The sequence below is a fragment of the Dasypus novemcinctus genome (genome assembly GCF_030445035.2).
Source record: "Dasypus novemcinctus isolate mDasNov1 chromosome 11 unlocalized genomic scaffold, mDasNov1.1.hap2 SUPER_11_unloc_1, whole genome shotgun sequence".
Classification (NCBI taxonomy): domain Eukaryota; kingdom Metazoa; phylum Chordata; class Mammalia; order Cingulata; family Dasypodidae; genus Dasypus; species Dasypus novemcinctus.
In genome coordinates this window covers 204,116-348,294 of record NW_026688125.1, presented here as the reverse complement: position 1 = coordinate 348,294, position 144,179 = coordinate 204,116, and the positions used below count along the sequence as shown (strand labels likewise).

The window sequence follows — 144,179 nt, the reverse complement described above, 5'->3', positions numbered from 1 at the left end:
CCATCTGTCCTGGCCTGGTAACAAAAAAACCTGAGAAGAGGCAAAGTGGTTCCACCAAAAAAGTGAACATCATGAGTACCAAACCTTCTGGTGCCTAGCCCAGCAGTTCCTGTTGCCTGTTTCCTACCAACAACTCATAAACATCATCCATGAGTGTTCTTCATGCTCACTTCAGTGACTATGATGTTGGTTCCCTCCTGGTCTTGAAAGGGATGAGCCCTCAGCAGCATGCTACAAACCCTCTGGGGAATAATACAACAAGAAACCACCGAAGCTATATTCAGTACTTTGCAAAACCAAAGAGGGGGAAATATGTAGTTATGGTTGGAGGTTAAAATACTTCATTGAGAACTGTGGCAATTGGTAGCTGCCACACATCATATTATTCTCATTACAGATCCTGGAACTGCAAACTAGCAGTTTGAGCCTACTTACAGACTTCAGGCCTGTGTGCCTCCTTATGTTATTATAGAAGGAACTGTTAATATTACTGTTGGAGAAAAATGGCATTCACTGGGACATGGAGACTGATTGACCACAGGCAGAAAAATAATTTATTGAGAAGCTCTCCCAATGGAGGGGGTCTGAAAAACAGACTTCAGCCGCCCCCGACCAACATGGTGGGGGTCTGAAGAGAGGTTTCAGTGCAATTCTGGAAGTGGGGGGGACTTGAATTTATACAGAACTTTCCTAGGAGGGGAATTGATAGTTCATGGGAGGGGGATTGAGGGTCTAAGTGCAGTAGTGGGAAAGGGTTGAGGGAGTTTACGGCTTTTTGGAATGCTGCAGGAGCAGATTTTTTTTTTTCATCTGTAGGGATTAAAAGATATGTAAATATTGAAGACTTCCATCTCCCTCTCCCTCTGATATGCAGGTAGAGATAGTAAAGATCTCCATCTACCTCTGATTTGCAGATGGTGAAGATCTCTATCTCCCTTTATTCCTGTCTCTATGAGATTTCTTTAACCTGTGGGAAAGTGCCATGCTATGCCCTCAGACCCAGGGGAGGGGGTTTGCCTTTTCCCAATGCATATCAGGGGAAATTGAGCTACAGCTTGTTAATTATTGCAAATCTCTAACATTCCTAATTCTTTGTTTATATATATATATGTTGTTATATATATATGGGAAGGATCAGAGGGTGAGGGGATTTGGGGTGTTGGTTCTGTCTGGCTACTTCCTGCTGTCAAGGGGCAGAGAAAAGAAGTTCTCATCCATCCTGTATAGTAGGCTGTGGTTTTAGGTCCCATAGGCATTGATATTGTTGTTCATGTAGCAGAGAGACACCATTTACATATTCCTGGGTTATTGACTGTATGATTTGGTGTATGAATTGGACAAGAAGCTGTAAGAGACAAGGATCAAAAAGAAGCAGCAGGGAAACGGACTTGGCCCAGTGTTTAGGGCGTCTGTCTAACACATGGGAGGTCCGCGGTTCAAACCCCAGGCCTCCTTGACTCATGTGGAGCTGGCCCATATGCAGTGCTGATGCACGCAAGAAGTGCCGCACGCAGGGGTGTACCCCACATAGGGGAGCCCCACGCGCAAGGAGTGCACCGGTAAGGAGAGCCGCCCAGCGTGAAAGAAAGTGCAGCCTCTCCAGGAATGGCACCACCCACACTTCCTGTGCCGCACACAACAACAGAAGTGGACAAAGAAACAAGACGCAGCAAATAGACACAGAGAACAGACAACCGGGGGAGGGGGGTGGAATTAAATAAAGAAAATAAATTAATTAAAAAAAAATCAGCAGCAGCAATACTGTTAATAATGATGTTATAAGGGTAAAAGGGTTGATTTTATGGGTGAAGAAAAATAAAAAAGGAATGAGGATAGCCGTGATTGATTTTCATAGTTATTATTTTGGGTTTTCTGAATGATTTCTATATTTTTCTTAGGATTTTAAGATTTTCTTTTACCTGACCAGTTCTGTTAATGTAAAAACAACAAGTTTCATTTATGATTGCACAGATACTAGTATATCCTGTTGAATCAAGGGCAGGGTGGGTGTTTGTTGTCATCTGTTATCTGTTTGGTATTGGGGCAGGGGAGGCCTGAAAATTACAAAAGTAGAAGGGTATTTTTATGTATACTGTTTGCATTGTAATTTAACTAATGTGTTATTACTGGTAATAAGAATGATGATCTTTTGATAGCTCATCAGCCTACTTTTGTTATGCCTCCTGCACACCTAATCAACCCTTGACTAAATGCTTTAGAGGAAACTGTTATCTCCCTGGATGGGAGGAGGTCATGGTCATTTGATCCTGAAGGCTGTTGCAAGCTCTAGACACTCCAGCTTGTAAAATTCTTCTTTAGTCTATTCTGAATCGTTCCTTTAATATATCATGTGTCAATTTAGTAACATTTATCTGGAATTTCAAGGGGAAATAAACAATGTCTTTATGAAAAACAAAAAAAGGAAAGCAATGAAAAGCACAAAGCAGTAAACATCCTTTAAAACACCAAAAACTGAAAACCAGAAACTTCCATCGCTAGAGTCACAGTAGTTCTATAGTAGAATACCAGTAAGTCCACTCTAACGTATAATTTATTCCTCCATCCTGTGGACCCTGGGTTGATTATGTCCACTCCAAGTCTCAGTGAAGAGGGGGCTTTGACCCCACATGGTTGGGGGGTGTCATTCTCCTGCTTGCAGGTATAGATACTCTCACTTCCCTGGTGTGGTGGGTGACCATCTTCATCTTCCTCTTAGCTCACCTGAGTAAGTCCAATGAACTGGAGAGTAGGTTTTGTAACTCTGCTGAGGCTCAGGACCCAGCTGTCACATGGGCAGTCCAGAGATTCAAGACTCCTGAGTATACACAAACCCCAGTGCCAAACACAGCTTCAGTCAAAGTGACAGAAGAGGCATGTGTAGAAAGTCACATCTGAGTCCAACTCCATCACACTCAGGAGCACAAATTCCAAAGTAGGACCCACTGGCAGGGCACTGAAATCTGGAGTCATCAGATGTGAACATAGACTGTGTGTCTCCTTAGCACTCAGGAGTACCAGTACCTGTGGTTGTACCTACTCAGCTGGTCCTTGGCAAGAAGGTGTAGTAGCAGAGAAGTCAGGTGTATGCAGTATCAAAGGCCAGGACATGAGAACTCTGGGAAGCAAGGTGGTTTATTTCAACCAGCTGGACTTGGCAGACTCCTGTGCTACTAAAAACTGAATGCCTAGTAGAATTTTGGGTTCCTTTTATACAGAAGAAATAAGAGTGGGGGTCTAATGGTGGTTGTATGCAAAAGGACTTTTTGTTAGTTTCTTCAAGTGTTTTACATGAGTATTAGATAGGTTATTTCTTCCAGGTAAGCTTGATTTAACACATATCCCCACATTCAGGTAGGCTTGCCACATTTGGCTTGCATCCTTTCTGAATATGCAAAGCTTATAGAATTTATACTTCTCAATTGGTTTTCTAGACATATTTGGATATGAAATAAGTTTGAATCTATGCACAGGCAATATTATTTCCCTCTTTTGATGCCTGCTTAAGGTTATTAAGCTTTGGCATCACTATTGTCAGAGTCTCTCTGGACTGACTGGTATGTATATACTGCCATGAGATGGGCAGCTGTCTGCCTGTTTACTATATCTTTTATTAGGGTGCACATTCTGTTTATGATGAAACGGAGGAGGCAAGGAAGTATGGTGCATCCTCCTATGATGAAGGCAATTATTCCCAGTAGAAACTTGAAATTGTTTACTATTGGCTTCCAGCTTCCAATGGGATTACTTAAATTCCACCCATTCCAGCTCTGGACTGGAACATGAACAATTTTTACCATTTTGCTTGTAATTTCATCAATAACCTTTCCAGTGCTGTCTAGTTCAATGTAGCAGTTAGAGAGATTGAATTTTCCACAAACTCCCCCTTTAGCTGCCAGGAGATAGTCTAGGGTGAGATGGTTTTCACAGATAGCATTTCTGAATTTAGTTTGCTGTTGGGCTAGTAGGTTTAGAGCATGGGCAGTTTCATTAGTTATTATTTCCACCATGGCTTGCAAGTGGATGTTTCAGTTTAGCATATAGATAAGGGTTCAATAAATTCACATGTCATCCTCTGCCTGAGATGCTGGCCCACATAGTACCAGATTACACATTCATGGGGCCATTCTTCACCTCTCCAGGTGACGACAGCCCTTTCTTATATTTTGATACACTGGCTGGCTTAGCTCTTTCCCTTCCATTAAGGGAATGAGGAAGAAGGAGGGTTTTATTGTACTGAGCATACAAGTACCACACCAGTTTTGGGGAAGTTCTCAGAATGCAACTTTCCCACAAATCCAGTACAGACCATTTGGGGCATTAAAGGGGCCTTTTGCAGTGGAGTTCCACACTGATTAATTTGGCCAAAGTACAATTTATGAGAGTGAGGTCAGATTCATTCCACGTTCCCCAAGGCTCTGTTATATTGGTGGTATAATTTTGGAATTCTCCCCTGTACATGTTAGGTTTCCAACAGATAAAGAAGAGTTTAGGCAGGCCCTTGAAGCACAATATTTTCCTATGACAGAAGTTTACAAGGGCCACATGCTATCTCAGGGGACAGCTGAGAGGCCAGTTTCATTATATCTTTGGCTGTAATTGTGTTCTCTAGTTTCCCAGGGCCGTTCGTCTTCCATATTAGTACCTCTACATACATAGCACAAGGAGACATTTAAGCTGCCCCTACTACTTCAGCTAGGCTTATGAAGAGGTTTCTCACTCCTTGTAGAATGGAAAAGGGCTTTTCCATTTCTTCATAGAAGGAGTGGAACACAGAATGGGCTTTACTTGTGAGTGGGTATTCCCAATACGCAACCCAGATGTAGTCTCCTGGGTCTATTCCTCTACCATCAATGCAGAGACTCGTTTGGACTCCCTGAGTCTGTCGGGATTCAGGTTTAAGGATGGTGAGGTTTAAGTGGTTACAATGACAGCATAAATGGCCAGGGCCATTCCTTTGGTGAGGATGGCTGTTTAGTTGCATCTGTGTTCCATGTGGCCCAGGTGACACAGGACCAGTAGGGGCAGTAGTATGCACCTATGCATTTACACCAGAAGTCCCCCCTTGGACTGCACTTTTCACTTCTGGACCACACATATACTTATTGTTATGAGTATATTTTTGCTCCCTGCTAAGCCCTCCACAATTGGTGTTCCATGGTATCCCAGAGTCTATAACTTGGCAAGCATCAAATAGGAGGGACACTCATTGGTTCTGACTAGTGGCTGGGGTAGAGCTAAGTAGCTCCCCATTTTGATTAAGCACCCTTATTTCCCATTTACAGGAAACTGTTGGAGGTTTGGGGTCATAGCAGATTATTTGACCAGATATGTTACAGACACTATAGGAGATTCCTTGAAACTGGCAGGCAGCTATATGGCCCTTGCAGGTGTAATGGTTATGATATATTAATGTGGTATTGACATGGGCCCCCATTCACACCTTTTGGATAATGGCTCACACTCTGTGATGCCAACCTGGGACCAGGGGAGGGTCAGGGCTAGGAGTAGGGAGAATAATCAAAGGGGCATTGTAACTGGGATTAAACTATTCTTTATCTGTACATAGACCTATCAGTTTCTGGGGTGTGATTGGAGCAGAGCTCGGTGTCCCATCCTCAACCTTCAGCCATGCACGGACCAGTCAGATTCTGGGGTGTGACTGGAGCAGGGCTTGGTGTTTTGTTCTTTTGCAAGATGAGTTTGGTTGAGTTGTGGGCATCTGGAATACAGGTCCAGGACTCTGGGGCAGCTTGCTTGACCCGGGTATGGTGTATCCATGGGGTGCTTTCAGCTACTTTAATTGCACTGGGGGTGGATAAAATGACAAGATAGCATCCCCACCATAGAGGGATTAGTGGAGCTGATTTCCAGTCTTTGACACAGACTGCATCTCCTGGCTTCACCAGGTGTATATAGTTGCTTAAGCTAATGGGGGCCCTTTCTTGGACCTAGTGTTGCAGATTTTGTAAGGTTTTTCATAAGCTGATCATTTGCTGAGCTATTGGTAAGTTTCCTCTTTCTCTGAGATCCCCTTCTATATTTTGGATTAAGGGGGTGGTTTCTGAAAGAGGATTTCAAAAGAGGTTAGGCTTGGCTTTCAGCTTGGGCTTGCCCAAACTTGGAGAAGAGGACTCAGAAGTACTTGCACCCATTTTGGCCCAGTTTCTTGGCAAATCTTGGCAATATAAGTCTTTATTGTATGGTTCATTCACTCTACTTTCCTGAGCTTTGAGGATGGGAAGAGGTGTGCAGTTTCCATCAGATGCTCAGTGCTTTGGCAATTTTTGAGTAATTTCAGAGACGAAGGTGGGTCCATTGTCAGAGCCAATTGAGAGGGGTAGCCCATATCTAGGAATAATTTCCCTGAGAACTTTGGTTACTACTTCAGCTCTTTATGTTCAAGTGGGAAAGGCTTCCACCCAGCCAGAAAAGGTGCAAACAAGGACTAGGAGATATTTATAACTTCCAGAGTGTGGCATTTCAGTGAAATCAACTACTAGATCTTCAAGAGGCATATTGTCAATTCTTTGGACTCCTGGGACTCCCATAGGCCCCCTGCCAAAGGTTTTATTTTTGCACTTGTGATGCACCACTGGCATATGGCATGGGTGATAGCAGCCAGACTTGGGATGTAGAAGAATCTTTCTTTTTTTTAAAAAAAATTATTATTTATTTATTTCCCCTCCCCCATCCCACCCCGGTTGTCTGTTCTCTGTGTCTATTTGCTGCATCTTCTTTGTCCGCTTCTGTTGTTGTCAGCAGCACAGGAATCTGTGTTTCTTTTGGTTGCATCATCTTGTTGTGTCAGCTCTCCGTGTGGGCAGCACCATTCTTAGGCAGGCTGTACTTTCTTTCGCACTGGGTGGCTCTCCTTACTGGTTACATTCCTTGCGCGTGGGGCTCCCTTATGCGGGGGACACCCCTGCATGGTAGGGCACTCCTTGCATGCATCAGCACTGTGCATCGGCCAACTGCACACGGGTGAAGGAGGCCCGGGGTTTGAACCACAGACCTCCCATGTGGTAGACGGATGCCCTCACCACTGGGCCAAGTCTGCCACCTGAAGAATCTTTCTAAAACTTCTTTAAGATGGGTTTTTCCCAAGAGTGTCTTCTCATGGTAGTGTTGAACTAATGTTGTGGCTAATATTTGTGGCACAACTATTGTGTGATCGGGCAATGTCCACCATCCATTTTCTCCTTATATCCCACCCTCAGAGAGTATCCACTCTCTCGGCTTGAGTGTATTGCAGCTCTTGTTGATTCAGAGGCTGTGGCAGGCAGTGTATACTGGAGTTTCTGATAATTAAAAAGGTTGAGGAATGAGAGCAGTGACCAGGTTTTTAGACAGGGATCCTTCCCATGCCACTCTTTTTGCTTCAGCATCTGCCCTCTGATTTCCCTGGGTGACAGGGCTGTGGCTTGTCTGGTGTCCCTTGCAGTGCATTACAGCCACTTTGGTAGGTTTCCAAACTGCTTCTAGTAGTTCCAGAATCTGTGTGCCATATTTAATGCTCTTTCCTCCTGAGTTAATGAGTTCTTTTTGTTTGTATAAGGCTCAGTGCATATGCTGGGTAAAGAAGGCATATTTGGAGCCTGTGTAGATATTAACCTTTGCTCCAGCTGCAAGTTGTAGGGCTTGGGTGAGGACAATGAGTTTGACTTTCTGTGCTGATTTGCTATCCAGGAGGCTCTGGGCCTCCTGATACCACAGCATATCCCACTCACTGATTGCTGTCCTGCATAAAGCTACTCCCATCCATGAAGAACTCCATGTCAGAATTTGCCAGTGGCTGGTCTTGGAGGTCTGGCCTGCTGGAATATACTTCTTGTGATGTTTTCAGGCAGTTATGGGCTAGAATCCCCAGCTCCACGGGTAGTAGAGTGGCAGGATTTAGGGTTTTTACAAGTTCCGGTTGAAGGGAAACCACATAATGGGGTTCGATATTTAACCAGGCAGCTGTTAGTTAGCTGGTGTGTTCCTTTGGCTTTGAAGACTATGATTACTGCATGCAGAACCAAGTTTATAGCTTCTAGTGTAAAAATGACTGCAGCTGCTACAGCTTGCAGACATGAGAGCCTGTCTTTGGGCTAGTGTCCAGTTGCTTGAATAGATAGCTATGGGTCTTTGCCAGGAACAGAGGTATTGAGTGAGTGCCCCTACTGTGATCCTTTGGCAGTTGTGAACATAGAGGTAGAATGGTTTACTGAGATCTGTGGCTCAGTGCTTCCATTAGAGCTTGTTTGAGAGCAATGAAAGCATTTTTCTGTGGGCTTTCCCAGAGCAGGGAATCATAATCTTTCCCCTTTGTGACTTCATATAAAGGGCACATGAGGACCCCAAAATTGGGGCTCCAACTGTGGCAGAATCCTGCCGCACTGAGGAACTGGCAGCTTCTGGTGGCTGTTGGGCTCAGGGAGACTACAGATTGCTTTCTTTCTTTCAAGTCCCAATTCACGGTGCCTCTGCATTATTTTTATAATCTAGATATTTGACCTGAGGCAGGCATATTTCGGCTTTTTTCTTAGACACTCGATAGCCTTTTTGCTGTAGATGCTTTAAAAGAGCATGGGTTCCACCGGCGCAGTCTTGGTAGGTGGGACTTCTGAGAATGAGGACATCTACATAATGGAGGAGAAAACAGTTATGGCTTTCTGGTTTAAAGGATTTGAGATCACTAACCAGACCTTGTCCAAAAATAGTGGGGGCATTTTTAAACCCCTGAGGCAGTTGCGTCCATGTTAGCTTCTGCTTTTCATCTGGGTTCAGATTGTCCCACCTAAAAGTGGAAATTGGCTGGCTGCAGGGCACTACCCAAATGCAGAAGAAGGCATCCTTAAGATCTAGGCATGAAAAGTAGATTGCCAATGAGGGTATTAAGCTGAGAAAAGTATATGGATTAGAAACTGCAGAATGAAGGGTTATTACTGCCGAATTAACTGCTAGTAAGTCCTGGACTGGGCGGTAATCCCCATCAGCTTTTTTAACTGGAAAGAGTGCGGTGTTCCATGGAGACTGGCATGGCTCAATATGCTTTCATTCAGTAATCTCTGAATAAGTAGCTGGACATTTGCTTGTGCTTCACGTGGTACTGGATATTGCTTTATGCTTATTGGACTGTCTGTGGCCTTTATTTCAATAATAATTGGAGGAATGTCATGTGCCATCCCCATTGGGTTACCCTCTGCCCATACTTCAGGTGCATCTTCAAAAGGGAGCTGCATGGGCATGGACTGGCCAGTTTCACTGAGGCAAAACAGTCTCCATTCCTCCTGCAGAGGAAGGGTTAGCACTATTCTCAGAGGGTCCTGTGGCCCCAGTGTCAGTGTGGATTGCCCCATGACATCAAAGGTAATTTGAGCTGCAGTTTAGACAGCAGGTCGCAACCCAGGAGGGGGACTGGGCACTCTGAAGATAAAGGAATTTGTGAGTGACCTCTTTTCTCCCAATGTTGCAGGTCCTGGCTTGCAGGAAGGGCCATTGGGTACTTTTGCCAGTTGCACCTATGACAGTGGCCTGTCTTTTTGAGAGAGGCCCAATTGGCTTGGTCATTAAAGAATGTTGAGCCCCAGCATCAACCATCATATGTATGGTGTGGCCCCCAATTTGGACTCTGACCATAGGCTCTGCAGGGCTGGGAGAATAGGAACCCAGTCTGTCCTAATAATCTCCATCAGAGTCCTCTATTCCTGCCAGCCCAATTATCTGATTTGCAGGGGTTTTTTCCTGAACTTTTTTGGACCCAGGTTTTGGTTTGTGATGCCCCACTAGCTTTCCTGGTTAATGTTTTAACTGCAGTGGCAGGGTTGAGTGGCCAGCTGGGATAATCTTGCTTCCAATGCCCATCTTCTTTGCAGTACACACACTAATTTTGCCCTAGCATAGGCCCTTCCCTCTCCTTGGGGCAGGGGATTCCAAGTTTACTCTCCTTGAGACAGGAATGGATTTTTCCATGATTGCCAGTCAGAAGATCTGCCTTCTTCTTCATCTTCTGACTTTCTTCCCTCCTTGTTTCTACATCATGGTTGGCATAGACTTTAGTAGCTACTTCCATGAGCTGAGAGATATTCATTCCAGCAAACCCATCCAACTTCTGCAGTTTTCTTTGGGTGTCAGCTTGTGATTGGGAAACGAATGCTGCGTTGACCATTGTTTGGCTCTCAGGAGCATCTGGGTTTGAAGGGTGTGCATACACAAAACATGCTGCACAGCCTCTCATAGAATTGAGCTGGACTCTCATCCAGAGCCTGTAGAATTTGAGTAGTTTTTGCCATATTTACTGTCTTGTGGCTCCCCACCATGAATCATTCAACTAAGGCCCTATGGAAAGTTTCTAGTCAGTTGAGCCTGGTTGTGCTCTTTGGATCCCACAGGGGGTCCTCCTCTGGGGACTGCAAGTAGGCACATTGGTCACTCTCCAAACTTTCCTCAGGTGGGTGCTAAGCCAGGTTAGAGCTCCCTGCATGACACACATTCTTTCTTCAAAGTTTAATAAAGTCATTATAAATTGTTTACAATCAACCCAGGTGGGTTTGTGGGTCTGTATGATGGACTGGAAAATGTCCATCATGGCTTGAGGCTTCTCTGAGAATGGTGAGGTATGGCTTTTCCAGTTAAAAAGGTCCGTTGTGGTAAAGGGCTGATAGATGAATGTCCAGGTCCCCCCCAAACCTAGCCATGTGCATCATAAAAAATTGGGGTCCAGCCTTCATGGAAAGGTAGCTGGTAGGCAGGCTTTTTCTCTGCTTCCTCTGCCCCTAGGGGTTCCTGTGGTTTAAGTTGCTACCTCTCAGCATCTCCACCCTGACTGATTGGCAGCACTGCAGCAGCATTGCCAGGGGCAATGGGCTGTAAAAGCTGCAGATCTGTATTTTCCATTGCAGAAGGTATCAAAGACCACTGAGGAGATGGTAAAAGCTGCTACAGGGATGGCATAGGGCTCTCTGGTTCGATAAAGGCAACTGCAGGGATGGTATAGGTGCCCTCTCAGATGGTGATAAAATCAGTGGTGGGGGTGGTATGGGTGTCTCTTCCCTGTGTGGATGATGATAATGGGGCACTGCTTAGAGAGACTAGCTCATTTTCATTCCTTAGTATTTCTGGGGCAGGAGTCATTGCATACAGTGACAGAAATTCATGTTTGTATGGCCCTTCTAAAATGGGCAGATTGGCACTGGACTGAGGGTACACTTTCTCTGGGCCCTTTGCATGGTGATTGTTTGGTATGGTCCCTGGGACAGCACTCCTTGGTTTCTGTATTAGGCAAATTCTAGCTTCCATATTCATACTCTACCCTAACCAAGGTGGATTTTGGCTTACAGCATTTTCCCAAGGATCAATGTAGGGGAATTGGGTGTCCTGGGTTTCCAGTTACTGCATCATGGACTTTATGGATGATCCAGGGATCTAAAATGCCATACTGGGGCCAGCCCATGCCAAAAGTTGGCCATTCTAATTCACAAAGCATCCTAAGCTTTCCTGGTTGGAACCTTATGCTGTATACATCTTCATGGAATGCATGGGGGAAGTTTTTCAGCATACAACTGAAGAGGGTCCTACTTTGTGTGTTTCCCATGTTTCCACCCTGTGCTGATGGTACACAACAGTCACTCAAGCCATACACTTAGTCCATCTCTGGTCGCAACCCTCACGGAAACTTTCAGCACCTCTTAACCTTAGCAGATCTGTATAAGCCCCTGACTTGGAAGAGGGTCCCTTTGCAGGGACCCCCCAGACTGCCCTTGATCATATGAGGTCACCACAGAACCACAGATCAGGACTCTGCACTTGCCACACAGAAGTGACTTTCTGCATCTCACCCAGTTGCCACAATCACATGCACACAACCACCCCCCTTTCCTTTTCTCGGACCTGAAGAGGAGGTACCTTCCTCCTGTATTCTCAGGTGTACTGGGGCCTCCCCTTTTAGAGAGCTGATCAGTCTCCCTCCTTATTTTAGAATTAGGCTTTTCCTGCACTATGCCCCTGGGGGTCTTACCCATCTGATGTGTTGTGCTCCTTGCTTCATTCTCATTGTCTCTCAAATGCACTGGTGCTCTGGTTCTTCCAGGAGGGCTCTGGTGAAGACCACAACCTCTTTCTGGACTAAAAGGGGAGTCCAGGGGCACCCAGGGCTGGGTTTAACCTGGGCCCTCCCAGCCTCCTCAGAGACATCCAAAAGGGGCAAACAATTGTTGCCACCTCTGATCTTCTCAGCGCAATCCTGGACAAGCCCCCAGAATTGTAGTAGCAGAGAAGTCAGGTGTATGTGATGTTGAAGGCCAGGACACAAGAACTCTGAGAAGGAATTTGACTTATTATTTTTTTAAAGATTTATTTATTTATTTATTTCTCTCCCCTCCCCCCACCCCAGTTGTCTGTTCTCTGTCTATTTGTTGCATCTTCTTTGTCCACTTCTGTTGTTGTCAGTGGCATGGGAATCTGTGTTTCTTTTTATTGCATCATCTTGTTGTGTCAGATCTCTGTGTGTGCGGCACCATTCCTGAGCAGGCTGCACTTCCTTTTGTGCTGGGTGGCTCTTCTTACAGGGTGTGCTCCTTTGTGTGGGGCTCCCCTATGTGGAGGACACCCCTGCATCGCACGGCACTCCTTGTGCACATCAGCACTGCACATGGGCCAGCTCCACATGGTCAAGGAGGCCCTGGGTTTGAACTGCAGACCTCCTATGTGGTAGGTGGACACCCTAACCACTGGGTCAAGTCCACCACCTGGAAGTTGATTTATTTAGACCAGCCAGAATTGTTGGACTCCTGTCATAATAAAAACTGAGCCCCAAATAGAATTTTTTGGGTCCCTTTTGTACAGAGGAAATAAGAGTGGGAAGAAAAATTGTGCTTGTATGTATGCAAAAATATTTTTGTTAGTTTCTTCAAGTGTTTTGTCTGAGTATTGGATTGGTTATTTCCCCCAGGTAAGCTTGAATTAATGCATATCCCCCACATTCCAAGTCAGCGTTTAGCACTAACCCCCCCCCCCACATTCCAGCTTATATCCTCCCTGAATATCCAAAGCCTACAGAGTTTATACTTCTCAATTGGCTTTCTAGGCATATTTGGAAATAAGTTTGGATTTGTGCACAGGCTATATTACATCTGCTGCTTTCAGCCCTCCATTTATAAAGGACTCCAGCAAGAGGACCGATACCCACCCTAGACTCACTGAAGCAATCCAATCAAAGACCCCAAATTGAATCCATTTCAAGTTCTCAAGCCCACAGGAATGAATTAGCTCCAAGAATATGTGATCTTTCCTGGGCTCCACATAAAGTTTCAAAGTGCCCCAACATGAAGGTCAGTTTCTTTCTCTTGCCTATAGTATTTTTGTTGATTGGCTTTATAGTAAAACTCTTCTCTGACACTTAGAATTGGCTGTATTTAATTGATCAAATTTTCCCAGTTCTTCATCTCATTCTAGCCCTGGATATTTGGTATAATTTTTAAGATTGTACTATGTGTGTAATTGTTTTACCCTAAGAAAAAAGATTCTTTCCTAGTTCTCTGAGAATATTGATCTGTTCTGGTGTTTTTTTTTTTTTTTTTTTTTACACACTCCTTTCATTGCCTCTAGCTGTTTTACATGATATGCAAAATCTTGGAGGATGGTCACCTCAGAAAGGACTTTCTGAAGTCAGTATTTCCAGTCAAATGAGGACCAGAGACTCACAAAAAGGGCTCAGACCAGCCCCAATGAGCCCTGGAGAAAGGTACAGGTAAGACACCAGAAGCCTTTTTCACAACTCGATGAAGCTTGAATTCCTGGCCTGCCAAAAATAGGCACCCTTTAGAAAACTGTTCCCTGCAACCCTAAGGGGGTATTGTGCCTTTAAGCTTTAACTGCCTTCCTCCATGTCAGCAGTGGGGTTGAGTCAATGGCAGTGGCTGTCCTTGTCTGGGTTAGCTAAAACAGCAGTTCAGAACTGGAACTCAGTAATCAAAACTTGCTGATCAAAAGATATGCTCAACCCCACCATTCTCGGGGTAGACTTCCATGTTCCTCTCCACCCACAACAGCCAGCCAGGGACTAGATCCTAAGATAGCCCATATCATGAATGGGGGATGGGTGCCAGCTGTAAGTATAGACTGAGCTACTCAGTATTTTTTAAACTTGATAAAAATTGTAATTAGACTGTGTAGTGTTCTTTTTTAACAAATCAATTTTATTTATACATATTAATAAAGCTTACAATTCACACAAAGTAAAAAAACAGTGGAATTTGGTATGATCACATAGTTGTGCATGCTTCACTTCAATCATTATTGGAGTATTTCTATTATTTCAGTAATAATAAAAAACAAACAGGAAAATTCCTCACCTCTCAACCTCTCTATGATTCCCCTGCTATTCGTAGTTGCTATTTCTGGCTACTCTTGCAAAATTATTTATTAGTTCATTAAGTTGTTTTTTTGAGATGTATTCACATACGCTATGATCTATCCAAAGTGTATAATCAATGGCTTTTATTATAATCATAATGTTGTACACACAGTTTTTAGCACAATTTCTCAGCCTTTTCTATACACCATTCTCTGGATGCTGTATAACGCTCCTTTGGCTTCCTGAGCTCCAGAACAGCTGTTACAGACAGTTTCTGACTCTTCACTAGCTCTTTTGGAAGAGAAGTGAGTCCTGAATCTCCCTGCTCTGCCATCTTCCTGGAAATTCCCTTGCTAGTGTAAATATCTTTGGTATACATGGAACAAGATAACCTAGTACACATCTTCCTGACCAAACATGGAGAAAAGTTTTATATATTTTCCCACATGGAAAATAAGCAATCCAATATGATCTAAAGTTAGGTTAAGATTAGATCCAGAAAACCATCTTGAGTATCTCTCTATTTGTATTTTTTTACCCTTTAAGGAGGTCATATAAGCATCAGCACATTGCCATTTTACAAGAGTCCATTAGTCTGAGAAAGAAGAAAGCATTCCTATTTAAATGATGTAACAAATCATGTATATTACTCCCAATTAAGTATGTTGAGTTTCCATTTTAAATATAACCTGAATATTGACTAAATCATGTTATATAAGTTTATCGTATTGGGGAAAGAGATAATGCAGGCATTACACATGCAAGTGGGATACTTGTCATTGAATGAATATCTAATTTAGTGATTTTCTTTGTTACATCAGTAAAAGTATCATTATTGGAGTCACTTTTAAGCTCTCAGTCTTTGACTATGGGAGTCCCATCTCTATTGTCTGAATCTAACCTGATTGATTGGTTATATACAACCAATATATACAACCAGTCTTGTATACAGCCAATTTTGGCCCTGTCTTATTACAGTTTTCTTGCATAAAGAAGAGTTTATAGCCACCAAATTATAAGTTGTGAAAATGTAGTTAAAGCTTCAAATAAAGTGTCCCAAATGCCAAATACATTTAACTTACTGATCTGTAACAAGGGCTGACTAAATTTTAACAGGATACCAAATCTTTTTATTAAACATTTACCTCTTTTTTTGGCCAGTGATCACTTTTGCCTGAATGGAACACTATTTTAGGTCCATATTTTTTTTTTAAATGAAAATCAGCTTTATTACATCAAGTAATAAATACATACAAAGATGCAAACAGTTTCAGTCATTTTTTCCCAGACATTTTGATCAACTTACAGGAAACACAAAACTGAAAACTACACAGTCTCAGTATGAAAATTTTTGGGGATCCTTGTTCGGTATGATAGATTGCTCTTCTGTATTTATAACTTGTGCACTTTTTATTTGACTTCAAAGCACTAATAGTCATGCAAATGCTTAAGCAAAAAGTTATATTAAGCAGAATCTACACTGTATTGCCAAACTGGGACTGGCTACTAAGAAAAGCATGCTGTCAGTATTTGCTAAAAACAGAATTCTTAGAGTTGTATTAGCTTATGAAAATAACAACTTAGGTAACATAAATATATTCAAGAGAAGATTAAAGTGAGATACTGGTATCTTGGAGGCAAACTATAGTTTGATGTAAGATAGGTAACTTTTCCATGTATTATTTTTTTAATCAATGCTTAAAAAAATACCCGGGTACTTCCTAACTACTTAAAACACAAATCCTAATCAACTGCAAAATCTTTTCTCAATCTTAGTCGGTAGGTTCAGAGCCTAATGAACCATGAAAACAAACTGTTAACATTTTGAAAACAAAAGAGTTACATCTGAACAGGTAGATGAACTGTAACTTCCTAAAGATGGAAAGCCTTCAAAGCTAACGAGGTGGCTAGGATCTGGCATTCTGTTCTGTTTTGGCCAAGCACTCCCGAACCAGTCCTCTAGCATGAATGATGCCTCGTTTCAATCTCTTCATGGCGCTCTTGCTCCCTGCGTAGGTGGGTCTGATCTCTTTCCCCAGCTCTTTGATGATGGCCAGCAGCTCAGCATATTTGCTTTGGGGCACCTGGCTCTTCCCAGTTCCCTGGGTGTAGCCAAGGGATGGCTGCCATAGTCACTCAGCAGCTGGTGGTACTGCGAGGATGTCGCCATGCTGGTAGAAGGAGAGTGGACACTTCCAGCCGCGTTGAGGGAGGCTGCGGGCATGTGCGCATTCAAGTTCAGTTTGTAAGGCATCCCCGCGGGCGGCGGGGCGCAGGGCGTGCGGGGCCGGGCCCGCGGTGGTGGCTGTGGCGGCAGTGAGGCAGCGAGGGGGCACTGTGCCTGTGGCCCCTGCACCCGTCTGTGCGCCCGCCGGGCTCCCGCGCACTTTTTGTTGGCGGCGGCTCTGGCCGCACCGGCAAATATCTAGGTCTGTCTTTATCATCTAGATTTTGGCAAACCCAGCAATCAGTTAAATTTATAATGCTAGAAACCCTATAAATAACTGGAGTTGAGCTAGATCTAACCTTAGGGAAGTAGCAGTGATTAATAGTGATATAGCCTGTGCATAAATTCAAAATTGTTTCCCAGTGTACCTGGTCCCCAAAATAGCCAAATAAGTAATATAGGCCCTACAGTCTTTGAATGATCAGATACGATGTGAGACTAAATGTGTATTTAGGGCTGCCTCCAGATGAGATATGGAAGATATGCTAATCCAAGCTGCCTTGGATGTGGAGAATATGTAACTCGCCTGGAGGAAATAACCTATCTGATACTAAGATCAAACACTGAAGAACCTAACCAGAGGTCTGTTTGCCATCACTGTTAGTCTCCCTAATCCTATATCCTCTGTATAAAAGGGTCTGAAAAAAGCTATTCGGGCCTTGGTTTTTATTAGGACAAGAGTCCACCGAGCCCAGCCGGTTGAAATAAACCAACTTCCTTCTCGGTACTCTCGTGTCCTGGCCTTCGATACCTCGCACACCTGATTTCTCTACAACAATAGCATTGCTTTTTAAATTTTTAAAATCACTTAATAAGTTGTTTCTTTGTAAATCAATCAATAATATTTTACACCATGCTTTAAAATTTAGGTAATCAAGACCACATTAATAATCCACAGGCATTTAGAATGAGATTCCATTTGCTCAGTTTTGCATTGTAAGCAGCATAATCACTGCAAAGATAAACTCTGAATGTATATTAAATTATCTCATTTATACTAACTCTTCTAAGAAAGGATGTATTCTGTTTAGCTCTAGCTGGAGGTATCAAATTAAAAATTAATTAAGCTTTACTGTATTTGAGAATAGCTTTGGCTTAATTACCAATACCTTCAGCCATTTGTTTTATATTTACATACGTATACATGGGTAATTCATATGTGGATGTGTTTATTGTTTTTATGAAGTCTATCTATAACAATCTACTGCTAATAACAGACACACTATTGACCCGACCCGCGGATCAGTAGAACCAAGACCTGAGGGAGGGATTGGGAATGAAAAGGGACAAGAGACACAAAGAATGGAGACAAGACAGGATTCTGATCAAGTCTTGTTTATTGAGGGTCAATCAGGGGTATTTATAGCTAGGGATGAATGAGGTGGTACATACTGATGACAACACATGTGTCAGTAAGTGATTGATTAACTAGATTTTGATTCTCATGCCACACGCATGTGCAGATGGTTATTTGGCAACGTCAGCGGAAAGACTTTCGTGCTCTTTAGGGAGTGCCCAATTGGAGCCCGGGGGAGTGGTGTAAGAACAGAAACTTAATTGCTTCAGCGAGGGTGGGGAAATGGAAACTTAACCCAGTTAGTATCTAAAAATAGCACTTAGCAACAAGATGGCCAATACAACACCTGTGCCAGAGGCAGCTTCCCACACACTATGTTGCTGTTTAAAATTGGCCCTCAGTTCTGTTCTAAACTCATAGTTCAGTTTATTTTATTGCCCTCAACCTGTCATAACCAGAAGCAAAACACTGGAACTTTAAATTAAAACTCAACTCCATTATCTAAAGGTTTGTTTATTCATACTATTTTGCTGAAGGACTCATACATATATATAAATCAATAAGTTAATCTATGCAGTTTGACAGCAATATTAGAATCCCATGACCCTGTAATTAATTCTTGAAGGAAGTGATGTATATTTTCTGGATAATTTAGAGAAATGTTGACCTTTCCAGCTATTTTTTAAAAAATGAACAGTTCTTCCTTTTAACTAATTTATGGATTAATCCTTCTGAATTCACTTGTTTCTGAAACTGGTCTTAAGTAAAGTTCTGATGTCTAGGCAATTAATAGAGACTGTGTAATCCTGTCTAAGAAGACACTTCAAAGTGAATTAAACTGGTTTTCACTTGAGAGAAACAAACAATTCCCACCAAATCCTGAAAATGTATGTCACATTGGACCTCCCAGGACAACTCCGCATTTTACTGCAGAGCTTTAAAAAAGTTGTATTGGCTCTTCTGAAAGACTCTCAATGGACAATATCATCACCACCTATACCTGGAGAACAAGTAGTACATTTTTTACTTCAGTAGCAGAGAATATAACTACCAATTTCTATTTATCTGTAAAGAATATCTTTTAAAGATTTTTTTCTCTGCCCTTCCTGCCCCCCGCCCCCAGTCATTTGTTCTCTGTGTCCATTTGCTGTGTTCTTGTTTTTGTCTGCTTCTGTTGTCAGCGGCTTGGGAATCTGTGTCTCTTTTTGTTGCATCATCTTGCTGCATCAGCTCTCCATGTGTGTGATGCCATCCCTGGGCAGGCTGCACATTCTTTCACGCTGGGCAGCTCTCCTTATGGGGCACACTCCTTGCACATGGGGCTCCCCTACACAGGGGACACTCCTGTGTGGCACAGCACTCCTTGTGCACATCAGCACTGCACGTGGGCCAGCTCCACACAGGTCAAGGAGGTCCGGGGTTTGAACTGTGGACCTCCCATGTGGTAGACAGACACCCTAGCCACTGGGCCAAGTCTGCTTCCCTGTAAAGAATATTTTAAGAGACTCTGAAAGAGCAGAGTAAGGATGAGAAGATGTAAGAGTATCTAAAATTTAAATAATAAATCTCTCTCACAAAATTTATCTCCTTAAAAGAAATGTACTAAATAATGTATATGTGAATACCCTACTTATATTTTGAAAAATCAGTTATTTTTATTTAAGTGAAGGTAGAAATGAATTAAAATATGAAGGATAGAGTTAAAAAACCAGCTATATAACCAATTCAAATTACATTAAAACCCAAACATGAACTATAAACAGAAGTGAAATTTTCTTAAAAGTAAGTGAATATTCACTAAACCCATCCCCTGCCCTAGTAGGTAAATTATATTGAGAAGAATTCTACATGAACTGAGATACTTTTAAGCTTCAATATGTATGAAAACATAAAAATAAATTTAATGTTGCCAAAATAACCAGCTATATAGCCAATTCAAATTACATTAAAACCCAAATATGAACTATAAAGAGAAGTGAAATTTTCCTAAAATGAAATGAATATTCACTAAACCATATCCCCTCCCCAAGTAGGTAAATTACATTAAGGCGAAGAATTCTACATGGACTGAGATACTTTTACACTTCAATATGTATAAAAACATAAAAATAAATTTAATGTTGCAAAAATAACTATCTGAGTTTTTAGAGTTACATAGTTAGAAATATATAATTCTACTCTTACAAACAAGTCAATTAGGAGAAATAAGTTAGCATAATCATTTGAACTAGCTGCCTACATATTGGGCAGGCCTTATTTTGTTTTTTGTGGGTTTTTTTTTAGCTTTTTTGAACATGTAAAACAAGCCATAAGATGTCCTTTTTTGTCATGGATGATACAGTCAATTTTAGGTCACAAGGTTCAATGGCACAAAGATGGAAACTAGATTCCATGCATTTTTCTTTATCTTGTGTTTCATTCCTCTCAAACTCTTGGACAGCTTTAATTTTTTTTTAATTTTTAAAGAAGCTTTAGATTATATAAATGTTTAATAAAAAATATAGGGGATTCCCATATTCCCCAACCCCTCACCCTAACCCTCCCACACTTTCCCACATTGACATCTTTCATTAGTGTGGTAAATTTGCTACAATTGATAAACACATATTGAAGCATTGTTATTAACAATGTACTATAGTTTCTATTATAGCTTACACTCTGCCTTACCCAATTTTATAGGTTATGACCAAATGTAATGGCCTATACCTGTCATTGCAATGTCATGCAGGACAATTCCAATGCCCCAAATGTCCCCATATTATATCTATTCTTCCCTCTCCCTCACCTCAGAACCTCTGGTGGCCACTACCTTTACATCAATGATAAAAGTTCTTCCATTGCTAGAATAATATTAAATCTATAATAGAATAATACTAAGTCTACTTTAGTCCATTGTTCACTCCCCAGTCTTGAGAATTTCAGGATGGTGATCCCACTGCTTCTACTTGAGAGGGGGCTTAAATCCCAATGGGCAGATGGCTGACATCTTCTTACTGGTATAAATGTTGCTACTAGAAATTGATGGCTGAGAATAGCCCTCATTTTCTTGGGATTGGGAGGCTTGTGTGATTTTATTCTTTTCCTCTATGTCATTTTTCTGAAATCAGGAACATTAAAGTCCTCTTCTACATGTGTTGAGTTTTCTAGTATGGCTTTCCCAGGTATTTTCCCTTTATCATTTCCTTTATCTTCAGGAAGCCAATTCTCACATCTGTTGTAATGCATTTCCACAAGGGGAGGATACATTTCATTGCATGAAGTACATTTCCCACAGAGAGCTAAGGAAATTTCAGGATCTTCTTCAGATGAGTCTGTATCACTCTCCCCTGCTTGATATACAGTAATTTGATAAACCTGATCATCTTCATATGAGAGTTCTTGTCCTTCTTCACTAATCTTCTGAATCAAGAGATTCAACTTCAAATTATACACTGAATTGATCTGAAACTGAATCCTGATTCAACCAATCACGAGAATGTTCACTTAAACCAGTATCAACATCCAGATTTGATAGTCTCCATTGATTCACTCCTACAGAATCTTTTACACCTTATCTTCCTTATTATAGAGCAAGACTTTCATCAGAGGAAAGGTAAATGCTAGCAGATTTGTGGTGCTTTCTCTGTTGTCCACCAGCTAAGTCTTCTGAATTTTCTGTCTCACTAATTACTCTCCTTTTAGATGAAGGTCTAAAAATCAAATTTGAGGATGAAGGTTTCTCCTCCTACACCTCTTGCACAGGGTCCCTTTGATGGCTGCCATCTTTTTTTTTTAAGATTTATTTTATTTATTTCTCTCCCCTTCCCCCTCCCCTGCCCCAGTTGTCTGTTCTCTGTGTCCATTTGCTGTGTGTTCTTTGTCTGCATCTGTTGTTTTCAGTGGCATGGGAATCTGTGTCTCTTTTTTGTTGCATCATCTTGTTGTGTCAGCTCTCCGTGCATGTGGCACCATTACTGGGCAGGCTGAACTTTCACACTGGTCGGCTTTCCTTATGGGGTGCTCTCCTTGTGATGGGGCTCCCCTATGCAGGGGCACCCCTGCGTGGGGCATCACTCCTTGTGTGCATCAGTGCTGCACATGGGCCAGCTCCACATGGGTCAAGGAGGCCCGGGGTTTGAACCGCAGACCTCCCATGTGGTAGACGGACACCCTATCCACTGGACCAAGTCTGCTTCCTGATGGTTGCCATCTTGAAGGTGACGCCTGTTTTCACTTAGAGATGCACCTGAATCTGATGGTTCCTGCTGGTTGACTACTACCAACTTTCTGTAGACATTTTCCTGTGTTCTTTCACAGAGGAGCTTGGCACTACAAACAACTCCCCTAGAAGATAATTTAAACAATATATAATATATTATTGTTTCTCATCACTTGGTCATAATATAGTGACCAAGATAAAATATAATGTCTTTCATTGTGTGTGTTTTTGTGCACCAACAGACTTTAGCAACTTCAGTAATGATTGTTTTGTTCTAACCAGGGTCTCTGGTTCTGAAACAGGAATCTGTGAGGTGCTCATAGCATATCAGTAGATAGATAATTGTTGATATTGCACATTTGCCATGCAGGGTTTTTCATGCTTACAGTGGGATCTTTTGAGGCTCCCCAGTTCTGTTCATGGGGCACATGGAAGCCTGCGTGTCAATTTCACACCACTATTGTATTCCAACACATTAGGTTGGGAATAGGAGATCCCTTGAGGCAAAAGCATCAGAACCTGAGTCAGAGGCTCTGACCAGAAAAAGGCTCAGCTTCTTGCTCCATCCCCCTTCCAGTCACACAGGGCAACACAAGCCCCAAACAAAAGGAACAAAGGTTGCTAATAGCCATGCTCCCCCCTCTTCCCATCTGTCCTTTTGATAGTGGGAGGCCACTGGGGCTGGGAAGATAAGTATGGAGGCCCCCCCCAAACTCCTGAGAGCCCATATGGATCAGAGCATTCTGCTTTGATGCCTTGAGAGACATGCTTGTTGTCTCTGCTAACTAAAAGGGAAGAAGATTAGAGCTCTTCTGTTTTACTTAAGCTCTTAGATGCTTTTATCTTTTTAAACAAAAGAAGCAGCATTTGGAAATGTACACACTCATCTTGTCTATTCTCCTGTATGTAGCCAGAAATGAAGCAGTTGCTTACAGATAATAAACTGCTTCTCAGTTTTACTACTGTGTGGTTAGACTGGTAAGAGGATGTGTCTGTCCCCTTGAAGCTGGCACATGGTCTGTATGAATGCCCAGAGCCTGGAGAAGCCCTGGGCTCCCACCCAGCTCTTCAGGATGACAGTGGCCCTCCATCCTGCCATCCTCCCCAGCCCAAGGCTGTGCTACTTATATGTCACCAGGTGCTTGTCTGGTCAGCACCAATGTGAAACACCCTTCTCCATTCTAAAAGATTCTAAAAAGGAATCTTGTGGCTCTTTTAATACTATTACTATGTAGCAAAAGTTTTCTCTTCCTTTCTAGCATGGTACTTTTTGTTTGGGTTTTGTTTTTGTGCTGAAATGACAGTTCTCTTTCTTGCTCAGTCAGCCTCACATCTGTTCTGTATAATATACCATGGCCAGACTCGGTACAGGCTCAGCACACCAGTGTCTTCCCAGCTCATGCCCATGATAAAACAGCCCACTCCCCTAATTGGCTGACAACCTTGTGGGTTTAAATTATGTGACACAGACAATTTTTCCAAATTGAGTACATTCAGTTGTTCATATGACCCTCATGGTATTCACGATATATGTAGGTTCACAACAGAAGATGATACATTATCAATATGATACCTAAATCATAGACTGCATATGTCATCATTTATAACAATGTAACTTCATCAAGAACTTCCCTCTGAAAGTTCTTTTTATCAGATTTGTGCTAACATGGGGGTCAGGGACTGATTCCACAGGCATCATGTAGACATCAGACAAGGTTGTTTTCAAGTACCATTTTTTAAAAGAAAATATTTATTTTGCCCCATAATGATAGCAATGTATGTAATCTCAGCCCAAGTTTAAATATTTTTAAGGTACTATGAACTTAGGGCAGCACTGGGCAGTTTAGCACTTGCTGAAATGTGTTCAGTGTTCAATTATATTTGTGCACATTTCTTTACTATACAATAAGGAAAACAACATTTAATTTTCTAATTATCCAGAGAAAGTAATGTAAAACAACATTTTACTGAGAAATAAGACATTTTTCTTGTTGTTTTTCAGGGGGTTAGGATTGTTTTCTTTGCTCTATTTATTTTTAAAGTTCTTTTGCATTCTCCTTTTCATATATTTCCTTCATTTTACTGAAAGTTGTCCTTTATTCTTCAACCTTGATCTTTTTGTCTTCTAAAAATGCCATATTTGCTTAATGAAACCTCAGGGAAATGATAATGCCTCATACACACTGGATGTGTCACTTGTCTTTATTTTATTTGGTCATTAAATTTTTGTTTGGGGGAAGAGACATGCATGACAACTGCATGGCATATTCCACTTACTAGCTGCCTTCTCCACAAGTATGTCTGAAACATTTCTATAATTGTACAGAAGATGCAAGGAGTACATAGCTTCATTTATATCACAAAATCAAAGATTGTGTTATTTTTCTTTTAATGTTTACAACCTATTTTCTCCATTTATGGAGTGCTGCTTCAAGAACTATGTGGTATTACAGAAAAAGTTGGAGATTAGTTTGAGGACTGTTTATTGTTATACTCCTTGTCAATCCCCCACTGATTGAAAGAAAAATTGTTCCAGATAGCTTATCTTATCTTAGGATGTGGTCTTAGTTGGTATTTAAGAAAACCAGTCCATTCTTAGCTTTAAGCTTTCAATTTTATGAATAAATGCATACAGCAGGAATTTAGAAACTTAAATATGTGCTTAACTTATTGCAGTCATAGTTTCCTCATAAATTCTTTATCAGCTATTTCATGTGCATTAGAAATAACAAGCTGGGCCCCAGTCTTGTGAAGCTGCTGCTGGTTATAGAAGGATGTGCAGATGCTACCAAGTGTGGCATCTGGACTTCACACTGTCATGAAGCCTGAGTCAGGGGAAAGGAACTGAAATAAAATCATTGCCTTTGTAAACATGGGAACCTTTACTCAGCCTTATAAGGTGGGGAGGGAAAACTAATATTAAAAATCAGCCTTGAAGGGTGGGTGCAACACCATGTGCTTTGTTAGGTGGTTTGGTGAACGTTTCTGCATGTGGGTCTTTCTCTTTTTACAGAGTAGATCAAGGTCCAGCCAAGTTGACTATAAAGGAAGTTAGATATCCCATTAAATTGCTATGAATTAGGAATGTCACATTGGAGATCGCATCCACCCTACATTATTCAGAGCAGCAGCAGCTGTTTGCTGAGGGAGAAGGTTCTGTGGTGTCCTCATCACCTGCCACCTTGAAAGGCTGCTGCCTGCTCCTCTTTCGACAAAACTGCCACATCCAGCCCTTCCATTCCTCCCCAGTGTGCTTTGCTTTTAGAGTAGAAATTCACAGAATGAATTCCAGCTCTTCATTTGCATGGTTGTGGCATTGACTGAGCCTCAACTTCAGGGTCACAGTGGTCAGGAGGCACTGGTGGCTGTCCTGAGTGCAGTGGCCCTCACTGAGCACCTGCCATCCAGTCTTCAGTCCCTAAGTGTTGCTGCTGGCGAACCAGAGCTGAGTCTAAGCACTTCACTCATCACACTGCATAGGACAGACACAGGATTTGAGTCCACATCTGGGAGCCCAGTGTCTGGAATTTCCCTTCCTGGGTGTTTCTCAGTCAGCTAATTAAAGTATTTAGAGCAAGCATGCCTATTTTAAATAAGCAGCATTTCTAATATTCATTATGCTCTTCTAGTATACATAGTATTAACTATAGTCCTTTGAGAAACATGTATCTGCTGTTCACATCTTTTTACAGCTACTTAAAAAGATAATCAGCTGTGCCAAAAATAGGGTGTTTTTGCTTTCACTTATTTTTTTTAGAAGTTTAGGTATTGTTTGTTTAGTTTTTTAGTCAAAAGTATATTCAAATCAAGTTCTGGAAATATAAAATTACTGCCTTATATTACCTAATATAAAGGCATTCCATGAAGTTTGAAACAAGCTAAAAGGACACTGAAGTTCTTCCTTATAAAACTTCAATAATTTTCCTGATGAAATTAAAGAGTGTGGTTGAAGACAGTTGTTCATCCAACTTTTTCTTTCTGGGGAAATGTGGTCTCTTCCCCTTACACGTTTAGAAAAAGGGTCATATTTAAGTAGGTTGGTAACGTTGTGGCTGTGGTTAGGAGACACCAGTGCATGAGCCTGCCTGTCAGCCTGCAATAAACATAGCCTTGCTCCTTTCTGAGTGATTTAAACTACACAGAAGTCCATTAGAAGGCTCTCTGCAGCCACTGGGCTTCTGCCTTCTCTTCTAAAACTGCATGACCCTGTATAAATAGCCCTTATTTTGTTTGTCACTGACATAAGGGAGGTTGAATGGGAGGCTGGGTCATGACAAGACTGGGAATCTTAGGGCACAGAATATGCAGAGAGCTTTGTGGTGATCATGGTGTTTGTATGTCAGGGGCACTGTGGACCTCTGTTTAGGCAAGAGGTTCCTGGGAACCTGAGTCCTGCACCCTCTCCCCCATCACTTCCACCTGCACACACATCTGTGGCTCAGTGACACCCCGCAAGTGGGGTCTGGGGTTGGTGTGCTGCTCTGCCAGCTACTTCAGGGGTAACTCCTCTCCTGTCTGCCTCTCCTTCACACAGAGAACCTGCAGTTTTGGAGGATTTGACCTGACAAACCATTCTCTGCACATGGGCAGTAGTAATGCCTCCCCAGTGGTGAGTGCAGTCAGAAAGAGACCATTGGTTTATACCGGAGGGATGTGGTTCGCAAGGGCTTGAGCTTGGTGCTTAGAGAATAGAGGCCCTGTGAGCAGGTGGTCCTTTATGGCCCTCAGGCTCTTCCCTGCTCCATGGGGGTAAATGAGAGCTCCCCCAGCCTGGTCTTCTCCCTGGAGGCAGCCACTTCCCCAGGTGCTTTTATCACTCTCCTTACACAGTGGATCCAGGTGCCTTTGGTTTGTGCAGAGAACACCAAATGGAGCATGGCTGAATGGAGACTGAGATTTCCCACCAAGTCTCTGGGCTCCTGTGGCCTCTCTGCTGCCTTTATGGTCCAGTCCCCACTCACAGGGGGTTCTGCTTCTGGACCTCAGCCCCAGAGGCTGCTGGGTGCCCAGCTTGCTCCCTAAAGGCCACTCTCTCAGGTCCCAAGTGTTTAGGTGAGCTTTCTGTGCAGCTTTGGAAAAACATGCATTTTGTCACAAAACTGAAATTTAGATTACCTGCTTTATATTTGTTAGCATCATATATGACACAAGAAGAGTTTGAGAAATTCCTGGGAGAAAAACTATTTTATTTGGATGTCAAATTTTATTACTTTGTAAACCCATAATTTTATGTAGTGATGCTTTTAAAAAATGAGAGAAAGTATGATTTTTTGTTCCTTTCTCAGGAGAAAGTTTTTTTTTAAAGGAAAACAAAATGAGTGCTGAACACAGTCTGCCTTTTCAGACTAGGAAATTCAAACCTAGAAGAGCCAATACCCTTGGTCACCTGATGCTGGCTTTGCTGACTTGCTTTTTGTTCTCCTAGGAAGGGTTACCTGGATATTATTCCATATAAACCACTGTTGGACTGATGAAGTGCAGTCCCCTTGGGATTTTTGTTGTTGTTTTTGTTGTCTGTTTGAGGTACCAAGGCCAGGGTTTGAACCAGAGACCTCATATGTGGGAAGCTGGAGCTCAAACATTGAGCCACATAGGCTTCACTGAATTGATTTTTTCTTTTGTTTTTCTTGTTTGTTTTTCTTAATTTTTTAGGAGGCATGAGGCAACTGAATCCAGGATCTCCAATGTGAGAAGTGGACACTCAACCACCTGAGCCACATCTGCTCCTAATAGTGTTATTTAAACTAAGGGTTTTATCTTGATGTCTAGAGAAAGTATGGAAAATCGGCTTTTGAGGAAGATAACAAAAGCATAAAAACAAAATTGTAAATATAGATAAAAGCACAAGGGTGTCAATTAAACAAAGGAATTTTGGTGTAATGAAATAAATTATTTTGACACATCTTCACCTTGTCCTAACTTAGTCATTTTGAGCAACCACCTGAGTTAACACTTCCCTGGGTATAACCACAACTAGCAACACCTGCACCTTCACAGGTATGGATGATAAGAGCTAACCTCAGCTTCTATGATCAGCCTCTGCCACTTCTTTTGAATTGCCCCCTTGCCACTGCAGCTCTTTCCTGCTGCATAATTTATTTGCAAGACATCAATTTCCATATGGCTTGGATGATAAGAAGCTGCTCCCAGCTTCTCCACATGGCCTTAGTCACATCTGCTTTTTGTACCATATATTGTGAAACTGCCAGGCCCAGGATCCATTGGATCCTTCCCATCTGGGTCACAGTAAAGACAAGTGCCTGGAATAAACATGTGCTCCAACCTGCCTTACCATGAACCCTCACAGGAACCTAGGCTAGGTAAGCTGGGACCTGCCATGCCAAGATTCTCCATTCTCCCCCTCCAGATTCTTTGATGTTATGAACCTCTCATTTCATGCAATCTTGCTGGGTATCTGTGTTTGTACCTCATCACTGAAAAAACTTCCCCATAATCTACAAAACACTTGGCTGAATGGGTTCTTGTTCCATGATCTTGGCAGTACCTGTCCACATCAGATACACACACAGTGTCAACTGCTTCTGGATTATTTTGGTTAATTTTAATTTTGAATCATGTACCATTTCATATACCCACCTTGGAAGTGACATTAGTTTTAGCTGCATGTGTTGTACTCAAGTCTCATTTCCTTCTAATTTGACAGCTATATGTGAAGTTATTAACACCTGATAAGTTTATTTCAAGTAGGTCAGAGATTGGTTTTTCATTGTTTTCTTTTCCAGAATATAATGTCATCAGTTTGCAGGTGGTGGGATGTTGTCGTTAGGTGGTAGAGGGTCAGTAAATCTTGAGTAACTTAAAAAAAAAAAATCCCTGAGGATATTCCACTGATTTCCTACAATACTGAAAAAACCTCAATTCACTATCATTGGATCCTGTTTTAGTTAACCGAGGCTGATGAAAACAGTATTTCCCCAAATGAGTTGGCTTTTCCAAAGGGAGTTTATTGACTTGCAAGCTTACAGTTGTGAAGCTGAAAAAAGAGTCCAAATCAAGACATCTTCTGGCAATGCTCTCTCCTCAAAGATCAGCTGTGGGTGATCCTGGACTCTTCTGTCATATGGTACATGGTGTCATCTGTCAGTCTCTGCTTTCTCCTCTGAACTCTGTTGCTTTCAGTTTCTGGTTTCTCTCTTAGCTTCTGAGCATTTCACTCTGAGCACCTGTGTCTGTCTCTTTCCATATGGACTCTAGTAAGAGGATTAAGTCCCACCCTGGGGCATGCCTTACAGAAGTAATCTAATCAAAGAGTCCCATTTACAATAGGTCCACTCCCACAGGAATGGATTGGCTCTAAGGACATGATTCTCTGGGCTCCATCCAGCATCAAACTGTTACAGATCCTCTCTAGTGAACTGTTCGCCATACATGGGCTGCCCTATAATTACCTCTTGTGGGATCAGTGGTGTTGCCTGATGGCATAGACCTCAGAGCCATGAGGACCAAAGGGAATGTTTTGGCCAAGACAGAACCAGTGAGTCAATATTTAAGCTTTAATTTGTATATCTCATGGATTTATTCTACCTTACCATAGGTGTTGGATGGTATGGGCAGTGGGTGATTTGCTGGATGGGAACCACTTGACACAAACTTTAAATATATATATATACATTTTTAAAAAGATACTTAGATTACATAAATGTTTATTGACACACTTTTTTATAACCTTTCCAGTGAAGTGAGTTTGAAGCTTGCTTGAGAGTTCAAAGGGTACTCCCTGCTTTGGAAAACCATTTTCTTTTTTTCCCCTACAGTTAAAGCATTCTTATTTTGACAAGAGAATGCCTCAACCCATTCTTAATACCTGTAAGCCATAAACTATATATAATTAAAATCCATTGAAAGAACTGGCTGGTAAAGCCCTTCAGCTGATGTTCAAATAGTCCAGGTGTGGGGGTTAAGGTTATGGAGATACATACATTAATAAATTTTGCCTAGTTTACAAGCCTGTCATGTATGAATCTGGTTACAGATTTTTTAAAGTACCTTATCAAAGACTGCCCACCAATATATTTCCTTGTCCTTGTCCTTTTTCATTTTTTGCATTCTGTAATGGGTAATTTCATGGAGTGCTCACATGTAGTTTCTTCTAGGGACTCTAGGGCAAACAGGGCACCATCCAGCACTTCCTAGATTCTATCCCCAGAATTTAATTGGTGACCCTACTGACTCTATTTTTCTTTTTCAAATACAAAAACACTTTCCTAACTGTGAGCTAACTCATTTGGAGAGGGATTATGAGGGACATTGTATAAGGAAACTGTTTTGTTGTCTCCACATATTGTTGAGCTGCTAGGTTGGCATTTTTCTTCTAAGTTTTGTGAGTGTGAGCTTCCACTTTTATCACAGCATTTTTTCTTTGTTTTACCTTTTCCTTAGGTGATAGAAATACATCTATTATTTCAGATATTTACCATTTTTTATTTGTTTCCTAATGGCTTCAGGGAGTCCATTTGTTTTCATAAACTTCCCAAATCATGAATTACTCCAAACACATACCTACGGTCAGTATAAATATTGTGATTTCCTTTTAGCTAAATGACTGCCTCTATTTAAAAGTTTTACCACAGCTCACTAGGGCATGGTGAGGCTAGGGGCTTGTTGACCAGTAATTGCTTCTACTGTAGTGGTTACTTCATAGTCTGCCTCATAATTATCTGTTTCTGTTTATGGTAAGACACATCTTAAAATTTGATCTAACCCAGGTTTAGCAAGGATTTTTATGTTGTTGTTTGTTTTGTTTTGTGTGTGTGTGTGTTTTGCTTTGTTTTGCCTTATTTTTGGTAAATCTGGTCCTGGGGATAATAATTGAGAAACAGGAACCTCACAATCTTGAGAATCATCTTTTTCAGGCATGGACAACAGAGTACTGGATTTAAAGTATCACAGTAGAGGATTTGGATATTTTAAGGAGTGAGCAGTATGATTTCAAAAAAGGTCAGTCTGTGAGTTGACATATGCTAGGTTTTTCTTGAGATTAGCAACCAGCAAATCATGAGCTCTATTAACTAAAAAGTACGCCCCCTGCCCAAGTCAGCTGACACCTCATGTAATGTTGCAACCGCAGCTACTATCCTTTCATGGCTGAGTATGGTATAACTTCTGCATCCAATTACAGACTGGAATATTTTATAGCTTTTTCCCTTTGGAAACTGTGGCACAGAGGTCTCACAAGGAGAGACATACTCTTTCCATGGCTATGCTTGCAACCGAAGGAATGTGGTAATAAAGAGTTCCCAGTAAACAGGAGGAAGCTGTTAAAGACTAAAAGAAAAGATGAGCACATACGTTTTGTAGTAAATTGAACACTTAGACTTTGTACCTTGAGATAAGATTTTTTTAAGTTCCTTAGACTATGAGTAATGCTGATAGTTAACTGCATGTTGCTGCTTGTTCTCATGTAGACGGGTATATATAGAGTGTCTTGTAAACAAAAAGTTGTCTGATGAGTCTCTACTCACAGACCCCCTGATCCCAGCTCTCTCTCTTTTTCTTTCATTCTTCTTTTTCTCTTTCTTTCATTCCCAATAACATTCAGGCCCAAATCTCCAACAAATGGTGCCCAATGCAGAGCCCAAAGAAGTGAGTCTTCCAAAACAGTATTGGGACCCACGGAAAGGACTCCTATGAGGGTTGTAAATGACGTCCAAAGCAGTGTGACTCAAGTCTTCTTTTAGGTAAGTAACATTTCCACGAAGTCATCAGGGTAATGGGTATTCAAATGGGAAGTGTGGAAGAATATTTGCAAGTGTTAAAAACTTTGTTGAAAGCTAGTGGGGTGCCTGTAAAAAGTTGTGAGTTAATTGAATTGTTTGCTTTAATACAAAAGCATTGTGGTTGGTTTCAGCCTCAGGGGCATAATGTTTTAAATTTGAAACAGTGGAGATGTGTAATGAAAGCTTTACAGAGAGCATATCAAAGAGGGGAATCCATTCCTTTTATCTGTGTGAGCTTTGTGCCAGCAAATTACTGCCACCTTAGATCCTTTACAATCAGAGGAAGATGACAAAGAAGAAATTACTATATTTTCAAAACCCATAGACAAACAGAAAGTGGAGGGCCATTTGAAAGAAAGAAATTCTGAGCCAAAAGGCAGAGGAGAGTCTCCTGGCTTTATGCCTAGTCCTAGTACTAACCCTTTTATAGTTAAGAAAATACCTGTCTACTCTAATGAAATATGCAGTCTCCATATATCATCCAGGTCTTTATCCTAGCTTATATCCAGTTCAACCTAATGCACCTGTTGAGCCAGCAATTATGGCTGCCCCAGCATCAACACCTGGAATCTTTTCAGATATGGCAGATGCTTTACCCTATGTTAAAAAGATAGTTGTGGGTAGGAGGCAAGATGGTGTCTGAGTGAGTGCACCTTATAATCTCTCCTGCAAAGAAGCGGCTGAGTAGGGTTGGAGTCCTGCTAGACCAGGCTGTTTTGGGTGTTTGAAGGGAAGGAGGTGTCTGGATGTTGATTTGGTGGGATGGTGACAGAGGAGATTCTTGGAAGAGGTAGAATTTTGGGTCTCTTTCACGGAGGTTGCGGTTGTGAGTGGGACCCTTCCCCCTGGGGCTGGCTGCCCGGTGGTGGTGATTCCTGGAGGCTTTGCTTTGCTGGGGAGTTCCCAAGCCCTGAGCAGGCTGTTTTGGGGGCTTGCAGGGTGGGAGGTGTCTGGAAGTTGATTTGGTGAGACAGTGATGGAGGAGATTCTTGCAAGAGGTGGAATTTTGGGTTTCCGATTCAGAGGTCAGATGTTCTGGCTGGAGCCCCTCCCCCTAGGGCTGGCGGCTGGGCCATGGTGATCCCTGGGATCTTTGTTGTGTGGGGTGTTCCTAAACCTGAGCAGGCTGTTTCGGGGGCTTGCAGGGCAGGAGGTGACTGGATGTCAATTTGGTGAGACAGTGACAGAAGAGATTCTTGCAAGAGGTGGAACTTGCAGTTTCTGACATGGAGGTCAGAAGTTTTAGGAGGAACCCTTCCACCTAGGGCTGGCAGCCTGTCTGGGGTGGTCCCTGAACTCTTTGTAGTGCAGCAGCACACCCAGCAGGCTGTTTCAGGGGCTTGCAGGGCAGGAGGTGTCTGGATGTCGATTTGGTGAGACAGTAACAGAAGAGATTCTTGTAAGAGGTGGAATTTTGGATTTCTGACACAGAGGTCAGAGTTTGCAGGTGGGGCCCCTCTCCCTAGGGCTGTGCCCAGCTGCAGGGATCCCTGAAGGCTGTGTTGCACTGCAGTGCTCCCAGGCCCCCTGTTAACTGGATGCATGGTTCCCAGGTCTGTGTCCCCTAAACCCTGGTGGCCCACACTCCAGAGACTCACACACCTTAAGTCTGCAATATCACAGACTTCCCATCCCTGAATCCACCATGCAATGAGGTCCACTGAGGTCTTTGATTATCCTAGCCCTCAGCGTTTCTGTTTTTTTTCTTTTTCTTTTTTCTTCTTTTTTTGTCTTGGTTGCTAATATTGCATTATCTCCTGGTCTTTTCTCCCATTTTATCCCCCAAGGTCCTTTTTTGTTTATTTAGTTTTTTTTCTCCTTTTCTTTTTCTTGCTTGTTTCCCTCCCTTTTCTTTGCCCACCCTCTTTTTTCTTCTCTTTTTTTTTCTTTTCTCTCTTTTTCTTCTTATTTTATTATATTTAATTTATATAATAGGAGCTGCAGGGAGCGCTTCACATTTGCTGTGTTTCCTCATCCTCCATTTCCTCTTTTCTGTGTGAATTGATTTTGGCCACCTACACTATCCCCTTTCCCCCACATCTTGTTATTCTCCATCATCTACTGTCTCCCTTACTTTACACCTCCCTTTCTTTGGCCCCCAAATTGCCTGACTTTTAATTTCTAATACCTTTGTTCTGTTTTCTGTCTTTTATCCACTCTTGATATTATTGTCTTTCTTTTCTCTTTCCCTCTCTCATTAAAACACTGCTTTTTAATTCATACTCTATTTCTCCAATATTCAGTTGACTGTCTCATTATAGGTACTCTATTTACTGCTATAACTCAACACAACTTACGTGAGTCTAATATCCATTCTCCCAGATCTCACATTTTTGCTCTGTTAACAGTTATTACCAATACTACATTACACACTTTCTTTTCTTACTCATTTTGCTTTCCCTGGCCCTAATATTTTCCTTCAAAGTGAACTTAGCCAGCAACAAGAACATAGAATAAGAAGAACAAAGTGACAAAGAGAAGACATAACACTTATGCAAGAACAACTAATTAATCCCCAAGAATAGACAAAGAAGCTAAGGAACTAATTAAACCCATCAAGATAAAGTGATGACCAGACAGCAACAAAAAACTACAAACCAAACCAATAATTAGGAAAACATGGCTGAATCCAATGAACAAACTAAAAGCTGGGAAGGGGAGCAGAACATTGGACAAGTAATTAAAGATCTCAAAACATATATTAGAGATTAACAATATGAAGAAAACACTTGGAGAGGAAATTGCAGACCTATGCAAAAAGATAACAAATATGATGGAGATGAACAGCACAGTTCAAGAAATGAAAAATGCACTTGCTGCAAATAGCAGCAGATTAGAAGAGGCAGAGCAGAGAATTAGTGACATGGAAGACATTACATCTGAAATCAAACAGATAATAGAACTGATTGATAAAAAGATAGAAAAAATCCAACTAGGACTTAGGGACCTGAATGACAATGCAGAATGCACAAACATATGTATTATAGGCATCACAGAAGGAGAACAGAAGGGAAAGGGGACAGAAGGGCTGTTGGAGGAAATAATGACTGAAAACTTCCCAAATCTACTGAGAGAGATGGATGTACATGTCTAGGAAGCACAACACACCCCAAACATCATAAATCCCAACATTCCCACCCCAAGACATATATGTGTCAAATTATCCAATGCTCAAGACAAAGACAAAATTCTAAAAGCAAGAGAAAAGAAAACCATCACATACAAGGGAAGCTCCATAAGATTAAGTGCTGCTTTCTCATCTGAAACCATGGAGGCAAGAAGGCAGTGGTATAGTCAAGGTACTAAAAGAAAAAAAATCCAACCAAGAATACTCTACCCAGCTAAACTAGCATTCAAAAATGATGGAGAGTTCAAAATATTCACAGATAAACAGAAATTGAAAGAGAATGCCAACAAGAACCCTGCCCTTCAAGAAATACTAAAAGGAGTTCTTCAGGAAGAAAGGAAAAAACAGGAGAGGCAGAGTTGGAGGAGAGTGTAAGAGCAACAAAAAAGACAAAAAGAGAAGGAAAAAAACAAACAAAATATGACAAACACAAGTCCAATCAAAATATGGCTAACATAATTCCTTGAAAGTAATAACACTGAATGTCAATGGATTAAACTCACTTATCAAAAGATTCAGACTTGGAGATTGGATAAGGAAATATGACCCATCTATATGCTGTCTACAAGAAACACATCTTAGACCCAGGGATTCATGGAGGTTGAAAGTGAATGGTTGGAAAACAATCTTACAAGCAAACAATAACCAAAAAAGACAGGAGTAGCTATATTAATATCAGACAAAATAGACTTTAAATGTGAAAAAATTGTGAGAGACAAAGAAGGCTACTACATATTAGTGAAAGGGACAATCTCTCAAGAAGAACAAATAATCATAAATATTTATGCTCCTAACAAGGGCGCCTCCAAATACATGAGGCAAACACTGGAAAAACTAAGTGAAAGAGTAGATGACTCTACAATTATAGTGGGAGATTTTAATACACCACTATCAACTTTGGATAGAACATCTCAAAAGAGAAACACTAAAGAAATAAAAACTTTAAACAGTATATTAGAGGAGTTGGATCTAATAGACATTTACAGATCATTACACCCGAATACAGCAGGATATACATTTTTCTCAAGTGCACATGGATCATTCTCCAAGATGGACCATATGCTAGCCACAAAGAAAGGCTCAGTGAATTCAGAAAGATCAAAATCATAAAAAATAATATCTCTGACCACAGTGGAGTGAAGCCAGATTTCACACCAAGATATGGAAATTAAACAGCATGCTCTTAGAAAACAGTGGGTCAAAGAGGAAATCTCAAAAGAAATTAATAACTACCTTGAAACTCATGAAAATGATAACACAACATACAAAACTTATGGGATGCAGCAAAAGCAGTACTGAGAGAGAAATTTATAGCCATAAATTCATACATCCAAAAAGAAGAAAGAGCAAAAATTGAAGAACTACCTGCACATTTGGAGGAATTAGTAAAAAAACAACAAAGTAACCCCACAGGAAGAAGAAAGAAAGAAAGAACAAAGATAAGAGCAGAACTAAATGAAATAGAAAATAGGAAAGCACTTGAAAAGATAAACAAAACCAAGAAGCTGGTTCTTTGGGAAGATCAATAAAATTGACAAACCCTTAGCTAGACTAACAAAGAAAAAGAGAGATAAGATGCAAATACACAAAATAAGAAACAAGAAGGGAGATGTCATCACTGACCCCACAGAAATAAAGATTATCATGAGAGGATACTTTGAAAAACTATATTCCAACAAAAATGACAATTCAGAGGAAATGGACAAATTCCTAGAAACACATAAGCAGCCTATATTGATGAAAGAAGAAATTGATGATCTCAACAAGCCAATCACAAGTAAAGAGATAGAATCAGTCATTAAAAACCTCCCAACTAAGAAGAACCCAGGGCCAGACGGCTTCACTGGTGAATTCTACAAAACATTCCAGAAAGAACTAACACCAATCCTGCTGAAACTCTTCCAAAAAATCGAAGCAGAAGGAACATTACCTAACTCCTTCTATGATGCCAACATTATCCTAGTACCAAAGCCAAACAAAGACACCACAAGAAAGGAAAATTACAGATCAATTTCTCTAATGAACCTAGATGCAAAAATCCTCAACAAAATAGTTGCTAACTGTATTCAACAATACATTAAGCAAATTATATACCATAACCAAATGGGATTCATTCTGGGTATGCAAGGATGGTTCAACATAAGCAAATCAATCAATGTTATACACCATATAAGCAGATTAAAGGGAAAAAATCATGATTATATCTATAGATGCAGAAAAAGAATTGGACAAAATACAGCACCCTTTCTTGATAAAAACACTGCAAAAGATCAGAATGCAAGGAAAATTTTTTAACATAATAAAGAGTATATATGAAAAACCCACAGCCAACATCTTTTACCATGGTGAAATCCTAAAATCCTTCCCTCTAAGATCAGGAACAAGACAAGGATGCCTACTCTCACCCCTTCTATTTAACATTGTCTTAGAAGTACTTGCTCGAGCACTGAGGCAAGAAGCAGATACAAAAAGCATTCAAATTGGAAAGGAAGAAGTCAAAATTTCATTATTTGCAGATGACATGATCCTATACATAGAAAACCCTAAGAGGTCTACAACAAGGCTTCTAGAACTCATAAATGAGTTTAGTGAAGTTGCAGGTTATAAGATGAATGCACAAAAATCAGTAGCATTTCTATATACAAATAATGAGCAAGCTCAGGAGGAAATCAAGAAACAAATATCATTTACAATAGTAAATTAAAAAATCAAATACCTGGGAATAAATTTAACTAAAGATGTGAAAAACTTATACACAGAGAAATACACAAGACTGTTCAAGGAAATCAAAGAAGACCTAAATAAATGGAAGAATATTCCCTGTTCATGGATAGGAAGACTAAATATTATCAAGATGTCTATCCTACCAAAACTGATCTACACATTCAATGCAATCCCAATAAAAATCAACACAGCATTCTTTAAGGAATTAGAAAAACTCACTATGAAATTTATTTGGAAAGGAAAGAGGCCCCGAATAGCTAAAGACATATTGAAAAAGAAAAATAAGTCAGGCCTCTGCAGCTCTGCCACCAACCACCCTCTGGCAGCAGTTCTGGTGCCTCCTTGGGCCAGCAGTCCTCCAGCGGGAGGGAGCGAGGTGGGCGGTGGTGGTGGCAGCATTGCGGGCTGCAGGACCTCCTCGGGGTGTGGCCCTGGCACCCAAGTGCTAGGAGAACATTTCCACTGCTGCATCAAGGGCACAAGTCTTATAATTCAGCAAGATTTGGAATTCCTGGAGAATTGCCTTCCTGAAAAGTTGAAAGAAATCTCTTTAAATTCTGTCTCTTAGTTTTCCATTTTGTTGTGTTTCAGTGGAACATCAAGAAACCATGAACAACTTCAGTAATGAGGAGTTTGACTGCCATTTCCTAATGAAGGTTTTACTGCCAAGGACATTCTGGGCCAAAAAATTAATGAAGTTTCTTCTGATGATGATAAAGATGCCTTCTATGTTGCGGACCTTGGAGACATTCTAAAGCAACATCTGAGATGGTTAAAAGTTCTTCCTCGTGTCACCCCCTTCTTTGCAGTCAAATGTAATGACAGTAAAGCCATAGTGAAGACCCTGGCTTCCATAGGGACAGGATTTGATTGTGCTAGCAAGACTGAAATCCAGTTGGTGCAGAGTCTCAGGGTGCCGCCAGAGAGGATAATCTATGCAAACCCTTGTAAACAAGTGTCTCAAATTAACTATGCCGCCAATAATGGAGTTGAGATGATGACTTTTGACAGCGAGGTTGAGTTGATGAAAGTGGCCAGGGCATATCCAAAGGCAAAAGTTGGTTTTGTGGATTGCCACCGATGACTCCAAAGCAGTCTGCCACCTCAGTGTTAAATTTGGACCCACACAGAAAACCAGCAAGCTTCTTTTGGAATGGGCTAAAGAGCTCGATATTGATGTCATTGATGTCAGCTTCCATGTGGGAAGTGGCTATACTGATCCTGAAACTTTTGTGCAGGCCATCTATGATGCCCGCTGTGTCTTTGACATGGGAGCTGAGGTTAGTTTCAGCATGTATCTACTTGATATTGGTGGTGGCTTTCCCAGATCTGATGATGTGAAGCTTAAATTTGAAGAGATAACCAGTGTCATTAATCCAGCATTAGACAAGTATTTCCCATTAGATTCTGGAGTGAGAATCATAGCTGAAACAGGCTGATATTATGTTGCTTCAGCTTTCACACTTGCAGTGAATATCATTGCCAAAATAAATTGTATTTAAGGAACAGACAGGCTCTGATGATGAAGATGAATTGAGTGAACAAACCTTTATGCATTATGTGAATGATGGAGTATATGGATCATTTAATTGTATCCTTTATGATCATGAGCATGTAAAGCTTCTTCTGCAGAAGAGATGCAAACCAGATGAGAAGTATTACTCATCTAGCATATGGGGACCCACGTGTGATGGCCTTGATCGGATCGTTGAGCACTGTGGCCTGCCGGAAATGCACGTGGGCGACTGGATGCTGTTTGACTGGATGCTGGGGGCTTACACTGTGGCTACTGCTTCCACTTTCAATGGGTTCCAGAGGCCAACCATCTACTATGTGATGTCAGGGCCTGCATGGCAAGTCATGCAACAAATTGAGAGCCGGGGGTTTCCACCTGAAGTAGAGGAGCAAGACGCCAGTGCTCTGCCTTTTTCCTGTGCTTGGGAAAGTGGGATGAAGTGCCACCCGGCCACTTGTGCTCCAGCTAGTATTAATGTGTAAATACCATTTTTGTAGCTGCTAACTGTGAGTTTACCTTGAATGGAGGGATTTGGGGGGGGGGATCATTTAACTTAATTACTGCTAGTTTTGAAATGTCCTTCTAAGAGTAGGGTTGGCACAGACACAGCAATAAGGAAGACTAGGAGATGGGGTTACACTTATCTGTGTTCCTATGGAAACTACTTGATTATTTTGTTTTATATGGATTTTTATTCACTTTCAAACATCCTTCTAAGGGATGCCTTTCACCTGCTGAGCAAGCATTTGTAGCTTGTATAACCGCAGAATGGGCCAAAAGCTTAATGTTTTAAAAATAAAAGTATCTTGAAATAAAAAAAAAAGAAAAAAGAAATTGGAGGAATCACACTACCTGACTTCAAAACATACTACAAAGCTACAGTAGAGAAAAAAGCATGGTATTGGCACAAGGAGAGACACACAGACTAATGGAACTGAACTGAGAGCTGATAGAGATCCTCATATATATAGTCATATAAAATTCAATGAAGCCACCAAACCCTCTCAACTGGGAAAGAATGGCTTATTCAAAAAATGGTGCCTGGAGAACTGGATATCCATATGTAAAAGAATGAAAGACGATTACCATCTCACACCTTATACAAAAATCAACTCAAAATGGATCAAAGACCTAAATATAAGAGCCAAGACCATAAAGACTTTGGAAAGCAGTGTAGGGAAACATATACAAGATCTTGTAATAGGAAATGGCTTCATGAACTTCACACCAAAAGCATGAGCAGCACAAGAACAAATAGATAAATGGGACCTCCTCAAAATTAAAGCCTTCTGCACCTCAAAGGAGTTTGTCAAGAAAGTGAAAAGAGAGCCTACACAATGGGAGAAAATATTTGGTAACCATATATCTGATAGGAGACTTATAACCTGCATATATAAAGAACTCCTATATCTTGAAAATAAAAAGATAAACAACCCATTTTAAAAATGGGGAAAAGATTTAAACAGACACTTCTCCAAAGAAGAAATACAAAGCACATGAAAAAATTCTCCAAATCTCTAGCTATCAGGGAAATGCACATCAAAACTACAATGAGATACCATCTTACTCCCATAAGATTGGCAGCTATGAAAAAAACAGAAGACTGCAAATGCTGGAGAGGATGTGGAGGAATGGGAACACTCATCCACTTTTGGTGGGAATGCAGAAGGATCCAACCATTCTGGAGGACAGTTTGTCAGTTTCTTAAAAAACTCGCCATAGATTTGCCATATGACCTAACAATTCCACTGCTGGGGATATACCCAATAGAACTGAAAACAAGGACAAAAACTGATATATGCACACTAATCTTCATAGCAGCATTGTTTACTATTGCCAAAAGTTGGAATCAACCCAAATGCCCATCAACAGATGAACGGATAAATAAAATGTGGTATACACATACAATGGAATACTACTCGGCTTTAAAAGCAAATACACTACAAACACACATGATAACATTGATGAATCTTGAGAACCTTATTTTGAGTGAATCAGCCCAGACATTGAAGGACAAATACTACATGACCTCAATGGTATGAAATAAGTAAACCAAGCTGCCTCAGAGAGCTAGAGCCTGGGTGATAGGCTTACAGGAAATTGGGGGGTAGAGGAAGGTTGTGAGCTGACACATACATGGGTGAAATCTATGATAAGCTGGGGGTAAGTATTTGTACAAGGAAGGGATAAAATGGGGGCATAGTGTTAACCTTTGGGTGGGGCTTTGTGGTCTTGAGGGGGTTAGGGGTGGGAGGATGGGTAGTATTGCCCAAGAAATTGGGGAGAGGGTGGGGAAACATACGAACATAGGAGATTGTCAAGTATTTGGTTGAGAGTAATGCTGAGAAAACCTTTTCAAATATATAATAAGGAAAGTTACCTTCAAGATGCTTAAAGGGGATAATCTGACACAGGACAGGCTCCTAGGGAATATGTGAATGCTCATTTTGCCATAGTGGGTTATATCATTGGATAGAGACCCATATAATGAGAGTGAAGGTATACCCACATCCTGGGGAGGACTGAGGCCATCAAATAGAGGGAACTGTATCTCTCAAGAGAAATGGTGGTTCCCAGGGCATTAGGGCAGTTTAGCATGTCAAGCCCTCAACACTATTGCAAGTATCTCTGAACATGGCCCTTCAAGCAATGAAGATTGACAGTCACTGTGGGCACTGAGGGGAGGGGGAAGAGGTATTGAATAGATGGAACCAATGTAACTGTGTGGGCAATAGAATTGTTTCACAAGAGTATGCAAGGATGGATATAAGACATGTAAAATTACACCAAAAATATATAGGGACTAAAATGTAAACCATAATGTAAAACATAAGATAACTAAAAATTTAGAAAATTGTATCATCTAAAATATAAACCACAATGAAAACACAGATGTTACCTTGTTTGAAAGCTATTGTCTCAATATCTGTACATCAGTTTCAGTAAATATAGTATGAATATGTAAAAAGATTATTGCTGTGGAAGGGAAAAGGTTTTATGTTGGCTATGTGAGAGTACTGTATATTGTATATATGAATTACTGTGATCTAAAACTCTTGTGAAGATAAGCTTAATAATTAGAAAAAAGAAAAGAAAAAGATAGGACGTAGACACTGAGGAAATGATGGAAGTAGTTGCCTTGACAATTTGCATAGAGGACAACACTTATTGCAGTGATGGAAGGCAAAACATCAAAAACAACGCTTTTGCATTTTTAAATTTTTTGATACCCCAATTTATTTTTACCATAATTTTTCCAAATTAATATGTATTCTATATCAATCCTTTAAACTCATTGCTATATTCCATTTTACTATTAAGGCAACCTGGCAATATATTGGGCTTCACTTTTTAGGAAGCTTTGGATCACAGAGAAGTTCAACAATGGCAGCAGAGAAATACTGGTGTGGGATGTTATTGACAGGGGACACATGGTTGGCAGGGAGTTCTACAGGGCATATATCCAGGGTACATAAAAATGTTTGGATATTTTCATAGTGGATATGATTAAAAACAACAACTGTGGGAGTGCTGAGTTCCTAGCCAGGGGAGCCCTATCACAATCCCTAAAGGAACAGCAACAATCCCCCAAGTGCAACGGCAAAGACCAAAAAAGAATGGAGGTCCAACAATGAGCCCTTGATACTAATGACTATGCTTATGAGCCTGTGCACCTGAAATAAGAACAAGGCCTAGACCTGCAGGGTGCCTAAGAGTTATCTCCTGAGAGCCTCCGTGTTACTCAAATGTGGCCAGTCTTGAAGCCAAAATCAGCATGTAAATGCATTGCCTTACCCCCAGCATGGGACATGACTCCCGGGGATGAGCCTCCCTGGTGTCGATGGATTACTACCAAGTACCAGCTGATGATATAACTAGAAAATGACCTTGAATAAAAGGGTCAACTCGGACCAGCAGAATATCTCAGTCTACATATAGTACCAGGAGTTAAAAATGCTTTTTGACCTGAATCAAGGGGGAAATGGAAAGGACAAGTGAGTTTATATGGCTATGAGTCTCCAAAAAAGAGCTGGGAGGTTATCAGAGGGTTTGCCTTTATGCACACCTCAGCAGAGTCCCAGAGACAAAGTAGATACAACCCTGGGTATTGGTTCTTCTGAGGGCTACAGAGACCCACAGGTTCTATGGTCATGGCAGATGGAGTTTAGTGCCATGTCATTTGGCCCTTTTTTGGAGTTTGTGTTTCTGTGTGATGGAGCTGGACTCAGATGTGATCTTTTTTCACAAGCCTTTCCTGTTACTTTTACCAGAACTGTACTTGATGCTGGGGTTTAAAATATACCCAGGGGATCTGAATCTCTGGACTGACCATATGATAGCCAGGCCCTGAGCCTCAACAGACTTCAGCTCCTACACTCTGGTTTATTGGACTTACCTCACTCAGCTAACATGGAGTTGAAGAAGGTCAACCACACACCATGGAGTCAAGAGTGCCTACAACTGAAAGCAGGAGGATTGCATCCAGCATCCATGTGAAATCTAAGCCCACTCTGGATATAGATGTGGAGTGGGCACAACCATTCCAAGGTCTACAGGATGCTGGAATAGAATATGGATTAGAATGGCCTTACTGATATTCTATTCATGAACTATTGTGATTAGTAATCTAAGAAAATGTGGCATTGGTGTGGAGAAAGTGGCCATGGTGGCTGCTGGGTGTGGGGATTGGGAGGAAGAGATGAGATGTGTAGGCATTTTCAGGACTTGGAGTTGTTCTGGGTGATGCTTCAGGGACAGTTACCAGACATTGTATGTCCTCCCATGGCCTACTGAATGGGAAGTGGTTGAGTGTGGGCTATGATGTGGACCTTTGACCATGAGGTGCAGCAGTGCTCAGAGATGTATTCACCAAATGCAATGAATGTCTCATGATGATGGAGGAGATTGTTCCTATGGGGGGATGGAGTGGGCTGAGGGGGTGGGGGGTATATGGGGACCTCATATTTTTTTAATGTAACATTAAAAATAAAGACAAAAAAATAAACCATTGCTGTATGATAAAAAAAAAAAGATAGTTGTTTCCAACCTCACTCCTCAAACAACTTTCATATACTGTTTATTGCAAGGATCTTGACAAGGGGATCCGGAGGCCATGCAATTCTTATCAGCTTTTCTGGTTATATCATGACCAACTCCATCAGATGCTAATAATCCTCAAGGAGGTGCTGAGTTCCATCATGGGAAAATTTAAAACAGGTAAAAATACTAAATAAAGTCCTTTTTAGTGAAATCAGGCTTGTAAGAAAACTCTCTGTTAAAGTGTTAACTAAGATAAGGAAATTATTCAGGCTGCAACTCTGTAAACCCCTGCTGTCTACATAATAATGTAGTTGTGGGCTAGTTGGTGTTAATAGAATTAAACTCTTGGAGAAGGAGATAAACATAGCAACATTAGTGTTCTCTTTTGTTTCCATGCTAATTCTGATTGGGCCTATTTAACCAAAATAATAAAACTAGTACAAAATTTTTATCAAGGTGATAAAAGGAATTTTTGGTTTTAAATCAATAGTTTACTCCTGAATTTCAAGTCTCAGTATAGTCTTACAGAGTAGTAATCCAAGAAATGTGTGTTCTAAACTGCTAAATAAGAGCTTAACTACATTTATGCTGCTCAAATTATCTTAACTGATTGCTGATAAGTAATAAAAATGTTTCCAAGCACAAGCTTGCATGTTACAGACAACATGGATTCCAGAAAAAAATCTTAAAAACAGTAAAATCTAAGATGTGCTTTGATGGAGAACTTAAAAACAGCTATACCAAAAAAGTAAGAAAGTAAGAATTATGAGTCAATTGTAAACTGTATGTTCCTATTAATGTGTTGTAATTGTTTTGTGTTTGTTTGTTCAATGTCAGTTTATGTTTTGATACCTCTGGATGGTGATATAAATTAATAAATAAAAATTTCTAGAGTTCTATTCAAATGGCCAAAAATTAAATAAGTGCTTATATTAATACTTAAGTTTAAATGTTAATGGGATCTCTACAATGATAAAAAAAAATGTAAGTCTTAAGTAATGAAATTACTATGTCTCTTCATAAAAAAATGGTTCTTGCTTAAGTTGAAATGAATAGTTTATTTTTATTCACAAAATAAAGAATGTAAAACTTGAATAAATATTTTGAAAAGTAAAATTTTGTAGAAGTGCTAACTAAAAGTTGATACATTTGTTTAAAAAAGTGTATTTTGTCCTAAAATAAGACAGCTGGTCTTCATAAAATCAGAAAGAACATATGCAGAACAGAACTTGAATGCATGTGGTAAGTTATAAAGGGTATTGTAGTAACTTTGGGTAAGGGAATGTGTCCTGTGAAGGTAAAATTTGTCTTAAAATAATATAATTATAGTCTATATGGTTACAAATAATTATGAGATTTTAACAAAGCATTGTTTAAATTAAGGTACTTAAATGGATAATTGCAAAAAGTCATTATTAAACAAAACCTGAATTGATAATAATAATAATAAAAGGTAATTTTATAACAAGAAAACTTGTTGGCAGCCAGCCTCCCCTGCCAACCTGCTTCTAAAAGACTATTTCTGGTATTACATGCTGCTAAGTATTTAAAATGAAGAAAAGTTCATTATTTTAACAAGTTTGTTTAGTGTTGATAGTAATTATATTTTGGAAAAAGATTGCCTGAAAAGTTTCCAAAATTGTTTTGGTAACTTATGTATGTGGGATATATGGAATGTGTTTTTATTGTTAAGGAAACAGGAGATGATTTTGTCCTAAGAAAAATGATTATTAAGAAAGAAAAAATGTGTGACAAAACCTGAATGAATACTGAAAGTGTAGAAGGTTAATGGAAAATAAATTTTTATGGTTAAAGTTAAGCAAGATTTGATGGGTCTGTCTATAAAGTTTTAAATAGTTTAGTATCAAGAAGTATACTAATGCAAAGTTAAAATTTTCTTCTTTCTCAAAGTCTCTCAAATCATTAGCCTGTTTTGGCACAAGTTTATAAAAAGTTTTCATCTTGAATAATCAGTATACAAAGAAAGTCTGTTTTATCAAAATAGCTTCTTGTGCTTTAACCTCATCATTTCCTCAGTGTTCAAAGAAAAAAAGGTCTCATCTCTTTTAAAGGAAATTAATTTTCAAACCTGCTTTCTCAAAATCCAATCCTGAAAAGTAGCTTTTTATTCCAAACTAATTACCTTGAAAGAAAAATTAAATAGTTGATTTCATTTAATATGTTATAAATTGAATGGAAGGTCTTTAAAAGTGTTATAAAATTAACCAGATTTTTAAACCCTGTTAACTAAAGTTGTATGAGTAAAAGGTTTATATGAATGCTTAAGAGTGTATAAATTTACCAATATTTCAACATAATACTAAACAAAAGTACAATATGATTAATTATGGATTTAATTAATATAAAAAGGTGTGTGTCATAGAAACAACTTCTTATCATAAATTGCAGTAATACCATTGTAGTATGGAGCTGTACCAAATATTGCTAGCTTGTTGCAAAAAATTAATATCCAACTATGCCACTATCACTTTGTTTTAAAATGTGCTAAGACTTTCTTTAGTATTTCCTTAGGCAAGTCAAGCCAGCCTGCACTCTCCTACCTGTAGAAAAGTCAACAATAGACTTTTGCAGTGCCTCCCCAAGGCTGTGTATATAGCCCAACCATCTGCCCTGGCCTTGTGGCAAAGAATCTGGCTGTGCAGAAGAAATCTGTGGCTAAAAAAAATGCTACTGATGACATTATGTTAATAAGTAATCCTTTTTTCAAAATTAAAAGAAACAGCAGAAACAGTGGTATCTTATCTTGAGAGCCTGGGGTGGGCAGACAGTTGGGGTGGACTGTGAGGTCCCTAATCCTCTAATGAATTCTTCAATATTGTTTAGTTGGGCAAAACAAAACTATAACCTCTGCTGTGATTGATAAAGTACAATGTTTTCTCATGTTAATGTAGTTTGTAATATGGTTGGAATACTGAAAATCTTTCATCCCTCACTTAGCTCAAATATTACAACCATTGTATGTATTAATAGGGAAAAGTCCTTCATGGAAGTAGGAAAACCTCCAGCAAGCTGCTTTAAATAATAATAAAAGGAAAGTAAACTGTGGACATTAACTTAGCCTATGAATTGGATGTGGCAAGCACCAATATTGGCTTTGGGTGGAGTTTGTGGCAAAAGCAAAATTCTAAACAAGTATCCCTTGGATTTTAATCACAATTCTGGAAAGAGACCAAAAGTGCAATATAAAAAAGCAATTGTGTGCAGCATGGGAGGTCCTGCTAAAAGTGAAAGATTTAAATCAATAGGGTCTGGTCACTCTAAAGACTGCCATCCCTATCCAGGGGTGGATTGCAAATACTAAAAGCAAGACAGAAATGATGGACTGTTGTAAATCACCCTCAGATTATGAAAAAGCACCTGGGATACCTGCTAGTAGTAACAGGTGGCTGTCATGTCCCTGCCCACTCCACTAACACCCCTTTTAGGACTGTTGACACAGATGCCTTCGTAAAGATCCAGGGCCCTACCACTGAAACCTGAGAAAAGGCTCCACTGTAAAGGTGAATATCAATGAAGAAACTATAGTGATGGCCAGAAGAAGAAAAGGCATCTGGATACCTGTGAGAATGATGTGGAATTTGGCAGTCATTTCCTGAAAGTCAGTTATTGCTACATATGGCACAAGAATTCTTGAAATGGACTAGATGCTTTCTTTGACTGCTTATTATAAGCATTTTGGGGATGATTGGTATCATTACAGTTGCTGCTATTGCTGTAATAACTTTACATGAAAGTATGAACAGAACAATATGTACATAACTGGCATAAAAATGTGTTGCTGAGCGGGGGTGTCTCAGTCTCGCTCAGGCCCAAGAGTCGGGGGGGTCAGCTCCTACCAGACCGCTGGCGGGGGGTGCTCCAGGGAGAGAGCACCGGGGCTCTCCAGGCATGGGGGACGCGCGGTTAGGAAAGAACCACGGAGACCACCTGAGCGCAGGAACAGGTCTGCTTTATTACGGAAGTACACTTAGCTATATAGGGTTGGGTAGAGGGAGAGGCGTGATGAAGGGAGGGTTGGCTAAGGGGCGGCTGTGGACAGGCTGAAGCTGATGGATAGACCTGAGGTAAGCAGTTACTGGGGAAGAGGGCAGATTGTAGGTTGGCAATATGGGCGGGACTGGCGGGAAGGATGGCGGGGCTGAAAGGGGAGGAGGGGTGGAGAGAGGCGGTAACAATTGCTCCTTTTGTTTTAAAAGGAAATAGAAGCAACAAGTTTTGGCATGCACGGTGGGTGTGAATGGCTCAGCGTGCGCAGCAACAAAGACAAGGATTATGAGGAGGAGGAGGAGGAAAAGGAGGTCATAGGGACGGGCACTGGGATAAGATGAGGGGTGGGGGGAGACCACGAGGACTGGCTGGTCGTGAGCAGACAACATAGTATCTGGCCAGGACGTATGTGCCCGCCATTAGGGTCGGCGCACGCCGGCGCCTGGCGTGCGCCGAGCCTTGCCAGCGAAACGGGCTCATGATGTCCCCGGACCCCCCGCCCGAGGGGGAGGAACAGTTGGGGAGAAGTGAGGGGAGGAAGACAAGAAGCTATAGGCGTGTGGTCTGGAGTAGGTGGTGCGGGCGGAAGGGGCGAGGTGGACGGCTGGGGGGGGGACTCAGCGGTGGCGAGGCATTGGTAGTGGACTTGTACAAAGGAGCTGAACACTGCATTGGCTTGATCTTTGGCAAGGTGGACTATCCTTCTGATGGCCCAGGGGCCCACAGTGAGGGCTAAAAGGATAATGATAAGGGGGCCTAGGAATGGGAGCAGGTACGGGAGAAGAGAGTGAAAGAGTGTAGAGGAGTAGCTCGCGTTGTTGCGTTCTCTTTGGCGTCACTCCAGGCCTTCGCGGACTTTTTGTAGGCTATCTTCTGCGAGGCCGGTGGTATTGGCATATACACAACATTCTTCTCCAAGGGCGGCGCAGAGCCCCCCTTCTTTGAGCAGGAGGAGGTCAAGGCCGCAACGGTTCTGGAGAACGACCTCAGAGAGAGAGTTAAGGAAGTTTTTTAGATGCTCAACAGCTTCTTGGAGATAGGTAATATCTTGATCGACCGCCTGCCGGAGGGAGGAGAGGGAGGTGGATTGCGTAGCAAGGGCGGCGATCCCTGTGCCTGCTCCAGCGAGACCTAAAAGGGTGGCGATGGTAAGGACAGCAGTAACAGGCTCCCTTTTTTGAAAGTGGGAAGAGAGGTGGCGGGTGTGAAGAGAGAGAAAGAATTCATCATCTCCATGGAAAAGGACTCGTGGGGCGAGGAAAATAAGCAGACAGGTTTCATTAGTGGCGTTGAGGGTGGCGACGTTGAGACAGGGGGTTAATCCCGTGGAGGTACAAAGCCACTGGGAGGTGTTATGGGGGATTAAGAATTTGGCGGAAGCACCGGGAGAGGAGTAGTTAGAGCAGGCGTGCATAAGGGGATGGGAACCTTGGCGGGAATGAACGCAGCGCCCTGTGGAGGAAACAGATTGGAAGGTTAGGGGAGAACTGCTCCAGGCAGCACTGCTGCAGAGCGGCGCTAACTTGCCGGATGACTTCTCGAGCCTCAGGAGTGATGATGATGCTGCGAGTGGTCGCCGTTGGAGGGCCGTCCCTTGTCTGCAAAAGCTCGAAGAGAGGCTGCATTTGCGCTGTTGTGATGGGAAGCGCCGAGCGAAGCCAATTGATTTGCCCGCAGAGCTGTTGGAGCTCAGTTAATGTCATCTTCGGAGAGAGGTGGATTTTTGGGCTTGTGGGCTGGATAAACCGATGAAAATGAAAGCCTAAAAATTGGAAAGGAGGCTGGAGGTTTATTTTGTCAGACTGCACAGTAAGCCCGAGGCTGGAGAGGTTTGTTATTATTGCCGAGAGCAGATCATTGAGGAGCGCACTGGAGCTCGCTGCTAAAAGGAGGTCGTCCATGTAGTGGAGGATGTATGTGTGCTCCGGATTGAACTTGGAGCGCAGTGGCTCAACAGCATGGTTGACATACAGTTGGCACATAGTCGGGCTGTTGCGCATGCCTTGGGGCAATACGCGCCACTGAAATCGCTGAGCTGCGCCTTGGTTGTTGATGCGTGGAACCGTGAATGCGAATCTCGGACAGTCCCGGGGGTGAAGAGGAATAGAGAAAAAGCAGTCCTTGATGTCGATGGCTGCCTCATGAAAATGCTGGGGGACTGCGGTGGGGTGCGGGCATCCTGGTTGAGGTGACCCCATAGGCTTAATATGTTGGTTGATCTCACAGAGGTCGTGGAGAAGGTGGTATTTGCCGGTGTTCTTTTTGCTAATGACAAAGACTGGTGAATTGTAGGGACTAGTGGATGGCTCTATATGCCCTGCTTGTAGCTGCTCTTCGACGAGGGCAGAGAGAGCCTGCAGTTTGTGAGCTGGCAAGGGCCACTTCTCGACCCAGATGGGCTCCTCTGTGTCCCATTCCAGAGGGATAGGGTCAGGTTTTGAGATGGGAGCAGTGGCCCCTAGAAGGGGGGAGGGCAGCACAGCTGAGAAGGCTTCTGTGGTGATTCGGGCCTTTAGCTGGCTGAGGACATCTCTCCCCCATAAGATGGTCTGGACTGACGAGAGGATGAGTGGACGAATTTGGCCTTCGTGGCCTTCCCGGTTGCTCCAATGCAGAGGCTGGGATGTTTTCCAGGAGGCAGCGGCTCCTGTGGCGCCGATGACTTGAGGGCCGGTTTCGAGGGGCCAGTGATTGAATGCGGCGATCTCGAAGGGAACACAGGAGACTTCAGCGCCTGAATCCAGAAGCCCATCAAGCCATTGCCCATTAATCTTAAGCTCTAATGAGGGTTTCTGGTGGCGTGTGATGGGCATTGTCCACATTATGGCTTGGGAATTCTCCTGGGGGCCTCTTGAGGGTGGGGCTGAGGCCTGCCCCGCTGGGAGTTTAAAGGTTGCTGGGAACCTTGGGCGGCACGGCAGTCACGGGCCCAGTGATATCCTTTCCCACAACGCGGACATGGCATAGGAGGGCCCCTTGGCCGTCGCAACGGCGGGTCTGAGCGAGGCGCTGGGCCTGGCTGGGAGCACTTGTGGATGAAGTGGCCGGGCTGGCCGCACCGAAAGCAGACAGAAGTGGGGCCGGATGAAACAGCCATGGCAGAGGCAAAGGCAGTGGTGAGTGTTTTGACTTGTGGGTCGACGTCACGGCAAGCAAGGACCCATTCGTGCAGAGCTTTGTCGTGTATGGGAAGGACTACAGCCTGGAACGGCGCAAGGCACCCATCTATAATAAGTTCTTTGGCCAGCGCAAACTGGGCATCCTCGCTGGAAATCTTCCACTGACAAGCTTCCAGGACGCGGGCGACAAACACTGGGAAAATTTCATTGGGGTCCTGAAGCAGCTGCGTGAGCTTGGTGAGCTGCTTGGTGGAAACTAGAGAGAATGACCGCTGGACGAGGACTTTTACCCGATGCCAAAACCCTGGGTCAATTTCGAGATAAGAACGAGGGTTTGCATAATTGTTGGTACCCGTGTATGCGTCGGAGGGATCGAGGATGCCAGCTTGGGCATTCTCCACGATTTGCCGGTCAACAGCCGCTTGGTAATGGGCGCGCCATTCAATAAATTGACCCGGCATCAGGATGGCACGGGCTAGTGCAATCCAGTAATATGGGAGAACAAGTTGGGTCCCCAACTCCTCAAGTAGTTGTTGCGCATAAGGGCTGCCAATCCCGTCTTCCTTCACAGCTTTGCGGAGGGTCCTGACCTCTTCCGCTGTAAAGGGTAGCCAAGTTTGGGGTCGCTGCGGCGTGGGCTGCGGATTTAGCGGATACAGCTGAGGGGTTTGAGGAGGCGTGGCACCGGGGGCCGTTGGAGCAGCCAAGGCAGGTGAAGGGCTATTGCCGTACGGCGGCGGCAAGGGATAAGCGGAACACGGGTGAGAAAATGGTGGCTTAGCGGCTTCCGGACGACAACAAAATGGTGGCAGGACCCTTCCGGGTGCCGGCCAAGATGGCGGAGCAGCTACATCCGGCGGTGGACAAAATGGTGCGGGGGGTGCTTCCGGTTTAGCAGAAGATGGTGACCCTGCAGTGTCCGGGCCCGAACCGGATGCTGACTGGGCAGGAAGAGGCAGGTAGAGGCGGGAGGAGGAGGATACTGGCGGAGAAGAAGCCGGATGTGCGCCATCTTGGGCAGAAGTGGGGGAAGAAGGCGGAAGTCTGCCATCTTGGGGAGCGGCAGGAGTGGTTCCTGTCGGCTGCGGGGAGCTTGGGCGGGGAGGTTCGCGCTTGAGAGCAGCAGCAAGTTGGTCAGACAGAGAGTCATTGTCGGCGGGCTCATCGGGATCACAGTCTAGAGGCCGTTTGGGAGAAGCTTCATAAATGGCCTCGGTCGGAGCACCGAGGAGACAAGCGCGAATGGCAACGAGAACGGGTAAGAGGCCTGCTGGGAAGGTGCATTTCTCATGCTCCATGGCGGATGTGACTCAACCTATGAGTCGCGAGTATGTGTCCGGGCTCCAGAGTTGGCAGGTGGCGAGCCACGGATTAAAGGGGAGTAAGAGGTCCCAGTACTTTTGGAGTTGCCGCAAAGAGACGTGGACTCCATTGGCATCTAGCAGGGCAGCAAGGGCCCTGACTTGTGGCGCCTGACGCAGTGACAAAGAGGCGCCCATGACGGGATCGGAACGGGACAACAGCGAGGGGTCCCTACCTGGAGAGGAGGATGATCGCCGATTACAGCAGCAGCAGCAGCAGAGAGGGGCCGGGGGAGGAGCTGCCCCACGTTGGGAGTGCCAGTTGTTGCTGAGCGGGGGTGTCTCAGTCTCGCTCAGGCCCAAGAGTCGGGGGGGTCAGCTCCTACCGGACCGCTGGCGGGGGGTGCTCCAGGGAGAGAGCACCGGGGCTCTCCAGGCATGGGGGACGTGCGGTTAGGAAAGAACCACGGAGACCGCCTGAGCGCAGGAACAGGTCTGCTTTATTACGGAAGTACACTTAGCTATATAGGGTTGGGTAGAGGGAGGGGCGTGATGAAGGGAGGGTTGGCTAAGGGGCGGCTGTGGACAGGCTGAAGCTGATGGATAGACCTGAGGTAAGCAGTTGCTGGGGAAGAGGGCAGATTGTAGGTTGGCAATATGGGCGGGACTGGTGGGAAGGACGGCGGGGCTGAAAGGGGAGGAGGGGTGGAGAGAGGCGGTAACAAAAATGCTAGTGATTTGTGCCATAGTCAAGAGCATATAGATTCTGGGCAGTTAAATAATTGAGCTAATGATTTGAAATCAGCTATGTTACATATTAGAAATCAATAGTATAATTTGAATTTGTTAAGGGGGTTGAGATGTGGTTGGAATGAAAGTAATTTCTGTTAACTCTGCTTGCATATAATACATCAAATATAGTATGGAAAAAGTAAGAATCATTTATTAGGCCATAAAAGTAATATCTCTCTGGAAATAATTGAATTACAAAGGAAAATATTAGAGATGTCTCATAATCAAATTCATGTAGCAAATGATAAGGATATTTTCTCAGATATGATTTCACATATTACAAAATTTAACCCAGTTAATTGGTGGAAAGCACAGCATTTCCTGTCAGCTTTAGGAATAGGGCTAAACATATTTGTTCTATTGCTCATGATTCTTGCCTGTGCCGGACAGTGCTTTCAAAGAAAATTGCAAAGTGTAACAGCCATGGGACATGCAAATAATCTGGTGCTAGCTGAAGCACTTCAATAATCTCCCCAAGTCAAAGAGCTTGGCGGGTAGTCAATGATGAGAGGAGGGTAACCTAAGACAGGCATGGTCACCTCAAGTAAAACAAAAGGGGGGGGAGGTGGACTTGGTCCACTGGTTAGGGTGTCCATCTACTACATGGGAGGTCTGCAGTTCAAGTCCCGGGCCCCCTTGACCCGAGTGGAGCTGGCCCTTGTGCAGTGCTGATGTGTGCAAGGAGTGCCATGCCTTGCAGGGGTATCCCCCACATAGGGCAGCCCCATGTGCAAGGAGTGCACCCCATAAGGAGAGCCACCCAGTGTGAAAGAAAGTACAGCCTGCCCAGAAATGGTGCCACACACATGGAAAGCTGACACAACAAGAGGACACAACAAAAAGAAACACAGATTCCTGATGCCACTGACAACAACAGAAGTGGACAAAGAAGATGCAGCAAATAGACACTGAGAACAGACAAATGGGTGGGAGAAGGGGAGAGAAATAAATAACTAAACAAACAAACAAAACAAAAAGGGAAAGTTTGGAAACTGAGACACAGAGGTCTCACAAGGAGAGACATGCTGTTTCCATGGCTATGCTTGCAACCTAAGGAATTCAGTAATAAATAGTTCCCAGCAAACAGGAGGAAGCTGTTAAAGGCTGAAAGATGAGCACATACCTTTTGTAGTAAATTGAACACTTAGACTTTGTACCTTGAGATAAGATTTTTTTAATTCCTTAGACTATGAGTAATGCTGATAGTTAACTGCATGTTGCTGCTTGTTCTCATGTAGACTGAGGTATATATAGAGCTCCTTGTAAACAATAAAGTTGTCTGATGAGTCTCTACTCATGGACCCCCTGATCCCAGCTTTCTCACATTCTTCCTTTCTTTCATTCTTCTTTTTCTTCCATTCCTGATACCCTTCGGGCCCAAATCTCCAACACTCTCCATGTCTCCAGTGATGGCTTTTAATAGTTTTATTTTGATTTTCATAAACTTGAAATGATAAGTTTAATTGTAATTGGGTATAAGGTTAAAGTTGGAGGTGGTAGAGATTGTATAAAATCCATTTAAAGATGTTTAAAGGGTCCTTTTTTGCAAGGTATTTGACACCTCTTGAACTTTCAGTTTTACAAGCGTTGTGAAGTTGACAGATGGAGCAAGGTAAATATGCTAACCTTCTCATTTAAAGTTTGTTTGTTTATTTATTTATTTGTTGTTGTTGAAGTTAAAAAAAGCACCAGAAGAATACAATGTAAATGACCAGGCAACTTGGTTATTTTGTGGAATGGAGCATTTTATAAAGAATAACTTGACTGACTAATAAGACCTCACTCTTGTACAATACCTTACAAATCTGCACCAGTGCCTGTCATGAGCAGTAAAGATCTTGACAACTCTCTAAGTAACTTCATATAATTTCTGAAATGTTTATATGAATAACTTTTTTGCCCACTCAAATTTAACCAACAGAAAATTAGATAATTCTTTTTAATTTGACAACACATCCCATGCAAGTCCCAACATATCAAATAATCCTAACAACTTTTAAAATTTCTCTTCTATTAAGGTAAAAAATTAACAATTTTTTTTCAGAGTCACGGACCCAAAGGGTATCGGGAATGAAAGAAAAAGAGAGATTGGGATCAGGGGATGTGAGAGCATTGAAGCCTCAAGTTCATCAGACAAGTTTATTAATCTCAGGGGCTTCTTTATATACCCCAAGCAATCGTGAGAACTAGCAACTATTCTTGCTAACTATTCCCATTACTTCAACCTGTGTAACACAATGGATCTAAATCTATGATTATAAATCAAAGTTCAAAATTTCAATGTTCTATTATATTGTTGAGAAAACATAGCCATAAATCTTGTTGCCCAGGTTGTTCCATTCTACCAAGTCCTCATTCCACCTGAATGTACACATCTCCTGCTAGATTTATGACCTGCATGTATAGCTATGGAGACAGCATGACTCAGTGGTCAAGGAAGTAACTTGCTTCCATGGAAACAACATACCTTTGTTTCCCACAATTTTTTATTTTCTGGGACCCCTGTAGAAATCTTTGATCAAGGAGACATACTTAGGATTTGGTTGAGGGAATGCAAGATGTCAAAATTGCCAGGAGGTTTGTAATGTATATGAAATAAGATCATAGGTCACCATGAACAAGACTCAGCTCCTTATTTAACCAAAGTGACAACGAAAAATTAAAACAATATTCTGGCAGTAGTATGATCCTTTACAAAAATAGATATATTAAAAGGGAGGTGAGGGGAAGCAGATGTGCCTCAAGTCATAGGGCTTCCACCTACCATATAGGAGGACCTGGGTTTGATCCCTGGGACCTCCTGGTGAAAAATAAGAAGAGGAAGCATGCCCCACATGATGAGCCAGTGACACAGTGAGTCAGTGCCTGTAGAGTGAGCCAGTACCCATGGAAGTGAGTACCACAGCAAGATGATGATGCAACAAAAGAATGATGAAGGGGAGAGTCAAAGTGAAGCACAGTGGAGACCAGGAACGGAGGTGGCACAATTGACATCAAACCTCTCTCCACATCAGGAACAAATACTGTTAAGTCCTAGAGGAGAAAAACATGAGAAGAGAAAACCAAAAGAGAAATAGATGCAGAAGATCACACAGTAAATGTACATACACAGCAAAAATAGCAGAGTGGTGGGAGAGGAAGATGATTAAATAAATAAATGTTTTTTTAAAAAAGAAAGATGACTTGATTCTCTTAAAAAATGCATTCATATTAAAGACTACATGCAGGGCAGTGAATTGTTGTGATAAGAAACATAATAAATGCCTTCTAGGCCAATTACTCATAAGGCAAATAAAACTTCTTTCAATCACCTACTGAAAGCAGAACAATAATCCCAGAAAATGCTGTCATTTTAATGGGAAAAACCAAATTTCAAATTTGCATGCATATGCTGTTTATAAAAATCTTATTGGAAAACCCATTATGTCTTATCCAGCAATAACCATGAAAAACAAAATTCTTTTTCTGCAAATCCTTTGCAACTTTCCTATTCTTTCAGGTTTTATCCTGTATTTTTTCTCTTTAAAATTTTTCAATAGCCAATGATTTTGCTTTAAGAAAGAACTATTCTCTTATTTTTCTCTACAAAACCATATCCTGCATACCATGTGTATTAGTCAGCCAAAGGGGTGCTGATGCAAAATACCAGAAACTGGTTGGCTTTTATAAAAGGTATTTATTTGGGGTAGGAGCTTGCAGATACCAGGCCATAAGCATAAGTTAATTCCATCACCAAAGTGTATTTGGAGCAAGATGGCTGCTGATGGCTGCAAGGGTTCAGGCTTCCTGGGTTCCTCCCTTTCAGAGTCTTGCTTCTCTCTGGGTTCAAGGCTCCTTTCTTCCAAGTGCTTGCTTCTTCCTGGGCTCAGCATTCCTCTCTTCCCTGTGCTGGCTTCCCTTTTCTCTGTGAGTTTACTTGCCAGGGCTCCTGCTTAAGGCTTCAGCATCAAACTCCAACATAAAAACCCTCATGAGGGAAACAAAGGCATGTTGTTTCCATGGAAGCAAGCTACTTCCTTGACCACTGAGTCATGCTGTCTCCATAGCTATATGCACAGATCATAAATCTAGCAAGGAGATGTGTACATTCAGGTGGAATGAGGACTAGGTAGAATGGAACAACCTGGGCAACAAGTTTTATGGCTATGTTTTCTCAACAATATAACAGAACATTGAAATTTTGTACTTTGAATTATAATCATAGCATTTGTGTTACACAAGTTAAGGTAATGTGTAACACAAGTTAAGGTAATGGGAATAGTTAGCAAGAATAGTTGCTGGTTCTCATGATTGCTTGGGGTAGATAATGAAATCCCTGAGATTAATAAACTTGTCTGATGAGCTTGAGGCTTCAATGCTCTCACATCCCCTGATCCCAATCTCTCTTTGTCTTTCACTCCCAACACCCTTCGGGTCCATGACTCTGACATCTGGCACCCAATGTGGGGCCCAAAGCAGTGACTGCAGCAGAGATTCTTCCATGGCAGTATTGGGAACATGGAAACTGAAAACCTTCCTGAAAGGTTGAGGTGTCCATTGAAAGGTGACTCAAGTCTGACAATACAGTGGTGAGAATCTTAAATTAATTTTGTTTTCCGCTAGCATCAGGGTATGGGGAATCAACGAGGATGTCTGGAAGAATATTCACAGGACAAAAATCTCTTTTAAATACTGTTGGAGTCTCAGTGAAAACTGCTGATTTACTTGAATTTTTGCTCTAGTACAAAAACACTGTTATTGGTTTCAGCCACAAGGAAAAAATCTTTTAAATCTTAAACAGTGGAAACAGGTAATGAAGGTGCTACATAGAGCATACCAAAAAGGAGAGACTATATCACTGTTGGTGTGGGCTTTAGGGCAACAGATTGCAGCAGCCTTAGATCCACTGCAGTCTGAAGCAGAGGAGGAAGAAATTACCATCTTTTCCAGGGAGTCCCATGACACAGGCCCTCAGAGTGAGGACAGGGAGGAAATAGAGGACAAGGACAAGGATGAGCCCCCCAATGAGAAAGAAACTAACCTCTTTCTGCCTAAGCAGGTGTATAAATTGAATATTTCTAAAGCCAGCATTTACCATAATTTGTGTAATGTAGCCCCTAAAGTCTCACCAGTTACAATGCCAACAGCCCCGGGAATATTTACTGATGCCATTGACTCCAGGCCCTACACTAACAACGTGTTTGTACCAAATCCAGTTCCAACTACTCCCTTAATGCATTGTTTGCTGCAAGGATCTTGACGGGGGATCCTGAAGGAATGCAATTACTAACAGCTTTCCTGGTAAATATTCAACAAGTTTCCCCAGAGGCAAACAACCCTCAAGGAGGATATAATTTTCATCATGAACCCCTGCCACTTTAAATTCTGCAAGAACTTAAACAAGCCTGTGCACAATTTGGAACTAATAGTCCTTACACTTTTGGCTTAGTGCAGGGGCTGACTCAAGCTGACCAACTTATCCCCTGGGATTGGGACATGCTGACTAGAACTGTTTTAAGCTCGGCTGAGTTTTTGCAATTTAAACCTGGTGGACAGATGAAGCCAATATGATTGCGCACTGTAACACAGTACAGAATCCTCCCATTCTTACTGCTGCTGAACAATTATTGGGTATTGGTGATTGGTCTGGAATTCAAAGACAGCTCCAATACAATGATCAGGCCATAACACAAGTGCACAATTCATGTTTGGCAGCTTGGAAACGGATTTGTGTACCTGGAAAACCTACTCAATCTTTTGCCAAAGTGATCCAGGGAGTTAACCATATGTGGAATTTGTAGCCCAACTAACTGACATTTTGATTCAAAGAATTGAGATACCAGAAGCAAGAGAGTTAATTTTGTTAACGTTTGCTTTTGATCAGGCTAACAGTGAATGTAAAAAGGTGGTCTTGGCTGTAGCCTTTAAAGGTAGCTTGAAGGAGGACAGAAAGAAAGGAAATTGTTTTGAATGTGGGAAGCCTAGTCACTATCAGAAAGAATGTAGATCTTTCTAGCCCTAGAACATTGTCTTTAGAGGCTGAAAAAGAACTGGCATTGACAGAGGATCAAATCTCTCAAGGGCAATTAACACAAATAGAACCTGACAAATCTGTTGATTTAGTTTCTCAACCCCTTAATCTCCTACAGCTTTATTTTGGCAAGAAGGTATACTGGAATGGGTTTTTGGTTTTTTTTTAACCTAATAATAAACAAAAAAGATTGCAGACATATCTCCGAAAAATAATTTCCATCCTAGCAAAAGACTGTGTTAGACTGTTACAATTAAAGTGGTCTGATCCAGACAGGATTATTTGTGATCTTTCACATGAAGAAATTCAACACTTATATAACTAATCCTCAATGGCAAATTGCTATTAGTAATTTTCAAGGCATTATTGATAATCATTATTCTACTTCTAAATTGTTAACGTTCTTATGAAGAACCACTTGGATTTTACCAAAAAAAAATGTGAAAACCGTTCCTATTGAAAATGCATGTACAGTATTTACTGATGATAGTAGTATTGGAAAAGCGTCATATGTTACCTCTTAAAAGGAACAGGTTTGGCAGACTCCTTATTCATCTGCTCAATTCACAGAACTTTCAGTCATCATTAAGGTTTTACAAACGTTTCAGGAGCCCTTGAATATTGTCTCTGATTCTGAATATGTGTGTTTAACTGTAGCTCATATTGAAACAGCTCATATTTTTATTACCGATGAATTGTCTCAACTCTTTGCTGACCTTACCAAGCCTTCATTCGACAAAGAAGCCAGTCCATATATATTACTCATATCTGGTCTCCTTCTTCCTTCCTGGTCCTCTAGCTACCCAAAATGCCCAAGATGATCTGTTAGTGGGATGTTTGCAGGATGCAACTAAATATCATGCATTAATTCATATTAATACTAAGGGACTTAGACATAAATTTCCTCAATTGACAAAACATCAAGGTCAAGAGATTATTCACACCCATCCCACCTGTGGACCTTTGGCCACAGTGCCTTTTCAGGCTGAAACTAATCCCAGAGGCCTGGCTCCTAATCAACTGTGGCAGATGGATGTTACTCACATACCATCATTTGGTAAATTACAATATGTCCATGTCTGTACTGACACTCTCATTTTTTTCTGGGCTACTGCACAAAGTGGTGAATGTTTTCATCACGTTCATTCCCATTCGTGATCTGCTTTTGCTGTGATGGGATGCCCCTTGAAAATTAAAACTGATAATGGCCCGTCTTACACCAGTAAGCCTTTTGCTTTCTTTTGTTCTATGTATGCTGTTGAACATGTTACTAGTATTCCTTACAATCCTACAGGTCAAGCCATAGTTGAACACAGCCATCATACCCTAAAAACTATGCTTTTAAAACAAAAAGGGGGAGATGATGGTATTATAACACCAGAAGATCAATTATTATTATTATTATTATTTACTTTAAATTTTCTTATTGTTTATAATTCACTGACACCTGCAGAATGTCACTTTGGAAAATGTCAAACATCTACAGTGGACACTGGAAATGAAGATCAACCAATATTCTGGAAAGATATTTTAAGCAATGAATGGAAAAAAGGCAGGATTAAAGTATGGGGGGTGAGGCTATGCTCTTTTATTTCATAAAATGGAGAGCAAATTTGGCTACCTGTGAAGAGGATTAAACCATGGAATGAAGAGATGGGATCTCCTACAACTTCTGATCATGGTGATCATAAATAATGAGGAAGCCATGGGTAATTACACCTATTGGGTCTATATACCTAACCCCCCATTACTCAAAGTGTTAACCTGGAAAGATCCATCCTTGCCTATTTATCTGAATAAGACCCATATATTCCCTGGACCAATTGATGATAGGTTACCAATTAAGTCCCATGAGGAAGGATGAAGAATCTATAATCTCATATTACCATTTGATTCTCGACCCCTATGCATTGGTAACCATCCTCCATGTATGTATGTTAAAAATTGCACTATGGTTATCTTCAAAAATAATAATACTAAATATTTAGTGATGTTATTTCCTTCTTATAATTATATGGTGACTAAAAAACCTACCTATAACTGTCTGCAAAGAGATGTTGGGGATAAAGGAGGATGGCAAGAATGCCATATAGGAAGAGGATCTGTCGTTTTTAATGATTCCTATGGAATAGTGTGGGAAAGTGCCCCTATGAGGAGTTCCACCAAATATAATGGCAGATTTATTTGGTATGGTCTAAATAGTAAAGAACAGCCAATTAGTAAAATATGCAATATCTGTTTCATGAATCCCTTGAATTGGATGAAAAAATAATTTTTACCAAAAATAATAGTGTTTGGAAATATAAAGGAAAAGGGATCCCTTCTCCATGGTGTAATATTACATCTATGCATAGTCAAAAGAATTTGTGGAAAGGTTTTCTGGGAATAGCACCTACTATAGAATGGATTGGGAATAATAGAATGGTCAATATTTGTGTTTAGATTGAACTCATCATTTTCAATCTTGTGTAAGAGATCCTTATGTGTTTGTGGTTGGAAAACTAACTATAACTGAGAATGCTCTGTTTTATAAAAGTGGGGTGTTGTATACCTGTTTGTCTGAGAATGTTTTACAGAATGGAAATTTCATTACAATGACTTGAAGGTGGTGGGGAGTGTGGATTCCAGTGCGACTGAACTGAATTTGGCAATCATCACCTGAGAGTCAACTGCTGTTCCATATGGCTCAAGAAATCCTGAAGCGCTCAAAGTGATTTGTGGGACTGTTAATAGCTGGCATATTGGGACTGATTGGTGTTATTGCAGCTGCTGCTACAGCTACCATGGCCTTGCATGAGACTGTGCAGACTCAGCAATATGTGCATGATGGGCATAAGAATGCTAGTGACTTATGGCATAGTCAAGAGCACATAGATGAGGAATTAAACAATAGAGTTAATGATCTAGAATCAGCAGTTTTATCTCTTGGAGATCAAGTATACAACTTAAATTTACTTAGAGGTTTAAAATGTGATTGGGAGAGGTGGAGGCATCTTTGGGACATGGAGCTGCCCTGGATGGTGCTTCAGGGGTAATCACTGGACATTGTAAATCCTCACAGGGCCCACTGGATGGAATGGGGGAGAGTATGGGCCATGATGTGGACCATTGACCATGAGGTGCAGAGGTGCCCAAAGATGTACTTGCCAAATGCAATGGGTGTGTCATGATGATGGGAAGGAGTGTTGCTGGGGGGGGAGAGGTGGGGTGGGGGTGGTAGGGTTCAATGGGACCTCATATATATATATTTTTAATGTAATATTATTATAAAGTCAATAAAAAAAGTGCAAAAAATAAAAAAATTTAAAAAAATGTGATTGGAAAGAGTAATTTTTGTATTACTCTGCTTGCTTATAATAATTCTACTTTTGATTGGGAAAAGATTAGAAATCATTTGATAGGTCATAAGAAATAGAAATTAGAAATTACAGAAATAGAAATAGAAGAATTACAGAAAACGATATTGGAAATATCTCAATCAGATTTATGTAGCTGATGATAAGGATATCTTTAATGATTTGATTTCTCATTTCAATAAGTTTAATCCAGTAAATTGGTGGAAGTCTCAACATTTTTTATCAGCATTAGGAATAGGACTTTGTGTGTTAATCTTGTTGCTTATTGTTGTAACCTCCCTGGGACGAGGCGTTTGCTGAAGACTGCACCATGTGAATGCTATGGGACAAGCCAATAATTTGGTACTTGCAAGAACCTTGCAATGAGTTCCCCATGGTCAGTGTGCTTGACTGGTAGTCAATGATGGGTAAGCCTCTCAGAGGAGGGCAACCTAAGACAGGCACAGCCATTCTGACTAAAACAAAAAGAGGGAAATGTGGGAAACAAAGGCATGTTTTTTCCATGGAAGCAAGTTACTTCCTTGACCACTGAGTCATGCTGTCTCTACAGCTATGCATGCAGGTCATAAATCTAGCAAGGAGATGTGTACATTCAGGTGGAACAAGGACTAGGTAGAATGGAACAACTTGGGCAACAAGATTTATGGGTATGTTTTCTCAACAATATAATAGAACATTGAAATTTTGTACTTTGAATTAATTGTAGCATTTGATTCGTTGTGTTACACAGGTTGAGGTAATGGGAATAGTTATCAAGAATAGTTGCTGGTTCTCACGATTGCTTGGGATATATAAAGAAGCCCCTGAGATTAATAAACTTGTCTGATGAGCTTGAGGCTTCAATGCTTTCAGATCCCCTGATCCCAGGCTCTCTTTGTCTTTCATTCCCGGTACCTTTTGGGTCCGTGACTCTGACACCCTCATAGCAAAACTCCAACTCTGTCCTTTGCCATGCCCTTTATCTGTGAATCCCCACCCACCAAGGGGTGGGGACCCAATGCCATAATGATGTGGCTCAATCAAAGCCCTAATCATAACTCAATCATGCCCAGGTACAGATCAGATTACAAGCATAATCCAATATTTCTTTTTTGAATTCATCAATTAAATCAAACTGCTACACCATGCAAGCTCAATTTAGCATAAGCCTAAGGTTTTAAGGGATCAACAGATCTTAGGCTCTATCTTAAAGTTGACAATTTATACAAAACTCAAGTACTGTTGAAATCAAAGTTTGATTCCCTTTCATTAGGTTAAAACTTATTTTTTTCTACCATAAACATCTAAGAGCATGTTATAAGGAATCTTTTAAAGATGCTATTTTTGAATCATTAAGCCTTTTAGAACTTCTGAATATCAATCAAATATGCACTCCCTAATTTGTTAAAGACAAGGAGTTTCTTTTTCAAGTGCACATCTCAAATGGTTGTCCTTGGTTAATTCAAACATTTCCCAAGTAGCCACTGCAAACTCAAGTCATCCTTGGTGAGATTCACCCATGTATTCAGAAAAAAATATGAACTGATACCACAGTGAGAAAAGAGATATTAGAGAATTTTTCAGGAAAGAATAAAAGAGATTTAGATTATGAAGTCCCCATGTTTAAGAAAAGGTTCCAAAAATGAAAATTGTATAGGCCTGTATTAGTCAGATTCTCTAGGGAAACGAAACCAACAGAGGATATCTGTAAATAGTTTGAGGTTTTATAAAATTGCCTCATGCAACCATGGCAATGCATAAGCCCAAATTCTTCAGGGCAGGCAGCAAACCAGGGGTTCCAGTGAAGGTCTTTGATGAGTTCCCAGGAGATGTTAAAAAAGAGATTGGACATGCCTTAAACCAGTAACACTTCCTTATTATATTTTCTAAAGAACATTATAGTTTCAACCACATACCCGACAGTCTCCTGTGTTCACCTGCTATCCCTTAATCCTTCCCCCAATTCCATGGACCATCTGACCCATCCTCCCAACCCTAGCCCCCCTGAAGCCTGCAAAGCCCAACCCAGTAGTATCCCTATGCCCCTGTCTTATTCCTTCATTGCACAACTATGTACCTCCACTTTATCATAGATTTTGCCTGTGTGGGCATTGGCTCACAACCTTTCTCTCTCCCCATATTTTCTATAAGCCTATCTTCCAGTCTCTAGCTATCTGAGACAGCTTAATTTGCTTAATTCTTATCAGGGAGGTCATGTAGTATTTGTCCTTCATTGCCTGGCTTGCTTCACTTAACATAAGGTCCTCAGGATTCATCCATGTTATCCCATGCGTTAGTACTGTATTCCTCCTTACAGCTGAGTAGTATTCCATTGTACATATATACCACATTTTGTTTATCCACTCATCTGTTGATGGGCATTTGGGTTGATTCCAACTTTTGGCAGTAGTGAATAATGCCACTTTGAACACTGGTGTGCATGCATCAGTTCATGTCTTTGTTTTCAGTTCTAGGTATATACCCAGCAGTGGAATTACTGGGTCATATGGCAAATCTATAGCTAGTTTTTTGAGTAACTACCAAACTGTCCTCCAGAATGGCTGGATCCTTCTACATTCCCACCAGTAGTGGATGAGGGTTTCCATTCCTCCACATCCTCTCCAGCATTTATAGTCTTCTGTTTTTTTAATAGCTGCCAGTCTAATGAGTGCAAGATGGTGTCTCATTGTACTTTTGATTTGCATTTCCCTAACAGCTAGTGATGTTGAGCATCTTTTCATGTGCTGTTTAGCCATTTGTATTTCTTCTTTGTTGAAATGTCTGTTCAAATCTGTTGCCCATTTTTAAAATGGGTTGTCTTTTTATTTTCAAGATACAGGATTTCTTTATATATGCTTGATAAGGGCAACTGGCACAGGGTTCACCTGGGGCAGGCTTCTAGGGAGTATATGAGTGCTTATTTTGCCATACTATGTTATATCAGTGGGTGGAGACCAGTACAATGAATGGAAAGGTGTTATAACCCCATCCTGGGTAGGCCTGATATTCTCAAACAGAGGGGAGGGTGTCTCTTGAGAGCATGGGTGGCTCCCAGTGGGGGAGGACAGACTAGTGTTTCAAGCCCTCAGCATTGGTGCAAGTATCTATCAATCTTGTCTTTCAAGCAGTGAAGATTGGTTGTCACTGTGGGCCCCAGTGGAAAGGGAGAGAGGAATATAATGGATGGAAGAGGGGGTAACTGGTGGCAATGGAAGTATTCTGCATGATCCTGCAATGATGGATACAGGCCATGTTAAATGTCACTAAAAATTTATAACAGTGTATAGTCTAAAACGTAAACCATAATGAAACCATGGTTAGTAACTATGTATCAATATTTGTACATCAGTTGCAGCAAATGTGACATCCATGTGTAAAAAGATCATTGCTAGGGAAGGGGGAAAAGGGTTTGATGTTGTGTATATGGGAGTCCTATATATTCTAAATGTGACTTTACTGTGATCTAAAACTTTTTTGAAAACATCATTTTAAAAAAGGATGCAGACACAGGAATAAATGGAAAAGATTGCCTTGCCACTGTACATACAGGGCAACACCTAATACAGTGATGAAAGGCAAAAAGTTAAAAAAAGTTTTGAATCACAGAGGGGTTCAACTATGGCAGAGGAGGAGCACTGATGTAGGATGTCATTTAAGGAGGATGCATGGGTAGGAGGGAGTTTTCCAGGGCATGCATATAAGTTGTAAACATATGTTTGGATGTTTGTTGGGTATTGACATAGTGGGTAGAGTTTCACATGATAACAGAAGGAGTGCTGCCCATTTTAATTGTTCTAAAGTGACCCTGCTGCTATATACTACTGGGATACAAGATATCAAGAAGTACAAGAATGAAATGAAACCACTGTCTATGATCTGAGCTTCCTGCCACTCTGAAAAAGGTCCATAGAGTTTTCTTGTTTATTTCCGTTGGTTAAAATAATATATTTTGCATGATTTCAATCACTTACAATTTTTGAAATTTGTCTTATGACTCAGAATATACTCTTTTCAAATATTTCATACACACATGCAGACATTTTATTCTGCAGTTCTTTGGTAGAGTGTTTTATAAATATCTTTTCGTTATGCTGTTGATTAGATAGGTCAAGTCTTTTCTATATTTTTAATGACTTTCTGCTTACATTCTATTATTTTTTAGGGTGGGTTTTGAAATAGCCAAATAAAATTGTTGATTTTTCTGTTTTCCCATTCAGTAGTAGCAACATTTTTTTCATGTAGTTTGAATTAAACAATATATACTCTTGATGAATTGAACTCTTTATTATATTGAAATGTTGCTCTTTATCCCTTGTAATTTTCTTTGCTCCAAAATATTTTTCTAATGTTAACACAGTCATTCCAAATTTCTGTTTGTAGATCTCTACATGATAACCTGTGTTTATAAATATAAAGTGGGTTTCTTATGGAAATAATATAATTGGTTCTGCTCTTTAAAATAAAATCAACCTCTTCCTTTTACCTGAATTGTTTAGACAATTTTTGTTTAATACAAAAATTGGTATGGTTGGGTTTAAATCTATTCTTTTGGTGTTTGTTCTTTTTTCCTATCATTTTATTTATAGAATGACCATTTTTTTCTTTATTAGAGAAGTTATGGGTACAGAGAACAATCCTGCATAAAATGCAGGATTATCATATACCACCCCACCACCACCTTGAAATGGCATGCAACATCAGTTACAATTCATGATAGCATACTTTTACAATTGTACTATTAAAGACCATGATTTCACTTAGGGTTCACTGTACAGTGTAGTTCCCTAGATTTTTTAAAAATATTTTTTATCTCTGGACTGACAATGTGATAGCCAGATCCTGAGCCTCATCAGACTCCAGCACCTACAATCTGATTTATTGGACTTACCACACTCAGCTAAGATGGAGTTGAAGAAGGACAACCACCACACCATGGAGCCTAGAGTGATTACAACTGAAAATGGGAGGATTGCATCCAGCATCCAGGTGGAATCTGAGCCTCCTCTTGACATAGAGGTGCAATGGACACAACCAATCCAATGTCCACATAGAAGAGGTGGCATTGGATTGGGAAAAGTGGACATAATGGACAAAGGGTATGGGGAAAGGCAGGAAGAGATGAGAGGTGGAGGCGTCTTCGGGACATGGAGCTGCCCTGGATGGTGCTTCAGAGGTAATCACCGGACATTGTGAATCCTCACAGGGCCCACTTGATGGAATAGAGGAGAGTGTGGGCCATGATGTGAACCAATGTATATGAGGTGCAGAGGTGCCCAAAGATGTACTTACCAAATCCAATGGATGTGTCATGATGATGGGAACGAGTGTTGTTGGGGGGGGGAGAGGGGGGGTGGGGGGGGTGGGGTTGAATGGGACCTCACATATATATTTTTAATGTAATATTATTACAAAGTCAATAAAAAATAAAAAAATTAAAAAAAAATATTTTTTAAAAAATTTATTTCTCTCCCCTTCCCCGCCCCCCACCCTGGTTGTCTGTTCTCTGTGTCTATTTGCTGCATCTTCTTCTTTGTGCACTTCTGTTGTTGTCAGTGGCATGGGAATCTGTGTTTCTTTTTGTTGCATTATCTTGTGTGTCAGCTCTCCATGTGTGCAGCACCATTCCTGGGCAGGCTGAACTTTCTTTCACACTGGGTGGCTCTCCTTACAGGGCACACTCCTTGTGTGTGGGGTTCCCCTATGCGGGGGACACCCTGCATGGCAGGGCACTCCTTGCGTGCATCAGCACTAAGTGTGGACCAGCTCCACATGGGTCAGGGAGGCCTGGAGTTTGATCCTTGGACCTCCCATGTGGTAGACGGATGCCCTATCCACTGGGCCAAGTCTGCTTCCCTCCTTAGATTTTTAAAATAAATTTTCTTCTGTTACCATAGATACAATCTAACAGTTCCCCTTTTAATCATATTCTTATACATGTATCAGTGCTGTTAATTGCATTCACATCATTGTGCTACCATCTCCACTATGCATTACCAAAACATTTCCATCATTCCAAATAGGAACCCTGTACAGTTTAAGCCTTAATTTCCCATTCCCTATTACATTCCATCCCCTGGTAAACTATATTCTAGATTCTGACTCTAGGAGCTTTCTAATTCTGGTGATTTCAAATCAGATAGCTCATACAATATTTTGGCCTTTAAGTCTGACTTACATCATTCAATGTGAGGTCTTCAAGGCTAACCCATGTCGACACATGTATCAAGACTTCATTCTTTTTAGCAGCTGAATTATATTCCATTGTATGTATATACAACATTTTATTTATCCGTTCATCAGTTAATGGTAACTTGGGTAGCTTCAGTCTTTTGGCAATTGTGAATAATATCTCTAAGAACATATTGTTTGCAAATATCTGTTCAAATCCCAGTTTTCAATTCTTTCAGAAATATATCTAGTACTGGGATTGCCAGTTCTTGTGGCAGTTCTATATTTAGTTTTATGAGGAACTGCCAAATTGTGTTCCACAGCAGCTGCACCATTTTACATTGCTACCAATCATGAATGTCTGTTCCTATTCCTCTGCATACTCTTCAATACTTATTCCCATTTTTTTTTTAAAGTAGTCATTCCAATGTTGCTGAAATAGTATCTTATGGGTTTGATTTGCATTTCTCTGAGGGTTAATGATGTTGAGCATCTTGTCATATGCTTTCTGATCATTCTTATATCTTCTTTAGAGAGTATTTAGCCCATTTTTAAATTGGGTTGTTAGTCTTTTTGTTGTTAAGTTGAAGGATTTCTTTATACATACTATATATGAATCCTTTATCAAATATATGGTTTCAAATATTTTCTACCATTGTGTAGCTTGTCTTCTTTTATGATAAAATTCTTTGAGAGACAAAAGGCTTTATTTTAATAAGTCCCATATATCAATTTTTTTTTTCTTTTTGTTGCTTGTGTGTGCTTTGGGTACAAAGTCTAAGAAAACATTGCCTAACACAAGATCCTAAAGATGCTACCTTTCCTTTTCTTCTAGGAGTTTCATAGCTGTAGCTTTTATATTTAGGTCTTTGATCTATTTTAATTTGATTTTTGCATATGGTGTGAGGTAGGGGTTCTCCTCCTCCTTCTTTTTAATTTTTTTTCATTTTTGAAGAAAGTGTGTTCTTTCCCAATTGAATGTTTTTGCCCTATCTCAAAAATAATTTAGCCATGAATATGAGGGTTGATTTCTGAACTCTCAATTCTATTCCATTGGTTTATATGCCTATCCTTATGCCAGTACCAGGATATTTTGATTACTGTGGTTTTGTGATATATTTTAGGTCAGGAAATGGGGCTCCTCCAAGTTCATTCTTCTTTTTTAAGATGGCATTATCTATTTAGGACACATATCCTTCCATATAAATTTGATGATTGACTTTTCCATTTCTGCAAATAAAGTTATAGGAAGTTTATTGGGATTTCATGGAATCCACAAGTTGCTATGGGTAGTCTTGGCAACATAACTTATTTAGTCTTCAAATCCATAAACACTTCCATTTATTTAGGTTTTCTTTCATTTCTTTTAACCTTTATAGTTTTCTGCATGCAAGTCCTTTATATGTTTGTTAAGTTTAATTCGTAGATATTTAATTCTTTTAGTTGCTACTATGAATGGGGTTTTCTCTTGATTTCTTCTGATTTTTCATTGCTAGTGTATAAAAACACTACTGATTTTGAGTGTTGTACCCCACCAGTTTGTTGAATTCATTTATTTGCACTAGGAGCTTTACTGTGGTTTTTTTCAGGAATTTCTGTATATAAGATCACAGCATTTGCATATAGGGAAAGATTTACTCCTTCTTTTCCAGTTTAGATGATTTTTGTTGCTTTTTCTTGCCTAATTGCTCTAGCAAGAACTTCCAGTACAATATTAAGTAACAACAGTAACAGTGATCATCCTTGTTTTGTTCCTCATCTTAGAGGGAAAGCTATCAGTCTTTTAAACTATTAAGCAGGATGTTGGTTCTCAGCTTTTCATATATGTCCTATATCATGCTGGGGAAGTTTCCTCCTATTCTTATTGTCTTAAATAGTTTTATCAAGAAAAGGTACTGGATTTTGGTCAAATGCCTTTTCTTCATCAATTGAGATAATCATGTGTTTTTCCCTTCATTTTTTAATGTGGTATATTACATTACTTGAATTTTTTATGTTAAACCAACCTTGCATATCAGGCATAAATCCTACTTGATCGTGGTGTATAATTCTTTTTAATATGCTGTTGGACTCAGTTTGCTAGTATATTCTTGAGGATTTTTGCATCTATATTCATAAGACATATTCTTTAGTTTTCTTTTCTTGTGGTATCTTTATCTGGCTTCAGTATGAGGGTGAGGTTTGCCTTGTAGAATGAGTTAAGAACTGTTCTCTCTTCAATTTCTTGAAAGAATTTGTGCATAATGGGTATTAAATCTTCTTGGAATCTTTGGTAGAATTCCCCTGTGAAGCCATCTGGTTCTGGGCTCTTCTTTGTTGAGGGGTTTACTGTTTCAGTCACTTTACTAATTACTGATTTGTTGAGATTTTCTATTTCTTCTTAAGTCAATGTAGGTAATATACATGTTTCTAAGAATTTTCCATTTCATCTATTGTATTTAACTTATTGGCATACAGTTATTTATAGTATCCACTTATAGTCCTTTTTTTATTTCAATGGGGTTGGAAGTGCTGTTTGCCTTTTCATTTCTGACTTCCATTATTTGTATCCTCTCCCTTTTTTTCTTTATTGATATTTTCAAAGAACCAACTTTTTTTGTTAGTAAAAAGAATTCATTGGGAAATGGGAGAAAAGAACAGAGCTTGCTGAGAAATGGAAAAGAAGGATGAAATACTCATCAAGATTTGATGCAGGGTCTTCTAGGCAGGGAGTGGGTTTTGACATGTGTGGTCACCTTTTAAGCTATTAATTATTCCTCCCTTGCTAATGCTAAGGGGAGGGGCCTCAGATGTTATTGACTACCTCACCAGTAGTGGGGGTCAATGGTGTGACCTGTTTGGAATATCCAGGACCCCTCTCAATTCTCGGATCATAAGGTCAAGGTCAAGGTGTTGGCAGGTTCTCACTGCCATGTTGTCTGTCAGCCAGGTTGTCTGCTGGGCCTGCTGCCTTTGCCCTTTCACTATACTAACTTGCCTCAACTCCTTCCTCAGCGAGTTCATGCCCTTATTCCTAAGGGAACTCTGAGGAGCATTGGTTATTCTTCTGTAGCTACTTCTTTTTGAAGAACCAACTTTTGATTTTGTTGATTCTATCTCTTATTGTATTCTGTTTCATTTATTTCTGTTCTCATATTTAGTTCCTTTCTTCTGCTTACTTTGGGTTTACTTTGCTTTTTTCCCCTACTTCTTCTACTTTTGAGGTTAGGTTATGGATTTGAAGTATTTTTTTCTTTTTCAATGTAAGCATTTAAATTTAGAGTGTGAGGTTTATGTCACTAAAATTTCTTGAACCTGATAACTGCACTTAAGGTGATTAAATAAGTGAATATCCTTCCTAAGAGACACAAAAGGAAGCATTGTGTTTGAGGATTACATGTACAACCTGCTTTCAAATGTTCAGATGGTAGACAGATAGATAGATAGATAGATGAATAGATAGATAATATAATGATATGACCAAAATGGAAAAAATGTTAAAATTTTTGGATTTGGGTATCTGGGTCCTTTGAGTGTGGGATTATGTTGGATTTCTCTGTATGGGGTTTTTATTATTTCTGCAACCATCCTGTAGATTTGAAATTATGTCAAAATAAAAAGGTTAAAAAAATAGTATGTTGCTAAAGAGTCAGATGCCAGCTAGCAATCCTTGTGATCAATGCAGCCCTTTTGTGAACGGTCAAGAGAAAGATGAGAATGAATCCAAAGATCACACAGACGGAATGTACATCCTCGAAATCTAAAGACTTTAGTATTCCAGTATTTCTAAGTTAGTTTTTAAAGATGAAATTAGTAAAGTGAGTTGAATCTCTGTGCAGGGCCTGTCATAACCCCTCTCATACTCATAACACACATTCAAGGCCAGGCAGACACAAATTAAGGAGGGCACTGACAGTTGGAGGCTCATCTGATCACCATGGGTTGGCTTAGGTGTCCTAGGCCACAAAATGAAAAGTTTATGTGGCCAGCATTGGGGGTCTGCAAGTCCTCTACCATGAAACCTCCCAACAGATAATTCAGATGGTTACAGGTATGGGAAGACACTTACCTCTTTCTTTTCTAAGGCAGTCGGGAAAAATCTAGGGTGGCCATCCCTGCCAGCCTACAGAGCTTAGTCCATATCCCCTGGGTCATGACATGCGATCACTGATTTGTGGGTCAAGGTGTGGGAAAGATGGAGGTATTGATTTTCTATACCCCTAACCCCACCTCCACTAAGGTTTGCCTTGGTTGCCAGGCAGTTGGAGGTTCTGGGCAGGATGCTCACCATGGGGTTCTATCTTTTGTTGTGGGAACAGGTTCCTGGCAACCTGAGGTGACTCAGCAGAGGCCTTAAGAGCATTGTATGGTCTGCTGATAGTCATGATGCTCTGTGCAATCCTGATCTTGGTAACCTTGTGCCTGGTGTTGGCAGCTCTGCTAAAGGACTTTATACAAAGCCTAGATGTCCAGGGAATGCTGTGGAAATTGGTGGCTTGGATAGTTATAGTGGGGATTTTTATTATTAAATCTTATTATAATGGGAGGAGAGACAAAAAACTGGCCACTGACATTTCTGCTCTTCTAGAGGGAACACAACAAGTTGTTGATGTTTCACTACATTGAAAAATAATTTGGAGACCTTAACTCAGTTATAACATAAGACAAATTCAAGAACGAAGTATCAGAAATTGTCTACGTGAAACTCATGAATAAAGAACTGGAAATCTACAACTCTTCACTTGGACTTAAAGTAGATGAGTCTAGAAAGTCATGGAAAGGAGAGACATCTAAATGTTTACAAGAAGTTCACCTGATGGTTGACACTATAAGCAAAACTCTCACCTTAGAAGACTTAACAAGGCAAATCCAACATCAAGTAGTTCCAACCAAATCATCCTTCAAAATCTCTCAGGCAAATATAGAACAGCTTCCCACATCCATGACAGGAGCTTTGGAGGAAAATTCCAGGTTTAAAAGAAGCATAAAATTCTATCAGAGGAATCTCAAAAACCACAGTGTAAGCTGGGCACATTTACTAAAGAGAGAAAAACCTCAGGAAACTCTAAACTACCTATGGAACCAGTTCTTAGTAATAAAGTGGGTCAAATCAAACCTCCAGATGAGCATTTGCTTAAGATTTGTGATGCAGCTGCTGTTCTTGAGGAAAATAATATCGATCTTGGGAACATGGAATTGGATATACTGAAGACATCAGAAAATGGAGACCTCATAGTGGGAGAATCCAAAGGAATGTTGATTGATGCTGTGGAGTTAAATACTTACTTACAAAGTCTTAAGGAAAAAGAAAAGAAATGCATGCAAAATTAGAAGAAATTAAAATAATCAGTGAACTTGAAAGTCATGTTGGAAGATTCCAAACTGAAAAAGCTTTGCTCGCTCCAGGTAGAACTCTCCTAACTGGAAGGGAGAGGCAAAAGCTCCAACAGAAACTTCAAGTCCATCTGCATCAAGAAAAGGAGACAAGTTTTAATCAAATTGTCAAGTTAAAGAGAATTTACCACATAAAGATGTAGGAATATTTTTCCAAAGCAAATAAAGACATCAGCAATGGATGTGAAAAGCTGAAAACTTATAAAATTCAAGCAGAAATCATTGCAGAAAAAGTTGATAGAATCACTGGGTATTATGAAAGCCTTATTTCCCAGAGGCATAAAGCTCATGATATGGAAATAAGAGCTGTGATACCTGGGAGAAACCTATTTCAACTGAGAAAATAAAACACATCCATGGCACAAAAACTAATCAAGGAAAAACATGAAGTTTCTGAAAATTATCATTCCACCTCTCGTGTTTCAAATGGAGCACTTGGCAGAGTCCTGGAACCACAACCAGGAACCCTCTGGATCAACAGTTTCCCAAGGAAGGAGGAACATCAGGCTGAAATGGTAAAGCCATGCCCTGTGTAAACCAGTTACCACACCCTGGGGTCCCTGAAGTTGGGTCCACCCCATCCAGTCAGCAGGTGCCACAGGAGGTCAAGACAGATCTTGTCTTGTAGCTCCTCTCACAAGCAGAAGCAGCTCAATAGAATCTTCTTCAACCCTCTCACATGATAGGGGAGCAGTCAACCCAGCCTCTGTACTTCCACATTGCTCTCCTGTCAAATGTCAGAGGTTAAGAAGGAGTCCCAGGAGGAATGTTCTGAGAAGATGATATGCTGTGCTTCCCCCTATTCTGGAAAGTGAGGAGGAAACTCCCCAAGAGTCCATTTACTAAGAGAATTCCTTGGCTCAACATTAATCTCCACTGGTAACAACAATGTATCAACACCAATCTTTTGACTCCAGCTTCTTTTTATATAACCTGGAAACAAATGTAGCACCTGCTCTGTGGATCCTGATTCCAACGAGTCTACTTTGAAGACCCACAACAGCAAGACCTTTTTGTGTCAACTGATACATTTTATTTTTTCTCATTTAGTCTTATTCTATTAAGAGTATAAAAATGGCATAATTGGATATTTGATAAGTTATAGCTGTTAGTATATTTCATAACTGTATTATATAATATGAATCTATAAATTTATTCTATTCTATTTAAATATTGTTTAGACTAATTATTCTATTTAATTTTATTTCTCGGTAAATTTAGCTTGTCATTTGTAACATCAGCTGTAGTAGAGTTTCATATGAGAATGTTTATTTCTGTATATCAAGGAGTCAATACCCTCTGGTTATAACATTAATGAAATTTACCATTATAAACTTTGTATAATTAATAAAACAAAGTTCATATAGCTTCTGTGTGCTGTTTTGATTAAACATCAGAACATGGGATGTGTTTATCAATAATATGCAACTTAATCCATTTTACTTACTAGAAAGACCTATGTTTCCTGAACAGTAATTCATCATGTGGTGACCTTTATTTATTTGTCATATTTCTGTATGTCTGCATTTCTTTAAAGGTACTCTGAAAGAAGTCTATCAGGCACATGAAAAATGCTTCCACATGGACAACATATTTATCCTGTATTTAGGCCCCATGATTTCAGGGAAGCACCTGCCTTATTTATCCTTGTTTACCCAGCATCAAGAGTAGTTCCTGATAGGAACAAGGACCCATAAATAATTGTTAAATAAATGACAGGAATCAGTTTTTTAAGTGTGCAATACTTTCACTCATCTTTCTGAACCCATTCATTTCCTTTCTCTAAAATATGTATAACAGCTTTATTGTTATTTATTTTTTATTTATGATTCACATACTGTCATAGATTGAATTATCTACCCCAGAAAAACAAAACCACATTCCTAATACCAGTCCTGTTGGCCTGAACCTATTGTAAATAGCACCTTTTGAAGATGTTATTTTTTATTAAGATGTGGCCAACTGAATCAGGATGGGTCTTAATCCTATTTTTGAAGGCCTTATAAAGACAAAGTCATGGGGAGAAGCAGGAAGTCAGCAGGAACACCCAGATATGAAAAGAGAGAATATACCTTTGGGCTTGGAAAGCCAAGGATCCCAAGAATTTTCAGATTGCCAGCCAGCCAGAATGCTACAAACTCTCAGAGGAGGTAAGCCTTCCAACCGCTGAAACGTTCAGCCAGTAAATTCCTGTTGTCAAGCCAACCTATTCTGTGGTATTTGTCATAGCAGCTGTGAAAACTAAGACACATATCATACAATTCATTTAAATTGTAAAATTCATTCTTTTTAATACAGTCACAGAGGTGTGCAACCATTATCACTGTCAATTTTAGAAAATTCTCATTACTAAAAGAAACTCTATAAATTAGCAGTCCCTCCCCATTTCTCTCCAAGTCCCCTAGTCCTGTGTAAACTTTAGTGCTTTCTATCCCCATAACTACACCTCTTTTGGACAATTCATATGAATAAAATAATACAACATGAGGTATTTGGTAGAAAAATATTTATAAAATTATAGGGCATGAGTTGAATGATTTTAAGACAGCTCTTAAAAGGCAGAGGAGTGTGTGGATATGGGCAGAAATTATTTAGATTGGGGAGTGTAGCAAGGACACTTTCTTGAAGAGAGTCTTGACGGGCAAGCTCTTTGTCTTGATTCTTAAGCCATTTAGATTTTTCACAGTTTTAATTTCCAAGAGCAAGTATTCATGGAGCATCCATTTACACTACTTTGGCTTGGTCTCAGTATTGTTTAACATAAGAGAATTATCTTGGCTTTAGTTATTAAGCCCTTTAATTTTTTTCCAACAAGATATCATTTTTATTTGTGTTATCTATATTAATTAGTGCCTCCTCATAATATACGACAAGGATGTGTTGTTTCTGATTTTAAAATAAATGCTTCCAGTAATTCCCTATTATACTCTTGGGTTTATTTAAGGGTTCTATAATTAGTGAGTTTTCTTTTCTATTATACTTTTTATCTTTATTTTTATTACATATTTATTTTTATTACTACATGCATATTGTGTTATTTGGAATATTCAATTAAATATTCATTATGGATTGCATCCTTTATTATTATAAAGTATGCATCATCATTTCTTGGCTTTTTTTTTTTTTTGTCTTTTGGTTTTCCCTTTTTGTATTGCCCTATATTCATCTTTTGGGAGCACCCCCTCCAACTCTAAATTGACATGGCTTAAGTCAGTTTATTCCACATGTGGCTCCAGGATGGTGATACCTTCCAAGTGTGACTGGTCAAAGTATGTGTAACTGCAGCAGGGATACAAATAGAAACAAAACCATAAAAGTGAGCAAGAGCACAGGGGAATTTGATCAAAGAGAAATAGACTCTCCAATTTTTTTTGTTGCTAAACTGGAAATTGATACTCTTAGAACCGATGGTGTTGGGTACTTCCTGCCTTAGAAAGAAACCAATATAGATGTAAGCGTCAGAGAGAAGTAGATAGATCCTTACAACATTCCTGAGGAACTAGATCAAGTCACAACTTCAGTTATCAGTACCTTTTGACATTTAATCAATGTGATCCAATAATTACACTGCTTTGGGGTTGATTTGTGTTATTTACCACTAAAACTACCCATTCCAATACAAGCAGCAGTTTTTCTAGGATCCTACTTTCCCCTTCAGTGTCAAAGATGTCTTCCACAGAACACATATCATTTTAAAATTCATTGAAAGTCTTTGGTTAACTTCCAGAATTCTAAAAGTGTTGACTCTGACAACTTTTGCTGGGCTTTTTTTAGCTTTTATGGTGGGGTAAATTTTCAGAGGCTCTTAATCCACCATTTTGCTGATATCCTATACAAGATTGTTTATCATAGCATTGTTTATAATACAAAAAAGAAGAAACATACAAATGCTAGTCAACTTATTAAACAACATATGAAGCCTTTAAAATAATCATATATGGAAATATTTGTGATATTTTTATCATGACTCAAGATTCAAGAAAATAACTTAAGCAGCAATTATTGCTCACTTTCACATGTCAAACATGTAATACATGCTTTGCATGCATAATCCCATTTTATTTTCACAACAATGCCATGAGGAAGATATTAAGACATCTATTTTACAGGTGATGAGACTGAAGTTTAAGGTTAAGTAGCTTTTCCAAGGTCAGAAAGGGAGCTAATGTCGGATCAAGTATCCAAACTGAGGTATGTATGACTCTAACAATGTTTCAATGACTAAAACTCTAATCCTCTAGATCACCCCCACTCCTTTCTTCCATGCAGCCCTAGAGACCCTTGCATTTCCCTCACAAGGTAGATATATCCATTTATCATAACTATTTAACTGTTAGACCTCCCATTAAAATATGGGCTTCCTGAAGAGATGAGCTTTCTATCTTGACCATTACTATGTCTCACAGATCAGGCACTCAACATGAATATAATAATTATTTTTCAGTTATCAACACCAAATAAGTAAATGAGTTAAAGGGTATGTAAAATTTTTATTAGTTTTGTAGTTGGTAGCATCATCAAAATTGTATTCAATGATAAAATGCACTACTGGCAGATGAGAAGAAAAAGCATTTGAATTGTCTACATGATATTATTACCATGAAACATTCTTCAAGATTCCTAATAAAATAGGAAGTCTTAAGAGAGACTATTTGAGAGACAGATATACATTATAATAAGTGCGGTTTAGGGTGCAAACTATAAGGTGAGTTAATATCTAAGAGACAGAAAATGCCTCTCTGGTGAAAAGATGATGTTAAAATTGTGACCTAAATATAAATCGCCAAGGCAGCAAAAGAGAAAATTACCAACTGAGACAATAGCACATGCAGTTCTACTGGGGTATGAGAAAATGTAATAAACTTGAGGTACAAAAAAGAAGGGGATATAAGAGGTGGAAAAGAAAACTGAAGTCTGAGGAGTAAGAAATGGCTCCCAAGGTTACATGGGGTCTTTATATGTTATTTTAAGTATTTTGGATATGCTTATAAAGACAGTGGAAGTCACTGAATGGGTTTAAACAGATAATTAACATTCCTAGAATTACATTTTTAAAAGAGAAACCTGGCTGCACTGATACTGTAGAAATAAAAGAGATCACAAGAGGATACTATGAATAACTACACCAAAAAACTAGATAATGTAGGTGAGATGGAAAAATTCCTAGAAACACACAACCTATAATGACCCTAGAAGAAATAAAGTACCTCAGCAAGCCACAAGTGAAGAGACTGAAACAGATATCAAAAACCTCCCAAAGTTGGGACTGGATGGCTTCATAGGAGAATTCTACCAATCATTCAATCTAAAACCAATCTTTCATAAGCTCTTCCAAAACGTTGAACAGGAAAGAATACTACCAAAGTTGTTCTATGAAGTCAACATCACTCTAATACCAAAACCAGATAAAGATACTACAAGCAAATAAATTTACAGACCAATATCTTTAATGAATATAGATGCAAAATACTTGCAAACAGAATCCAAAGGCACATTAAAATAATTATACACCCTGATCAAGTAGGTTTTATCCAAGGTATACAAGGGTGGTTCAACACAAAAAAATCAGTTAATATAATAAATAACAATGATAAAATTGAAGAAAAATCACATGACAATCTGAATTGATACATAAAAGGCATTAGACAAAATACAACATCCTTTTTGATAAAAATATTTCACAAGTTAAGAATAGAAGGAAGCATTTTCAATATGGTAAAGTACATATATAAAAAGGCTACAGCTAGCATTGTACTCAATGATGGAAGACTGAAGGCTTTCTCACTGACCAGGAGCAAGACAAGGATGCCCAGTGTCACAACTGTTAGTCAATATTTTGCTAGAAGCTCTAGCTAAAGCAATTAGGCTAGATAAAGAAATTAAAGAATCCCAAATAGAAAAAGAAGTTAAACCCTCCCTATTCACTGATGATATGATCCTATATTTAGAAAACCCTTAAAAGTCCATAAAAAAGTGACTAGAACTAATAGATGAGTTCAGCAAAGTTGTGGGATACAATATTACTATGCAAAAAATAATAGAATTTCTATACAATACTGATGAGCAAACAAGAAAATCAGAAAAAAGTTTCTGTTTACAACAGCAACTAAAAGAACAAATATTTAAGAGTAAACTTAACTGAGGACATAAAGGACATATATTCAGAAAATTACAAAACATCACTTAAAGTTACTGAAGAAAACTTAAATGGAGATTCCATGTTCATGGACTGGAAGACTAAATATTAAGATGTTAATTCTACCCAAACATATTTACAGATGCAAGGCAATCCCAATAAAAATACTAACAGACTTGTTTGCAGAAATGGAAAAGCCAACTATCAAATTTATTTGGAAGGATAAGGGACCCCAAATAGACAGAAATGTCTTTTAAAAAAAGAAGAATGAAGTTGGAAGATTCTCACTTTCCAACTTTAAAACATTTTACTTACCTACAATGGTAAAAGTAGCATGGTACTGGCATAGAGACAGAGAGATTGACCAATGAAACCAAACTGAGGACACAGAAATCACCCTCACATCTACAGTGAAGTGATTTTTGAAAAGACTGTCAACCCCTCCCAGCTGAGTCAGAACAGTCTATTCAATAAATGGTTCTGGGAGACCATTCTGGGTATCTGTAATCAAAAGAAAGAAAGAAGACCCCTCTCCCACACCTTATACAAAAATTAACTCAAAATGGATCATGAACCTAAATATAAAATTGATAACCATAAATTCCTACATGAAAATTTAGGAAAACATCTTCAAAACTTTGTGGTAGGCAACAGTTTCTTAAACCTTATAATCAAAGCATGAGCAACAAAAGAAAAAATAGATAAACGGGTCTTCCTTAAAATTAAGCAATTTTGCACCTCAGAGAACTTTGCCAAAGGTTGAAAAAGCAATCCACTTAATGGGAGAAAATATTTGGAAATCACATATCCAATAAGGGATTAATATCCATGATATACAAAGAGATGCTAAAATTCAGTATTAGAAAGACAAACTACCTGATTAAAAAATGGCAAAAGACCTGAATAGACAATTATCCAAAGAAGAATCACAAATGGTGAAAAAAACATGAAAAAATGTTCAACTTCACTAGTTGTAGCAGTTTGATACAGTTATGAATTCCAAAAATAGATATTGGATTATGTTTGTAAACTGGTTTGTACCTAGGCATGATAAAATTATGATTAGGGCTTTGATTGGACCATGTCAGTAGGGCATTGGCATGGCAAAGGACAGAGTTGGAGCATTTTGATGTTGAGGTTTTTAATGTTGGAGTTTGATGCTGAAGTCTTTTTCATTTATTTATTATTATTTTACACTTTTTAAATTAAAGTTAATAGATCACAAAGACTGTTACATTAAAAAACATAAAAAACATAAGAGCTTCCCATATACCTCACTCCCCACCACTCAGCCCATTATTTTTGTAATTTGTATTTTTTTGAAAATAAATGCATCACAAAAAAAGTTACATTAAAAAATATAAGAGGTTCCCATATACCCCAACCCCCCATAACACTTCTCTCCCACCAACAACCTCCTCCATCATTGTGGCACTCTCATCGCACTTGGTAAACACATTTTGGAACACTGCTGCTTCACATAGATAATAATTTACTCTGTAGTTCACACTCTACCCCAGTATATTCAGTGGGTTATGGCAAGATATAAAAAAACTAGCATCTGACCCTGTAATATCATTTAGGACAACTCCAAGTCCCAAAAATGACCCCACATTGCATCTCTTCTACCCTTTCCCTGCCCCAGCAACTACTGTGGCCACTTTATCCACCTGAATACTACAATTTCTTCTATTACTAGTCACAATAGTTTTATACTAGAATATCAGTAAGTCCTCTCTAATCCATATTTTTTTCCTCCAATCTGTGGACCCTGGGATGGTGATGTCCCACTCCACCTCTAGATCAAGAGGGGGCTTAGAATTCACATGGATGATGGATGCAATTCCTCTGCTTGTAGTTGTTGGCATTCTTAATTCCCTGGTGTGGTGGTTCACCATCTTCACCTCCCTGATAGCTGACCTGGGCAAGCCCAATGAACCAGAGAGTAGGAGTTGCAACTCTGCTGAGGCTCAGGGCCCAGAAAGCACATGGGCAGTCCAGAGATTCACTTCCTCAGAGTATGCACCATCCCTAGCACCAACCACAGGTTCAGTAAAAGTGACAGAAGACGCATGTGTAGGAAGGTCACATCTGAGTCCAGCTCCATCACACAGAGCACAAATTCCAAAGTAGGGCCCTCTGACATGGTACAGAACTCCAAATCCATCTGCCATGACCATATACCCTGTGCATCCCCATAGCTTTCAGGAGAACCAGAACCTAGGGTTGTATCTACTTTGGCTTTCTCTGGGGTCCTCCTGAGGTGTGCATAAGCATGACTCCTCTGACCCCAGCTCTTTTTGGAAGATTCTTAGACATTTAAACTCATTTGTCTTTGCCATTTCCCACTTTTATTCTAGGTCAAAAAACAGTTTTTAACTCTTGATCCAACATGTAGGCTGAGATATTCTGCTGGTCAGTGTTGACCCTTTTATTCAAGGTTTCTTTCTGATTGGAACACCAGTTAGTGATTGGTAGTAATCCCTCGGCACTAGGGAGGCTCATCCCTGGGAGTCATGCTCATGCTGGGGGTAAGGTAATGCATTTACATGCTGAGTTCGGATTAGAGAGTGGCCACATTTGAACAACATGGAGGCTTTGAGTAACTCTTAGACACCCTGCAGCTCTAGGCCTAGTTCATATTTCAGGTACGCAGGCTCATAAGCATAGTCATCAGTATCAAGAGCTCATTATTGGACCATCCTTCATTGTTGGTCTTTGCCAATCCACTTGGGAGATTATTGTTTTTCCATTGGGGAATGTGACAGAGCTCTCCAGGTAGGAACTCAGCACTCCCTCAATTGGAGTTTGTAATTGTAACTACTATTAAAAAACCCCAAATATATCAGAACATTTTTATGTCCCTTATGTTCATGCCCTGGAGAACTCCCCCAAATCGGGTGACCCCCATCAATAACACCCCACACCAGTGTTCCTCTCCTGCCAATAGTCGAACCTCTCTGTGGTCCAAACCTTCTTCAACAATGAAGTTTAATGTATTGCCAAATTCAATTAATAGGAAATTTAAATATAGTGATGGGTTTAAAAGTTTAGAAATAGAATAATTTAGAAATACTAAAATAAAGTAAAAATAAATTGGTGTATTAATAAAATGAAAAATATTATAAAGCTTTGTTTCAAACATTTTGCCTTTCATCACTGTAATAGGTGTTGCCATGTATGTACAGTGGCAAGGCACTTTCTTTCATTTCTTCCTCAGTATCTACATCCTTTCTTTCTTTTTTTCCCCCTAATGTTTAATTTTGTCTTCAAAAAAGGTTTAGATCACAGCAATTCACATACACAATATAGGGAACTCCCATATATTTAACATCAAACCCTTTTTCTCTTTACTCAGCAATGATCTTTTTACATGTTCATGTTATATTTGCTGCAGCTGAGGTACAGATTTTGAAACATAGCTATCAAACATGGTTTCATTTTGGTTTACATTATGGTTTTTATTTTAGACTGCACAAATTTCTAAATTTTTAAATTTAAAACATTATGGTTTACATTTTAGCATATAGACTTTTATACATGTTTGGTGTAAGTTAACATGTCCTATATCCATCATTGCATGATCTTGTGGAGTGCTTCCATTGCCCCTCAGTTACCCTGCTTCCATCTGTTCTATAACTCTCTCCCCCTTCCCTCAGGGCCCACAGTGATAATCAATTTTCACTACTTGAGGGACAAGATTTACAGATACTACAACAATGCTGAGGGCTTGGCATACTAGATGGTCCTAACTAATTGGGAGCCACCAATTCTCTCGAGAGACATAATTCTCTCTATTTGGGAACACAAGGTCTCCCCAGGTTATGGGTATACCTCCACACTCAATGATATAATACACTATGGCAAAATGAGCACTCACACTCTCCCTAGAAGCTTGCCCCTGTACGAGATGCCCCCCTTAAGCACCTTAAACACATAATCCCTCCTTATTATATTTTCTAAAGAGTTTTCTCAACATTATAGTTTCAAACATATACCTGACATTCTCCCATATTCAACTGTTCCCCCAAGCCTTCCCCCAAATTTCTTGGGCCATCTGATCCTTCCTCCCAACCCTAGCCCCACCCAAAGTTATCCCTATGCCCCATCTTTTCCCTTCCCTGTACAAATACTTACCTCCAACTTATCATAGACTTCACCCATGTAGGCATCAGCTTGCAACCTTCCTCTCCCCCACAAATTCCTTTAGCCTACCTTCCAGTCTCTAGCTCTCTGAGACCACTCAGTTTGCTGGTTTCATATCAGAGAATTCATATAGTATTTGACCTTCAATGTCTGGCTTGCTTCACTCAACATATTGTCCTCAAGATTCATCCATGTGCTTGTACTGTATTCCTTCTTAAAACTGAGTAGTATTCTATTGTACATATATTCCACATTTATTTGTCCATTCATCTGTTGATGGGCTTTTGGGTTGATTCCAAGTTTTGGCAATAGTGAATAATGCTGCTATGAACATTGATATGCATATATTAGTTTGTATTCTTATCTTCAGTTCTTCAGTGGAATTGCTGGGTCATATGGAAAATCTATAGCTAACTTTTTGAGAAACCACCAATCTGTCCTCCAGAATGGCTGGACCCTTCTGCATTCCGACCAGCAGTGGATGAGTGCTCCCATTCCTCCACATTCTCTCCAGCACTTGTAGTCTTCTGTTTTTTTGATAGCTGCCAGTCATATGTTAGTAAGATTGTATTTCATTGTAGCTTTGATTTAGACCCTAAGTCCCTGCTGGATTTTTTCTTTTTATCAATCAATTCTATTATCTGTTTGATTTCAGATGTGCTGTGTTCCACATCACTAATTTTTGCCTCTACCTCTTCAAATCTACTGTTATTTGCTGAGTTTGTATTTTTTTATTTCTTGGATTGTGCTGTTCATCCCCATCGTTCCATTATCTTTTTGTGCATGATTACAATTTCTTCTGTATGCTCTGTAAGTGTTTTTTTTTAAGATTTACTTTTTATTTATTTCTGTCTCCTTCCCTCCCCCACCCCAGATATCTGTTAACTCTGTCCATTTGCTGTGTGTTCTTCTTTTTGTCTGCTTATGTTGTTGTCAGCAGCATGGGAATCTGTGTTTCTTTTTGTTGTGTCATCTTGCTGTGCCAGCTCTCCATGTGTGTGGTGTCACTCCTGGACAGGCTGCACTTTCTTTTGCATGGGCTTCCTTATAGGGCACACTCCTTGCATGTGGGGCTCCCCTATGTGGGGGATGCCCCTGCATGACAGGGCACTCCTTGTGTGCACCAGCACTGCACATGGGCCAGCTCCACATGGGTCAAGGAGGCCTGGGGTTTGAACCATGGACCTCCCATGTGGTAGGCGGATGCCCTATCCACTGGGCCAAGTCTGCTTCCCAAGTGTTTTCTTAATATGCTGAATCTCTTCTTTCACTTCATTGAATTGCTCCATGATGAGCTTGAGAGCTTTAATTATTTGTTTGGTTTTCCACTTTTCTTCCTGGTTTTTAGTTTGTTCATTGGATTGGGCCATGTTTTCCTGATTATTGGTATGGTCTGTAGGTGTTTTTTTTTGTTTTTGTTTTTTTTTGTTTTTTTGCTGTCTGGTCATCATTTTATCTTGTTGGGCTTATTCAGTTGATTAGTTTCTTCATCTCTGGATTTAATTAGTTGTTTTTTGTGTGCGTGCTAAGTTTTTGTCTTTGCCACTTTGTTCTTCTTATTCTGTTTCCTTGTTGTTGGCTAAGTTCCCTTGAAGGAAAATATTAGGGTCAGAGAAAGTAAATGGGGTAAGAAAATAAAATGTAATAGTATTGCTAGTGAATGTCAGCAGAAGAACCACGTGAGATCTAGGAGGATGGATATTTAACTCACATAAGCTGTGTATAGTTATAATCTAAAAAAGTGGAGCACCTATAATGAGATAATAAACTGAATATGGGGAGGAATATAGTATGAATTAAAAGGCCAGTGTGGTGAGGAGAGAGGGAAAGAGAAAAGAAAGGATAGTAATGTAAAGAGTGAATAAATGATAGAAAACAAATTAGAGATATTAGATATAAAATGTCAGAAATATTGGGGGGCTAAACAAAGAGAGGTGGAATGTAACAGAAACAATAAAGGATGGAGGATAGAATGCGGTAAAGGAAAGGGGATACTGTTAGTATCCAAAATCAGTACACAGAGAATAGAGAAAATTAAAGATGAGGAAGCACAGCAAATAAGAAATGTTGCCTGCAGCACTTAATATAAAAAAAGAAAAAAGTTTCAAAAAAGCAATAAAAAAAAAGGAGAAAGGAAAAAAAGAGGGGCCATGGGGTGATAAAGAGGAAAGAAAAACAAGAAAACAACCGAAAAGACCAGCTAAGGCCTCAGGCAAGGAATCCTCTTTGCAATTGAATAAACTGCTTAGGAGTCTGACCTTCCCCTTTTCTCCCTTCCTCACTTCCCTCTCTCCCAGGGCAATATGAAGGGTATGTGAGGGCTCCTGTAGGAAATTCAAATGGGTCCCTGGTGAACCAACTCACCTCAGAAAATAATTTTTCTTAATTTCTTGAGAGAGAGCACCCACCCCTTGCCAGGAACCCTAAATATGCTATTGGAAGCCTGCATAGTACATCCTACTGTCCCTCTCCCTTAGGTGTACTATGGGGGGCTAGTTAATTTTCTGACTACTCCTTCTCCTACACCAAGTTTCCTATCCCAGGGCAGTTAGGTAAATCAGGGTCTCTCAGCAGATTCACCTCTTTTTTCTTCTTAGGCTCTCCCTAAGTCAACTGATATGCTCCTCCAAACAATAAAAGGGGGAGACCAGAAAATTGAACCTACATTCTTTGGGTCCCTCTGAACCTTCTGCTTACACCCTCCCACTCCTGGAGTTAGTCTCAGACCAGAGAGGTAGGATAATGCCAGATTTCTGGGAGTGCTGGGCTCAGAAAACAAAGGCCTGGGAGAATGTGAACTTGGGGTATGTAGGTATGTGAAGTGTGGGTTGTGGGGGTTCAGGGATCATGGGCTTGGGGTTCATGCATTTGGGGAACATGGGGCTTGGGAATGCTGGCACATGACTCCAGCTTTCCTGGAGTGCTATGCCCTCAGCCCTAGGGGGCTTCCCTAGGGGGAAGAGATTTACCTTCCCAGGGCTTCCAAGTTCAGTGTTAGAAACTCACAATTCTACCTTGAGCAAGCACTAATTATGCTGCAGTCTCTCCAGATCAATGCCCAGACAACCCCTGCCATGTAGGTTCCTGAAACAGCCTGCTCCAGCAGAATTGTCACCATACAGCCTGTCCTTTATAGGAGAGATGATGACAGTGTACTTATTCAGATGTCATCTTGCCCTGCCTCCTGATGCTGAAGTCTCAAGCTGGAGCCCCAGGAAGTAAGCACACAGAGGAAAGAGAAGCAAGCCCCAAGCAGAGAAGTACACTGAGTCCAGAAAGAACCAAGCCCTGGGAAGAGAGGAACCCAGGAAAGCTGAACCCTGGCAGACATCAGCAGCCATATTGCTCCAACACGTGGAAATAGACTTTCGTGAGGGAAGTAACTTATGCTTTATGGCTTGGTGTCTGTAAATTCCTATGCAAAACAAATACCCTTTATAAAAACCAGCAGATTTCTTATATTTTGCATTAGCACCCCTTTGGCTGACTAATACACTAGTGATTAGGAAAATGGACATCAAAACTACAATGAGATATCATTTCACACCTATTAGAATGGCCATTATTAAAAAGTTGGAAAACTAAAAGTATTGGAAAGAATGAGGCTAGATAGGAAAGCTTATTCTTTGTTAGTGGGCATGTAGAATGGTACAGCCACTCTGGAGGACTGTTTGGCATTTTCCAAGGAAGTTGAATATAGACTTGCCATGTGACCCAACAATATCACTACTAGGTATAGACTCAGAAGAATTGAGAGAAGTGACATGAACAGAAGTCTGCACACTGATGATCATAGTGTTACTATTCACAGTTGTCAAAAGATGGAAACATCCCAGGTGTCCATCAACCAATAAATGGTTAAATTGTGTATACACACATTGGACTATTATGCAGCTGTAAGAAGAAATGAAGTCATGAAGTGTACTTACAACATAAATGAACCTGGAGGACATTATGTCGAGTGAGGTGAGCCAAACAAAAAAGGACAAATACTATATGATTGTGCTATTATGACCTAAATATATTATGTAATCTCGTGGAGTTAATAATTAGAATATGGGTCACAAGAAACTAGAATAATGGTAGAGAATGGAAAGCTGGATGTTAATCTGTGCAGAATTGGTAAAAAGGTAGTTTGCAAATTTTTAGAAATGAATAGAAATGTTGAAAGCACATCATAGTGTTTTTAACTAGCATAGATAAGGGCATGACAGGAGTTGAAAGAGAAAGTCTAAGGACAAGTATATTAGTAGCAGGAAAAAAACTTAATATGGAACTTTTTTCTTTCTTTCTTTACATTAAAATGTCCCTATAGTCTTGGCAGATGGCTCTGGTGTTCAGTGCCTTGTCGGTGGGACCTACTTTGGAATTTGTGTTCCTCAGTGTCATGAAGTTGGACTCAGATGTGAACTTTCTACACATGCCTCTTCTATCACTTTTACTGAACCTGTGGTTGGTGCTAGGGTTGGTGTATACTCAGGAGACTTGAATCTCTGGACTCTCCATGTGGCAGCTGGGCACTGAGCCTCAGCAGAGTTGCAACTCCTACTCTCTGGTTTGTTGGACTTACCCAGGTCAGCTAACAGGGAGGTGAAGATGGTCAACCACCACACCAAGGAATCAAGAATGCCTACAACTGCAAGCAGAAGAATTGCATCCATCATCCATGTAAGATCTAAGCCCCTTCTCAATACAGAGTTGGAGTGGACATCACCATCCCAGGGTCCACAGGATGGAGGAATAAAATATGGATTAGAATGAATTTACTGATATTCTACTATAGAACTCTTGTGACTAGTAATGGAAAAAATTGTAGCATAGATGTGGAGAAAGTGGCCATGGTAGTTGCTGAGGGCAGAGAGAGGGAAGAAGAGATGTGAGGTGAGGGCTTTTTTGGGACTTGGAGTTGTCCTAAATGATATTGCAGGGATGGATGCTGAACATTATATATCTTGGTACAACCCACTGAATGTACTGGGGGAGAGTGTAACCTGCAATATTATCCTTGTGGTACAGCAGTGCTCAAAAATGTATTCACCAAATGCAATGAATGTGCCACAATGATGAAAGAGGTTGTTGATGTGGGAGAAGTCAGGTGAGGGGATGGGATATATAGGAACCTCTTATTTTTTTAATGTAACATTTTTTGAACTCTATGTATCTTCAAAAATACAATTAAAATTGATGGGGGTGGGGGGTGGAGAGTGGGATATATGGGAACCTCATGTTTTTTAATGTAACATTTTCTGTGATCTAATAAACTTGAAAAAAGATAATGAAAAAATTAAATTAATTTTTAAAAAATTGTAGTGTAAACTATAGACGATGCTTAGTAGTGATATTTCAATATTTATTCACCAATTGTAACAAATGTACCACAGTAATGAAAAATGTTATTAATAGGGGAAATTGTGATAGAGAAATGGGGTGGGGTATATGGGAATCCCTTATATATTTACTTTTTAAGATTTATTTTATTTATTTCTCTCCCCTTCCCACCCCCCTGCCCACCCGCCCACCCCAGTTGTCTGTTCTCTGTGTCCATTTGCTGCATGTTCTTCTTTTTGTCTGCTTCTGTTGTTGTCAGCAACATGGGAATCTGTGTTTCTTTTTGTTGCATCATCTTGTTGTGCCAACTTTCCATGTGTATGGTGCCATTCCTGGGCAGGCTGCACTTTCTTTCATGCTGGGTGGCACTCCTTGCACATGGGGCTACCCTATGCACAGCATGGCACTCCTTGCATGGCATGGCACTCCTTGCGTGCATCAGCACTGCACATGGGCCAGCTCCACATGGGTCAAGGAGGCCTGAGGTTTGAACCGTGGACCTCCCATGTGGTAGATAGATGCCCTATCCACTGGGCCAAGTCCACTTCCCCCCTATATATTTGATGTAAATTTCATGTAACCTATACCTTCTTTAAAAATAAAAGAAAATTGTCAGAAGAAAAAATTGTCATTCCATTATTTTCTGGCTTGCAAATGTCATTATCAGAAGATATTTTCACCCTTAAGTTTTTATTCAGTTGATAATATGTCTTTCATTTTACATTGCTGTGTATAAGATTTTTATCTTTATCATTGTTTTCTTGTGAATTTGATTGTGATGTGCATTGGTATTATTTTATGGTTTTCTGCTTGAAAACATTTTTTCATCAAATTTAGAAAAATTTGTTTTTGTTCTTCCTGTATATTTCCTTTCTATGTCCATCCTATTTCTTTCTAAGTACACAAAAATATATACTTAATATTTTATTACATTTCTTTAAGTTATTTTTCTTTTGATGATTCTTTTTAGGGATCGTATCTATTACTACATACTCATGTTCACTTATCTTTTCTTCTGTGGTCCTATTTTCCATTTTAGATACTGTATTTTCATTTCTAGATTATTTTTTAATATTTTATATTTCTCTTATCATGATTTTTTCCTCTGCCTTTTTAATCCTATGAATTCTTTCATCTCTGTCATTTATGTGTCCCTTTCTAATAATTAATTTATTTAACTCTCAGAAATGTTTATTTTCATGCCTAGTAATTTTTATCTGATACTGGATATTTTCAATTTTATGATGCTTAATGTTAGATGTTAGACTTCTTGTATTCTTTTAAAAATTGATGGTCTTTCTCTGTGATTTAGTTAAATTAACTGAGTTAATTAGACCTTTTCAATTCTTGTTTTATGCTTTGTTAGGATTGGCACAGAGCAGTCTTTATTGCAGAGCTAATTTTATTGCAGAGCTAATTAAGTGACCTCAAGTATTTCTTAAGAGTTTCACTAGTGGCTCAGACTTGGGAGGCAAGGCAGATCCAAAAATCTTTTCTTCCTGGGGAACATCCTAATATATTATAGTAGGAGGAAGAACAGGTAAAGCAGAGAGTACCTGAAAAGGATTGAAATTCTGATTATTCTCTTTTCTTTGGTTCAATCCAAGACCTAATCTCAATTCTACTGACTTTCCAATCCCTTGTTTTTGTTAACACTAGTTTGACATTGTGTAAAAATTTCAATTAAAAGGAGCAAAACACTGAAACAATAGACTTATCCAGAAACAAGATTATTCACACTTTACTACTCCATTCACATGAAATTCTAGAGAGGCAAAAGTAACATATGGTTGGCAGATATCACATCAGTTGTTAAATGAAAAGGTTCACATGGGAATTCTCTGGAGATGATAAGACAATTGACTAGGGGAGGTGGTAACATGGATGTATGTATTTTTCAAAATTCATTTGTCTATACACTGGAAATGGGTGCATTTGAAATATAAAATTACCTCAACTGAGTTGGCTTAAATTGAAAAAAAAAATGAATACATAAGGAATATCAAAATTAGAGATGTCTACCTCAATTGAGTTGGCTAAGAATGAAAAAAAATGAATACATAAGGAGTGTTAGAATTACAGAGATGAAAGTAATATACTCAGGTTTGTCAGACATTCCAGCTGCCAATTAAACAAATTTTACTTTATGAAATTGGAAGCATATTTAGAATTAGAGGTTTCCATTTAGGATATGGAACATTTAAAGAAGGGATTTTAGCCAATAACTGCACCTTAGAATTGATAGTGGAGATATTGAATAGACTAAGATCTGCCTGGGCTCAATCCCCAGAGAGACTGATGCAATATTTCTGGTGAGGAAATCAGGATATAGTATTTATTAAAAACAGTCAAGTAATTCTCATGACCACCCAGAATTGGCACTTCTAATATGAAAAATAGTTGATGTTATGGCAGTAGATAAGAACTCTTCCAGATTGCTCATAAAATGAAATAAAGAACAGGAGAAACTATCATAGCCTGGAGATAACATTAAGATCTTAGTTTAAATATTAGGATGATGTGGCAATGAACAAAGCCTTTAAAGTGATAATAAGATAATACTATGAACAATTCTATGCCAATAATTTTTACAACTTGAAATGGACAAATTTTTGACAATACAATTTATCAAATCAACACAGGAAAGAACAACCCTATACCTATTAAAGAAATTAAAATTTGCATGAAGATTCCCAAAAAGAAAACTCCAGGCCTGGCTAATTTCACTGGTATGTTTTATCAAAAATATCCAATCAGGAAATAGTGACAATCTTACAAAAATGATTTAGAGAAAGAAGGATCACTGCCCAAGTCATTTCATGAGCCAAATATAATGCTAATAATAAATTCTGATAAGTGTGTTACAAAAAAGTATATACCACACTGATATACATGATGTCAATAGATGCAAAAGTCCTTAACAAAATATTAGCAGATCACATGAAATAATTCATAATTCATGATATATTATCTCTGGAGTGCAGGGATTAATTATCCCAGAAGAACCACATAGAAAAAGGGGTAGCTCCCAGGAGGAAGATGGGAATTTGACAAAAATAAAAAACTAAAAAAGCAAAAACAATGTCTACTACAAATGGTGAAACTTCTGAATATTTTTAATGAAATTATGCACATTTTTGCTATGGGTCATTAACCCAGAGTTAAGAGAGAAAAAGCAAAAACCAACAACAATGTTATGTTGCCCCAAGGGAATGAATGTGCTTTGTTTTCTCAATTTTACTGAGAATGTTACCAAGATAGAGAAAAGATTATGACTCATTAATGAGAATCCTAAAGCATTAGAGTGTGGTAGAAACAGGAGCTTTAACTCTTCATCTTCATTTCAGCACACTCCCTGAGTTAAAATTAAATTAACAAAAATTATTTCTAAGTCTTTCATATCCTCTCCTTTTAAAGTGCACTTAATATACTCATTATAAATCTGTTCATCGTGACTTAATTACTACACAATATATTGTCCCTCAAGCAAAACACATTTAGATGCTTTTTGTCTTGTCTGTTGGCTGTAATCATCATAAAACTTTCTTAGCTGTGGAATATGTTGCTTATCTGTACTGTCTATGTGGTGCAGTGGTGCTCCAGAATGTATTCACCAGGTGCAGTGGATGTGCCGCGATGATGGAAGAGGTTGTTGATATGGGTGGGGTGGGGGGGTATATGGGGACCTCATATTTTTTTAATGTAACATTTAAAAGAAAATAAAGAAGAAAAAACCCCTATCATAATCATGACCTCTAAATATAGCAGTATATAGCTAATTCAGCCTACCGTACATAGAACGTGTGAAGTTTCAAGAAGCATGATCTTTTATGTCATTTCAATTAGACTTCAGTTCATACATCCTGTGATCTGTCATCCACTTCCCTATTTATCCTTTGTGTTCTTGGCTTGTATAGTAGAAATTTAAATTAAAACCATTTTTTATTTGCTCAGCAATTATCAGATTTAATCTAATAACAAAATTATACAGTAGTGACTTCTTTATGTGCCAACCTTCAATCTTACCAGAAAATTAGAAAAGAAATGGAGAACAATTTCAGAAACTGGACAGAGCACTTGGCTGGTTAAATTTACAGCTTCAACATGTGCTAAGTAGAGGAAAGGTAGAACTGCTATAGCTTGTGCTATCTTAGTCCATAGCTCAGAGGAAGTAACTTTTATTTACCTCAGTGCTAATGATGGAGCTATATATTTTCCAGGTTCTATTCTGTTGGAAAGAGATAAGGGAGAAAAGCAGGGGAAATTTAATGAAAGGAAAGATAAAGGAAAAGGAAACAGGAAGCATAAGGAAAAATATGATTAAAAATATAAGGACAACTCCAAGTCCTGAAAATGCCCCAATATTACACCTCTTTTTCCCTCTCCCTGCCTTCAACAACTCCCATGGCCACTGTTTCCACACTAATGATATAATTTCTCCATTGCTAGAGTCACAATAATTCTATAGTAGAATACCAGTAAGTCCACTGTAATCCATATTTTATTCCTTCATCCTGAGGATCCTGGGATGGTGATGTCCACCCCACCTCTAAATTGAGTGGGGGCTTAGATCCCACATGGCTGATGGATGGAGTTCTCCTGCTTGCAGCTGTAGTAGACTCTCTTGATTCCCTGGTGTAATGGTTGACCATCCTCACCTCCTTTTTAGCTGGCCTGGATAAGTCCAAAGAGCCAGAGAGTAAGTGTTGCAACTCAAGGACAGATGCTGGACATTATATATCCTGTCATAACCCACTGAATGGACTGGGAGAGAAGGTAAACTACACTGTAAACTATAATCCATGCTGTGTGTCAATGTTCCAAAATGTGCTCATCAAATACAATGAAAGTACCACACTAATGAAAGAAGTTGTTGATGTAGGGGGTATGGGGAGTGGTATATATGGGAACCTCTTATATTTTTTAGTGTAACATTTTGTCTAATTTATGTATCTTTAAAACAGGTAATAAAAATATGATAAGGAAATAGAAATAACCAGACACTCTATAGAAGCTAGTGCTAGAAGACAACTGTAGTGGTAGGCTAGATAATGCTGTAGTAGCAAATAACCCCAAACTTCTGTGGCTTACTGTATGTTATGTGTCTGTCATGAATTAGCAGAGGGCTTCAACTCATTGCCATCATTCAGGCCCCAGGCTGGTGAAGCAGCAACCTTTGGGAATATCACTAGATCCATTCCAGAGTGGAAAATTCAACACTTGCTCTTAGTTTTTCCAGGGAATGATCTATATCACTTATTTCAATGTTACTGGCCAAATTAAGAAGCATGATCCACATCTAATTTCAAGGAGGTAGAGAAATACCATCCTGCAATGTGGGAATCTTAAATTTTTGGCCAAGTAACACATGATACTATTAGTGTCACAGTGCAGATAATGAAGTTTATATGCCATATAGAGCACTGTACTCAATTAGCTACTGGAAATCCAATCTCTCTTTATCCCTTACAAGAAATACTATTTTCCCTGAGATAGCAATCTGAACACTTGAAAACTGCATTTTAAAATTCTTCTTCTGTAGATAGAGGTAGCAATTGACACAGGGCTGGCCATACATATCAGTGGACCCCATTAGGTGGGGCTTCTAAGAATGCTCTGTAAAACAGACACAGCCTCAGCTGACTTTCCTCTGCCATAGTTGTGATGCCAGGGGAGTTTGGGAAGAGACATCTTGTGGCATGAGAACAGGAGTTATGCCCTATTGTGTTATACTGTAAGCCAGGGGCACTAATGGGACTGTTGTGCTGATGCACCAGGTTTGGATTACCAACTTTCAAATTCCCCATTGTGTGAGAAAAAAATTAAAATTTTAAAAATCTGTTTTTTAAGCTACTTCAAGTATAGTTTTCTTTTATATGCTGTTGGACCTATTCCTGAGTGACAAAACTTTGAAATCAGTGAGGTGACGATACAAATAGCAGATACTAAACTTTAGAATTGACTTATTGAAGACCTTAGAAGAGTAGGAATTATGAATCCACCCATTTTCCTCCTACATCCTATTCATTACTATGGCAGCAAAAGAATATTTTTTCTCTCTTTTGAGTATCTAGGATCACTTTCCACATTGTATTTTCATGACTCTGTGTTTCTTTGCACTAAGGAAAGTAGAGAAAAGGAGGATAGCCACAGTTTCTGACTAGAACCTTATTCTGAGATATTAATCTCCTTAAACTGATTGATGTAATTAAATGAGTTTTATCAGTTAGTCTTGGGTAGTTTATCCTTTAAACTTCCTCCCTCTTTGGAACCTCACATCTCTGAATCTCTCCATTTATGCTGCCCAATGTGACCCCAATCTCTTTAAAAGCCTTTGGTGTGCTTTCTAGTCATTATTCAAAAGACAGGGATGAATACAATGACATTAGGATGGGTTTCTAAAGGTGGAAGCAAATTCTCAAGACTAGAGGGATAAAGGTAAGAAGGCAGGAAAGGAGATGGAAGTTCTATTTCTAGAGCTACCACTGGGAGCATTTCACAATTGCAATTAGATTTATCAACTTTTGTATATTCAACCTTTTAAAAATATTCCCAAGGTTTTCTTCCAATCATATAAATATTGCCACAGTTTGGCCTTTGGAAAAGCTTTCTTAGTAAAAGGTTCTTTAGTTATTTATTATATGTGAATCCCATCTGTGAGATATTCCTCTCATGTAGATAACAGTGTTACACAGAGTAAACATTAAAGGATGGCTCTATATGGAGGTACATTTTCAGAAAACCAAAGAAAAAGTAATGACCCAGTAAGAACTGAATTCAGTTTTTCTGTTGGAAGTAGAGGTAACTGTATGCCTTTCTCTCTTGAGTTCCTTAATCATTCAGCACTCTCTAGCATAAACATATTATAAAGAATGTCAAGTGGATGTGGGCTATGGGTGGAAGGGCTCTTTGTCTCTTCAGAAATAACCTTAACCTAAACTGTCTGTCCTGACTTGTGGGTGTGGAACTGTAAGAGGCTGCAGTCCTGCCTTGGTAACCATGGCAATGACTCCAGTCCCAGGAAACAGTTTAACAATGCAAAGTCTATAAACTTTAAATATTCAGGGAAAATGCAAACCAAATGTGCTAAAAGCTTATCTAGAATGTCTGAAGTCCATGCTAAAAGCTTACCTAGGATGTGGAAGATATATGCTAATTCAAGCCTATTGAGAACTGAAACAAAAGGACAATTTGGCCTTTCCTCTCTGTATAAAAGGGATTCAAAAATCTTGTTCAGTGCTCGGGATTGAAACAGAAAGCTCCCAAGTCTGGCCTGCTGCATCAATAAACCATTTTTCTTCTCAAAATCATTCCTGAGTCCTGGCCTCTCTATATGCAAATAATTGAACCTCTCTCAAATTCTACAACAAGGAGTCAGTTCAGAAAGTTTCTACTAAAAATATGTTGATTTAGAATTGTCTTAGGGGAAAACATAAAAAGCATTCACAAACTGTGTTTGCCCTTACCCATCCTGTAAGACACTCTGAAGGAGGCCTGATTACACCAGTTTTAGGAAGATGAAACTTTCTCAAATCAAATTTCCTTAAATAAAATCTTCATTTAAACAACAATATTGTACTTCTATTTGCAGTGGTATGTACCCTTTCTTAAAATGAAAACAATTTAAAATGCTGGAGTAAAATGTTTTCAGAATCACATTTTAAAAGTATTGTTGATCTCCTAAAAAATAGATAGGTACAGAGACAAACAAACAGAAGTGGTCCTAAAAGAAAGAAAACTTCAAAGTGGAAGCAGATATTCTGTGAAGATTAAAAATAACTCAAGTTCAACATCACATCAAAATCAGTTATGGCTGTGATCTCTCCTGAGGCAAAATCCCTCTCCATCTGTGGACCTGAGAAACCTGGAAAATAAGTTATGTGCTTCCAAAGCACAATGGTAGAACATGCAGAGGATAGGCATGCTTATTCTGTAACAAGAAACTGGAAGGAAAAGGGGGTCACAGGTTCCAAGCAGGGCCAAAGCCCAGCAGAGCAAACTTCATTAGATTTCAAGGTCATCTCTGGATTGAGGCTTTGTCCTCTGAGCCTGCTGGAGGGGCAGCCCCACCCTTTCCAAGAGCTTGTGAGAGCAGCCATGCTCTCCCCAGTGCTGGAGCCCAGGTCACACTGAGTCTGAGGACAGCAGTGGCAATCTCACTCTGCCTGAGCACTGCTGTGTGTGCTCCAGTTTCTCCAAGCATTGGTGCCACCCCAATGCTGACTGGACCCATGCTCACCCACAGCCTCTTTAGCAAAGAATTTCCTAGCCATACCCTCATCAGGAGTCCCATTCTCTGGGAATGCACTCTCAATAGTTCATGGAGGACCCTGATAGAGTCACTTCTCGCCCTGGTCTCAGAGAACACTATCTGGATAGAATGAGAATTTTCCACATTATCAGTTGCTGGTTCCTATGAGTGTAAGAAATCAGTTCTCATTTTATCCCTTTCTGCTCTCATTTTACTGTAAGTTACAAGGAGAAACAAGTCTGTAGCTTCCACACTTAGCTTGAAAATCTCCTCAGCTAAACATCCAGGTTCATTGCCTGTAAGTTCTGCCTTCCATTGAACATGAGAACACAATTTCAGCAAGTTATCTGCTGTGTTATAACAAGAACCACATTCATCATTTCTTTCTAAGTTCTCAATGGAAGTATCTTTAACATCCATATTTCTACCGACAGACTGCAAAGCAACTTGGTCTTCTTATCAAGCACCTCAGATTCTTCCAGCTTTACTCATTACCTAATTTCCAAGCCTGTTCCACATACTTAGATGTTTGTTAGAGCAGCATTCCACTCTCAGTACTACAATCTGTATTCATCAAGATTCTACAGAGAAACAGATCTGGCAGGAATAATTCATATACACATACATACCTACATATATATGTATGAATGTATGTCTGTATATACATGCACATGTGTGTGACATAAATAAAGGATTTATTATAGGAATTGGCACGTGTGCCTGTGGAGAGTGTCAACAAGTTGCAATTCCATAGGACAGGCTGCAAGTTGGAAACTACAATGAAGTTGAAGTGAAATTCTCCAGGTGAAGCTGGCTGGCTGAAGCAGAGATAAAGTCTTCTTTTTGACTTCTGAAATCCTGAGTTCTGGTTCTTAGACCTCCAACTGATTGATGAGGAGACTCCCCTTATGCTGAGGGCAGTCTTCTTTCTTGGTTGTAGATGTAATCAGCTATAGATGCAATCCACTGACAATATGTGTAAATCTCTCAGGAAATATCCACACAGTAACAATCAGGCCAGAGCTTGTTTGACCAAACAACTGGACATTGTAATGTAGCCATGTTGACACATGAACTTAACTGTCCCACAAGCTCATGAGAAATAAACCCCTTATGTAGAAAATGACGGTGAGAAAACTAGCCAGTATTAAATGATCATGCTAGCAAAAGGAACAAAGAAATATTACATGAAAATCTGAGCCATCATAAGACCCTCATGTGTGTTTTCATGCAGGCCACACATGTGGTGGTAAATCCTCAATCAAGTATGTTTAATTAAATGGTATTAGGATTTGGGTACTTTCAGGCAACTGAGAGAAGAATGTAACTTTCTTCTGTGGGAAGGTATTTTTATCTCAGGCCTCAAAGGATTGCTAAGAGACAGTGCCAAGGATTGTGTGCTCTAGTTAACAATGACAAGGCACACAGGAACAAGTAATAAGCAAGTGAAGACCTCAGAGGCCAAGATCCCAGGGACACAGAGGAGTGTGATCAATACTTGGTGGCTCTTTCCTTCTTAAAGTAGAGAAGCTTGTGACAACCTCATAGGACAGGGCCAAAGAAGACTAGATTGGGGATCACTCCAGGATTTCAGAAGAGAGCAGGAAGATCCTCCAATCTTCTGAAATTTGGTACTAGTTATGACTGTTGTAAGTTTATCTCTTTCAAGGTACTACACTGAGCACTGGGGGGAAGAAGGAAGATAAATAAGATGTAGTTCCAATTTCAAAGAATTTAAAGTCCAGGAGGGGATTGGAGGGCCCTATAATATATCTAGGCTTTGGCTACCTTAGTAAAACCTTTTGGGATTTCTGCCCAAGTTACAATTACCCTTTTTCTTGAGAACTTACCTCCAGTCCAGTTAAGGTTGATCACCATCAGACATGTTTATACTCATAACCCTGTCACCACAGTTCACTAGGCCAGGAGTAATCACATAGCCCCTGGTGGGCCCATCAGCATGTGTAAGCTCCAAATTTGGAATCATAACCACAACCAGTTAGTACCCGTGGTTGGCTGGAAATATAATTTGGAATTTCAGTGGTTGCAGGATGGTCAAATTCAGTCTTGTCATGAATATAAGCATCTGATCTAAAGAGCAAAAGAACAATGCCTAACATTGTTTTCCAGCAGTATTCATTCCTTATCAACATCCACATTTTCCTTTTGAACAAGAAAAGAATTATGTTTTGTTTGTATCTTCCTCTGGTCTCTCTCCATTCTCCCTCCACCAAACTTTGCCATTGAGACACATAATATAGTAGTTAATAGCACTACCAGGACCTTACTGCTTGGGAATAATCCCTCGATCCACAGCTGTTAGAATTATGATCTCAAACGAATTAACTCTCTATATCTCAGTTTTCTCATCTATAAATTGGAAATAATAATATTACATACCTAAATGAATTAATATCTGTAGGTCAGCTAATGCTTGATAAATAATAAACATTTTAAAAAATAAATACATACTAATATTTATGAATCAAAATTGTCTGGAATATTAAATGCAGATTTCCATGGCTAAACACTTTTGCTATTGCTAATTTTGAAAATGATCATTATTAAACCCTTTATTTATTCTTACATCCCATAGCACAAAACTTTACCATAAATTAATTTCCTTTCTCAGCGGAGTACTTCACCTCAGATTTCTTTCAAAGAGTATCTGTATGGTAAATATATTTCATAGTTTAGTTTGAATTTTTTCATCTAATTGGATTTCAAAGTGTATTTAAAAACAGTAAAACTATATATCCTGCCATAACACACTGAATGTACTGGGGGAGATTATAAACTTTAATGTAACTATTATCCATGTGGTGCAGCAGTGCTCCAAAATGTATTCATCAAATGCAATGAATGTGCCATACTGATGAAAAAGGTTGTTGATGGAGGAGTGGGGTAGAGGGGTGTGGGGTATATGGGAACCTCTTATATTTCTTAATGTAACATTTTTATGATCTATGTATCTTCAAAGAATACAATTTTAAAATGATGGGGGTGGGGTGGTGAGGATTGGGGCTTATGGGAACCTTATGTTTTTTTTTAGAGATTATTTACTTCTCTCCCCTTCTCCCCCCACCCAGGTTGTCTGTTCTCTGTATGTATTTGCTGCGTCTTCTTCTTTGTCTGCTTCTGTTGTTGTCAGCTGCACCAGGAATCTGTGTTTCTTTTTTTGTTGTGTCATCCTGTTGTGTCAGCTCTCCATGTGGGCAGTGTCATTCTTAGGCAGACTGCACTTTCTTTCACACTGGGTGGCTTTCCTTATGGGGCACACTCCTTGTGCGTGGAGCTTCCCTATGTGGGGGACACCCCTGCATGGCATGGCACTCATGTGCATCAGCACTGTGCATGGGCCAGCTCCACACAGGTCAAGGAGGCCCAGGGTTTGAACAGTAGACCTCCCATGTGGTAGACAGATGCCCTAACCACTGGGCCAAGTCTGCTTCCCTTTTATGTTTTTTAATGTAACATTTTATGTCATCTATTAACTTTAAAAAAAGAAAATTAAAAAGTAAAAAGAGTAAAAATGACTAAATAGGATGTATTATAGGAGTTTAAGGACATTCCACATCAAAAAGATATAGTAATGTAACTCCCATATTGAGTGAATAAAAAGAAAGATTCCATGCAACCATCTCAATATAACCAGAAAAATTAATTTACCATTGTGCCAGATTGTCAGATATCAGCTTTGCATTACAATCATCCTCTTCTATGGTCTCCTCTGCACTGGGAAATTCATTTTCCAGAAGACTCTTCTCTGTATAGTTTCAGGCTAAAGTTTGCCAATGAGAGGAACTTACACAGTATTTGGAAAGTGAACTGGTTAGTGGAGAAGTCATCATTCCAGGGTGGCTGTGGCAACCAGATGAAAAGGCTTCACAGATTTCTCCACAAGTCCCTGCTTAGCTGCTGCAGACCAAGGCCTTGACCTTTCCCAGGGGCTTGACAATTGCAGCAATGTCCAGAAAAACTTGAATCAAGCTGAAGTCATCAATGACTGTTTCCTTGACTTTTTTCTTTTTTAAGATTTATTTTATTTATTTTTCTACCCTTACCCCCACCTGTGCCCCAGTTGTCTGTTCTCTATGTCCATTCACTGTGTGTCCTTTTTGTCTGCTTCTGTTGTTGTCAGTGGCACCAGGAATCTGTGTTTCTTTTTGTTGTGTCATCTTGCTGCAACAACTCTCTGTTGTGCGGCACCATTCCTGGGCAGGCTGCACTTCCTTTTGTGCTGGGTGGCTCTCCTTATGGGGTGCACTCCTTTCATGTGGGGCTCCCCTATGTGGGGGACACCCCAGCATGGCATGGCACTCCTTGCATGCATCAGCACTGTATGTGGGCCAGCTCCACATGGGTCAAGGAGGCCCGGGGTTTGAACTGCAGACCTCCCATGTGGTAGACGGATGCCATATCCACTGGGCCAAGTCTGCTTCCCTTCCTTGACTTTCTGTCACTCTTCCTGACCTTTGCTCATCCAGCTCTTGTTATGTTCAAGTACGACCTGTTTCCTTTATTAAACACCTGTATTCAATAATATTCAGAGTCATTCTGTTTTACTGACCAAACCAAGACTGAAAAAATATTCAAAAATTAGGAATTTAGGAATAGATGAGAGTTGCTTTGTGTTGACAAAGGCTTTTAACTTGAATCTATAAATACACTGTAACAAAAGAATAAGCTCTTGAACTGACTGCAGCCATCATTCATTCAAGTACCTAAGTCACCCCCCATAGAATAATTTTATTTCTTCCAGAATTCATATGGAAAATTGGACAAATAATTAATGAAAACTCTCTCAATAGAAAGCCTGCAGAAATAAATTAATTAGCCAGAACTTTTGTCCAAAATTTAGTTTCTGATTTCATTTTCATACTAGGAGAATCTTTACTGTTTAGTCAAGTCAAGCTCTATCTGCTTGACTGCTTAAAAGTAATTGTTTGTGGAAAATTAATAAATTGGCATTCTGGTTTCAAATATTTATCAAGCTTGAGGCTTTGCTTAGGGTGAATTTGCTTTCTAGGGCCTGATTAGCTCTGAATCCTGATTAAATCTAGATTGTGATTAGGCAAAGAAATTATATAAAAATATAAAATACCAAACTTATGCCTATTTGCTTCAGTAACATTCTACATTTGAAGGGTTTGTAGAAGACTAAATGAGATAAATGAAAAGCACCTGGAATAGGGGCTGTGTTTATATAAATGACCACTACTATTTTTGGGAGGGCTAGGGTATGAGGGAAGGTAAAATGGATGAACCTTGAGAATCTTATGCTGAGTGAAGCAACCCAGGCATTGAAGGACAGTTACTAAATGACCTCAATGATATGAAATAAGCAAACTGCCTCAGAGAGCTAGAGTCTGGAAAAGAGGCTTACAGGAAATCGGGGGGTGGAGGAAGGATATGAGTTAATGTCTGCAGGGGTGGAATCTGTGATGAGCTGGCGGTAAGTATGAGCACAAAGAAGGGGCAAAATGGGGGCAAGGGGTTGCCTTCGGATGGGGCTTTGTGGGTTTGAGGGGGGCTGGGGATGGGCAGAGGGGAAATATTGTCCAAAAATTGGGGGGAGGGAGGGGCAACATACGAACATGGGAGAGTGTCAGGTGTTCATTGAGAACAAAATGTTGAGAAAATCGTATCAAAGTATAAGTAGGAGGGTTACCTGTTTAGGATGTTCAGGGGGTATGGTCTGATGCGGGACAGACTCCAGGGGAATAGCTGAAGGCTCATTTTGCCAAGGTGGGTTGTACCATTGGGAAGAGACCCAAGAAGTGAGAGTTGGGGTGGACCCACATCCTGGGGAGGACTAATGCTGTCAAATAGAGAGAACTGTATCTCTCGTCAGAAAGGATGGCTCCCAGGGCATTAGGGCAGTTGAGCAAGTCAGGCCCTGAATACTGCTGCAAGTATCTCTGGACATGGCTTCTTGGGAAATGGAGACTGGCTGGTGTTGTGGGCCCCAAGGGGAGGGGAAAATGGATGTGGAATGGATGGAACCAAGGTAAATATGGGGGCAAGAGAGGAGTTTTGTGAGAGTACACGAGGATGAATATAAAACATGTAATATTACACGAAAAACATATAGGGGACGACAGACTAATAATGTAAACCATAAGGCAAAACATAGGATAACTAAAAAATTTAGAAAACTGTACAACCTAAAGTATGGACCACATAGTAAGCACAGATGTCACCTTGTTTGAAAGCTATTGTCTCAGAATCTGTACATCAGTTTCAGGAAATATGATATGAATAAGTTAAAAGATTATCGCTGTGGAAAGGAAAGGTTTTATGGTGGATCTGGGGAAGTACTGTATATTGTATATATGAATTTCAGTGATCTAAGACTCTTGTGAAGCTGACATTATGTTGGGATTCACTTTACAGGAAGTTTTGGGTCACAGAGTGGTTCAACAATGGCAGCGGAGGAATACTGATATAGGATGTTATTGACAGGATATATATGGTTGACAGGGAGTTATACAGGGCATATGCCCAGGGTATATAGTAATGTCTAGATATACTCATAGTGGAAACAATTAAAAACAACAGCTGGGGGGGTACTGGGCCCCTGGCCAGGGGGTCACTGTCATGGACCATGGGGGAGAAGTGGCAGTCCGCCAGGGGCAACAGCAAGAACCGGGAAGGAAGGAGGGCCCAACAGTGGGCTCCTGATACTAATGGCTATGCTTTTGAGCCTATACACATGCAATAAGAACAAGGCCTAGAGGAGCACTGTGCCTGGGAGTTTCCTCCTGACAGCCTTCATGTTACTCAAATATTGCCACTCTCACAGCCAAACTCAGCATGTAGATGCAGTGCATTCCCCCAGCGAGGGACATGACACCCGGGGATGAGCCTCCCTGGCACTGAGGGATCACCTACCACATACCAGCTGAAGATGCAACTAGAAAATGACCTTGAATTAAAGGTTCAATACGGATCAGCAGAATATCCCTGTCTACATATAATAACATGACTTCAAAATGCTGTTTGACCTAATGTAAGGGGGAAATGGAAAGGAGAAATGAGATTATAAGGCTATGAGTCTCTAAAAAAGAGTCTGGAGGTTGTCAGAAGGAATGCCCTTATGCACAACTGAGCAGAGCCTAAGAGACAGATAAAGTAGATACAACCCCAGGTATTGGTTCTTTTGAGGGATAAAGAGACCCATGGGTTCTATGGTCATGGCAGATGGGGTTCACCGCCATGGCAGATGGCCTTTCTTTGGAGCTGGTGTTTCTGTATGATGGAATTGGACTCAGAGGGGATCTCTTTTCACAAGACTTGCATGCTACTTTATTGGAATTGTAGTTGGTGCTGGGGTTTAAGATATATTTAGGGGATTTGAATCTCTGGACTGATAATATGACACCCAGGCCCAGAGCCTCAACAGACTTCAGCTCCTACACTTTGATTTATTGGACTTACCCCACTCAGCTAACATCGAGTTGAAGAAGGTCAACCACCACAACATGGAGCCTAGAGTGTCTACAACTGAAAGCAGGAGGAGTGCATCCAGTATCCATGTGGAATCTAAGCCCCCACTTGACATAGATGTGCAATGGACACAACCAATCCAATGTCCACAGAGAAAATGTGGAATGTGTGTGGGAAGGGTAGCCATGGTGGCTGCTGGGTTTGGGGAATGGGAGGGAGAGATGAGATGTGGAGGCGTTTTTGGGACGTGGAGTTGTCCTGGGTGGTGCTTCACGGACAAGTACGGGACATTGTAGATCCCCCCAGGGCCCACTGGATGGAATGTGGGAGAGTGTGTGCTATGATGTGGACCATTGACTATGGGGTGCAGTGATGCTCAGAGATGTACTTACCAGGTGCAATGGATGTGTCACAATGATGGGAGAGAGTGTTGCTGTGGGAGGAGTGGGGGGTGGGGGTGGTGTGGTTGAATGGGACCTCATATTTTTTGAATGTAATTTTTAAAAATAAATAATTAAAAAAAAAAGGATAGTGCCACATGAACTTTTATTGCTCTCATGCACACAATCGGTATTCACGGATATAGATTAGCAATCAATTTTGAAGATAGGGAACACTTACCCATAAGCTCAGTGATCACAGTGAGCACAGTATCCAGATTTATCACCCCACTCTTGAACCTCTATAAGTAGCCATTATTCAAAACCTGGCAGTCTCTCAGGAAAAATCCAGCCTAAAAAGGCAGGGCACACTTCTCTTTTCCAAAATAGGCCAGAGTAGACAGAAGTTTTCTGAGCCCAACATCCAGACCAGACAGTGAATTCTGTTGTGCAGAGAGAAGCAGCTTGCAAGCTCAACAATGTGATAGGTACTCTTGGATTTATTTCCAGAATGACTGGACCAGAATTGAACATTTTAAAAAATATATATATTTTTAGAGAAGTTGTGAGTTTACAAAAATTCATGCATCATGTGCAGAATTCCCATACATTTCCCATCCACCAGCACCTGGCATTGTTTTGGAATATTTGTTACAGATTATTTTAAAAATCATCAAAATATGACTAGTAATATGGTCTATTGCTTACATTTGGTATAGCTTCCCATTGATCTGGGGGTTCTTTCAGAGGATTATGTTGGTGGACAGTCCCCTGCAGATACAGAGTAGGGTTTCAGTCCACCACCAAGTGACTCAGTGCTTAGTGGTTGCTTTTCCAAGCATATTCAATGATGCCCAGTTTGAAGGACTCCCACTGGCTGCCTGCAAGAAGAAAAATGCACCAGGCCCCTTGAGATACAGTGCAATGAAACATTGGTTACCCAGCTATTGTAACTGGCAACCTCAACATTACTCATATCCATTCTTAAATGACCTGATGGGCTTTATGAAAGTTTTCTCTGAAATTAAGGAGTTATGCTCATTTTCAAACCCATGTTAATCTTTAAATCTCTGCTAAATGCATCATGACTCTCTTACCCAAAACTGCTCTCTAATGATCCTGATTAAATGCTTGTTACATTTCTATTGCTTGCCTTACCTTTATTGGTTTTTCTTCACTTTATTCCCTTTTCTTCACATGTCTAGGTACTTATCTGCACATGATTACTATGAAGGGAGGATTCACAGAGATGGCCTGAAACCATTTCACATCCATCAACCTGCAGTGCCATAATTAGGCATGGATGGGAGAACATATGGCTAACCCTTAAACAACTTCTACTTTTTTGGGGGCTTGCTTGTTTCTTCCTAGCCAACAAAGTTCTTGATTGCAATGTATTTTTAGTTTTATATTCCTGATATGTAGTGTAGGACCTCAAACACAATATTCATTAAATAAATAAGGATGGATACATGAACTGATTTCATGTCCAAAGACAAATAATTAAGTAATATTATTTCTCTAAGAGGTATAATGTGCTCTTAAAAAGTTGTTTATAAATGAATGGAGCCGAATGTGAAAATTAAGTAGAGTATAAAATATAATCTCAAAAATTAATAAGCTCTTCATGTATTCATTCATATATATAAATATATCCATTTAAAAAATTTATTGAAGATATCCATTCATATATAAACATACATATATAAACAATAAGAGTATAGTAATAATTGTGAACTTACAAAACAAACATGTACAACATTATACAGGGCTCTCATACTTCATACTACCCTAAATACCTCACATTGTTGTGAAATATTTTTAACTAATGATTAAAGCACATCCTCAAAATATTACTACTAGCCAAAGTATTTTACATTTGGTGTATCTTTCCCCCAACACACCCCATTATTATTTTATATCATTTACACGTGACCATACATAAGCAATTAACATATAGTAAAGGTTTGAACTTACAAAGCAAACATACATAACATCATACAGTGGTCCCATCTACCAACTGACCACCACCACCTTGCTTTGTTGTGAGACATTTGTTACAAATTATTTTTTTAAAGATTTATTTATTTACTTATTTATCTCCTCCCCCCCGGTTGTCTGTTCTCTGTGTCTATTTGCTGCGTCGTCTTTGTCCGCTTCTGTTATTGTCAGCGGCACAGGAATCTGTGTTTCCTTTTGTTGCATCATCTTGTGTCAGCTCTCCGTGTGTGTGGTGCCATTCCTGGGCAGGCTGCACTTTCTTTCATGCTGGGCGGCTCTCCTTACGGGGTGCACTCCTTGCGCGTGGGGCTCCCCTATGGGGGGGACACTCCTCTGTGGCACAGCACTCCTCGTGTGCATCAGCACTGTGCATGGGCCAGCTCCACACAGGTCAAGGAGGCCCGGGGTTTGAACTGCGGACCTTCCATGTGGTAGATGGATGCCCTAACCACTGGGCCAAGTCCACCGCCCTGTTACAAATTATTAAAGAATATTGTCAAAATCTTATTACTAATTATATTCCTTATCTTACATTTGGTATATTTTCCCCTAACCCATCCTATTAATTTTTTTAAATACATTTTTTATGACAGAAGTAAATTTACAAAACAATCATGCACATGTGTAGTATTCCCATTTACAACACCCCTCTATCAACACACCACACTGTGGTGGAACATTTTTTACGGATGAGATAATATCATCAGATTATTACCAGGACCATAGTGTATATTTGGCACACTTTTTCCATACTCCCCCATTATCAACACAGTACATCTTTGGCATAGATGTATGAATATTACATTATTACTGTTAAGCACATTACATAGGTCACTCCATTTGTATTTTTCCCATGTTTCTCCACATTTCCACCCCCACAAATAGTGATGTACATCTCTTTAGCTCACAAAGAACAGTCTTGAATCTGTCCCATCAACTACAATTCTCACCCACCTCTGGGTTTACTGTATTATTCACTCCCTAAATTATTCTCTAGCTTTCTTTAGTTGGCATTTACATTCCTAGATTGCCCTTTTCAGCCACATTCCTATTTATAAACCAGCTGTTACTCACTAAAATGTGTTACCATCAACTTTATACATGTCCACACTTTTACACTAGTTAATTAAAACCTCCACATACATTAAATATCAGTAGTCCATCTCAGTCCTCCTCTTATTTCCTTTAAGAATCCACCACCTACCACCAGGTCTTAAAGATATTTTCCCATATTTTCTTCTAGAAGCTTTATTGTTCTTGTTTTTATATTTAGGTTTAATCCATTTTGAGCTAATGTTTATATAAGATGTGCAATAGGGGTTCTCTTTCCTTCTTTTGGTTATGGATATCCCGTTCTCCCAGCACTATTTGTTGACTGGACTGTTCTGCTCAAGTTGGGTGGGTTTGATAGGCTAGTTAAAAATCATTTGACCCTAGATGTGAACGTCTCTTTCTGAATCATCAATTCTCTTCCTTTGGTCTATGTGTCTGTCTTTATGCCAGTACCATCTGTTTTTACCACTGTAGCTAGGTAATGTGATTTAAAGCCCAGAAGTGAGAGTCCCCCAACTTTGTTTTTCCTTTTTAAGATGTCTCTGGCTATTCAGGACCCCTCAACCTTCCAAATAAATTTGATAATTATGTTTTCCATTTATTTAAAAAGTAGTGGTGGAATTTTTGTCAGGATTCCATTGAATCTGTGTATCAATTTGAGTGAAACACCTTTTTAAAATTTTTACTTTTATTTAAGAATTGACATCTTAATGATATTAAGTCTTCCAATCTGTGACATTGGAATGTTCTTCTAATTAATTTGTTTTTTTTTTTAACCAATGAGTTGCTTTACATCATTGGTTAAGTTTATTCCTAAATATTTGGGTTTTATCTGTCATATATTATTTTCATCACTCTCTTGACAATTTTAATTACATTTACTGATATAATCTTCATGTCTAGACTCTCTTCCAAGTCTCCCTCTCCTGACTTTTCTTTTCAGGTTATAGCACACCCTCTAGTATTTCCTGCAAAGCAGGTCTCTTGTTTACAAACTCTTTCAGTTTCTGTTTATTTGTGAATATTCTAAACTAGTCCTCATTTTTGAAAAACAATAATGCTGGATATTAGATTCTTGGCTGGAGGTTTTTCTCTGCTGTATCTTAAATATATCAGACCAGTGTCTTCTTACCTCCATGGTTTCTGTTGAGAAATCAGCATTTAAACTTATTGAGTGTCCCTTATGTTATGCATTACTTTTCTCTTGCTGCTCTCAGAATCCCCTTTGTCTTTGGTATTTGAAATTCTGATTAGCATGTGTCTCAGAGTTGGTCTATTCAGATTTATTCAGATAGGAGTACATTGTGTTTCTTGGACATGGCTACCTATGTCCTTCAATAGGGTTGGGTAATTTTTTACCATATTTCTTCAAATATCCTTCTGTCCCTTTTCCCTTCTTTTCTCCTTCTGGGACACCCATGACATGTATGTTTTCATGTCTCTTACTGTTGTTCGGTTTCCTGAGAATTTGTTCTATTTTTTCCTTTCTTTTCTTCAGCCGTTCTTTTGTATGTTCACTTTCAGAGGCCATTTCTTTAAGCTCAACAATCCTTTATTCTGCCTCATCAAATCTGCTATTATATGATTCCAATGTATTTTTAATTTCATTTACTACCCTTTTCATTCCCATAAGATCTGCTATTTTTCTATGTAAGCTTTCAAATTCTTCTTTGTGCTCATTCAATATCTTCTTAATATCCTTAATCTCTCTAGCCATCCCATTGAATTTATTAAGAAGATTTGTTTGAACATCTATGATTAGTTGTCTGAACTACTTTATGTCATCTGGAAGCTTATCTTGATCCTTTAACTGAGCTATATTTTCCTGTTTTTTGGTGTGGATTGTAATTTTTTGTTGGTGTATTGGCATGTGGCTTAATAGATGCATTTATTCTGGGTGCAGTTTCTCTCTTTAGTTTAGGGCTTCTTGCCCTTTCTCCCTTGCTGGTTGTGTAGTAGGTGCCAAGAATATAGTTGATGCTGTTAAGCTGTAGAAGCTCATGCTTCTCTCATTGCCCCAGGGACCAATGAAGCTTCTCCCAACTTTCTCCTTTGCCAGGGGTAGTGACAGAGCCACAGCCAAGTGTAGTAATCCAAGTCATGCAGGCCTAGACTATAGTTGCCTGAGAGACTGATGAAGCTTCATGTCTCTTTCTCCCCTGCCTGAGATGTGGATGGGGCTACAGGTGTGGGCAGCAATCTATGCTGTGTGGGTCTAAACTGACCACATTTGCCCAGGTAGACTTCCAACTCTGTCCAGCCAAATATGCCTGCAGTTAACAGGAGAGGCTGGCACAGGTCTCCCCTGCTTCCTCCCTGCTGGAGGTGGGGCTGGGGCTTAGGATACAACTGCAATCTGATCTGGATAGAAAGAAGGCTTCCCTTGCCAGCACTAAGATTTTCAGTGCACCCTGCTTCCCCTTATGGCAGGGGAAGAGTCTGGCCTCTTTCTGACTTGGACATGTTCAAATTTTATCTGTTCTTAGGGTTATAATTTAGCCTGCCAAATTTACTAATCAGTAGCTGAAGTTGGTGCCCAACTATCTCTTCCTCCCCTGTTTTTTTGGGAAGTGGAGCCTCCAATTCTAGCCACAGATTAGCTCCTAAGGTGGGTTGAAATGCCAGTGGAGGATTGTCACCGGCCTCCAGGACATGGAGTACTTTACTCATGAATCTTCTCTGCAGGTGGGTAGTCTCCTTCCATTCTTTCCAGGATACTGGAGGATGTTCTTCTGGTCTCCTGGAGCTCCCAAACAGGAGCTTCAGATAGCTCTGGGTGATTACTAACTGCCCTGTTGCATGAGCTGACTCTAGGCTCCTTACTCTCCTGTCATCTTGCTGGTTGTCTATCCATTTATTTTTTTTAACATCATTTCTGGATTAAAGTGGTTTCTGTTTTAAATTTTACTACATTGTTTAGACACACATCTTTAAAAAGAAAATTCAAACAAAGCCACATCCCTCTTATGAAGACTTTCCTTTTACTTGATGAATAATATACAAATAAGGTTTACTGACCTTTAAGGTCTTTGAAAAATTGACTCAAACTTACCTTTAATTACCATATCCTGCTATTTGATTTAGTCAATATATACAGCAATGTCCCCACAAATTTATTTATTTTTTAAATCTTGTTTATTAGAGTATTTGTGAGTTTACAGAACAACCATGCAAAAAATACAGGGTTCCTATACACCACTCTGCCACCAATGCCTTGTATTGGTGTGGAATGTTTTTTACAAGTGATAACACGATATTTTTACAATTTTACCATTAACTAGAGTCCATTGTTTAACATAGCAGTCACTGTGTAGTATAGTTCCATGGACTTTTTAAAAATTTTTCTGTTACCAGCTATACAGTCTAGCATTTCCCCTTTTAATCACATTCAGAAATGTATTTCAGTGGTGTTAATTGCATTCACAATGTTGTGCTACCATCAACACCATTCATTACCAAAACCTTTCCATCATTCCAAATAGGAACCCTTAAACTTTGTATATTCTAGCTTTATAATCACAATGACCTTTTGTTTTGTCTCAAGGTAGTTGGAAAACCTATAGCCAGTAGACTGTGTTCACACACACTAATATTTTCTAGTGTGGCCTTTTTCTTCATCTATTTCCAAGGCTTGATTTCCCAGCACAAAATCTTTTTTTTTTTTTACCTATTAAGTTACTTCATTCATTGCAGAGAGGGTAGACCTACATTTCCTTTTTTAACTTTATTCCATTAAACATGGATTTAGAACTTTCAGCATCTTAAAGGTTTAATAAATATAATATTAATTTATTTAATTGATACTCCATAAATGTAGGGAGATTACATTTAAGCTAAATAAAATTGAAACCATTATATTTTATTCCAGAAATGTTCTTTTTGCTTCTTTTATAGGAGGTTTAATGGATTTCTCTTGAATAAAATTCTAAACCTGTGAATAATCATAAAAGCATACTGAATGCTAGTTTTGTAATATATTACAATTGTTTAATTTTTTAAAATTACAATTTAGGAAAGATCATTCCATACATTCAAGGAATTTTCCTTTACTTATTGATATTTGATAATAGGGATATAACCACTCATATTTTAGGCAGCACTAAATCTTTTTCCTTTTTTGCTTGGGCCCTTTTTATTTTCTTTCTTTATTTTTTTAATGTTACATTAAAAAAATATGAGGTTCTTATATACCCCCAACCCCGTCACCCAACTCCTCCCCCAATAACAAAAACCTCCTCCAACATCATGAGACATTCACTGCACTTCGTGGATACATCTCTGAGTACTGCTGCACCTCATGGTCAATGGTCCACACCATAGCACACACTCTCCCACAGTCCACTCTGTGAGCTATGGGAGGACATACAATGTCTGGTAAATGTCCCCGCAGCACCACTCAGGACAACTCCAAGTGCCAAAAACGTCCCCACATCACATCTCTTCTTTACACTCCCTACCACCAGCAGCCACCGTAGCCACTTTCTCCACACCAATGCCACATTTTTTTTTATTACTAACCACAATAGTTCATGAATAGATTATCAGTAAGTCCACTCTAATCCATACTCTAATCCTCCATCCTGTGGACCTGGAATAGTTGTGTCCACTCCATATCTATATCAAGAGAGGGCTTAGATTCCACATGGATGCTGCTTGCAATTCTCCTGCTTTCAGGTGAAGGCACTCTTGGCTCCATGGTGTGGTGGTTGACCTTCTTTATCTCCATATTAGCTGAGGGGGGATAAGTCCAATAAATCAGAGTGTAGGAATTGCAAGTCTATTGAGGCTCAGGGCCTGGCTATCACATGGTCAGTCCAGAGATTCAAGTCCCCTGGGTATACATTAAACCCCAGCACCAACTACAGATCCAGTAAAAGTAACAGGAGAGGTTTGTGAACAAAGATCATATCTGAATCCAGCTCCAGCATACAGAAACACAAACTGCAAAGTAGGGCCAACTGACATGGGACTGAACTCCATCTGCCATGACCATAGAAACTGTGGGTCTCTGGCCCTCAGAAGAACCAATATCTGAGGTTGTATCTACTTTATCTGTCTTTAGGACTCTGCTGACCTGATAACCTCCTGGCTCTTTTTGGAGACTCATAGCCATATAAACTCATTTGTCCTTTCCATTTCCCCCTTTTATTCAGGTCAAAAAGCATTTTTTAACTCCGGGTATTATATGTAGACTGAGATGTTCTGCTGGTCTGAGTTGACCCTTTTATTCAAGGTCATTTTCTAGTTACATCATCAGCTGGTACTTAGTAGTAATCCCTCAGCACCAGAGAGGCTCATCCCCGGGAGTCATGCTGGGGGGAAGGCAACGCATTTACATGCTGAGTTTGGCTTTGAGACTGGCCACATTTGAGCAACACGGAGGCTCTCAGGAGGTAACTCTTAGGCACCCTGCAGCTCTAGGCCTTGTTCTTATTTCAGGTGCACAGGTTCACAAGCATAGTCGTTAGTCAAGGTCTCATTGTTGGATCTTCCTGTTTTAGTCTTTGCCATTGCATTTGGGGGGTTATTGCTGTTCCTTTAGGGAATGTGATAGAGCTCCCCTGGCTAGGAACTCAGCACTCCCTCAGTTGTTTTTAATTGTAACCACTATGAAAATATCCATTTTTATGTACCCTGGATATATACCCAGAGAACTCCCTGCCAACCATGTGTGCCCTGTTAATAACACCCCACACCAGTATTCCTCGCCTGCCATTGTTGAACCTCTCTGTGATCCAAAACTTCTTCAAAAATGAAGCCTAATATATTGCCAGGTTCCATTAATAGTAAAATGGAATATAGTGATGAGTTTAAAGGTTAGATATAGAATACATATTAATTTTTAGAAAAATTAAGGTAAAAATAAATTGGGGTATCAAAAAATTAAAAGATGTAAAAGCTTTGTTTTTAATATTTTGCCTTCCATCACTGCAATAAATGTGCAAATTGGCAAGGCAACTTCTTCCATCTTTTCCTCAGTTTCTATATCCTTTGACCTTTTTTCCCTAATTATTAAGCTTGTCTTCACAGAAGTTTTAGATCACAGTAATTCATTGAGGTCATTTAGTATTTGTCCTTCAATGCCTGGGTTGCTTTACTCAAAATAAGGTTCTCAAGATTCAACCATGTTATCCCATGTGTTTTAGTGTATTTGTTCTTAAAGTCGAGTAGTATTCCATTGTATGTATATACCACATTTTATTTATCCATTCATCTGTTGATGGACATTTGGGTGATTCCAACTTTTGGCAATAGTGAATAATGCTGCTATGAACATTGGTGTGCATATATCAGTTTGTGTCCTTGTTTTCCGTTCGACTGGGTATATACCCAGCAGTGGAATTGCTGGGTCATGTGGCAGATCTATAGCTCGTTTTTGGAGAAACTGCCAAACTGTCCTCCAGAAGGGCTGGATTCTTCTGCATTCCCACCAGCAGTGGATGAATGTTCCCATTCCTCCACATCCTCTCCAGCATTTGTAGTCTTCTGTTTTTTTCATAGCTGGCAATCTTATGGGAGTAAGATGGTATCTCATTGTAGTTTTGATTTGCATTTCCCTAATAGCTGGAGATCTGGAGCATTTTTTCGTGTGCTTTTTGGTCATTTGTATTTCTTCCTTGGAGAAGTGTCTGTTTAAATCTTTTCCCCATTTTTAAAATGGGTTGTTTGTCTTTTTATTTTTGAGATATAGGAGTTCTTTATATATGCAGGTTATAAGTCTCCTATCAGATATATGGTTATGAAATATTTTCTCCCATTGTGTTGTCTCTCTTTTCACTTTCTTGACAAGCTCCTTTGAGGTACAGAAGGCTTTAATTTTGAGGAAGTCCCTTTTATCTATTTGTTCTTTTGCTGCTCGTGCTTTTGGTGTGAAGTTCATGAAGTGATTTCCTATTACAAGGTCCTGTGGCTGCTTCCCTACACTGCTTTACAAAGTCTTTATGGTCTTGACACTTATATTTAGGTCTTTGATCCATCTTGAGTTGATTTTTTTATAAGGTGTGAGTTGGTAATCCTCTTAAATTCTTTTACATATGGATATCCAGTTCTCCAGGCACCAATTGTTGAATAGGCCATTCTCTCCCAGTTGAGAGGATTTGGTGGCTTTATCAAATATTATATGACTATATATATGAGGATCTCTATCAGAACTCTTACTTTGGTTCCATTGGTCTTTGCGTCTCTCCTTGTGCCAATACCATGCTGTTTTCACTAGCTTTTGTAGTATGTTTTGTAGTATGTTTTGAAGTCAGGTACTGTTATTCCTCCTATTTCATTTTTCTTTTTCAATATGTCTTTGGCTATTCAGGGCCTCTTTCCTTTCCAAATAAATTTCATAGTTAGTCTCTCTAGTTCCTTAAAGAATGATGTGTTGATTTTTATTGGGATTGCATTGAATTTGTACATCAGTTTTGTTAAGATAGACATCTAATATTTAGTCTTCCTATCCATGAACAGGGAATATTCTTCCATTTCTTTAGGTCTTCTTTGATTTCCTTGAACAGTGTTGTGTAGTTCTCTGTGTATAAGTCTTTTACCTCTTTAGTTAAATTTATTCCTGGGTATTTAATTTATTTATTTACTATTGTGAATGGTATTTGGTTCTTGCTTTCATCAAAAGATTGCTCATTATTGGTGTACAGAAATGCTACTGATTTTTGTACATTTATCTTGTAACCTGTGACTTTACTGAACTTATTTATGAGTTAGAAGCTTTCTTGTAGACTTCTCAGGGTTTTCTATGTATAGGATCATGTCATCTGCAAATAATGAAATTTTGACTTCTTCCTTCCCAATTTGAATGCCTTTTATGTCTGGTTCTTGCCTCAGTGCTCGACCAAGTACTTCTAAGACAATGTTAAATAAAAGAGGTGACAGTGGGCATCCTTGTCTTGTTCCTGATCTTACATGGAAAGATTTTAGGACTTCACCATTGTAAACAATGTTGGCTGTGGGTTTTTCATATATACTCTTTATCATGTTCAGAAAATTTCCTTGTATTCCAAACATTTGCAGTGTTTTTATCAAGAAGTTTGCTGTATTTTGTCAAATGCTTTTTCTGCATGAGTAGATATAATCATGTGACTTTTTCCTCCAATCTGTTTATATGGTGTATTACATTGATTGATTTTCTTACGTTGAACCATCCTTGCATAACCAGAATGAATCCCATTGGTCATGGTGTATAATTCATTTAATGTGTTGTTGGATATGGTTAGCAAGTATTCTGTTGAGCATTTTGGTCTCATTAGAGAAATTGGTCTGTAATTTCCCTTTCTTGTGATGCCTTTGTTTGACTTGTTACCAGGGTAATGTTGGCATCATAGAATGAGTTACGCAATATTTCTTCTCTTTCAATTTTTTGGAAGAGTTTCAGCAAGAGTGGCATTAGTTCTTTCCAGAATGTTTTGTAGAATTCACCAGTGAAGCTGTCTGGCCCAGGGCTCTTCTTACTTGGGAGGTTTTTAATGACTGATTCTATCTCTTTCTTTGTGATGGTTTGTTGAGATCATCAATTTCTTCTTTCATCAATACAGGCTGCTTATGTGTTTCTAGGAATTTGTCCATTTCCTCTGAATTGTCATTTTTGTTGGAATATAGTTTTTCAAAGTATCCTCCCATGATTGTCTTTATTTCTGTGGGATCTTATTTTGTGTATTTTCATCTTCTCTCTTTTTTTGTTAGTCTAGCTAAGGTTTTGTCAATTTTATTAATCTTCTCAAAGAACCAGCTCTTGGTTTTGTTTATCTTTTCAAGTGCTTCCTTATTTTCTATTTCATTTAGTTCTGCTCTTATCTTCTTTCTTCTTTCTTTCTTTCTTTCTTTCTTTCTTTCTTTCTTTCTTTCTTTCTTTCTTTCTTTCTTTTTCTTACTGTGGGGTTGCTTTTTTATTTCCTTTTTTACTAATTTCTCCAAATGTGCAGTTAGTTCTTCAATTTTTGCTCTTTCTTCTTTTTGATGTATGAATTTGTTGCTATAAATTTCCCTCTCAGTACTGCTTTTGCTGCATCCCATTAGTTTTGGTAGGTTGTGTTATCATTTTCATTAGTTTCAAGGTAGTTATTAATTTCTTTTGAAATTTCCTCCTTCTCCAACTGTTTTTCTAAGAGTGTGCTGTTTAATGTCCATATCTTGGTGTGAAATCTGGGTCTGGTCCTTGTAGATTTCCAGTTTCACTCCCCTGTGATCAGAGAAATTATTTTTTATGATTTTCATCTTTCTGAATTCCTTGAGCCTTTCTTCGTGGCCTAGCATATGGTCTATCTTGGACAATAATCCATGTGCACTTGAGAAAAATGTATACCCTGCTGTATTCAGGTGTAATGATCTGTATATGTCTATTAAGTCCAGCTCCTCTAATATGCTGTTCAGAGTTTTTGTTTATTGATTCTCTTTTGAGATGTTCTGTCCAAAACTGATAGTGGTGTATTAAAGTCCCCCAGTATAATTATGGAGGCATCTATTATTTCACTTAGCTTTTCCAATGTTTGCCTCATGTATTTGGAGGCTCCCTTGTTAGGAGCATAAATATATATGATTGTTCATCCTTCTTGAAAGATTATCCCTTTCACTAATATGTAGTGTCCATCTTTGCCTCTCACAATTGTTTTGCATTTAAAGTCTATTTTGTCTGATATTAATATAGCTACTCCTGACTTTTTTTGGTTATTGTTTGCTTGTAAGATTGTTTTCCAGCCATTCACTTTCAACCTCCTTGAATCCCGGGGTCTATCTAAGATGTGTTTCTTGTAGACAGCATATAGATGGGTCATATTTCCTTATCCAATCTTCCAGTCTGAATCTTTTTACAGGTGAATTTAATCCATTGACATTCAGTGTTATTACTTTCAAAGAATTATTTATGTTAGCCATATTTTCTTTGGACTTGTGTTTGTCTAAAATTTTTTTCTTCTCTTTTTGTCTTTTTTGTTGCTTGTACACTCTCCTCCAACTCTGCCTCTCCTGTTTTTTTCTTTGTTCCTGCAGAACTCCCTTTAGTATTTCTTGAAGGGCAGGGTTCTTGTTGGCATACTCTTTTAATTTTGGTTTATCTGTGAATATTTTGAACTCTCCATCATTTTTGAATGCTAGTTTAGCTGGGTAGAGTATTCTTGGTTGGAAATTTTTTTGTTTTATTATCTTGACTATATCATACCACTGCCTTCTTGACTCCATGGTTTCAGATGAGAAATCAGCACTTAATCTTATGGAGCCTCCCTTGTATGTGATGGTTTTCTTTTCTCTTGCTGCTTTTAGAATTTTCTCTGTCTTGAGCATTGGATAATTTGACAAGTATATGTCTTGGGGTGGGTCTGCTGGGATTTATGGTGTTTGGGGTGCATTGTACTTCCTGGACATGTACATCCATCTCCCTCAGTAGATTTGGGAACTTTTCAGTCATTATTTCCTCCAACACCCCTTCTGTCCTCTTTCCCTTCTCTTCTCCTTCTGGGATGTCTATAATACGTATGTTTGTGCATTTTGCATTGTCATTCAGGTCCCTAAGTCCCAGCTGCGTTTTTTTCTACCTTTTTATTGATCAGTTCTACTCTCTGATTTCAGATGTACTGTCTTCCACATCACTAATTCTGTCCTCTGCCTCTTCTAATCTGGTGCTCTTTGCTGAGAGGGTAGTTTTGATTTCTTGAACTGTGGTGTTCATCACCATCATATCTGTTATCTTTTTGTGTGACTGCAATTTCTTCTGTATTCTCTCCAAGTGTTTTCTTCATATTGTTAATCTCTTCCTTTACTTCATTAAGTTGGTCTCTAATATATATGTTTTGAGAGCTCCTCTTCCTGGTTTTTAGTTTGTTCATTGGATTCAGCCACATTTTCCTGATTATTGGTTTGGTTTGTAGTTTTTTGTTGCTGTCTGGTCATCATTTTATCTTGACAGGTTTAATCAGTTCCTTAGCTTCTTTGTCTAGTCTTGGGGATTAATTAGTTGTTGTTCATGTGTAAGTGTCTTCTCTTCATCACTTTGTTCTTCTTACTCTATTTTCTTGTTGCTGGCTACGTTCACTTTGAAGGAAAATTTAGGGCCAGGGAAAGCAAAATGGGTAAGAAAAGAAAATGTATAAAGTAGTATTGGTAATAAATGTTAACAGAGAAACAATGTGAGATCTAGGAGAATGGATATTAGACTCATGTAAGTTGTGTAGAGTCATAGCAGTAAGTAGAGTACCTATAATGAGACAGTCAACTGAATATGGGGAGGAATATAGTATGAATTAAAAGGTCAGTATTTTCATGAGAGAGGGAAAGAGAAAAGAAAGACAATAATATCAAGAGTGGATAAAAGAAAACAGAACAAAGATATGAGAAATAAAAAAAATCAGACAATTTGGGGGCCAAAGAAAGGGAGGTGGAATGCAAGAGAAACAGTAGATGATGGAGGATAGAAAAATGTAGAGGAAAGGGAGAGTGTAGGTGGCCAAAATCAATACACACAGAAAAGAGGAAATGGAGGATGAGGAAACACAGCAAATGTGAAGTGCTCCCTGCAGCACCTATTAAATAAAGAAAATAAAATTAAAAAAGAAGAAAAAGAGAGAAAAAAAGAGAGAAAAGGGGGGAACATAAAAGGGGATGAAACAAGCAAGATAAACAGAAAAAAAAACTAAATAAATGAAAAAGAACCTTGTGGGATAAAATAGGAGATAAGACCAGGAGACAATGCAACAGTAGCAACCATGATAAAAAAAAAAAGGAATCAAAGTTTCAAGCTAGGAATCCTCTTTGCAGTTAAATAAAATGCTTAGGGATCTTACATTCCCTCTTTCTCCCATCCTCACTTCTGTCTCTCCCAGGTCAGCTGGAAAGCTGCCTGAGAGGTCTGGTAGGAGATTTAAGTGGGTTCTTGTTGAACCAACTCAACACAGAAGACAGTGACTCTTTATTTCCAGCATGAGAGCACTTACACCTCACCAGCAACCCCAAATATGGGGTAGCATGTCCTACAGTCTCTTCCCCTTAGGTGTGCTAGGGGAGGTCTAAATGATTTTCTGATCCACCTCCTCCCAGACCAAGTTTCCTATCCTAGGACATTTAGGTAAATTGGGCTTTCTCAGCAGATTCACCTCTGCTTTCTTCCCAGACTCTCCCCAAGTCAGCTGGTACACTCCTCAAAGCTCAAAGAAAAGAAAAAAACGTGGAGTGCTAGGGTAATCAAGGACCTCAGACGGGCCTCAGGGTGCTGGATTTGGGGATGGGAAGTCCGGGATATTGCAGACTCAAGGTATGTAAGTCTGTGGAGTTTGGGCTACCAGGTTTTAGGGTATACAGACCTGGGAACCATGCATCCAGTAAACATGGGGTTTGGGAATGCTGTAGCACAACAAAGATTTCAGGGATCCCTGTGGCTGGGCTGCCAGCCTTAGGGGGAGGGGTCCCACCCACAACTTCTGAGCTTTGTGTCAGAAACCCAAAATTCCACCTCTCACAAGAATCTGTCACTGTCTCACCAAATTGACATCCAGTCACCTCCTGCCCTGCAAGCCCCTGAAACAGCCTGCTCAGGGTCTGGGAACACCTCAGCACAACAAAGTTTTCAGGGATTGCCACATCTGGGCTGCCAGCCCTAGGGGGAAGAGTCCCACCCACAACTTCTGACCTCTATGTCAGAGACCCAAAATTCTACCTCTTGCAAGAATCTCTTCTGTCACTGTCTCACCAAATCAATGTCCAGACACATCCTGCCCTGCAAGCCACCAAAACAGCCTGGTCCAGCAGAACTCTGATCGTACTCACCTGCTTCTTTGCAGGAGAGATTAAGAGATGCACTCACTCAGACACCATCTTGCCCCTAGCACTAAATCTTTATTGTCATTGATTTGTCATAAAATCCCTGAGGTTAATACATGATATGACTTCATCTTTCAGAAGTGAAAGGTCAAAGTAAGAGTAATTCAGGGGACCAATGAGAGTGCCTCCTCTGGATTTATTCTGATAGGTTTTTCAGACAAGTCTCAGTTAGAGCTGGTTCTCTTTGGAATAATCTTGTTCCTTTACCTCATGACCTTTCTAGGCAACACTGCTATCATCTTGGTGTCCATCTTGGACTCTAAACTCCACACTCCTATGTATTTTTTTCCTCTCCCATTTCTCCTTCCTGGACCTCTGCTTCCTCAGCAGTATCATTCCCCAGCTTCTAGTCAACCTCAAGTGTTCAGATAAGTCCATCACATATGTAGACTGCATGATTCAACTCTATGTCTCCCTTGTAATGGGCTACACTGAGTGTATCCACCTGGCTGTGATGACCTATGATCACTATGTTGCTGTTTGCCATCCTTTACATTATATTTTTTCATGCATCTTTGGCTCTGCCATGTCTTGGCCTCTATGGAATGGCTCAGTGGGGTGGCCACTACATTGATTCAGTCCACACTCTCCCTTCAGCTGCCCTTCTGTGGTCACTGCCAGGTGGATCATTTCTTCTGTGAGGTCCCTGTACTCATCAGGTTGGCATGTGTGGACACCACCTTCAACCAGGCTGAGCTCTTTGTGGCTAGTGTATTATTCCTGGTGGTGCCTTTGTCACTCATCCTAATCTCCTATGGGTACATTGCTCAAGCAATTTTGAAGATCAAGTCAGCCATTGGAAGACATAAAGCATTTGGGACCTGCTCTTCCCACCTGATGGTAGTCATCTTCTATGGAACCATCATTTTTATGTATTTGCAGTCAGCCAAAAGTAGATCCAAGGGCCAAGGAAAGTTTGCTTCCCTCTTCTACATTGTGGTGATCCCCATGCTTAACTCACTCATCTATACCCTGAGGAACAAAAAGTAAAGGTAGCACTGAAAAAAAAATTTTGGAAACTCTATGACTGAGCGGGACATGATTATCAAGAAACATTTAGGAGAGACTTACTAAGGGTGAATCACTTAATGAAGGGTGACTAAATAACTAATTTTTTTTATGTTCCTGACCCTGTCAATGGGATTCAGTAGAAGAGAATAAATTAGAGCTTGAATTTCAGAATCTGAACAATCTGAGTTTGAGTGCCCATTTCACCACAGAAGAGCTGTGGGACTTGGCCAATTTGCACAACTACCATTACATTATTTCTAAACTGGGCTGTATACTAGGACCTGAAATGCAATAGACCCAATTAAAACAGATCACTGTTCTAAGGATTTTATTGTTTTTAAAGTTAGTTTTTATAATATTTATTCTCTTTAATAGCCACAGCCATATTTTTAGATGGCTATAAACTACTGAATTATTATAAAGTTTTCACAATTTTTCTTTCACAAAAATTAAAATACTTTGACCAGTTGCTCAGAACAGAAAGAGAAAACACTAAACTTCAGTGATATTCTTTTATCAACTCTAAGTATGGGTTCCTAAGCCCCTTAAGTCCCATTTGTAGGCTCTCTGAATTCACCTCTAGTGCTGCACCCCACACCCAGTCCTGTATTATAAGTTTCTGATTTTTTGTATTTCTTCCCTTAGTAGTTTTTTTAAAAAATCCCCCCTTGTGGCTTTTTGTTTGCCATCTGCTCTCTGTGTCTATTCTCTGTGCATTCTTTTGTGTCTGTATTTTTTTACTTTTTATTTATCTCCCCGCCCTTGTGGCTTGCTTGCTGTCTGCTCGCTGTGTCCACTTGCTGCATGCTCTTCTGCCTTTTTTTTTTTTTTTGCTTGTCTCCCTTTTTTTGTTGTTGCATCACCTTGCTGAAGTGATTGTCCATGGTGCTTGTGGGCTCTCCGCAGCATGTGGGTGAGCCTGTCTTCACAATGAGGCTCTGGGATGTGAACCCCGGGCCTCCCATATTGTAGATGGGAGTCCAACTGATTAAGTCTTAGCCACTTCCCCCCTCACTAGGTTTTTGAGAACAGCAAGTACATTATGATTTAATCACAATTTAAAATAAAACCTTTGCATATGACTTTACAATGCCTCCCAGCTTTCTCTTTAAGCTCAAGTGTCTAATCTTCAAAACCTCATATTAAATTATGTATTTCTAACAGCCTGTTTTATTCCATTAAAAATTTATTGAAGTATGTTATACTTACATGAACAATCAGAAACAGTAAGTATATAGTAAAAGTTGTGAACTTAGAAAACAAACATGCATAACATCATACAGTTCCCATACATCACCCACAACCAATACCTTGCATTTTTGTGAAACATTTGTAACAAATTATGAAAGAGCATCATAGTATATTACTATTAATATATTACTACTAATTATAGCATATATCTTACATTTGGTGTATTTTTCCCCAAACTCACCATATTATTATATTAAAGTTTACAATCAATGACATTTGATATAATCACAGAGTTGTGCATTTATCATTTTAATCAATATTAGAGCATTTTTTCAAGACTTGAAAAAAGAAAAAAATTAACAAAAAACAAACCACTATAATGCTCATATGTTAGTGCTATAAATTATAAATCCTAAAATGTTCTTTGACATTTTTCATTCATTTCTAAACATTTAAAAACACATTTTTTACCAATTCTGCAAAGATTAAATTTCAGCTTTTCATTCTGTAACTAGGTTCTATTTTCTGGTGACATATTCTTGCTATTATTAACTCCATGATTTTTCTCATTTTATTTATTAATAGTTCATAATAGTGAAATCATGCAATATTTGTCCTTTTGTGCCTGGCTTGCTTCATTCAACATAAAGTTCTATAGGCTCACCCATGTTGTCATATGCTCCACGACTTCATTATTTCTTACTGCTGAATAAAATTCCATGTGATGGAATCCTGGGTTGATTCCATCTTTTGGCAATTGTGAATAATGTCACTATGAACATAGGTGTGTGGATGTCTGTCCATATCACTGCTCTAAGTTCTTCTGGGTTATATACCTAGTAGTGGTCTTGCAGATTCACATGGTAGATCTATATCTAACTTTCTTACGAACCACTAAACAGACTCACAGTGGGGATTCTACATTCCCACGAACAGTGAATAAGCATTCCTGCCCCTCCACATCCTCTCCAACACCTTCAGTTTTCTGTTTTGTTAATAATGGCCATTCTAGTAGGTGTGAAATTAAATCTCACTGTAGCTTTGATTTGCATTTCCCTAATAGCCAGTGATGTTGAACATTTTTTTCCATGTGTTTCTTCACCACTTGTAATTCTTTTTTAAGAAAAATACCTATTCAAGTTTTTTGGCCAATTTTTAATCAGGTCATTTGAATTTTTATTGTTGAGTTGCAGGATCTCTTTATATATAATGAATATTAGACCCTTGTCAGATGTATGATTACCAAATATTTTCTTCCATTGTGTAGGCTGCCTTTTTACCATCTTCACAAAGTCCTTTTTGCTGGAGAAGTGTTTAATTTTTAGGAGGTTCCATTTATCTATGTTCTCCTTAGTTGCTTAAGCTTTGGGTATAAGGTTTTGGAGACTGCCACCTACTGCAAGGGCTTGTAAATATTTCTCTACATTATCTTCTAGGAGTTTTATAGTCTTGGCTTTTATATTTAGGTCTTTGATCAATTTCGAGTTGATTCTTGTATAGGGGGTGATATAGGGCTCATGTTTCATTCTTTTTGTATGGATATCGAGTTGTCCCAGCACCATTTGTTGAAGAGACTGTTCTGGCCCAGAAAAGTGGATTTGGTAGGCTTATCAAAAACCATTTGACCTTAAAGGTGAGGGTCTATTTCTGAACTCTCATTTTCATTCTATTGATCAATGTATCTATCTTTATGCCAATACTCTGCTGTTTTTTTAAAAGATTTATTTTATTTATTTCTCTCCCTTCCCTCCCCCCCCCGTGTCTGTTCTCTGTGTCCATTTGCTGCATGTTCTTATTTGTCTGCTTCTGTTGTTGTCAGCAGCACAGGAATCTGTGTTTCTTTTTGTTGTGTCATCTTGCTGTGTCAGCCCTCTGTGTGTGTGGTGCCATTCCTGGGCAGGCTGAACTTTCTTTTGCACTGGGTGGCTCTCCTTATGGGGTGTACTCCTTGCACATGGGGCTCCCCTACACAGGGGTCACCCCTGTGTGGCAGGGCACTCTTTGCGTGCATCAGCACTGCACATGGGCCAGCTCCACACCAGTCAAGGAGGCCCGGGATTTGAACCTGAGACCTCCCATGTGGTAGATGGATGTCGTAATCACTGGGCCAAGTCAGCTTCCTTTACCCTACTGTTTTGACCACTGTAGCTATATACTACTCTTCAGTATCGGGAGGCATGCATCTTCTGATTTTGTTTTTCTATTTTAGGATGTTTTTTATTATTAAGGAACACTTTCCCTTACAAATAAACTTGGTAATTGACTTTTTTTTATATCTGTTAATTAGGCTGTTAGAATTATGATTGGTATAGTGTTGAATATATAAATGGGTTTGAGTAGAATTGACATCTTCATGATGTTTGGTCTTCCAATGCATGAACACCAAATGTCCTTCCATTTGTTTAGGTCTTCTTTGATTATTTTTAGCAGTGTTTTGTAGTTTTTGGAATAAAGGTCCTTTACATTCTTGATTAAATTAATTTCTACATATTTGAATTTTTTGTTGCTATTATAAATAGAATTTTTTCTTTATTTCCTCCTTGATTTGCTCATTACTAGTACTTAGAAACACCACCTTTTTTTGGCATAGTGGTTTAGTTTCCTGCCACTTTGCTGAACTCATTTATTAGCTTAAAAGCTTTGTTGTAGATATGTCAGAATTTTCTAAATATAAGATCATGTCATCTGTAATAGAGTTTTATAAGTATTTTTTTATTTTTTAAAAGATACTTAGATTACACAAAATGTTACACACAAAAATATAAGGGACTCCCAAAATTTCCCCATCCCCACAATGTCCACTCTTCTCCACATTAACAAATTCTTTCTTTGGAGTGGAACATTCATTGCAATTGATGACCACATCTGAAGAACTGACAAAAGCATGGATTATAGTTAACACTGTACTTTACACGCTTTCCCACTCAACTCTGTAGGTTATGACAGGATATATAATGGCCTGTATCTTTCATTGCAATGTTACTCAGGATAATTCTAAGTCCTGAAATGCACCTCTTTTTCCCTCTCCCAACCTTCAGCACCTCCAGTGTCTCCACATCAATGAAATAATTTCTTCCATTACTAGAATCACAATAAGCCTATAGTAGAATACCAGCAAGTCCACTCTAGTCCATTCTTTATTCACCAATCCTGAGGATTCTGGGATGGTGATACAACCCCACATCTAATTGAGAAGGGACCTTGATCCCATATGGCTGATGGATGGGACTCTTGCTTGCAGTTGAAGACACTCTCAGTTACTTGCTATGGTGGCTGTCCATCCTCACCTCTTTGTCAGTTGTCCAGGGTGAGTCCAATGAACTAGAAAGTAGGTATTGCATCTCCACTGAGGCTCAGGGCCCAGCCAGCACATGGAAAGCCCAGAGATTCAAATCTCTTGGATGTACACCTACCAATGTCAGCACCAACTAAAGGTACAAATAGAAGGGACAGAGGAGGCATGTGTAGAGAAGTCACATCTAAGTCCAACTCTGTCACACTAGGTTGCACAAACTCCAAAGTAGGGCCCATTGGAGAGACACCAAACTCTGAAATCTACCTGCCATGACTCTAGTACCTGGGTGTCTCCAGAGCCCTCAGGAGCCCCACTATTTAGGGTAGAATATACTTTGGTAGTCTATGAGATTCGGCTGAGGCATACATGAGCATTACCTCTGGGATGACCTCCCAACTAAGTTTGAAGACTCTTAGCCATATAAACTCATTTGTCTTTACATTTCCCCCCTTTTATTCAAGGTCTTTTTCAAGTTGCATCACCAGCCAGTGCTTGGTAATAAACTCTCAGTGGCAGAGAAGCTTATCCCTGGGAGTCACATATGGTAATATATTTATATGCTGAGTTTGGCTTACAGAGAGGCCACATCTGAGTGACATGGAGGATATCAGGGGGTAACTCTTAGGCACCCTACAACACTAGGCTAAGTTTCAATTTCAAGAGCAAAGGCTTATAAGCATAGTCATCAATATCAGGGGTCCATCAATGGACTATCCTTCTCTAGTCATTGCCTCCATACTTGGGGAATGTTGATATTCCATTAGAGAATGTGGCAGAGCTTCCCAGGATGGGAACTCAATATTCTTTCAGTTATTGCATGAATCTCCACTCACTGTGACAATGCCCCATGAACATTCCAGCACATGTATATACCTCACATGTATGTCCAGGTGAACTTCCTTCCATGTATCCCACATCACTGACACCCTACACCAATGATGCGCCTCCACCACAGTTGTAACCCTTCTGTGATACAAAACTTCTTCAAAATGAAGCCAATAATATCACCAAATGTAATTAATAGGAAAATGAAATAATAATAATGGGCTTAAACACAAGAAATAAAATATATAAACAGAAAAACAAAAACTAAAATAAAGTTTAAAAATTGGGGTATTCAAATAAAAAATATTTTTAAAAAATGAATACTTTTTTTTTTGACATTTTGCCTTTCATCACTGTAATATCTGTTGTCCTGTATGTACAGTGGAATTTTCTTTCATTTCTTCCTCAATGTCTTACTTTTTTCATTTTCTCTTCAAATAACTTTTAGGTCACAGTAAAGTCACAAACAGAATATAGAGGATTCCCATATACCCCAAATCCTCCCCCTTTCCCCCCTTCCCTACATGTGGATGGTATATTTGTTACAACTGATGTAGAAATATTGAAACATAGCTACTAACCATGGTCAATGGTTTACATTATGGTTTACACTTTAGACCACACATTTTTATAAATTTTTGATGAAATTTAACATGGCCTATATCCATCATTGCAAGATCATGCAGAACACTTCCATTGTCCCCTAAATATCCCCCTTCCATATATTCTATTCTTCCCTCCCTCTCCCCATGGGGTCCACTGAAACCACCAGACTTCACTCCTTGAATGACAAGATTCATAGATACTTGCAACAATGCTGAGGGCTTGACACACTAGTCTGTCTTTCCCTATAAGAAACTGTGTGTGCTCTCAAGAGGCACCCTCCCCTTATTTTGAGAACTTATTGGGCCTCCCCAGGATGGGAGTCTATTTCCCACTCATTATGTGGTTCTTTCCCCAATGATACAACACACTATGATGAAATGATCATTTGCCCTTTCTCTAGAAGACTGTCCCAGGTGCACCCTGTCCCAAATGACCCCCATTCAACACCCTAAACTAGTAACCCTTTTCATATTGCCAAAAGAGCTTTCTCAACATTGTAATTTCAGCCACATACCTACCAATCCCCAGTGTTTACCTCCTCCCTCCCTCAACAATCCCTCCAGTTCAATGGAGCATCCAACACATCCTCCCCACCCTGTGAAGCTTGCACTGCCCAACCCAATAGTAGTAACCCTGTACCCCTGCCATATTCCTTCACTGCACAACTACTCATTTCCACCTTTTCATGGATTTCACATATATGGGCATTAGTTAACAAACTTCTCCCTTTCTATTTCATGTAACCCTATTTTTCAGACCCTTGCTCTCTGTCATCTTGATTTGCTAAATTCATATCAGAGAGGTCATGTAATATTTGTCCTTCAAGACTTGACTTGCTTCATGCAATGTAATGTCCTCAAGATTCATCAGTTTTCCCATGCGTTAGTACTGTATTCTTTCTTATGGCTGAGTAATATCCCATTGTATGTATATACCACATTTTATTTATCCATTCATCTCTTGATGGGCATTTGAGCTGATTCCAACTTTTGGTAACAGTGAATAATGCTGCTGTGAACATTGGTGTGCATATAACTGTTTCTGTCCGTACTATCAATTCTTTTGGTTATATACCCAGAAGTGGAGTTGCTAGGTCATATAGAAGATCTATAGTTTCTTTGAGGAATTGCCAAAGTATCTTTCACAATGGCTGGGCCATTCTACATTCCCACCAGCAATTGATGAAGTTTCCCATTCCTCCACATTCTCTATATCATTTGTAGTCCTCTGTTTTTTAATGGCCACCAGTTAAAATTATGTAAGATGGTATCTCATTGTAGTTTTGATTTGCATTCCCTAATAGCTAGTGATGTTGAGTATCTTTTCATGTGCTTTTTAGCCATTTGTATTTCTTCTTTTGAGAAGGGTCTGTTCAAATCACTTGCCCATTTTTAAAATGAGTTATATCTTTATTTTTGAGATACAGGATTTCTTTATATGTGCTCCATATTTGGCCCCTATATGGTTACCAAATACTTTTTCCCTTCGTGTGGGCTGTCTTTTCACTTTCTTGGCATACCCCTTTGTGATGCAAAAGGCTTTAATTTTGAGGAGATCCCATTTATCTATTTTTTCTTTTACTGCTCATGCTTTGGGTGTAAAGTTTATGAAGTCATTTCCTATTACAAAATCCTGTAGATGCTTCCTAATATTATCTTCCAAGGTCTTTATGGTCTTGGCTCTTGTATTTAGATCTTTATTCCATCTTGCATTGATTTTGTATAAGGTGTGACATGGTGGTCCTCTGTCATTCTTTGGTTATGGATATTGAGTTCCCTGCCTTCAGTTTTATTGAGTATATACCAAGAAGTGGGATTGCTGGTTTTATGGTAATTCTATTTTTAACTTTCTGTGGCATTTCCAAGCTGGTTTCCAAAGAGTCTGTGCCATTTTACAATGCTGCTAGCAATATATTAGGATTTGTATTTCTTTGTATCTTCACCAACATTTACTATTTTTTGTTTTGTTAGTGATAGCCATCTAGTGGATGTTAATTGGTATCTCACTGTGGTTCGGATCTGCATTTCTCTGATAACCAATGATTTTGAGTATCTTTTCAGGCTTTTTGTATATCTCCTTTGGAGAAATTCTACTTAAATCACTAGTGAAGACTTATTGTCCTTGACTTCACTGCATTGGGAGTTTTTTTTTTCCTTAAGCAATTTTATTAAGATATATTCACATATCATATAATCCAACTAAAGTATTCATTAAATGGCTTTTCTAAAAATGAATGCATTGTGCATTCATCTCTGCACTCAATTTTAGGGCATTTTCATTACTCCAAAAAGAAAAGTCTCTTACCCTTTAGCAGTCAGCAATCCCTCTGTCCTTCCCCTGCCATTCATAACCACTAATCTAATTCCATCTCTATAAATTTATTTTTATTTACATTTCATATAAATGAAGCCTAACAATATGTAGTACTTTGTGTTTGGTTATTTCAGTCAATTTTTTTTCCATTGATAGAAAAATATTAATATTTTACTATTCTCTACAGTCCATTGATTGCTTTAGGTGTATTTTCACCCAAATACCACCCTATTTTTTAATATCATGTGATATTAACATACATTTGTTCTGATTCAGGGAAGAATATGCTTAAATTTGTACTGTTTTTTTAATATACTTTAAAAAAATTTTTAAAGAAACGTAGATTACATAAATATTACATAAAAAATTTAGGGGACTCCCATATGTCCCAATCCCTAGCCCTCATTTCCCACATCAATAATATCCTTAATTAATGTGGTACAATTGCCACAATTGATGAACACATCTTGGAACATGCCACTAAGTGTTGATTATAATTTACATTATACTTTACACTCCCACATTTTTGTAAGTTATTACAAGATATATGATGGCCTATACCTGTCACTGCAATGTCATTCATGACAATTCCCACGTCCCAAAAATATCCCTAAATTATACCTATTTTTCCTTCTCCCTCCCCTCAGAACCTCCAGTGGCCACTGCCTCCACGTCAATGATAAGAGTTCTTCCATTGCTAGGATCACAATAAGTCTATAATAGAATAACAGTAAGCCTCCTCTTGTCCATTGTTCATTCCCCAATTCTGAGGATTCTGGGATGGTGAGGACCACTCTGTCTCTAGTTGAAAAGAGGCTTAGATCCCATGGGGTCAATGGATGGGACTATCTTGGGTGCAGTTGCAGACTCTCTGTTCCTTGAGATGGCTGTTGTCAATTATCATCTGGTTAGTTATCCTGGGTGAGCCAATGAACTGGAGAGTAGCTTTTGCAAATCTGTTGAGATTCAGGGCCCACCTGGTACATGGACAACCCAGAGATTTGAGTCTTTAGCACTAACTACAGGTTCAAATGGAAGAGGCAAAACAGCCATGTTAGGAAAACCACCACTGAGCCCAACTCTGTCATATAGAGCATAAATTTGAAGTAGGGCCTGCTGGTAGGGTGCCAAAATCCTGAGCTGTCTGCCCTGCCTATAGTGTCCATTTGTCAAGGAAGAGAAAAGGCAACCTACTCAATGAGAGAAAATATTTGATAACCATATATCTGATAGGGGCCTAATATCTAGAATTTTAAAAGAAACCCTACATCTCAAAAATAAAAGAAACATACAACCCATTTTTTAAATATGGGCAAGAGATTTGAATAGACACTTCTCTAAAGAAGAAATACAAATGTCTGAAAAGTGCATGAAAACATACTGAATATCACTAGCTATTAGAGAAATACAAATCAAAACTACAAGAGATATCATCTTACACACATTAGACTGGCAACTATTTAAAAAACAGGACTACAAGATTTGGAGAGGATGTGGAGGAATAGAAACCTTTATCCATTGCTGGTGGAAATATAGAATTGTGCAGCCATTGTGCACAGTTTGATGGTTCCTGTGCTATAGAAGCTAACTATAGAGGTGCCATATGATCCAGTAATCCTTCTGCTGGGAATATACATAGAAGAATTGGAAGCAGGTCCGCAAGCAGATATATGCACACCAATTTTCATATCGGCATTATTCGCTATTGCCAAAAGTTGGAAACAATCCAAATGTCCATCAAGAGATGAATGGGGGGGGCAAGATTGCATCTGAGTGATAATCTCTCCTGCAAAGAAGAGGCTGAGTAGAGTTGGAGTCCTGCTGGACTAGGCTATCTCAGGTGCTTGCAGGGCAGGAGGTGTCTGGACATCAACTTAGTGGGATGGTGACAGAGGAGATTCTTGCAAGAGGTAGAATTTTGGGTCTCTTTCATGGAGGTTGGGGTTGTGGGTGGGACCCTTCCCCCTGGGTCTGGTGGCCCGGCACTGGGGATTCCTGAAGGCTTTGCTATGCTGGGGAGTTTCCAAGCCCTGAGTGGGCTGTTTCAGGGGCTTGCAGTGTGGGAGGGGTCTGGAAGTTGATTTGGTGAGACAGTGATGGAGGAGATTCTTGTGAGAGGTGGAATTTTGCGTTTCTGACATGGAGGTCATAGGTTCTGGGTGGAGCCCCTCCCCCTAGGGCTGGTGGCCAGGCCTTGGTGATCCCTGGAATCTTTGTCATGTGGGGTGTTCCCAAACCCTGAGTGGGCGGTTTCAGGGGCTTGCAGGGCAGGAAGTGTCAGGATGTCAATCTGGTGAGACAGTGACAGAGGAGATTCTTGTGAGAGGTGGAATTTTGAGTTTCTGACATGAAGGTCAGAGGTTGTGGGTAGGACCCCTCCCCCTAGGGCTGGCACCCAGCTGTGGGGATCCCTGAAGGCTGTGTTATGCTGTGGTGCTCCTAGGCATGCTGTTAACTGGATACAGGGCTCCCAGGTCTGTGTCCCCTAAACCCTGGTGGACCACACTTCAGAGACTCACACACCTTGAGTCTGCAATATCACAGACTTCCCATTCCTGAATATACCAAACCCTGAGGTCTATCTGAGGTCCTTGATTAACCTAGCCCTTGGAGTTTGTTTTTTTTTTCTCTCTCTCTCCCTGAACTTGGAGGAGTATACCAGCTGTCTTGGGGAGAGTCTAGGAAGAAAGGACAGGTGAATCTGCTGAGAAAGCCCAATTTACCTAAACATCCAGGGATAGGAAACTTGGTCTGGGAGAAGGTGGAGGCAGAAAATCAATTAGACCTCTCCTAGCACATCTAATGACGAGGAACTGTAGGAGATGCTATCCAAGCTTCCAGTAGCGTATTTGGGGTTGCTGGTAAGGTGTAGGTGATCTCACATTGGAAATAAAGAGCTATAGTCTTCTGTGTTGAGTTGGTTCAAAAAGAACCTACTTGAATCTCCTACTAGACCTCTCAGGCAGCTTTCCTGCTGCCCTGGAAGAGAGAAGTGAGGAAAGGAGAAAGGGGGAAGGTCAGATCCCTAAGGGTATTATTTAACTGCAAAGAGATTCCTAGCTTAAAACGTTGCTTCTTTTTTTTTTTTTTTTGTCTTGGTTGCTAATATTGCATTGTCTCCTGGTCTTTTCTCCCATTTTATCCCCCAAGGTCCTTTTTCATTTATTTAGTTTTTTTTCTTTTTCTTTTTCTTGCTTGTTTCCCTCCCTTTTCTTTGCCCATCCCCTTTCTCTCTTCTCTTTTCCTTCTTATTTTATTTTATTTAGATAATAGGTGCTGCAGGGAGCACTTAACATTTGGCTGTGTTTCCTCATCCTCCATTTTCACTTTTCTGTATGTATTGATTTTGGCCACCTACACTATCCCCTTTCCCCCACATCTTTCTATCCTCCATCATCTACTGTTTCTCTTACATTCCACCTTCCTTTCTTTGGCCCCTTAATTGTCTGACATTTAATGTCTAATACCTTTGTTCTGTTTTCTGTCTTTTATCCACTATTAATATTATTGTCTTTCTTTTCTCTTTCCCTCTCTCATTAAAACACTGGCTTTTTATTTCATACTATATTCCTCCCCATATTCAGTTGACTGTCTCATTATAGGTACTTTACTTACAGCTATAACTCTACACAACTTACATGGGTCTAATATCCATTCTCCCAGATCTCACATTGTTGCTCTGATAACATTTATTACCTATACTACTTTATACATTTTCTTTTCTTACTCATTTTTGTTCCCTGGCCCTAATATTTTCGTTCAAAGTGAACTTAGCAAGCAACAAAAAAACAGAGTAAGAAGAACAAAGTGACAAAGAGAATACAGAACACTTATATATGAACAACAACTAATTGCTCTGGAAGACTAGACAAAGAAGCTAAGGAACTGATTAATCCCGTCAAGATAACATAATGACCAGACAGTAACAAAAAACTACAAACCAAACCAATAATCAGGAAAACATGGCTGAATCCAATGAACAAACTAAAAACCAGGAAGGGGAGCAGAACATTGGACAAGTAATTAAAGATCTCAAAACATATATTAGAGACCAACTCAATGAAGCAAAGGAAGAGATTAACAAGATGAAGAAAACACTGGGAGAGGAAATTGCAGACATATGCAAAAAGATAACATATGATGGTGATGAACACCACAGTTCAAGAAATCAAAAATACACTCTCAGCAAATAGCAGCAGATTAGAAGAGGCAGAGCAGAGAATTAGTGACATGGAAGACAGTACATCTGAAATCAAACAGAGAGTAAAACTGATCGATAAAAAGATAGAATAAATCCAGTTAGGACTTAGGGATGTGAATGACAATGCAAAATGCACAAACATATATATTATATGCATCCCAGAAGGAGAAGAGAAGGAAAAGGGGAAAGAAAGGGTGTTGGAGGAAATAATGGCTGAAAACTTCCCAAATCTACTGAGAGAGAGGGATGTACACGTCCAGGAAGCACAATGCACCCCAAACATCATAAATCCCAACAGGCCCACCCCAAGACATATACTTGTCAAATTATCCAATACTCAAGACAAAGAGAAAATTCTAAAAGCAGCAAGAGAAAAGAGAACCATCACATACAAGGGAGGCTCCATAAGATTAAGTGCTGCTTTCTCATCTGAAACCATGGAGGCAAGAAGGCAGTGGTATGATATAGTCAAGATAATAAAACAAAAACTAATTTCCAAACAAGAATACTCCACCCAGCTAAGCTAGCATTCAAAAATGATGAAGAGTTAAAAATATTCACAGATAAACCAAAATTAAAAGAGTATGCCAATGAGAACCCTGCCCTTCAAGAAATACTAAAGGGAGTTCTGCAGGAACAAAGAAAAAAACAGGAGAGGCAGAGTTGGAGGAGAGTGTACAAGCAACAAAAAAGACAAAAAGAGAAGAAAAAAACAAACAAAACATGACAAACACAAGTCCAAACAAAATATGGCTAACATAAATAATTCCTTGAAGGTAATAACACTGAATGTCACTGGATTAGACTCACCTGTCAAAGGATTCAGACTGGGAGATTGGATAAGGAAATATGACCCATCTATATGCTGTCTACAGGAAACACATCTTCTACCCAGGGATTCATGGAGGTTGAAAGTGAATGGCTGGAAAACAATCTTACAAGCAAACAATAACCAAAAAAGGCAAGTGTAGCTATATTAATATCAGACAAAATAGACTTTGAATGTGAAACAATTGTGAGAGACAAAGAAGGACACTATATATTAGCGAAAGGGATAATCTTTCAAGAAGGAAGAACAATCATAAATATTTATGCTCCTAACAAGGGCACCTCCAAATACATGAGGCAAACACTAGAAAAACTAAGTGAAAGAATAGATGCCTCTACAATTATACTGGGGGACTTTAATACACCACTATCAGCTTTGGACAGAACATCTCAAAAGAGAATCAATAAACAAAAACTCTGAACAGCATATTAGAGGAGCTGGACTTAATAGACTTATACAGATCATTATACCTGAATACAGCAGTATATATATTTTTCTCAAGTGCACATGGATCATTCTCCAAGATAGATCACATGTGAGGCCACAAAGAAAGTCTCAATGAATTCAGAAAGAACAAAATCATACAAAACAATATCTGTACCAGGAGGGAAGGAGGGCCCAACAGTGGGCTCCTGATACTAGTGGCTATGCTTTTGAGCCTATACACCTGCAATAAGAACGGGGCCTGGAGTAGCACTGTGCCTGGGAGTTTCCTCCTGACAGCCTTCATGTTACTCAAATGTGGCCACTCTCACAGCCAAACTCAGCATGTAGATGCAGTGCATTCCCCCCAGTGAGGGACATGACACCCGGGGATGAGCCTCCCTGGCACTGTGGTATGGTACCACATACCAGCTGAAGATGCAACTAGAAAATGACCTTGAATTAAAGGTTCAATACGGATCAGCAGAATATCCCTGTCTACATATAATAACATGACTTCAAAATGCTGTTTGACCTAGCGTAAGGGGGAAATGGAAAGGAGAAATGAGATTATAAGGCTATGAGTCTCTAAAAAAGAGCCTGGAAGCTGTCAGAAAGAATGCCCTTATGCACAACTGAGCAGAGTCTAAGAGACGGATAAAGTAGATACAACCCCAGGTATTGGTTCTTTTGAGAGATAAAGAGACCCACGGGTTCTATGGTCATGGCGGATGGGGGTCACTGCCATGGCAGATGGCCCTTCTTTGGAGCTGGTGTTTCTGCATGATGGAATTGGACTCAGAGGGGATCTCTTCTCACAAGACTTGCATGCTACTTTGTTGGAATTGTAGTTGGTGCTGGGGTTTAAGATATATTTAGGGGACTTGAATCTCTGGACTGATAATATGACACCCAGGCCCAGAGCCTCAACAGACTTCAGCTCCTACACTTTGATTTATTGGACTTACCCCACTCAGCTAACATCGAGTTGAAGAAGGTCAACCACCACACCATGGAGCCTAGAGTATCTACAACTGAAAGCAGGAGGAGTGCATCCAGTATCCATGTAGAATCTAAGCCCCCACTTGACATAGATGTGCAATGGACACAACCAATCCAATGTCCACAGAGAAAATGTGGAATGGGTGTGGGAAGGGTAGCCATGGTGGCTGCTGGGTTTGGGGAATGGGAGGAAGAGATGAGATGTGGAGGCGTTTTTGGGACATGGAGTTGTCCTGGGTGGTGCTTCATGGACAATTACGGGACATTGAAGATCCCCCCAGGGCCCACTGGATGGAATGTGGGAGAGTGTGGGCTATGATGTGGACCATTGATTTATGAGGTGCAGTGATGTTCAGAGATGTACTTACCGGGTGCAATGGATGTGTCACGATGATGGGAGAGAGTGTTGCTGTGGGGGGAGTGGGGGGTGGGGGCGGTGGGGTTGATTGGGACCTCATATTTTTTTAATGTAATTTTTAAAAATAAATAAATAATTTTAATAAAAAATAGGATCACAAAAAAAAAAACAAAACAAAACAATATCTGTGACTACAGTGAAGTGAAGCTGGAAATCTGCAAGGGCCAGTGGCCCAGATTTCACACCAAGATATGGAAATTAAACACCACACTCTTTGAAAAACAGTGGGTCAAAGAGGAAATCTCAAAAGAAATTAATAACTACCTTGAAACTAATGAAAATGATAACACAACCTACCAAAACTAATGGGATGCAGCAAAAGCTGTACTGAGAGGGAAATTTATAGCCATAAATTCATACGTCAAAAAAGAAGAGCAAAAATGGAAGAACTAACTGCACATTTGGAGAAATTAGTAAAAAAAACCAACAAAGTAACCCAACAGGAAGAAGAAAGAAAGGAACAAAGACAAAAGGAGAACTAAATGAAATAGAAAATAAGAAAGCATTTGAAAATATAAACAAAATGAAGAGCTGGTTCTTTGAGATCACTAAAATTGACAAAACCTTAGCTAGACTAACAAAGAAAAAAAGAGAGAAGATGCAAATACACAAAATAAGAAAGGAGAAAGGAGATATCACAACTGACCCCACAGAAATAAAGACTATCATGAGAGGATACTTTGAAAAACTATATTCCAACAAAAATGACAATTCAGAGGAAATGGACAATTCCTAGAAACACATAAGCAGCTTATATTGATGAAAGAAGAAATTGATGATCTCAACAAACCAATCACAAGTAAAGAGATAGAATCAGTCATTAAAAACCTCTCAACTAAGAAGAGCCCTGGGCCAGACAGCATCACTGGTGAATTCTACAAAACATTCCGGAAAGAACTAATACCAATCCTGCTGAAACTCTTCCAAAAAATCAAACCAGAAGGAACATTACCTAACTCCTTCTATGATGCCAACATTACCCTAGTACCAAACTCAAACAAAGACATCACAAGAAAGGAAAATTACAGACCAATTTCTCTAATGAACCTAGAAGCAAAAATCCTCAAGAAAATACATGCCAACTGTATTCAACAACACATTAAATGAATTATACAGCATGACCAAGTGGGATTCATTCCAGGTATGTAAGGATGGTTCAACATAAGAAAATCAATCGATGTAATACACCACATAAACAGATTGAAGGAAAAAAATCACATGATTATATCTATAGATGCAGAAAAAGCATTTGACAAAATACAGCACACTTTCTTGATGAAAACATTGCAAAAGATGGGAATACAAGAAAATTTTCTGAACATGATAAAGAGTATATATGAAAAACCCACAGCCAACATCATTTACAATGGTGAAATCCTAAAATCCTTCCCTCTCAGATGAGGAACAAGACAAGGATGCCCACTATCACCTCTTCTATTTAACATTGTCTAAGAAGTACTTGCTTGAGCACTGAGGCAAGAACCAGATATAAAAGGCATTCAAATTGGAAAGGAAGAAGTGAAAATATAATTATTTGCAGATGACATGATCCTATACATTGAAAACCCTGAGAGGGCTACAACAAAGTTTCTAGAACTCATAAATGAGTTTAGCAAAGTCACAGTTATAAGATCAATGTGCAAAAATCAGTAGCATTTCTGTACACCAATAATGAGCAAGCTCAGGAGGAAATCAAGAAATAAATACCATTTACAATAATAAATTAAAAAATCAAATACCTAGGAATAAATTTAAAGATGTAAAAAACTTATACACAGAGAACTACACAAGACTATACAAGGAAATCAAAGAAGACCTAAATAAATGGAAGAACATTCCCTGTTCATGGATAGGAACACTAAATATTATCAAGATGTCTATCCTACCAAAACTAATCTACACATTCAATGCAATCCCAATAAAAATCAACACAGCATTCTTTAAAGAACTAGAATAACTAGCTATGAAATTTATTTGGAAAGAAAAGAGGCCCCAAATAGCCAAAGACATATTGAAAAAGAAAAACGAAATTGGAGGAATCACACTACCTGACTTCAAAACATACTACAAAGCTACAGTAGTGAAAACAGCATGGTACTGGCACAAGGAGAGACACACAGACCAATGGAACCGAATTGAGATTCTGATAGAGATCCTCAAATATATAGTCATATAATATTCGATAAAACCACCCAACCCTCTCAACTGGGACAGAATGGCCTATTCAACAAATGGTGCCTGGAGAACTGGATATCCATATGTAAAGAATGAAAGAGGATTACCATCTCACACCTTATACAAAAATCAACTCAAGATGGATCAAAGACCTAAATATAAGAGCCAAGATCATAAAGACTTTGGAAAGCAGTGTAGGGAAGCATATACAAGACCCTGTAATAGGAAGTGGCTTCATGAACTTTACACCAAAAGCACGAGCAGCAAAAGAACAAATAGATAAATGTGACTTCCTCAATTTAAAGCCTTCTGTACCTCAAATGATTTTGTCAAGAAAGTGAAAAGAGAGCCTACACAATGGGAGAAAATATTTCATAACCATATATCTGATAGGAGACTTATATAACCTGCATATATAAAGAACTCCTATATCTTGAAAAGAAAAAGACAATGAACCCATTTTAAAATTGGGGAAAAGATTTAAACAGATACTTCTCCAAAGAAGAAATACAATGGCTAAAAAGCACATGAAAAAATGCTCCAAATCTCTAGCTAGCAGGGAAATGCAAATCAAAACTACAATGAGATACCATCTTACTCCCATAAGATTGCCAGCTGTGAAAAAAACAGAAGACTACAAATGCTGGAGAGGATGTGGAGGAATGGGAACACTCATCCACTGCTGGTGGGATTGTCAAAGAATCCAGCCATTGTGGAGGACATTTTGGCAGTTTCTCTAAAAACTAGCCATAGATTTTCCATATGACCCAGCAAGTCCACTGCTGGGTATATACCCAGTAGAACCGAAAACAAGGAAACAAACTGATATATGCACATCAATGTTCATAGCAGCAGTGTTCACTATTGCCAAAAGTTGGAATCAACCCAAATGCCCATCAACAGATGAATGGATAAATAAAATGTGGTATACACATACAATTGAGTACTACTCAGCTATAAGAATGAGTACACTACAAACACACGTGATAACATGGATGAATCTTGAGAAACTCATGTTGAGTGAAGCAACCCAGGCATTGAAGGGCAAATACTACATGACCTCAATGATATGAAATAAGTAAACCAAGCTGCCTCAGAGAGCTAGAGACTGGACGATAGACTTAAAAGAAATTGGGGTGTAGAGGAAGGATGTAACAAGACACCTACATGGGTGAAATCTATGATAAGCTGGAGGTAAGTATTTGTAAAAGGAAGGGATAAAATTGGGGCATAGGTTTACCTTTGTGTGGGGCTTTGCAGGCTTGAGGGGGGCTAGGGATGGGAAGATGGGTAATATTACCCAAGAAATTGGGGAGAGGGTAGGGCAACATACAAACATAGGAGATTGTTAGGTATTTTGTTGAGAGTATAATGCTGAGAAAACTTTTTAAAAAATATAATAAGGATCATTACCTGTTTAAGATGCTTAAAGGAGATAATCAGATGCAGGACAGGTTCCTAGGGAATATGTGAATGCTCATTTTGCCATAGTGGGTTATATCATTGGATAGAGATCCATATAATGAGAGTGAAAGTATACCCACATACTGGGGAGGACTGATGCCCTTAAATAGAGGGAATTGTATCTCTCAAGAGAAATAGTGGCTCCCAGTGCATTAGGGAAGTTGATCATATCAAGCCCTCAACACTGTTGCAAGTATCTCTGAACATGACCCTTCAAGCAATGAAGATTGACTGTCACTGTGGGCCCTAAGGCGAGGGGGAAAGAGGTATTGAATAGATGGAACCAATGTAACTGTGTGGGCAATAGAAGTGTTCCACAAGAGTACACAAGGATGTATATAAGACATAAAATTAAACCAAAAATATATAGGGGCTGATAGGCTAAAATGTAAATCATAATGTAAAACATAAGATAACTAAAAATTTAGAAAATTGTATCATCGAAAATATAAACCACAAGGAAAACACAAATGTTACCTTGTTTGAAAGCTATTGTCTCAATATCTGTACAACAGTTTCAGTAAATATAGTATGAATATGTAAAAAGATTATTGCTGTGGAAGGGAAAAAGTTTTATGTTGGATATGTGGGAGTACTGTATATTGTATATATGAATTACTGTGATCTAAAACTTTTGTGAAGATAAGGTTAATTAGAAAAAAGAAAAGAAAAAGAAAGGACATAGACAGTGAGGAAAAGACGGAAGCATTTGCCTTGACAATTTGCATACAGGGTCACACTTATTGCAGTGATGGAAGGCAAAACATCAAAAACAAAGCTTTTGCATTTTTAAATTTTTTGATACCCCAATTTATTTTTACCTTAATTTTTCTAAAAATTAATATGTATTCTATATCTAACCTTTAAACTCATCACTATATTCCATTTTACTATTAATGGAACCTGGCAATATATTGGGCTTCACTTTCCAAGAAGTTTTGGATCACAGAGAGGTTCAACAATGGCAGGGGAGGAATACTGGTGTGGGATGTTATTGACAGGGAACACATGGTTGGCAGGGAGTTCTACAGGGCATATACCCAGGGTGCATAAAAATGTTTGGATATTTTCATAGTGGATATAAATTAAAAACAACTGAGGGAGTGCTGAGTTCCTAGCCATGGGAGCTCTATCACAGTCCCTAAAGAAACAGCAACAATCCCCCAAGTGCAACGGCAAAGACCAAAAGAGAATGAAGTTCCAACAAGGAGACCTTGATACTAATGACTATGCTTGTGAGCCTGTGCACCTGAAATAAGAACAAAGCCTAGAGCTGCAGGGTGCCTAAGAGTTACCTCCTGAGAGCCCCCATATTGCTCAAATGTGGCCAGTCTCAAAGCCAAACTCAGCTTATAAATGTGTTGCCTTCCTCCCAGCATGGGACATGACTTCCAGGGATGAGCCTCCCTGGCACCAAGGGATTACTACCAAGTACCAGCAGATGATGTAACTAGAAAATGACCTTGAATAAAAGGGTCAACTCAGACCAGCAGAATATCTCAGTCTACATATAATACCAGGAGTTAAAAATACATTTTGACCTGAAGAAAAGGGGGAAATGGAAAGGACAAATGAGTTTACATGGCTATGAGTCTCCAAAAAGAGCCAGGAGGTTATCAGAGGGGTTGCCCTTATGCACACCTGAGCAGAGTCCCAAAGACAGATAAAGTAGATACAACCCTGGGTATTGGTTCTTCTGATGGCTACAGAGACCCACAGGTTCTATGGTCATGGCAGATGGAGTTCAGTGCCATGTCAGTTGGCCCTGCTTTGGAGTTTGTGTTTCTGTGTAATGGAGCTGGACTCAGATGTGATCTTTGTCCAAAGCCTCTCCTTTTACTTTTACCAGAACTATAGTTGGTGCTGGGGTTTAATATATACCCAGGGGACCTGAATCTCTGGACTGACTATGTGATAGCCAGGCCCTAAGCCTTAACAGACTTGCAGCTCCTACACTCTGGTGTATTGGACTTACCTCTCTCAGCTAACATGGAGTTGAAGAAGGTCAACCACCACACCAGGGAGCCAAGAGTGCCTACAACTGAAAGCAGGAGGATTGCAGCCTGCATCCATGTGGAATCTAAGCCCCCACTTAATATAGATGTGGAGTGGACACAACATTCCAAGGTCCACAGGATGGAGGAATAGAGTATGGATTAGAGTGGACTTACTGATATTCTATTCATGAACTATTGTGATTAGTAATCAAAGAAAATGTGGCATTGGTGTGGAGAAAATGGCCATGGTGGCTGCTGGGGATAGGGAATGGGAGGAAGAGATGTGATGTGGGGGCATTTTCAGGGGTTGGAGTTGTCCTGGTTGTGCTGAGGGGACAGTTATCAGACATTGTATGTCTTCCCATGGCCCACTGGGTGGAATGTGGGAGAGTGTGGGCTATGATGTGGACCACTGACCATGAGGTGCAGCGGTGCTCAGAGATGTATTCACCAAATGCAATGAATGTCTCATGATGATGGAGGAGATTGTTGTTATGGGGGGAGAAGTGTGGTGAGGGGGTGGGAGGTATATGGGGACCTCATATTTTTTTAATGTAATATTAAAAAAATA

At 39.7% G+C, this 144,179-nt stretch overlaps 3 pseudogenes; 2 read left to right on the top strand and 1 right to left on the bottom strand.

Moving 5' to 3' along the window:
• Positions 1–16,225: 16,225 nt before the first annotated feature.
• Positions 16,226–16,589, bottom strand: LOC131277349 (cyclin-dependent kinase 2-associated protein 1 pseudogene; annotated as a pseudogene).
• A 21,502-nt stretch (positions 16,590–38,091) lies between these two features.
• LOC131277348 (ornithine decarboxylase pseudogene) lies at positions 38,092–39,655 on the top strand (annotated as a pseudogene).
• A 13,170-nt stretch (positions 39,656–52,825) lies between these two features.
• Positions 52,826–122,848, top strand: LOC131277361 (olfactory receptor 2G2-like; annotated as a pseudogene).
• The last annotated feature ends 21,331 nt before the right edge of the window (positions 122,849–144,179 follow it).